Here is a 144,179-nt window from a genome sequence, read left to right on the forward strand (position 1 = left end):
ACTTAAACCCTTATGATTGACTTTTGATTTACTTATCTATTTATAAATAATTGGATATATAATTAGGGAAATATTATTAATTTTAATATTATTAATTATTAAAAGGGGATATCATTAAATACTTGTTAAGTCAAAAAAAAGCAAGACACCTAGTATTTGGGCCTAAAGCCCATAGGATGACCTGTTGAAAGACAAAAAATTAAAGGAAAAGGCTTAAAGCCTTAGGAGGAACGAGAGACAAGGGCTGGAAAACGATTGCAAAGAATTCTACATAACAAAAAAATAGATTTTTCAAGGAGCAAGAAACAGAGGCTACAATGCTTCTCGACTACTTCAGACCTTCTTTAGGTCACGATTGAGGTAATTCTTTTTATGGGATTGTAAGCTATAACATCATTATACACTAGAATCTAACAACCTAACGGGGTGAATTCATAGGAAAGTTTTACAAAACCTCAAGGACACCCATCAAGTACGAGTTAGGTTTTTGGTGTTACAAGATAAATTCTTTACTTTTATTGGATTGATATAACAGGTTAGGGTTGTTAGAGATAGTAAAGATTTGTTAGAACAAGACCTCACCCCAAAACTTAGAAATTTAGAAGTTGAACCTAAAGTTCTTAGAGTTGAGAAAAGATTAATACTTTGGAAAAGTTGGATACTTATTGTGACTTATTGTTGTAGTATTTGATCGTTGAGTTGATTACAAGAATTGGAACTTACATTATTGCTTGAAAGGAGAAATTGAGGTGAGTGGATATAACCTTTTACTAAAGTGGTTCTACTCACAAAAATACGCCCACAAAGTGTTTGATAAAATATTTTAAAGAGTCAACATGTGCTTAATTGAAACGTGTGAATACATATTGACTAAGTATATTCTAGTTAAAGCTTATATATTTTTCTGGAGAAGTATAATCGTCTATTTTTTATATTTTTATGCTTTATTACGTGATCTTACATGTTAAAGTTTCAAGAGTTAGATAAAACTTTTAAAGATACTTTGAGTAATTGTATTTCATGCTTATACTATGTATACACTCAAGAATATTATTATGAATATTGAAAGATCACTTTCAAACAAGATTTAGATTTGAAAAGTCACAAGAAGATGTTTTAGAAAGAAAAGATTTTTTGGAGTATCCTCTATTCTGAGAAAGGGTCATCGTCCAGGCCGAGGGTCCTAACCAAGGCGTTGACTTCTTGAAACTACATGTGCCAAAGTAGGGAGCATACGAGCCGAGTGTCTCGTTGGCGAAAATTTGCCTAGCTAGGCTAAGTTATGATACATGAGTGCTGAGAACCACGAAGCGAGCGGCACCTCGTGGTTTGGGCCTATTCGATCAGGTTGGGATGGAACCCGTGCCGATCACACGGTGACTAAGACAAAAATAAGTCGGGATAGTTGGAACTCCCGAAGTATGAAGTGAAGTATTTTTTTTAAGAAAGAAAAAGAAAAGAATTTCTTTTAGAATATTCATAAACTGTTGTTATGTAATTATTTTAGAATTGTTCTTAAACGCTTTATGTTTTCCATGCATGTAGAATATTTATTTGTAATGTATATTTTATTAAGGTTTTGTCCCCTGTCGTTGAGACTCATTGAGGATGGTACCGGCGTTCTCTTTTGGGAACCTGCGTTGGTCTGCGGTACAACGTAGGAACCGGTTTTGCAAGAGAGCAGGCTACAGGTTAGGACTTCCCTCACTTCCAGTGCTATTGGTGAGCTTCGCTTTTGTTCGTGGAGTATTCCTTTGCGTCTTCATTATTTAGATATTTCTTTGTTTACTTGGAGAACTAGCCAGAAAATCTCATGTCCTGAGCAGTGCATCAGTTTATCAGTAGAGGCTTCATAGACACAGTCGGTGGGTTAAGATTCAAGTATTTTTGATAAAAACTTTGTAGTATTTCAGTAGTTACTACGAATAAAGTTTTGGAGTTGGTTTATTTTAGATAATAAAATTACTTAAAAGTATTTGATTAAAGTATTGCCTTGTTGCATATAAAGTTTGAAGTTATAATAGTTTTGATAAGCGTAGATAGTTCGCTCGGTCAAATTTATCGATCGGGTATCGGTCACGGCTTGTTCAGAAAATGGGTTGTGACAACTGTAGACGGAAATTTCTTTTTTATTTTGGTCAAAATTTTGTTGACTTATTTTCTGATTACATTGGTCGGCAGCTTTAGTCGATTTTTAATTAAAATTTTGATCACGAAATTTGTGCATTGTCCGACTACTGTAGTCGAAAAATTAAAAATATTTTTTTAAAAGTTACGACTACTGTATCGAAAGATTGGTCAAAATTTTTTATTGACTTTGTTCAGACTATAGTGGTCGAAAAAATTAATTCGCGGTATTTTGCGCCAAATTTTAAGACTACTACGGTCGAAATGGCAGTCGCCTACAAATTAAAAAAATATAAAAAAATTAATTATAATTTTCTGACTACTGTAGTCGAAAAATTATGACTACTATTCTGTAGTCGGAAAATAGCATTTTGAAAAAGTATCCAAACCATGTACTTATCACAACATACATATAAGCAATGTGATTGGTAATCCATATTAGACATGTATAGCAACATACATATAAATCATAATGTTATCTAGCATTTACAATATGCATATAATGTTGTACATGCATATACATGCACATATAATCAAGGTATATTACATTATGCTCAAAAGTGTATCCATATACAACCCCTTAATATAACTTGGTTCTTGTGTATATGCTCATTACTTCACATATACAGTCACCCCATATACATAACTTATATGTAACATGATCTGGTTTGAAAAAATATCTTTAACACCCGAAATTTTTTTAAAGTATTTAAAGGCCATTAATTATAAAGTTTAATTGTTTGATACAATTTAGTTATTTAAGATATCACGTATAGCTTCCAATCATCATACCATAAGTTTTAATACTTAATTCATACTCATATTCTCATAATATATCCATACATGTAAGTCTAAGGGTGTAGGATTACCTTTTGGAAGAAATCTTGCAAAACCCTCTTTTGAGTTCTTGAAGAAATTTCTTGAAAATCTATGTATTTTATGGAGGATTGAGTTAGTTTTAGGATGAAATTGATAGAATGAAATACCAAATTAGTAGGGATTACTCACCTTGAATATGGGGGGAGTTGGGGGGCCTGGAGAGAGTGGAAAGGAGCTCCAAGAATCGGCTAAGAGGAGTGGGAGAAGTGAGCTACCGAAATGCTCTTTATAAAGGCTTCAAGCCTAGCTTGTCCATCCTCGTGCATCGCGCGGACATGGACGAACTCTTGTTAAAGTTTGCGTGTTGGGGATATACTTCGTTGTTTTGTTGAAATGAATGGGGGTCTTTTCTCGTTCAAACCCGTGCGGCGCACGAGTTCAGACGAGCCCTCAAGATGCATCCTTCCTATATTTCTTGTTTTTCAACTTACCCTCCTTCGATACATTGCTATGATGTAAATCCCCAATTCACTTCCAGACTTTCATATAAGTATGAAATCATGATTACATGATGTTACCCTCATCCATAGCCATCTGGGGTACACAAGCGAAAAGTGGAGATCTCGAGGCGCGATTTAAGGCTTTAAACCCTTAGCAAGACTTTCTTTGTTCCACCTGCCTCATTTTAGTAATTTGATCATAGCTTCTTGTAGAAATATCCAAATGACAAATGGTTTAATGCGTTTGAAACCAGACTCGAAGGTCTACACTCTAGAGGAAATATTCATTGAAACTATCTTTATATTATGAGAGTTATACCCATTCAAAGTCAAGTGTTGTGCAAAGTTTGACATCTATTCCACTTAATATTTCCAACTCGTTCCAAACAACTTCTTTCCACTTACAAACCTCCTTAATATGTTCCAAAACACTTTTCATATGTATTTTCAATTCAAAATAATATGGTTCTATCCCATAGGTCTCCTTTAGAACTCAAAAATATTATTTCCAATTATTGTTAGTGCACTATAAAGTCTTAAATTATTAGAAATGTTTTACAGGGCCTTACAAACATAGAGTGAAAGAAAGAAAGAAAAATTTCTGAAACTAATTATGAATTAAACATGACATAACATTTGTGTATTTATAAGACTTTTGAAACTTATGATATTAAATATGTCATAACATTTATACAGTGACCTAGGACCAACATCAGAAGTGGGGCTATCAGTAATTCAAACGGGAAAGCACAAGGTGTTCAGATATTCAAGATGGTATATACTGAATGTGTCCACTGCATCTAGATAGAGAGAAATCAAAGAATATTTGAGCAGAAAACTAGAAACTGGCAGTATGTAGTGAGGGAAATAGCCTACGGTTGTAATGTTAGAGAATTAGAAGGGCCTTACAAAAGCTTCTGTTTTAGGTGAGAGGTAGCTTAGTATGCTGATTTCCTCTTTGGTGTAGCTATTTGTGTTTACTGGATAGTTGGTTGTGTCTTAGTTTAGCACTTTAGCTATGATTTGTAATGTTTCATTGGTGATTAATGAAAAAGGTTAATTATCAAAAAAAATATTTGTGCGGCTATAAAAATTTCTTATTAAAAATAAGATATAATAGTTTTTTAGCTGGAAAGCTGGCATATAAGATATCTGTCATTCATGGAATTTGGCAATGCTCCAAGTTTCCTTTCAATTAGCTTTTGTTTTGGTCCACCAGGGCATCTCATTCTTAAATGAAGAGAAAAATTCTGCTAAAACATGTGAAAAATATTTATGAAGGAAAATATTATATTAAGTAGTCCATATAGTTAAGAGATGAATGTATAAAGTTAAACACAATTGAACTTTTATCTAAATTCTATATCCTATTAATTTTTCAGGTAAAGTTAAAGGGAGGATCAGTGTCTCATGCTGAGGTCTTTGCGGAGACACGTAAGAAAAAGAAAAAGGACGGTTCAAGAGAAGGATGAGTTGAGACACGTGCATCAGAAACATATGTAAGATCATATTCTTGGATGTTTAGACTTTATATTTAGATTTTATGGTAGGTTTGGATGTTGTGGTATATATGTTTAGACTTTATTATATTAATGTCGATGTGTATTAGCTATTTAGACTTGATATTGAATATTTAGACTTTAATTAATATTTTGGTTTGATATTATGGGATTTAAATATTTGTTTGTTGAAGGTGAATGGTTGTTTAGCTAGAATTGGTTGTTTAGTTGGAATCGTTAGGTTGAATTGGTTGTTTAGTTGGAATGGTCATTTGGCAGGTGGTGTGCTAATAAAATGGCAATAATTTGCCAAAATTCAACCCAATTTTTCGACTATTGTAGTTAGAAAATGTGCCCAGAAATAATAAATTTCCGACTAACTTTCCAGAAAATTCAATATTCTGATTACTGTAGTCGAAAAATAAAATAAAAATAATTAAAAAATAATTATTATTTATATTTTATTACGACTACAGTAGTCAGAAATATTTTTTAAAATAAATAATTATTTTATTATTTTTCGATTACTTCAGTCAGAAAAAAAAATAGCTCCCTTTTTGAATTTTTGGCGGAAATTTTTTTTCGACTACTGTAGTCGGAATTTTTTTTTCCGACGAACCTTTTTCTGACTATTGTAAATCAGTCGGAAAGTAGTCGAAATAGGTACTTTTTCGACTACTTTTTGACTATTTTGGTAGTCGAAAAATAGCGAATTTCTCAGTGATGAGTATGGGACGCACGTCTCGGGCTATCAGTGACGAGCATGCAGATTCACGACTTAGGTTATTAGTGATGAGCATGTGGATTCATATCTCAGGTTTTCAATTACGAGCATGTAGATCCATCTAGTGGCGGATGTAGTGTAGTATCACCCGACTCAACTGAACCCATAACTTTTGATGCGGAGTAAAAATTAATGTGTAAAAATTCATTAAAAGTACAAAATAGTAGATATGAACCCATAACTTTAAAAATATAATGAGTTTAATGCTAAAAATTTTAAAAGTTGAACCCATAAGATTTAAATTCTGGATCCATCTCGGGTACATGTTAAATGGATCCTCCCTCACGAGTTACTAACCATATTGGAACCAAGGGAACGTGTATGCGCACGATATTGGTCATGCCGGTTGGTTTTTCTGATAGTTGTATCATTATATGCTCTGTTCCTATGCATAGTGTTGTATGTTATACATGTACATCAAATTAGTATAATGAATGTTGATATTCGAGTTATTATGCATATTGTTATATGCTTTACCTATGTATCAGATGTATGCCAAGAAGGTTGTTGTCCATATTGTGATAAACTTTACCTGTGCATTGAGAGTATGCAATACATGTTATCTTGGTTATTTTTGTACATATGATTATTGATTACATTATATGTACATGCTTTCAAAGGAAATGTTATTTTTGCACTGGCTAGAAGTCTCGTCACGACCCTTTTGGAAAGTAGATGATACTTACCGAGTACAGAGGCGTATTCAATTTTTAAAAATATGGGTTCACGTGAACCCATACTTTTCTCCCTGAACCATGTATAACAATGTTATATTTTTTCATAATTACTTAAATATATGTGTGTGAATCCATGCTCAAAACTCTTATGGTGCAATTATTATTGGGTGCACCTCTGCAAGTAAAATTGGCGGTTCAAATCTCACTCTGAACGGTTTTGTTTTCTGCACGGAGTATATATGTGTGTGTGTGTGAAAATTACTAAAATTTCAAAAAAAATATAATTTTGAACCTATAATTTCAAAAATGTAGTGAGTTCATGATAAAAGACTAAAGTTAAATCCGTCAAATGTAAATTCTAAATCCATTTTTTCACGACAATGCACCCCTCATCTTGAAATCCTAGGTTCGCCTCTGAGTCTTAGTACACCTTTAACCATCCCTCTTCTTTTCTTATATGATATTGCAGACGCAGATCCGACTACCAGTGGACTATGTAGCTGATTGTGATCCGAATTTTCAAAAAAGAATTTGGTGGTGGTTGAAATTCCTATTTTATATTCTTTTTTTATTTTTTATTACCGGTTGTAACCTATTTGATTCTCAGACACTCTTTAGTGATGGGCTAAAATCTAAAAAATCGGACCAAATCAAATTAATTCAATATTTCTATTTTGATTCTTCGGTACTTTGGTATTTATTCGGTAACAATCTACAAGTTCAATATATGGTACAGTTCTTGGTTTTAAGGTATCAGTATTTCAGTACTTTCGTTAACTAAAATACCGAACTCTTTTACTAAATGCTATATAGTATAGAAAAACTTTACGACACCACAAACGTATACATTGTATTTACCATTCATGGATATACTTTTAAAAAGTTACCATTCTTAGTTATGTTTGAATTTTATAGAAAATCCACCTGAAAGTACTCAAACAAGAGATCAATTATTTTGAACTGAAAAAAGAGAGCAAGAAACTCTCGTAGCTCAGTTGGTTAGATCATCCGCTTAGTAAGCGGATGTTTTGAGTTCGACTCTCAATGAAAGTATTTATAGTTTTCTGTATTTGGTTGTAAGCGGAGGTTTTGAGTTCGACTCTCAATGAGAGTATTTATAGTTTTCTGTATTTGGTTGTACAGTCGATACATGTTGTATCATTTGTATACATTCATATATTTTGTCTTGGTTGTATTTGTTGCGCGAACGAATATAGTTACGAATGGTAATTAACTTGCTGCCTTGTTACCATTAACTTAGTATGTCGGCTGTAGTATTTTTTATTTATATTTAAGTTAAGGTATTTTGAATTATTTTTAGCCGGATCTTCGCACCCGTATCCGCACTAGGATCCATATCCTCGAATCTTAGAATTACATCTCGAAGGATCCAACCTCTAGATCCGCACCGGTGTCGCAACTTAACTAATAAGTATGCTTTTAGGGACTAAATTTTTGACTCATCGCTAAAAGTTAGCTATTAAGCCATTTTGTTCTAGCGAGAGGGTGGTGGTGGCAGTGTGAATGGGTGAGGAAGAAGTGGTTCAGTTGCAGGAAAATTATTTTTGGGTAGAATGCAAGAAAAATGGCTAAAGCGGACAATAATTGGGAGTTGGGCTATTTTGTGCCAATTAGTCATCCGTATGGCCATTTAGCAAAAAGGCATCTCTCCTTTCCTCTTTCTTCATAAATGTTCTTGTAGATTCCCTGTTTTCGAATATTCGATGGTTACCTTTCACTAGTTCAGAGTGTTGCTTGTGTGCATGAACCTCATTCATATCAATAAGTTGTTTTTGAACTTACTTGCTAAAAGGAAATGACAAAAGAATTTGAAACTTTGAAAGCTAATCAAGTATGGTATATAGTTGAACTGCCCATTGAAAAGGAAACAATTAGGTGCAAATGGGTCTACAAAATCAAGCGCGCAGCTTCACGATATAGAAGGCAAGGCTTGTGACACTCAACAGGATGGATTTGTTTATAATGAGACTTTATCGCACGCATGTTAAAACGAGTAAAAATAGCACGGACTAGCCAATTTTCGGACTGGTAATTTAAAAATAACCACCGTTTGCAAACTCATTGAAAAATAGCCACTATTTTACTGTAACATGGACCAGTCCAGCATAATATACTGGAGACTGATGCACCAGTGTATGAACTTTCAGCATATTATGCTGGAACTCCAACACGCGAAAAGTTGAAGTTCCAGCATAATATACTGGAGATTGGAGCACTTGTGCATGAACTTCCAGCATATTATGCTAGACCGGTATATTATACTCAAGTATAATATGCTGGAGATACTGAAACTCCGGTATATTATGCTGAAATATTTTTCGGTTTTTGAACAGTGTTTTCGTTCAAATTTATCTTTACATGAAAAGCGGCTAAATTTCGATTACTTTTGAAACTGTGGCTATTTTTTAATTACTACTTGTAAATCTGCCTATTTTTTAATTTCTCCCTTAAAACGACCACCATCAAGTGTATTATGGCTACAATCAAAGATAAAATGGACATTATTTTACGTAGATGTAAATAATGTATTGCGGCCAAACACATATGCAAGTATACGCGGTTGTCAAGTAATAAAGTGACTTTTTAGTCAGATGTCGAACCCACGAGGACTTGTTATCAACTATTAACTAAACTAGACTATTGTAATTACCTAAACAAGAATTAAACCTAGAAGTATTTGATTCTAAACTAATTAAAATAAAAGAAAAACAAATAGTGAACTCCGAACAAAGAAATAGCGGATTTTTATGTTATCAATGTGATGAAAACGGTCTAGGGCTATAGGCTACCTAACATTCCTATTGTATTTTTCAATTGGATTAACTAATTAATTTATCTAGTTTATTGGTTGATGGGGTTAATACTGCTCATAAGAATCTGTCGATCTCTTACTCGCCTATTCAAGCTAACCTAACGGCTAACACATATATGTCTATAGAGTTAGAATCAACAAGAATGCATTCGTAATTCCCGTATAATAACCAAGCAAGGCAATTAGCATATGTTTATCCTAACCGCAAATCAATCCTTCGATGCTCAGGTTCAAGAACTTGCTCTACTCAATCCTATATGCAACCTAGAATTTCCACTTTGGAGTTCAACTCTAGATTCATAGATAGTATTTAATTGGTGATCAAGCAATCCCTTGATCAAAAGTTCCTCACAAAAACGCCCTACCCTCCAAAATAGGTTTAGACTTCTTTTTATACGAGTTGGAGGTGTGTAGGGCCAAAAAACCTTGTCCCGGGCAAAACAGAGAAGAACCTGTCACCCAGCGCCCAGGGTAGCGCGGGGCGCTAGCCCTGACCCTGGAAAAATTTTGCATCTGTAAACTGTGCCGCTGGTAGCGTGGGGCGCTACCCAGACGCTACACTGGCCCATTTTTTCGTTTTGTTCTTTTTTTGCTTCAAATCGTGCACTTTCGTGGACTTCCTCACCCAATCAAGGGTTATAGATGCAGTAAATTGGAAGCTGATCAACTTCCTCACTCAAACAACGCCTAACATCTAATTTGCTTTGTGACATTTGAGCCACTTCTCTTCAAACTCCTGGACTCCTTCATTTGGAATACTTATCATGCCCGTAGGTACCTAAGTTTCCTCCTAGTCAAAGAGTTGATGCATATTTAGGACCCGTTTGACCATAAATTTTGCCAAAATAAACTTGAATTTTATTTGGCAAACACATATTTGGCCATAGATTTTGCCTACATTTTGGCCAAATCCCAAGTCTCAAATCCCAAATCCCAAAACCAGCGGCCAAAATATCACTATTATATTTTTTTTAAATTGTCCCAAACTTTTGTATTTTATAAAAGAGCCCATCATTTATTATTTTGTAACGATATTGTTTCGTCTTCTCGGTCATCTGGTAGTGTATCATGTAGTTCATTATAAAAATGATAATTTTGTATCAAATTTATTTATGTTTAGGACTATGGTTTGCGATAATATAATGAACAAAATCTACATCCTATGTGGTACAAGGGATTCCCAGCATCTCGTAGATTATTGATAATGGTATTGTTGGGTATTTGTGATAGTTTTTAAAACTTGTGGGTATAAGTCATGTTTCATGTTTTTCCAAACCAAATTTCACCCAAAATATATGTCCAAACACATTTTCATCTTCAAACCAAACTTCACCCAAATCAGATTTTTCAGAATAAATTTGGGAATCTATAGTCAAACGCTAGCTTAGTCATAGATAAGCTTTACTAATAGGTTAATTTATATTTTCCCTTGATGGTGTTCAGGGTACAATCTTTTTAAGCAAGTCGGGACGAGTTCATTCATCCTCCAACTTGAGGAGGAGATGTTGGAGTTCCAACTGAACCATCTGGACACTTGGTTAGTCCAAGTCCAAGAAGTCCAAGAAGGCTAACTTTAGTTGCTATTCCAGTTCAGTGTTTAGCTTGTAGCAGTGGGACGAGCGAGTAAGCATGCAAAAAAGAGAGGGGACTGGTTTGTGTGGGAGCAATATAGCAACAACCATGACAGCAACTTGTGCAGAACTCACTTGAAAACCTCTAAAATTTCAACTATCGTATCAAGTACTAAATACTCGTACAATATTCGTACAGCAGTGACTCAATGCCAATGTCGATTTAAACAATACAGATCATCTTTCATATTGATATCGTTGCTCATTTAAAAGCATCTAGACCTACCACAAACCTAGGCATTTAACGACGTCTACAATTCCGAAAAGCTAGAACAAAGCACCTCTTTGTAGCGGTAATGCACAACATGAGAAGATAGAGCCAATAAATTCCATTCGGAAGCTTCTGCAAAATCCTATTAACTTAAGTCTCAATTAGAGCGGTTGTAGAAGCCTATGCTGCAACTGGCTCAGCAATTGGACTAGAAGCGTTAGTTTTAACCTGCCATAAAATGTATACATATTATTGTAAAAGCTTAAAAATCAATTTCCAATCATACCTGACATAAGAGAGACACGAGAGTTTGTAGACTACCCACTATATTTGAGCATGCTCTTGAGAGAAATAGATGATTTAATATACCAGTGAAGAATAAGAGAATCTCACTCCACAACCTAAGGGAGATTTCCTCCCTACCTGCAACTTGTACATGCGGCTCTGGATTCTTGTAAGCACACCCCGCCATTAGCTTAAGATCTCCATGCTCAGGACAAAAAAACCTTAATATATTACTAAATCTGGAGATCAAAGAATAAGCCAAGCTTCCAGGCAATTTTACTATAACCATAGAGGCACCCCCCCCCCCCCCCCCCAAGATCACTTTTAACAATCACAGCAGGACTAGAATGTCCTAGTTTAATACCAATTCTTGTGAGGCAAATGCACTATGACCCCTCTAACATCCTAAAGAGGTACTATCTCGTTCAAGACATTCTACCAGCATTACACAGGACACAAAAAGATTACCTTTGCTGATTTAAAGAGTTCATCAATCACTTCAGACAAAGTTGGATGTGCATGAACAGCGTACTTAATGTCCTGTAAAATGCAATAACAAATGTAAAACACATGAGAAGAAGCTGACAGAATAAATGACTTCTCACATGAGAGATTGGATACAACACTCATTGAAGCTTGCAAGGATCTACTAAAGTTCATAATCCAAAGAAAACATGTATACTCCATCTCACATTGCCACAAACCAAAAAAAGACTGCAGGTAACCATTTTACTTGAGCCTTTCCAAACAAATGGTTAGTACTGTGAGGAAAACGCAATTTGCAGGGAAATGGCTACCTGTATGCGTGATCCCAGAGCTATGGCATTGGATGCTTCATGTATTAGATCAGCAGCATGCATTCCAAAGATGTGGACTCCGAGGATCTCACCGTTGTCAGGCCTATAAATCAACTGCATTTAACAAGAATTTCAGTGATCACATAAGACACTACTCTGCAGGGGAGGAAACATCTTAAAACGATAGGAAAATGGAAACAACAAAAGAAGTAGCTGGTAACATAAAGAATAATAAATAATGTAACATCAGCAATCCTTGAAAAATGATAATGTGCTACCTTTGCAAGTCCTTCCCCTTCATTTTCAGCAAGAGCTTTTGTGTTAGCCTTGAAACTAGTCTTGGCAATACTAATTTCAAAGCCCTCCTTCTCAGCTTTTTCTCTCGCTTGAGGCTGCATAATTGCAAGTATACAATAAAAACTCTATGTTTAAGTGCTATCACAAAGAAAACTAAAAATCGTTCACTCAGGAAATATTTTTCCGCTGTCACAAGCGTGCATGCTTCTCTAAGGGTACAGAAGCATTGTGTGACCAAAAGAGGCAAGCATGAGAACAAAAACATCCAGCAGCAGAGCAATGTAGAAAGTCCCAGAAATGGATGGCATGATCTGTCTCCCACCTATAATGTAACTACATTATCAAATATGTGTGGAAGTTTCCATGCAACCATGTTCCACGTGTAGACATTGTTAGGGAATTAAATTTCCTTATAATTACTAAAGATCATTAAAGAAGAAAAGACCATACCCATAAGAAAAAAGGGCAACATTAAACAAAGACAAATATTTAAAGAGATGATAATACCTCCCACCTATAATGTAACTACATTATCAAATATGTGTGGAAGTTTCCATGCAACCATGTTCCACGTGTAGATATTGTTAGGGAATTAAATTTCCTTATAATTACTAAAGATCATTAAAGAAGAAAAGACCATACCCATAAGAAAAAAGGGCAACATTAAACAAAGACAAATATTTAAAGAGATGATAATACCTCCGTCAATCCGACCATACTGATTTCAGGATGGGTAAAGCATGCTGCTGGAATACTTAAATGATTCAGGATATGGTCCTTTCCAGTAACTTGCTCAACAACTATGAAAGAAGGCAAGGCCATAAGTTAAACAACTATCAAAAAATTGTTCAATTATCGTGTCACGATTGATCATTTCATTTTACCAGAGATTCCTTGTGCACTTGCAGCATGTGCAAGCATCATTTTTCCATTTGCATCACCAATGCAGTACAAGTGAGGAACCTATCAAACACAAGGTTAAAAGCGAAAAGATAACTGTCGAGAAATGCAAAAAGGAATAAAATAATGCCTACCAGCTCCCCATTTGCATCAATGACTTGCATGCGTTCATCAACAGGAACAAATCCACGTTGTGTTTGAACATTTATCTGTTGACAAGTGATAACCAATACTATAAATTGTCATAAAATCATTTAAGTTAGTTTTCCCAGGGGCTTCAGTTAACACTAATGCAACTAACATTTTCCAGGCCAAGTCCTTGTGTAAACGGAGCCCTTCCAGTTGCAATAAGAGCAGCATCTACCTGCAGTAGAATAATGTAATTCAGGTTTCATGTGAGACACTAGTGACAGCAAGCAAAAGTCATTGTTAGGGGATAAGAGATGCGGGCAACACAGTCCTTTTGATTGAAAATATTAAAACTGTGTATAGTACTTTATTAGCTCCGACTGCAGCAAAAGCCTCCCTCTTTAGAGTTTATTAGGAGTACAACTTATCAATAACACCTAATCTCCAAATTTTGCTGCTTAACCTTTCAGATGTTTGATCCCGTTTTCACCTTCTACCACTTACATAAGCTCCAGCGTCTACCATTAAGCTCTGATATTCATTATACTTGTACAACTTATCAATAACACCTAATCTCCCTCTTTAGAGTTTATTAGGAGTACAACTTATTAATAACACCTAATCTCCAAATTTTGCTGCTTAACCTTTCAGATGTTTGATCCCGTTTTCACCTTCTACCACTTACATAAGCTCCAGCGTCTACCATTAAGCTCTGATATTCATTATACTTGTACACACAATAGTGTTCTTTAATAGTAAGAAAGTGCTAATAAATATCAACATTTTAAGCGTAGTCGTGTAACAAAGTCTCTATGTTACAGGCAATACAACAACAACAACAACCCAGTATAATCCCACTAGTGGGGTTTGGGGAGGGTAGTTTGTACGCAGGCCTTACCCCTACCCTGGGGTAGAGAGGTTGTTTCCGATAGACCCTCGGCTCCCTCCCTCCAAGAACTCCCCACCTTGCTCTTGGGGTGACTCGAACTCACAATCTGTTGGTTGGAAGTGGAGGGTGCTCACCACTAGAGCAACCCACTCTTGTCTCTATGTTACAGGCAATACTGCTGATAAATCTTAGATGACAGTTCCTTATAGGACTTTTAAGTTGCAGGAACCAAGGACTTTTAAGTGAAAAGAGAAAAAAGAAGTTACTTGCTGAAATTTACAAGATTAGTTCCTTATATAGAACTTTTAAGTTGCATTTTGCCAAGTGACCCACATTGGTTGATGGAATGGTTGTTATCTCCTTATATGATTTTGGGAAATCCTCACCTCATGAGTTAACTTTAATGGTTAAGTTAGGCCGAAATGATATCAGCGTTAGGCTCATTTGAAATCTTAATTTACCTCATGTTGGGACACTATGTAATGTTGTTCATGCTCCAAATGTCCAGTCTTGGGCGTGCAGGAGGGTGTTAAGTGTTACAAAGAAAAACTTTTGCATGCTGCGAGACGGAAGCCACACAAGTCTGAATCAAGTGAAAAGAGAAGAAAAGAGAAAAAAGTTCTTATTTAAAATGATGGTGAACACACAAAAGGGCTCCTTATATAGGAGTTTTTCTTTCTGAGAAGAACTCCTTATAAAAGAGTCTTAAATGAAAATTTCCTAATTCTTGGGTTTCCTAGATATTATGACATATATTATGATTCCTAATTGATATGATTCTCTTGACTTTTCCCGAACAAAAAAGTAGTTAACCATTTTAAGAATTATGATCTTAATCATGTTGTAGCACTAAAAAATGTACAACCTCAGTCGACAAGTATATATTAGATTTAATGTTAAAGAACTCGTCAAACCAAATAGCTACAACTTACTTCCAAAGTATCCTTTGGTTCCTTCGTCTTTGCATCAATAAGCTCAATTAGCACTGGCTTTCCATCCCTTGCTGGAGTTATCTGAATAAGGTGGGACAAATTAAGATAACTTGCTCTCAGAATGGCATTCAAACTAAACTAAGTTGTGGCATATATTACCTTGCTCGCAAATACACCTGTATGATAGTCAATCTTCCGAGGATTGATAAGAACCCGCTGCGCCAGTTTCCCAATCTCAGGATCAAAGCCAGGCATGAGCTGATCTAGAGCTTCAACAAAGGTAACCTGTAAATTCATCCCATGGTCAGCATGGGGAGACAACCTATCCATTTTTCCATTATCTAAAGAAAATCGGAAAATGAATTGATTGAAGTTGTATTGCATATGCTAAATATAATTATAAAAAATAAGAATCGTTAGATGCATAATGTAGAGAAGGTTCATACCTCACTTCCAAGTGCCGTGTACACATCGCTAAATTCCAGTCCAATGTAACCACTTCCAACAATAGCAATCCAGTTGGGTACAAATTCTAATTTAAGTGCATGGTCACTAGTTATTACAGTCTTACCTGCAAAGCAAGCATTGGCATCAGTCAATGATACAACTGAATGTAAATGCTCTAAATGGTCTAGGGCAAGCATAATAATTCTCAGTGATGTTCTGGACTAGAAGGAAGGGAGGAAATAATAAAAGGAAACAATGAATTGTGTATGCCAATTTCAGTTCTCTTTCGTGATGCTAATGCTGGTTCCTTTATCTTCGAAACTGCTGTATCTGTTTAACTTAATGAATGACGGGTCAAAATCTCTATCTCCTATGAACTTAAATGAACTCATGTAGTTACAGAACGACGAAAATCTCCAACGGCTGAAGCGAAATGTTCTGCACATTGTCAGATCATTTAACTTAATGGGGCAGGTAAATACACTTCCTGATGCTTAGGCACTACCACAAAATGCGTAAACACTCTTATCACAAAAGAGTCTTAGAGTTTTGCACCAATTTGTTTCATCAGAAGTACCGTCCAATGCATGTGCATAAGAAACAGTAACAGAGAGTCAAACCCAATCTCGTTAACAAGGTTGTTCCTCTACAAGCAGTATCTTTGCTATTTAACATGAGCATTGCATAACAAATGGCCAATAGCTTCAACTTTCATTACTTCTTTTCATTTGAAAGCATCAGCTTTGAATTTAAATATTGTTCATCCCATTAAGCAGTGCCTTGAAATTCAAACACTCAACCCGTGATTTAATAGCATTAAAAGGTACAGCATGCAGCCAGTGAACAGAACCAGCTAAACAGCGTTGCATTGAGACTGGCTAATGCAGTTGGTGGGTGCTTTATCAATAGACAATAATGGTTATGAAAGCACTTACCATCAACCTCAATGCCTTTGGGCACAGAAGGGACAGAGCCAGTAGCAATTATGATGTCTTTTGCTGTTATTACAGTATCCCCATATTTGACTTTTTGTGGACCCTGAATATTTAAGCACAACCTTCAGTTGACTACAGACGAATAGGATAGCTGTAGTACAGTACAATAATTTATAAATATCCAGACCTACCAAAACTGTCCCAAAACCAGTCAATATATCCACGCCAAGGGCTTTCATAGAATTGGTCAAGTTACCACGTATCTTGGAGGCCAAATTATTTGCATGATCAGCAACAGCCTGTCTATCATACCCAGCAGCAGCAACCTTTAATGGAAGGAAGCCATGTGTACAGTTGGATACATTAAGTCAAAATTAAGACGGAGAAGACTAAAAGAACATGCATACACAAGATGAACTTAAAAAGTGTACTATAAGCTTTCACAAGAGAACTTCCTCTCTAGATGACAATTAGGGTTAACAACAATTCATAGTGTTAAGTTCCTTAAATCACAATATCTAAGGAAGAGAGAAACACAAGTGGCTTGTCTTTAGCTAAATTATATGTGTTAATCCTTCAAGCCTGATTTTGAATGGTTTTGTGTGCGTATTCAGTGAGCATTTAGTGGGCGTTTGGACATAAGAATTGTAAAATTCCAAAATGGGGGAAAATTGTTTTTCTAAGTGAAAATGGTATTTGAAAATGCTTTATCAAAAAAAAAAAAAATTCAAGTGAAAATGGTATTTAAAATTTAGAGTTGTGTTTGGACATGAATATAATTTTGGGTTGTTTTTGAAGTTTTGTGAGTGATTTGAGTGAAAATTTTGAAAAACATCTTTTTGGAGTTTTTAAAATTTTCAAAAATTTCCAAAATGCATCTTCAAGTGAAAATTGAAAATTTTATGAACAAAAGCTGATTTCAAAAAAAAGTAAATTTTTTTTGGAAAAAAGAAAAAAATTTCTTATGTCCAAACGGGCTCTTAGTACGAATCTATTTTTGTTATGAAGGAGGATTCAGTCACAAAAGAAAAAAGGACAACATGGGGTGCAATAAACCATTATCAGGCTTTCTCTCTTAAACTACTATGAAGGGTAAAAGTTAAAAATTAGAGTTTCAAATTTGAATATGCTTGTAAACTATTCCATTTCACATTATTTCATGGGGTGTAAGCGTTCTAATTGGACAACATAATACCCAATGGATCAGATCATTTTACCAGTATACAAATTACATAAAAAGATCAAGTAGAATGTGAATATCCTATGGGATTGTAGAGATGCAAGAATAAGAAGTACCTGTAAACCAAAAGACTTCATATGTTGTTCATTCTGAAGCTCCCGCATGCGACCACTCACAGCTAGGAGGGCTTTGGAAGGAACACATCCCCTATTTACACATGTTCCTCCAACAACATCCCCTTCAATGATGGCAGTTTTTAAGCCCTACAAAGATCCATATTAATTAATTATTCCCACATTTACCCTGGCAAAAGAAAGGAACCGCGTTGCTGTTTGAACCCAAATTCCCATTCGTCCCTGTCTTTGCACAAGTAATCACAAAAGAGATTGCATCGAGTTGGAAGTAGAATTATCATTTCGTACAGAAATAGACGCTCAATCAGCAACAAGTATCAGCATGTTTTCTGTTCTTCTTTCAGTTATTTCTTGTACATTTCTATTTTCTATTCCCTGCCCTTAAGTAAAGTGTTTTGACATTGTTTACGAATGACCCAAGACCTACGTCCACGAATATAGCTGAATTAAGCCTCTATTGCGTAATAAAGTCAGTAATAATTTTATGTAACAACTTGTTTTTACACCAAATCAAGTTAAGCAAACTCTAATGAAACTAGAGTCAGCTAGGTACACGTGTAATTTCAACTATAAGGAAAGCCAGACAGCTTCAGGTTTCCATTAATTACATTTGGGATCACCAATTATAAACTCCTTCACCAGTTTGAATTAGCATTCAGCATAAAAGTAGTTCCCCTCTCAGCTATGAGTAACACAATTCAATAATAGAAAAGTAATTTACTTTCTCGACGGCGTGAAGAGCAGCACCATGGCCACCAACACCAGCTCCAATGATAACCAAATCATAGTCAAAGCCCCCCTTCAAAGATGAAGAAGAAGAAGAAGGAGCTCCATTTGCGGAAGAAGCCGATATTCTGTTGTTATTCGAACAACAAAGCCTTGTAAGGCGAATATGAAGGCTCGAATTCAACGACTTAAATGCCTCTTTCCTCAGTCCGCAGAATCGAAGCGATCGCGGCATGAGAAAACTGCCATTGGCAACGGCAGCCGTGCTGCAGTCGGATCTGCAAATTGTGGAAGGCGAAGAGAAGGAGAGGGAAATTGACGACTGCATTTTATTAGATTTTGAGAAGAAATGGAGAAATGGGGAGGAGATAGATATAGCAGAATGAATTTTTGAGCTTCCAAAGATCCGTTGGAAATGGCGGAGTTAACAAAGCGACTATGTACTATCTTGTGTCTAATAAATTGTCTGTGTTTTTCTTTGTATACAGTGTGCTCTCTGCCGCGTGTGTTTTTGACTTTTTTCCTTATTGGAACTAACTACCCAATCATTCCTATTATTTTGGTTTTGCAGTTGGGTTGTTTCTAGTTTCTACTTTTTGTACTGTCTTTCAATTTAAATGCAAAACGAATCTAACTTTCAACTTTTTATTTTATTCATTTTATTATTGATAAAAATTTTTTATATTCATACAAATATCATGACCCCATAAAATTTTTGGCACCTAAGCTTTTAAGATAACATGTTTTAAAAGTCTTCTTTTTTTTCCCTTAAATTTTGTGCCAAGTCAAACTAGTTCATCTAAATTGAAACGGAGGTAGTAACAATTTTAAATTTTTACAGATAAAATTTTGTAATACGTATTAAGGTAATTTAACTATCCAATCATTATTTGGATATTTATAGAAATGAAAAGATGATCCACCAACGGCATATATATCATTTTAACAAACTCCTGCATTGTTTACATTTTCTAAATATTATATTTCTTAACGGGTAATGTTTGATACAAGTGGACCCAGCACCCCACATTCCCCTAGCCACAACTCTCCTCTTTGCATAAAGTACTCTTTGCATAAAGTACTGTGAAACTTTTTTCTTAAATGCACTGTATGTCACTGCAATTAGACTATTTTACAAGAAGTACTGTGAACCTTTTTCCTCATTTGATAAAATGATTAATTTTGTTTTAGTCAAATAGAAGTTTTCATAGAGATAGAAAAATTAATTTTAAATAATAAGGCAACAAAAAGAAGTATTGATAGATATTTACAAGGTTTTCATATTTACCCATACTATTTTACAGCAGTTTAAAAATAAAAATTAAATGGTTTCATTTATCCACACTATTTAAAAGCGATTTCAAATTAAAATTTTTTATATTCAAAAGTAATTTTAAAAATAGATGTAAAAATATCTATTTTATATAGTTAATTGATGTAAAAATATAATACATATTGTTTGAACTCCATTCTTCCATAATAAATTTTTAACTATCAATAAATTATCTTAAATATTACCTGTTATAATTTTTATATTGTTTCATTATGAAAATTAACATATGATAATTCTATAAAATAAAAAAAAATTTCTCTCATCTCCTTAAATTGAGGAAAAAATTAAAATCCGTATAATTTATATAGACCTCTATCAAATGTTTATTATTTTATCAATAGTTAACATCATTTTAAATGAGTTATAATAAAATATAATTTGAACTGCTATATTGAATTCCTACAATTTATATCATGTAAAAATATGTAATAATAAAAAATAATAATTTATATTATGTTAATACTCGTTTTAGTGCCTATTGTTCTCTTATTTTGTAGTAGTTAATTGCCTCGTTATGAATGCAAATCCCCTTGAAAGTTCTCTTTGCTTATTGTACTAAAAATAATTCTTAATTTTGATGTATAAAAGATATGAAGTAAAATCATAGTTTCTTTTCCATCTTTTTTCATATTATAAAGAATGACATTTCTTTCATCAAGTAGCTAATTGTTTTCACTGTCGAAATACTTGCAAGACCAATTTGGATGTATTCCAGATTAGTTTACCGAAGATAGATTGGTATGTTTTTTATTCTTGAAAATTATTAATATAGACGACACTTGCAACTTTTTAATGTATTCTCTTGTTAAATATTCAAATACATTGGAAAAATAATACTATTGATATCAATTTTTCAATTTGATGTTTGTGTTTGACATTAACCGGAGGTTAAAATGAGTATCATAACACGTAATCTTTTTATGTTAATTGAAGCAACTTAAATATGTTATAATTTGTAGCTTAATTTTATGTAAATTATTATTTATTAAAACAATTATTGTGATCCCCAATATCATTCTCTATCAATAATTAAATGGATATAATAATAATAATAATTTATTTATCAAAAAAAAATTAATTGAGCACCGACAAATAACAATTTTAAAATTATACTGTTGGGCTCGTACACGAGGAAAAAAATTATACTGTTGGGCCCGTACACGGGCCTTTCCTCGTCTAGTTTGGATATAAATTCTCAGATGTAGGACAATCCGATACAAGTTTTTTATGACAAATATTTCATCAAAGAAAGAGACTTGATATATCAAAATTTAGCTGACGAGCAAATGAATGAAGCGAAATTTTCAAGAATGAAAAACAAGGCTAAAGGAGGCCATACATACAATAACTCCTCATGTTGCGAAGATAGTGGATCTATAGAGTGTACTGGCTATGAACTAGCAGATGATTCGACACTATTTGCATTAGAGGGCCCCATTTTCTTCATTCTTACCCATATTTTTTCTACTCTACGATTTGGAATGATTAAATGAGGTTTTCTTATATTTGAAAAAATGTTATTTTTAAGGCAGAATAGCTTACGAGATACATGTATTTGTTCCGGTTTGATATCTCGGTCCCTGTATTCCATAAAGTTTCATCCAAACACCTCTACTCGATCAAAACTAGTATTTTAAACGCTTTTGACCATTGACCAAGCTTATGTGGCATTGAATCTGCTGAGTTGGACGAGATGTGTGAAATGCATGCGTATAAAGCGAGTGTAAACAATGAATTTGATTTTTTTTAAAAGATTGAATAAAAGAAAATTTAAAAAAAAAAGAAAAAAAGTTAAGAAATTGTTACTTTATGATTAAAAAGTTCCCCTCCCCTTCATGTTTCTTCTTCCCCCGATGGCCCAATCCAGCAACCCTTCTTCGCTAACCCCTCCCCCCTTCGTATACTCTTTCTCTTCCCCCTTCATACTTGCCTTCATATACTGTTCAGTCCCAAGATTTACCTCTTCAATATCACAAAAACATTGTCTTTCACCTATGATTTTTGCTTTCATTTTGTTTGTAAAAGAAGAAAACTAAATCTAAAGGTAAGTCAATAAACAACACTTAATTTGCTAGCAATATAGGTCATAAAAATGATTAATATTATATGGGTCTTCTTGTTGAAACAATATCTTGAAATCATCATAAGTAGGATTGAGATCTCCACAGAAGAGTGGGAATTACATGATTCCGGTATTTTATTTCGGATGGAATGGTTGCGATTTGTAAGGATTTAGGAAGTGTTAGTTTTATTAACTATTTGATTTTCTTCTTTTTCTTTCTTTGTTTCTGTTTTCATTAATGAGCATTTTGAAGAATGATTGCTGGGTGTATTTGGGGTAATAGAGCTAGAGAATTTTTGGGGTTGTGAAGGTGAATTAATGGAGGGGAGATTGTTTTGGGGTGATGAAGGCGGCGGCATAGAGGTGAGAATAACAGGAGATAGAGAGTAGATGGGAGGAGTGAAGTGAAGTAAAAATAAAATAAAAAATAGAGTAGAAAATTTTGAAATGAAGTGAAAACATAATGATGTGGCATAAAAAATCTGAGGTGAACATGGATGTGTCATCTACATTAGATCGTTGAAGAGCACGCGAGGTCAAAAGGGTTTAAAATACTAGTTTTGATCGAGTAGAGGTATCTGGATGAAACTTTATGAAATATAGGGATCGGGATGTCAAACCGGAATAAGTACATGTATCTCCTAGGCTATTCTGCCTATTTTTAAACCAGATCAACTTTTGATTTTGGTCAATATCCATTTAAAACTTAACTAAAAGTAGCATTGAACGCAATGCACTTTTAAAATAACTCCACAATAGTTTAATTTACGTAAGAATAAGTTGTAATTTAAAGTGACAAATAGAAATAGTATTTAAAAAGAATTTGGAGACAATGGATGCGAATAAAGATAAATAGAAAATGCTTGGCTTTTGCGGCAACTCGTCCCAATTGTCTAACTTTTTATCTGCAATGCGCAACACTCCTCAATACATAATTGTGGAATACTACTCCTCTCATGTATATAGTAGATTGTAACGACTTGGCCGGTCATTTTGAATATTAGAGTCACATTCCCTTATTTGATATTTTTCGTATGTTTATTTGATGACTTATGACTTGTGGGAATGGTTGGTTTGGTTTCAGAAAGGTTTGAGACTGAATTGGAACACCTAGTTCTATTTTGGAAGCTTAAGTTGTGATAGAACATCAAGGGTTAACTTTTGAGTAAATGACCTCGCAATCAGGATTTGATGGTTCCAATATGTTCGTATGGTAATTTTGGACTTGGGCATATATTTGTATTTGGTTTTGGAAGTTCTTAGAAGATTTTCACTCTATTTGGCGAAAGTTGACAATTTAAAGAACTAGATAATTCTTAAGTTTGACCGGTAGTTGACTTTTACGCTACTGAGCTTTGTTTATGGTTTTTAGACCCTAAGTAGGTCCTAATGGTTGAAATGAACTTGTATACAAAGTTTGGTTGTAATCCAAAAAGTTAGAGTGTGATTCAAACACATTAGGTGAAGTTGGGAAGTTTGAAACTTAAGAAATGGATTTGATCTTTCATTCTTGATTTTGTCATCATTTTTTATGTTTTAAGTTGTGGGACAAGCTCGTATGAAGTATATGGACCTATTGGTATAATTAGATGGAGTCCCGGGGAATCGTGTGTGATTCGGAGTGGTCTCAGATCATTTCTATGTGTATTGCAGCTGCTAATTTTTTGGGCAGGGCAGTGTTTCACCATCGCAGAGATGAGTTCCTGTATCAATAGTTGCTTGAATATCGCAGAGAAGGGAGTCTGGCTAGAGTAGTTTATGATCACAGAAAAGGATTTATGGCCATGCTGGTATGCTTTGCGGTCGTGGGTGAAGGGATGCAATCGCAGAGAAGGATCGATGTAGTTGTTATGCTTCGCGGTTGCAGGTAATGGTTCGTGATCGCGGACGGTTGGGAAGTCGGCAAGCATCATGTTCGCGTAGGTATTTTCGTGTTCGCGTAGAGTTAGCATGGGGGTCGGCCAGATGGTCTTCACGGTACCAAGGTTCTAGCCATGATCGTATAGAAGCACATTCCGCGATCGCGAAGGCTCAAACGTGATCGCATAGAGGATCCCTGAGCAGTATATTTAAGTGGTGATTTCGAGATCTTTGCCCATTCTTTCATATTTTGAACCCTGGATTACTTGAGGGGTTGTAACGATCCGACCGGTTATTTTGAGCATTAGCATTACGTTCGGTGGTTTGAGGTCTTGAGTAACTTCATATGATGTACTACAAATTTACGAGCATGATTGGTTTGGTTCCGGAAAGATTTGGGAGTGATTTGGAACACTCAGTTCCTAACTTGGAAGCATAAGTTAGAAGTGTTGACCAAGTTTGACTTTTGTATATTTAACCTCGGATCGGAGTTTTGATGGTTCCTTTAGGTCTGGATGGTGATATTAGACTTGGGTGTATGCTCGAATTTGAACTCCAGTATTCCTAGATGATTTTGAGGCTAATTGTCGAAAGTTGAAAGTTTGAAGGTTTGGAGAATTGATATGTTTGACCCATAGTTGACTTTGTGGTTATTGATGTCCGCCTTAGATTTCAAGCCTTGGAATAGGTTTATAAGGTGATTTATGACTTGTGTTTAAAATTTGGGGTCATTCCAAGTTGTTTAGACGTGTTCGGCGTAAGTATGGAATTTTAAAATTTGAATTGAGGTGCGATTCGTAGTTTTAATGTTATTTTGTGAGATTTGAGGCCTAGAGTAGGTCCGTGTTATATTTTGGAACTTGTTGATATGTTCGGACGGGTCTCGAGAGGCTCGAATTGTGTTTCAGGGTGGTTTCGGACCATTTTGCCCTTGTTGATTGTTAGTTTCTCAGATTTTCTGGTGCTGAGAGTGTTCTTCGCGATCGCGTGAAGAGGATTGCGATCGCGAAGTGCTCTGGGTGGTTGGACGTTCTTGATACCCAATTTTGCCCTCATATTTAATAAAATATTATATATACTTTCAAAATATCATTTTGTATCATTACCCAATTTACAAGAGTCATATAAGTATTTTCTATAATTTTTCATAATCTTTAAAGCTTTAAAATTGATTTTCTTGCATTTAAATTGTTCAAATATTTATTACTTACCCTTTCAAATTATTTTGTGATGACTTAATCATCCAAATTTATTATTTACACCCACATGTATGTTTTATAACATTTCATATAATTACATTTGCATTTTTGAGCTATTTACGTAATTTTATAATAATAGCCTATATTTTATACATAATTATATTTATTACATTATTTATGCTAAAATAGTATTTTTTATATTTTTATAATGTTAAGCTATTATTTTCAATCATTTTACTGCATCAGTAATGTTTTTATTATTTATTAATTACTTTTTATTTTAAATAAATTTCGTATATTTAATTTATAGCCCAATACAGGACTATTTTCGGAGCAAAGCAGGCCCAAGGCACTTGGCCCATTCCGTTTAACCCTTCAGCTGCCCAAACCAAACGACCTCTTCATCTAACCCGGCCGCGACCCGTCTCACGACCCGCCCCGCTTCTCTTTTGATCCTGGCCATTGATAATTTTATGATCAACGGCCTACAACAGCCCTTCCCCTCTCTTTATAACCCTCGCCCCAAACCCTAAAGACTAATCTCACCGCCCAACTGCCTTTGTATTCTCTCATCTCTCCACTCACACTAAACCCTAGCCGCCTCCATTCAAACCCCAGCCCCTAATCCGATATCATATGGAAGTTGAGTCAGTGGGTGTTCGCTCAACTCCGATTCTGTACTATCTTCATGTTCTTGACCTGATACACTCACTATCAGGCTATATAGGTCTGATTCAGTGAGATTCTTTGGCTATTTGTGTTCTTCTTCTTGAACTAGGGTTTACCCAATTTTTCTCCTAAAATAATTCTGAATTGATTTTTGCATGCTTCTCTTTCCTTATTTGTGTTTGATTGATTATATTTCCTTGTTTGTTCGTTCAATTTCTACTACTATATAAACCCCATTCCCTTTTCCCCTTCTAAGTCTTAATGACTATTCCTTAACTACTGTTATTACCACTATTTTCTCACTCTCACTTATTCTATACTATTCTGAGACTTCGATTTTGGCCGGTTGAAAGCCAAGGCCACTAGAATCTGTTCATTAGCCTCCTCCAGTACAAGCACTACTCAAAGCCCCCTTCGAGGCTCTTGTGAACTCTAAAGCACTAGAGACTTGGGCTTTCATTGTTCTTCTACAATCGCTGCTATTCCTGAAATTTTGAGTTTTTCATTCTTTGTTCGCTTTGTTTGCAACTAGTTAGTACTTTATACTCTCACAATTCTACTTCCTCCTGTATGTGTTTACGTTATGTGCACTAGTGCTACTTGAATTTTCTTGAGTTAATTTCGATATTATGCCACTTCGTATATAATTCTGCTTGTTTTAGTACTACTATGTAGTTCCACTAGCTTCAATTCTATTCAAGTCTTGATTTTAACTCATGTATGGCTAGCTAAGTTGATTCATGATGCCTGCCTGACTTGTAATTAAAACTTGATTGATGTCGATTGCACCTTGTCTTGATTTCTGGTATTGAAATCTGTAGGAAACTAGGTTCTTGCTCAAAATTGCCTAAATGTTTCTCTATTGAATCTTTTATGCACAGTTTGTTGTTTCTCTGCAAATCATGTAATGCTTAGCCTAATACGATTTCTTGACATTACTAGCCTTAATGCATGCCCATTATAAGTGCCCAACCTGATTGAGTACCCACCTTCATGTTTAAATATAATTGGTTACCTAAGGTTTGTTGCTTATCATGAATCCATGACTTAGATTCTCCTAGGGAACTAATGCATGTCCAAAATTTATTTGAATGTGTTTTTACTAAGTCTTTCATGTACAACTTGTTGCTTCCCTAAAATCAACCTCTGATTATATGAGTTCCATATGCCAATATTGTCACAATTCCCAGGCAAACTTGTTTCTCTGCTCTGATGCTGTATGCTCACTGATTGCTTAAGACTCCTAGGGTGAAATTCCAATATGTCTAGTCTATTCTCCTCATGTTAACTAGAATAAGTCATGGCCCTCTTTATGTGATGCATGTTTGCCTTATTAATCTGGAAGTTAGCTTATTCTAATTTGCCATGAATGCTTACCTGTTGGATTTAGAACCTTTGTGTTAATTGGTATTTGCCTGAACATTTCACATAGTAAGTTTTGCAAGTTAGTTGTGATCATTAGGCTCTCCTGCCAAAGTTTTCTTGTGAAACTGTTTCACCCTTTGTTTGTGGCTCTTCTAGGTTTCCCTTTCAAGACTTCTATGTCTAAAGTCCTACTAATATTAGTTTGGAATCCTGCCTACTTTGAACTTCTGCTTTTGTTGTCCTATGATGTTCAAACCTGTCATTGGAAACTTGTTTCTGTCTATGCCATATGTGCCTGTAAGGGATTTTGTGTAACTTTATCTATGTATCTTTGTCTAGAAATCCCTGATCTCTGTTAGATATAGTATTAAGGGATAAAATTCCTAAGTCTTAAAGCTTGTTTGGCTGGCCTAGTACCTAACTTGTCACTTGTATTGTTATGGCTGTTTAGTATTCCATGGGTAAGCAAGACATCTGTTTTATGGTTTGGGGCTAGCTGTTGGGCCAGTTTGGTACTCAGAACTGAAGCATATTAATAGCCACCTGTAGTGTGGGCATGTTCATCACCTAAGGTTCCATGCTTAGTTGAAGGCCTAGAAGCAGCCCTGGGTATCCTGCATTTGATGTATTTGGGCTTGTAGTCACCCTATTAAGTCTGTAATTGTTTTATTATCTTATTCGGGCCTGTAATAATCTGTAATAACGAATGATGGGGAAATTAGTGAAAAGGGAGTTGGGTATCCTAATTCTTGCATAAACGGGTAGAAAACTTGTCCATAGGATTTAATTGCCTTGTTTGTTGTTTGCTTGACGTGCTACACATAGAAATCATGCCTATAGGAAATCACACACTTCACTTAACTTGTTTAATACCTGTACACTATCCAAAATCATGTTAGTTTGAGTAATGTTGTACCTGTTTCCATGTCTACCACTATGCGCTATTAGACAACATGTCTATAGGAATCAAACACCCATAGCTACTTGTTTAATTATTAGACAGCATGCCTATAGGATGCAATAATATATACCTTTGCTAATGATCATATAGATACCGTGACTATAGGGTTTAACTAATTAATCAACTACTTTTGTTGCTTTCATTATACTGCCCACCTAGATGACATGCATATAGGAACAAGCATGATAAAATCAAAGTTCAAACACTAACTATTAGAAATCCTGCCTATAGAATATTGTCACTCGCCTAGAAAACATGTTTATAAAATCAACGCTGGTAATTCTGAATTCTAGAACTGTTACTGCCTCGTTGCGCAAACACTTTAGAGATCATGCCTATAGGGTTCGCAATACCTATAATCTGCAAATTCATTAGTCTAAAGCTGCAGTACTACCTATACGATACTAGAAATCAGAATCACATAGAAGCCATGTCTATAGGACTTAACAACTCTAAATACGTCTTAAAATTGAAACTGTCTATTACCTAATAGGAGAACCTGTCCGCGTGCATTTGTTGCTTATGTATGGAGGCTAACTTGAGCCACTTATTTCCTTTATGTGCAGTCCTACATGTTTTGAATGTGCGCCTCATTTTATCAGTTTTGAGCACCCTAAGTAAAGTCTAGAACCACCCAAATAGCAGGTCCAAAGTCTCCTGGATCATAGGCATCAGATGGGTAGCGCACGTATAGGACACGATCTAGAATTGAATTAGAGCGCTTTAAGTAAATAACTTTAATATAGTAATTGGGTAGCAAGAGATGATAATATGTGCCCCCTGAATAATATGAGCAACCCCTACCCTAAGGGAATTGCGAAGTATTATTTATATTGCATGGGGTGATCATTTAGGCTAAAAAACTTAGGACCCCTATTTATTTATATGTTCGGACTTCGTCCCTTGAATTTAGAACAATTAGGTGGTACCTTGTAACTTCTAAAGACTTGTACTGATTATCTGTATAGTTTAATTCTTGTACGAATTTCTTCACACTTGTTAATTTTATAATAGAACCTTTAAATTCCTTGTCTTCCCTCACATATATGATCACATATGACAATTATAATCTGATAATCTCACATAGCGTAAACTTCGGCCGTGACCCATAGTTGTGGACCTCGAAGAGTACCTAACACCTTCTCTTTGAGGTAATTTGAGCCCTTACTCGATCTTTGGTGACGTAGACTAATTAAACAGTATTATTTGCAAATAGGTGACCTAACGCACCTTAAAAATTATTAGGTGGCGACTCTTCTCTTTTAGTACCCACTTAAAAGAGTTATCATATGTTGAAACCCGCTTCCAATAGAAAAAGGGGTGAGACAGACGTTCTTCTTCGCGTTCGTGAAATTGGTGTCGCGTTCATGGTCGTTGCGGCTTTAAGCTTTCGCGTTCGCGTGTAGTATTATGCATTCACGTAGTGTTGAGTTAGGCTGGGAATTTCATGTTGGTTGACCTTCACGTTCGCGAGAAGACACCGCATTCACGTAGGTCTGTGAAGCCATGCATCGGGATTATGTGCCTGGGACCGCATTCGCGTAGGGGTCTTTGAGGCAATTGAAGTTTTGTATTTCGTGATCGCAAAGGGTTTACCTGGAGTAGTGGCATAAGGTTCTATTTTCGGACTTGGAACTCATTTTATCATATTTAGAGATTGGGAGCTCAGATTAAGACAATTTTTGAGGTGATTTTCACCCACTTGAATTGGTTAAGTATTTTTTGCTTGGATTTAACTATTATTCATGATTACATCTTTGATTTTGGCATTTGATTGGTGAATCCAAAAGAGGAAATTGAGGGTTTTTTTGGCAAAACTTTTCTAAAGTGAATAATTAGATTTTGAACATCGATTCGGAGTCGGATTTGGATGAAACTTATATGGTTGGACTCATATTCGAATATGTTGTTAGAATTTGTGAGTTTTGTCGGGTTCCGAAGTGCGAGCTCGGGATGACTTTTTGTGGACTTTGGGTATTTGATTAAAGATTCGACCTTTATCATTTGGGTTTGATTCCTATGGAATTATTTGATATTTTTGAATTGCTTTTGGCTAGATTCGAGCCGTTTGATTGATTGGCACAGGGAGATATTTTTAGAGTATTAATTTTACTTATTTGAGGTAAGTATCTTACCTAAACTTGGTTGAGGCACTAGTTGCCTGAGTTATTAATAGCTACATGCAATAGGTGAAACATATGTGAAGGGTTGAGCCCATGTACGTGCATCGGGGTATTATTCATGCCCGGGGTGGTGCTTAAACTACAATATGCCTTGAATTGATTGATAAGCCTCATGCTATTATGTTTCTTATATTTTACCCCTTTATGAGCTAATTGAATCATTTTAAAGGTTACATAGAGGTTAATCCCTTGATTGAACATAATAACTGTTATTATTGTGATGAAATTGCCTAATTTGGGCTATGGTAGTACACTTTGCACAGGCATAAACCTTAGCAGGTAACTTATATCAGTCCATGAGTATGTAATTTGATATCCAATGTTCATGTACATGTCTTCCTGTATATATGCTTTCTGTGTGATATGGGCTGGACTGATAGAACATTAGTGGTCCATGCAGATGCGTGTTATGATAGCATGTGAGTTGTCCGTGCGGTGATTATTATTAGCACATGAGTCGTCTGTATAGCTGTTATTATTGGAATGTGAGTTATCCGTGTGGTGGTTATTATTAGCACGCAAGTTGTCTGTGCGGTTGTTTTTATTGGCACTTAAGTTGTCCGTGCAGCACGTGAGTTGTCTGTGCAATGTGTGGATAAGGATCCATCGCCCAAGGGTCACCCTCTCATGTTTCTCTCTTGATGGCGTACATGCAGGTTGTGAGAAGGCGATGGGTTTCTGGTTGATGTGGATTTTGGTAAAGTTGATCATTGGTTGGACCTTGCATCTTTTCTCTATTTGCAAACTCCTAGGATGTATACATGATTTTTCTGTATATCTTCTCTATATGCTAGCTCTGGAATGTATACATGCCTTTATGCATATCTTCTCTATATGCTACCTTCTTGATGAGATAAGACACTGTACATATCTTCTCTATATGTTAATCCGTGTGACTTGACTTGTTTAATCACGCATATATTCTCTATATGCACTCGTTGAAGGATTAATTGCTATTTCACGTATATCTTCTCTATATGCAATTGCTGAAGGTTTTTTTTATACTTTATGCATATTTTCCCTACATGCAAGTTTGATGATTTAATGATATTGGACGCATATCTTCCCTATATGATGGATTGTTAATTGATTCCTGACTTAGCACATTATCCTTTGTGCACCGATATGGTTTTATCTGTGTTATATGATTAGATTGTATCATTGTTGTGTACTTGTGAAATTCAGGAATTGAATAGGTTATTAGCGAGTATTATTTATAATTCTTGCCATTATTACCTCGCCGAGGTTAGTTATGATATTTGCTGAGTACATGGGGTCAATTATACTTATACTGCTTCTCTACCTTGCGTGTAGATTTTGGAGCTGAGCTGTTGTGTATGACGGAATCTGGCATTGATGATATACCTGCTTTTCCGAATATAGCTACCATGTGTCCTTGGTAGCTTTAGATTTGTACTCTATTTATGTATATTCCAAACAGATATCGTATTTATTTTTGTACCAGCTTTGTAAATCTAAATCTTAGTGGCTCATGACTTGTACTACCAATCTTTGGGATATTGTATGAAAATTTGGCTATTTCATTTATTGATTACTTATTATTTTCATTAGAATTGTGTAACTGTTGTTTGTCTTACCTAGCGGACTGGGCTAGGTGCCATCACGACTAGGTGAATTTTGGGTCGTGAAAAGTTGGTATCAGAGCCCAAGGTTCATAGGTTCTATGAGTCATGGGCAAGTGTCTAGTAGAGTCTCGCAGATCAGTTTGATGACGTCCATACTTATCTTCGAGAGGCTACAGGACATCTAGTAAACTTACCATCTTTCTTTCCTTATCGTGCGACTTCAATTCAACTTGAAGCTTATATCTTTGATTTCTTTTCATTCACTCATATGTGACGTTGATCACTCGGTATCAGTTGTGCACCAACGGCTTGTGATGTCATGGATAAGGTGCATGATATGTTTTCTATCTTATGGAGGTAGGCCAGTCTGGAGAACTTGAGGCCAGGTTCAGACCGTAACTTGGGCTCGAAAATTTTAGTTTTGTGAGTATGTGCATTTGGACTTATATGTTCGATAGTGTCACTAAGAGTGGGATTTATTGCTCAGTGAGTTGCGAGATAACTATATGATGAGTATTATATGACTGAAGACTATGCTTAGATAGTTTGGATGTGAGGGGAGGAATTTTTCCGTGGCATAAAGGATAATGGATGCTTGATTTCTGTCTTGATATGTTATACAATCTTGAGTTATGAGTGTGTTGAGGGATCCTTCAGTTGTTCATTTGTGTAATGAAGTATATTCTTATGTATAGTTGACGAGTTTAGACTCTGGAAGATTAAGTGATTGCATAGTGGTTGTGACTATGATAGGGTCATAGAGAGATGCTAGTTTGAGGCTAAGTAGGTGGGTTATCTCCTGCGGGATGGTTTGAGGTTGTGTGATCCTTATGATGTTTCAACTAAGAGTTTTCTTTCTAACTAGTGGGATGTGTGTGCTGCAATTTGAGTTTAAATCGTTTGAGGAAGTTCGCACGAATGTCACTAGGATGAATATACACGTAGCAGACAATTTGGAGTATTTTATGGATAGTGTTACATGATATTATGAAGAATTCAGTAGAGTAATAGTGCGAGACCATAGTAGTTATGAAGAAAGAGTATTGTGGGTTATCGGATGTTATGTGTTGTGGTGAGCCAAGTGGGGGAGTCTGCTATCCTCGATCAGATTGCATGGGTCATGCGTTATATTAGTTTTGGTCTGAGGCATACTTGTGGATCAGTTATGACTTGAAGGGGCTAACCTCGAGGATGATGCGGGGAAAGAAATTATCAGATGCATGATGTACCATACTTTATTGGCATATAGAAATCTTAGAATAATTCGGGTTTGTTATTTGTGGTGGATGTAGTGTTCAAAGAGAAGGGATTCACTCAGTTGCTTAAAGGTGGGGTTACTTCTTTAGGTGTTTGTGTGTTAATGGAGCATAAGTCGTTCGGCTCGTATTGGTGGTGCATTGGATAGTAGAGCCAGAGTGGATGACTCTCGAGAAAGTTCTAATGAGTTCAAGATTTTTATATGGTATTTGAGGGTTCCCCGAATTCGTATATGTCTAAGATCTGAGATTTGCATTGGGTGGTGCCGATACTTGTGGTATTTCTATATCATTATTGATTTTAACTTTCAGTACCAGAGAGATTAAAGAAACAACTTCAAATTCACAGAAGGAATCTTCAGAGTAGGCATCTCGATTGTGGTGTTATTGGGTACTTAAGAGGGACTACAGTGGCTTATGGGCCTTAGGACAATGTGGTTTCATCCTAGGATCGCATAGGGTGAGCTTTGGTTAATGATCATAGTGTACTGACAAGGAGAATTGAAAATTTGAAGGGAAGTCGAGAGGAACTCGAAGAAATTGGTCAGTTTGGTAGTGGTTTAGATCAGCATAGTAATAGGAATGATCAGTTCCTTTGGCATGGTGAAACTTTACAAGTGTTTTGCGACAATACTCTTGGGATTGGTGACCTGCGTGACTTGGTTGAGTTAGAGGGATTCAGGTATGATGGCTTGGTTATGTGCGAATGGGTTTCGAAGAGTTCTCGATGGTTTCGACCATGGCTTGAGACAGATGTCTTCTATAAGTGTGAAAGGTTTGTTGCATGTTGCGATGTTCTCTGGAATTGAGTTAAGTGAAGATTTATGGCTGATGGGGTGTCTATCCTACTTGTGATTCAGAGTTGATAATAGGATTCTCGTATTTTATATGATGGCATGATAAGTGCGGTACATCGTGTGGGATTGAGATTTACATGTACAAAATTTTGGTTCAGTTCCAAGGAAATGTCATGAGTTATAGATAGCATGGACAGTTTCAGATGTTTAGAAGAATGCTAGCACTATATGGTATCACCTGAGAAGGGTATGCATTTCAGAAAATGCGTTGTGTTTTGACTTGCGATGCTTGGCTAGTATTACGGTAATTGCATGGTTGTTGATTGTTGATGTTGATATTTTGCTACGTGGCATAGAAGATTCATGGGAGTATTTCCCGTGAGATGATTGTGCTTGAGGGAGGTGTCAGTCACTTGAGTGGTGGAGTTGAGATCAGATGTGGAGATTCCTATACTCTAGAGGTTTAGAGACCGGACCTTCCTAGAGGCAGATTGTTCCTTGGTTGCGGACGATGAAGATATGTTAAGAGTTTGACGACTGGGTGTATGTGTTATGGTTAGGTTACTGTGGACTTTTTGGAAGGTTAATTACCTATTTGTGGATGATCGGAGTTGATTTGGGGACATATTGGTAGGTCTAATAAGAATGTGGGATTTACATCGGATCAGGTTTCTTTACTCAGCACAACTATTATTGGATAGGGGTGTCATCGACTAGAGTTGATCTTATTCATGATTTGATATGTTCCATGAGGCACTCTCTTATTCTATGATGGGCTGTGAGACTGTTGACTATTTACACATATGATGTGGTTCTGTTTAGGCCTTGTGGCGAGATTTGAGCGAGATGGCTCTTTGGGTGTTGAGTTGCTTATTGCACCTTAGTCGTGTTTTCCCTGTCTGTGGTATATTGTACTATCTATTTCTCCATGGTTATGGCCATGCACTTTTGTGTGTTTGCTATTGATACATATATGTTTTTTGATTGTGAGCATTATGGCTCGATGGATATTCCATGTGGGCCGGTATGTTTGGATCAGGTTACGTACCACATCGAAGTTATGTTGGGATGATCTTTTGTGTTTATTTCGTATGTTTTGTTTCTCCTTTGTGAGATGAGTTCATAATATTGCGCTTTGTGGTGGTATCTGTTGAGCTTACAAGATGGTCCTCTCATTTAGTTCTCCTTCCATCATTTACATTCGAGTTGTTGCTTGCTTGGTGCACAAATTGCATTGTATATAGCTCTAGGTGTCATTGGTGTGGCCCTTCAGTCAAGTAGCTCGCACAGGGTAAAATGAGATTTTTGGACCTAGAATTTGTGCCATTAAATTTGGTTAAGTTATGTTTGAAATAATAATACCATTAATCAACTTAGAATTTGGCCATAGTTCTTGTCGAGCGAGAGAGCTCCAAGACTTGTTGATCTGATGGGTGGTTATGAGTTTCTACTTGTTTTCTTCATTTTTAGAAGTGTACGAAGGTTTGAAAAAAGGTTTTATTTAATATAAGGTTTGTTATCGGTACCAGATTTAATAATGAGTAGTTATTGTGGTCGGAAGATATCACTATGAGTACACGAGTTATATGGAATATTGTGTGATTATATCTTGGAATATGATTATGGCTTGATGCGGCTTGTTTGGACTTATACAATGTATAGATATCAGAATCGGGTCTCATGATGAATTTCAGATGTTGGAGATTGGGTTCTAAGGTTTATGGACTAAGGTTGAAGAAAGAATCTTCAGTTAGGTTATGTTGTCGGGCTTATATGGATCAAGGTGACGTGGGATCACCCATGGGTATGTGTATGGTGAGTATATACAATGATTTGATGGCTTGTAATGACTCTGGACACGTTCGAGAACGAACGTATGTTTAAGTGGGAGAGAATGTAACGACCTGACCGGTCATTTTGACAGGTCGTTTTCAACATTAGCATTCCATTATGTAGTTTGAGGTCTTGAGTAGCTTCATATGATGTAGTACAAATTTGTATGCATGGTTGGTTTGGTTCTAGGAATATTTCGGAGTGATTCGGAACACTTAGTTCCTAACTTGGAAGCTTAAGTAGGAAGTGTTGACCAAGTTTGACTTTTTTGTATCTGACCTCGGATCTGAGTTTTGATAGTTTTGTTAGGTCCGAATGGTTATATTGGACTTGGGCATAGTCCGTATTTGAATTTAGGTGTTCATAGATAATTTTGAGGCTAATTACCGAAAGTTGGAACTTTAAGGTTTAGAGAATTGATAAGTTTGAACCATAGTTGACTTTGTGGTTATTTTAATGCCCATTTGGGATTCTGAGCCTTGGAATAGGTTCGTATGATGATTTATGACTTGTGTACAAAATTTGGGGTCATTCCGAGTTGTTTAGACGTGTTCGGCGTAAGTATGAAATTTGAAAATTTGAAATAGTTCATTAAGCTTGAATTGAGGTATGACTCGTGATTTTAATATTATTTTGTGGGATTTTAGGCCTCGAGTAGTTCCGTGTTATATTTTGGGACTTGTTGGTATGTTCGGACAGGGTTCCAGGGGGCTCAGGTGTGTTTCGGGGTGGTTTCAGACCATTTTCCTTTTGTTGTTTGTTACACCCCACACCTAAATAAAGCTTGGTAACTTTGACTTGTAGGCCGGTCAATTCGCTGACGATGCGTATGAGGGAAGAAGGTGGCTACACCTTTTGGTAGACTGGTGCCAGATATCTCACCGGGTGCCGTGATCGGGGTGGGGCAACCCATTTTGCATGTAAAATGACGAAATATCCTAGGCTTGGTATAATATATAAAGCCTCGCTGCCCAGGTTTTATGATTTAAAAGATGTAAGAACCGAAGTCGGTTCACACGGGCCTTCAAGCATCATGTGCTGGTCAACCTCCCAAGGCTGGGGTGTGACATTGTTGATTACTAGTTTCTCTGATTTGTTGGTTCTGAGAGTGTTCTTCACGATTGTGTGAAGAGTATTGCGATCGCGAAGTGTTCTGGGAGCTTTCTTGACATTCTTTTTTGCGTTCGCGACACTAGAGTTGCGTTCGCGGTCGTTGAGGCTTTAAGCCTTCGTGTTTTAGTGTAGGACCGCGCGTTCACGCAGTGTTGAGTTAGGCTGGGAATGTCACGTTGGTTGACCTTTGCGTTCGTGAGAAGACACCACATTCGCATAGGTCTGTGAAGCCATGCATCACGATCGTGTGCCTGGGGCCGCTGTCGCGTGGGTGTCTTTGAGGCAGTTGAAATTTTGTGCTTTGTGATCATGAAGCTGGACCGCGATCATGAAGGTTTACTTGAAGAAGTGGTATAAGGTTTGATTCTTGGACTTGGAACTCATTTTACCATATTTTGAGATTGGGAGCTCGGATTAAGGCGATTTTTAAGGCAATTTTCACCCACTTGGATTGAGTAAGTATTTATGACTCAAATTTGATTATTATTCATGATTTTTTCTTTAATTTTGTCATTTAATTGGTTAATCTAAAAGAGGAAATTGGGGGGGGGGGATTGGCAAATTTTTTTAAAGTGAATAATCGGATTTTGAACATCGATTTGGAGTCGTATTTGGATGAAACTTATATGGTTGGACTCGTATTCAAATGGGTTGTCAGAATTTATGAGTTTTATCGGGTTTTGCGGTGCAAGCCCTCATTGAATTTTTGGTTGACTTTGAGTATTTTATTAAAGGTTCGACCTTTATCGTTTGGGTTTGATTCTTATGGCATTATTTGATGTTTTTGAATTACTTTTGGCTAGATTTGACCCATCCGGAGGTCAATTCGCGTGGGAAGGTATTTTTAGAGTATTTATTAGGCTTGTTTGAGGTAAATATCTTACCTAAACTTAGTTGAGGTACTGGTTGCTTGAATTATTAGTCATACATGCTATGGGTGGCGCACATGTGAGGGGTTGAGCCCATGTGTGTGCACGAGGTATTATCCATGCTCGATGTAAAGCTTAGACTATGATATGCCTTGAATTGATTGCTAAGCCTCATACTATTATGTTTCTTATATTTTTACCCCTTTGTGAGCTAATTGGATCATGTTAGAGGTTACATATATGTTAATCCCTTGATTGAACATGATAACTGCTATTTTTGTGATGAAATTGCCTAATTTGAGTTGTGGTAGTAAACTTTGCATAGGCATACACCTTAGCATGTCACTTATATCAGTCCATGAGTATGTAATTTGATATCCATTGTTCATGTACATGTATTCTTGTAGATATGCTCTCTGCGTGATATGGATTGGACTGATAGCACGTGAGTGGTTTGTGCGAATACGAGTTATGATAGCACGTGAGTAGTCCGTGCAGTGATTATTATTGAAATGTGAGTTGTCTGTATGGTTGTTATTATTGACACGTCAGTTATCCGCGCGATTGTTATTATTGGCATGTAAGTTATCCGTACAGCACGTGAATTATCCATACAATATGTGGATAAGGATTCATCCCCTTGGGGTCACCCTCTCATATTTCTCTCTTGATGGTGTACACACAGGTTGTGAGAAACCGATGGATTTCTAGTTGATGTGGATTTTGATAAAGTTGATCATTGGTTGGACCTTGCATCTCTTCTCTATTCGCAAACTCCTTGGATGTATATATGATTTTGCTACATATCTTCTCTATGTGCTAGCTCCGGAATGTATACATACCTTTATTCATATCTTCCATATATGCTGCCATACTTGATGAGATGAGACATTGTACATATCTTCTCTATATGTGAATCCGTGTGACTTGACTTATTTAATCACGCATATCTTCTCTATATGGACTCATTGAAGGATTAATTGCTATTTCACACATATCTTCTTTATATGCAACTGTGGAAGGATTATTTGATACTTTACATATATCATCCATATATGCAAGTTTGATGATTTAATTATATTGGACGTGTATCTTCCCTATATGCTGGATTGTTAACTGATTCAGGACTTAGCACATTATCTCTTTGTGCACCAATGTGGTTTATCTATGTTATATAATTAGATGGCACCATTGTTGTGTACTTGTGAAATTCAGGAATTGAACAGGTTATTAGCGAGTATCATTAATAATTATTGCCACTATTACCTTGCCAAGGTTAGTTATGATACTTGCTGAATACATGGGCCGGTTGTACTCACACTTTCCTTCAGCACCTTACGTGTAGATTTTGGGGATGAGTTGTTGTGGATGACGGAAGCTGGCAATGATGATATACTTGCTTTTCCGGATATAGCTACCACTTGTCCTTTGTAGTTTGGATTCGTACTCTGTTTATGTATATTCCAAACAGATGTATTTGTTTTCGTACCAGCTTGGTAAATGTAAATCTTAGTGGTTCATGACTTGTACTACTAATCCTTGGGATATTGTATAGAAATTTAGTTTTTTCATTTATTGATTACTTAATATTTTTATTAGAATTGTGTAATTGTTGTGTGGCTTACTTAGCATGTTAGGTAAGGTGCCATCATGACTAGGTGGATTTAGGGTCGTGACAGGGGCAGTTTATCAAGAGGATTTTCACCCAAGGCAAAAGGGAAAGTGATTTTTACTCATTTGTGATTATATTTCAAGAATATACATGGACTTTTAATCTATAAATCAAGAATTTAAAGTGGAAAAATTGAGATTTTTGGTATGAACTTAAGAGAGTAATTTTGGAGGTTTTGAACATGAAATTGGAACCCGATTTGGAATCTAATTATATATTTGGACATAGAGTGTTATGGGTAATCTATATTTATGATCAATTTCGGATTCCGAACCCGGGGATCGAGGTTGATTTTTTTATTTGGGTTAAAGATTGAAGTTTATTTTATATAAAATCAATTCACAAAGCTTGTAATGACTCATTTAAGTAATATTTGACTAGATTTAAGTCATTTGGAGTTGGTTTTAAAAGAAAAGGCAGTTGTTGTTGATTGAAGCTAGTCGGGAAGTGATAAGTCTCTTGTCTATCCTTGTAAGAGGAAATTCTCCCCATAGGTGATCTATTTGCTACTTGTTGCTTGATTTAGGAGCTACATATATGCGAGATGACGAGCATATATGCATAGCTAGATTATGTCCATATTCAGTAGAGTTTGGCTTATATACATAGTGATATTAGTCTTATCACAATATATGAGAGGAAAAAACCAATTCTTATTTACTCGTTATCAATTATTAACAAATTTACAAGTAATGAACATAAAAGAATATTTTGACATATATTATTATTTGTGTCTTTTAGCTAATGATCTCTTATTAGACATCTCAATTTAAAATCTTGACAGAAATATAATTTTATAACAACTCGAGGCAATGTCTTTTAAATATGTTGACATCTTTTAATTAAAAGTTAGTGTATATATATACCAATAGGTCGTTTTGAGTACTAGCCTTATTTTTGTGTTTCGAGACTCTCATAGCTTTATTTGATGTTATATGACTTGCGTGTGTGGCCCGTGTCGTTTAAGCTGTTATGTGAAATTTTCAAGAAAATGTGATTTTTGGCTTTAAAAATAATTAGAGTTGATCACGGTCAACGTTCTTAGTAAACGACCTCAGATCGGTATTTTGACGATCCTGGTAGGTTTGTATGATGTTTGGGACTTGTACGCATGTTTGGTTGGGGTCCAGGAAGACCTGAGGGCGTTTCGACGCATTATGTGGAAAGCTAAAAATGAGTTTTAACTTTGAAAAATCTTGAGTTTTAATGATCGATTCTTGATATTTGATGTTTTGAGCGAGCGAGCGAGTTCGTATGATGTTATTACACTTGTGTGAATGTTCGGATTGGATCCCGAGGGGCTCGGGTGAGTTTCAGACTGATTTTGAACCATTTTTGGCTTTGTAGAGTTAGTTGGTTTTTGTTGGTGTATCACAGTGCTTGGCACGGATTGGAGAGATTTTCAAAGAGATTTTCATCCCAACTTCATTGGTTAGTTCTTTTCAACTAGTTTTGATGTATTTCCATAAATACCCATTGATTTTTATCCTAAAGGTAAAAATTAGGGGTTTTGGGTAGAATTTAAGAATTTGGTAAAATTGAGATTTAGACCTCGAATTGAGGTCGGATTTTGAAACAAATCACGTATCAGGGCTCGGGGGTAAATGGGTTATCGAGATTTGGTTCGAATCTCGAATATTGACCAAGCGAACTCGAGGTTGACTTTTGTTGACTTTTTCAGTTTCATTAAAGATTAAACCTTTTTCACTCGTGGGTTGTTTTTAAAGCTTGTTTCAAAATGGTTTAAACTATATTTTGCTAGATTCGATTAGTTTGGAGGTTTGTTTAAAAGAAAAGTCGTGGTTGATTATTGATTTGACTCCGGAAAGAGATAAGTGCCACAGTTTACTTTGACTTGAGGGAATTAGGACTTGTTTGACCTATTTGCTACATGAATTATGTGTGGGGACAACGTATATAGGTGACGAGTGTATATGCGATGTCATTGGCTAAAGCATGCGGGTGGCATTTGCCTTATTTGTACCATGTTGTTTCATTTACTATGCCTTCCATGCCTTAGATAGATCGTTTATTCTTTGACTATTCACTTTTATGTTTATTGCTTATGTTGAAATTGTTATGATATTGAAAGTTGAGTATGCCTATTCTAACATTATTGTTGAGATTGAAATTTGCTTCCCACCTTGCTTGATGGGTGTTGTCAAGCCTCATTTGCATATTGATATCATTGATTGAGTGAATGTGAGGATAAAAGCAAGAAAGGTGATATCGTGCACATGCTTATTTATCATGAGAGGTTAAAGCACGAAGGGTGATGCCGTATATATGCATTTTTATTATCATCACGTGAGAATGAGAGTAAAAGAACGAAGGGTGATGTCGTGCACTTGCATTTATTTGATATGGTGAAGATGAGTATAAAAGTACGAAGGGTGATGCCGTGCAAATTTATTGATTTCATTGTTTTACTTGATATTCGGAAAGGTGAATTTTGACTTGGTGGTTTCGTTGCCCGTTTTAGAAAGAGGTTTATTTCATGATTCTTTATTTACTGTTTCCGTCTATTGCCCTCTATACCTGCCTCTACTCCATTATTTTATTTGACTCTTTACTTGTTATTCTTTTATTCATATATATAACTGTACATGTTTATTGTAGGTGTCTTGTCTTAGCCTCGTCACTACCTCGTCGAGGTTAGGCTCGACACTTATGGAGTACATTGGATCGGTTGTACTCATACTATACTTCTGCACTTCTTGTGCAGATCTTGACATTGGTACCAACGGAGCCCCGAGAGGTGCTTAGTAGATATTGCATTGGTGATTTGAGGTAGATCTGCATCTCGTCTGCAGGCCTTGAGTCATTATCTTACCTCTATTATATTGTTTTCACTTTATTCGGATAATGTTGCATTTCTTTCAGAACCTTGTATTTAGTTGGATCTAGAAGATCATGTACTTGTGGAACCAAATCTTGGGGTGATTTTACGTTATTGAATTTAGAACTTATTATGTTATCACAAAGTTGTTTCACCTTATGTTATTTGTTCAACTATTGGAATGCTTTTCTCCACATATTATCTATTTTGTTAGTTTGCCTAGAAAGCTGTATTAGGTGTCATCACGACCCCTATTGGTTGGGATTTTGATTCGTGATAAGTTGGTATCAGATATCTAGGTTGCCTAGGTCTTACGAGTCATGAGAAAGCTTAGTAGAGTCTTTAGGATCGGTACAAAGACGTTTATACTTATTTTCTAGAGGCTATAAGTCATTAGAAAATTTTACCTTATTTCTTTTTCTATTATGAGACTTTATTCTATCAATGAATTTAAATCATTCTATTCTTATTCTCTCCCATATGGTGAGAATACGTACTACATCAGTAGCCGATCAGGAGTCAAAGCCCCAGGATACAGCCACTACTAGGGGTAGAGGCCGGGACAGAGGTAGAGCTAGAGGCAGAGGTAGAGCTCAGCCTAGAGCACGCACAACAACACCTATTATAGAGCCTCAAATCGAGCAGGATGAGGATATCCCTGTTCCGGCAGTGCCAGTTGGACCAGCTTAAGTCTCGAAGGGGTTCATTGCTACCAGTACTTCAAGATGCTCTACTCTGCATGGTTGGCCTTATGGAGAGTGTGACCCGGGCCGGTGTGTTCCCTATGGATCCAGTCATCTCTTAGGCTAGGGGGAGCCCAGACTCCCGCTACTCGCACTCCAGAGTAGATGGCTCATGGATATCAGACTCTAGTAGTTCTACCAGTTGGAGCAGTTCATCCTGTTATAGCTACACAGTTCGGGGAGGGACCCGTGATGTCAACCGAGGGGTTGAAGAGGTTGGACAAGTTCACCAAGTTGTTTCCCACTTGCTTTGGTGGTACACCTTCTAAGGACCCTCAGGATTTCTTGGACCGTTGCCATGAAGTATTTCGCAACATAGGTATAGTGGAGTCCAATAAAGTTGACTTCGTATGTATCAGATGCATGGCTCTGCCAAGAGGTAGTGGCAGGAGTATGTTCGGGGCAGACCAGCAGGTTCACCTCCTCTCACTTGGGCTCAGTTCTCACAGCTATTCTTGAAGAAGTTCATCCCCTTCACTTAGAGGGAGGACTTCTGCAGTCAGTTTGAGTGCCTCCACTAGGGTAGCATGACCGTTACTCAGTATGAGACCAGATTCATTGATTTATCCCGCCATGCAGTTATCTTGATCCCTATTGAGAGGGAGAGGGTGCGGAGATTTATAGAAGGACTTACTTACGATATCAGGCTATATATGGCGAAAGAGATTGAGGATGATATTTCTTTCACTCGAGTTGTGGATATTTCTAGGTGGGTCAAGAGGATTCATGGCCAGGGTAGAGAGGTGGAATCTGAGAAGAGGCTTCGTTACTTTGGTGGTTTCATTGGTGCCTCATCTAGAGGCATGGATTCATTTGGTAGAGGACATCTTATCAGGCCAGTTCAGTTAGCGCTTCAAGTATCACATGGGTTTCGAGCAGTCGTGGTTCTTATGGGTCTCATCTTGAGCAGCTAGCATTCAGTGCACCATCAGCTCCCATCAGTGTACCACTGATTCTAAGCTATCACAGTGGTTATTCGGACTGTCAGGGTCAGTTCTAAGGTCAACAGCCATGTCAACCGAGGGCTTGTTATACTTGCGAAGACCAAGGCATGTCGTGAGGGTTTGCCGTAGATCATAGAGCAGCATGCCACAGCAGGGTACTCGTGCCATGGTTTCGGAATAGGTTGCTTCGCCACCTGCCCAGCCAGCTAAGGGTAGGGGTCAAGCAGCTAGAGGTGGATGTAAGCCAGCGAGAGGCTGTCCGAGAGGTGGAGGTCAGATTGGTGGGGCTCAACCCCGTTTTATACATTTCCAGCTAGACCTGAGGCGAAGTCGCCTGATGCGGTCATCATAGGCATTGTTCTGATTTGCCATAGAGATGCATCACTTTATTTGATCTAGGCTCTATATATTCGTATGCGTCATCCTATTTTGCTTTATATTTGGATATGTCTCGTGATTCTTTGAGTACTTCTATTTATGTGTCTACACCCGTTGGGGACTCTATCGTGGTGGACCGGGTCTATAATTTTGGTTTGGTCACTATTGGGAGCTATGAAACTAGGGTTGACCTTCTATTACCTAATACGATGGATTTTAATGTGATTTTGGGCATGGATTGGTTGTTATCTTACTACGCTATCTTGGATTGTCATGTCAAGACTGTGATGTTAGCTATGTCGGGTTGCCTTGATTAGAGTGGAGAGGTACTCCCGGTCACTCCACTAGCAGGGTCATTTCATATGTGAAGGCTTGGCGTATGGTCGAGAAAGGGTGTTTGGCCTATTTGAATTATATTCATGATTCTAGTGCGAAGGTTCCATCCATGGATTTGGTTCTAGTTGTGCGTGAGTTCCCTGAGGCGCTTCCTACATATTTTCCAGGTATGCCACCCGACAAGGATATCGACTTTTGCATTGATTTGGTTCCGGGCACACAGCCCATTTCTATTCCACCATACCGTATGGCCCCAGTTGAGTTGAAGGAATTGAAGGAACAATTGCAGGATTTAACAAGGGATTCATTAGACCTAGTGTCTCTCCTTGGGGTGCACCGGTATTATTTATGAAAAAGAAGGACGGATCGATGAGGATGTACATAGATTATCGATAGTTGAACAAGGTCACTATCAAGAAGAAGTATCCGTTGCCGAGGATTAATGATTTATATGACCAGCTTCAGGGTCCCAAGGTATTTTCCAAGATTGATTTGAACTCGGGCTACCTTCAGGTGAAGATTAGGGCATCGAATGTCCCTTAGACGACTTTTTGGACTCGGTATGGTCACTACGAGTTCTTGGTGATGTCATTTGGCTTGACTACAGCCCAACAACTTTTATGGATTTGATGAACCGGGTGTTCAAGCCTTATTTGGATTCCTTCGTGATCATTTTCATTGATGATATTTTGGTTACTCCCATAGTCGAGAGGAGCATAAGCAACATCTGCGGACCTTACTTCATACTCTAAGGGATTGTAAGTTATATGCCATGTTTTTAAAGTGCGAGTTCTGGTTAGACTCGATGGCCTTTTTGGGCCATGTTGTATCTTTCGAGGGGATCAAGGTAGATCCAAAGAAGATTGAGGCAGTTCAGAACTGGCCTAGACCTACATCAGCTACAGAGCTTCCGAGCTTCTTGGGTTTGGCGGGTTATTATCGCCGGTTCGTGGAGGGGTTCTCACCTATCTCAGCCCCATTGACCATGTTAACCTAGAATGGGTGCTCTTTTCAGATGGTTTGATGAGTCTGATGTGAAATTTCAGAAGCTCAAGACTAATTTGACTACAACCCCAGTGTTAGTGTAGCCTATAGGTTCGGGATCTTCCACTGTGTATTATGATGCATCGCTTATTGGGCTTGACGCGGTATTGATGCAGGATGGTAGGGTAATTGCCTACACATCTCGTCAATTGAAGGTTCACGAGAAGAATTAACTTGTGCATGATTTTAGAGTTGGCAGCCATTGTTCACGCGCTGAAGATTTTGAGGCACTATCTATACGACGTTCTATGTAAGGTCTATAGCGACCATCAGAGTCTCCAACACATGTTCAAATAGAAGGACCTTAATGTGCGGCAGCAGAGATGGTTAGAGTTGTTGAAAGACTATGACATCACTATATTATATCATCCTAGAAAGGCTAGTATAGTGGTTGATGCATTGAGTAGGAAGACAGATAGCATGGGCAGTTTGGCATATTTACCAACAGTGGAGAGGCCATTAGCCATGGATGTTCAGGCCTTGGCCAATCAGTTCGTAAGAATGGATGTTTCAGAGCCTAGCCAGGTTTTTGTTGTGTTGTGGCACAGTCATCGTTGTTGGAGCGTATCAAGGCTCGCCAGTTTGAGGATCCTCACTTGTTGGTGTTGAAGCACATGGTGCAGCGAGGTGGTGCTAAGGAGGTGGTGATTGGACATGATGGTGTTATGCGGCTTCAGGGCCGGATTTTTGTTCCAAATGTTGATGGGTTAAGAGAGCTGACACTCGAAGAGGCTCACTGTTTGCGCTATTCCATTCACCCAGATGTCACAAAGATGTACCGTGACTTGGAACAACACTATTAGTGGTGGAAAATGAAGAAAGATATTGTCAGTCATGTCTCTCGGTGTTTGAATTATCAGTAGGTGAAGTATGAGCATCAGAAACTGAGTGGGTTGACTCAAAGATTGGAGATATCGGAGTGAAATTGGGAGCGCATCACTATGGATTATGTGGTAGGCTTACGATGGACCTTGAGTAAGTATGATGATGTTTGGGTTATTTTGGACCGGTTGAATAAGTCCGCACACTTTATTCCGATGATGACTTTCAATTCTTCAGAGCAGTTGACTCAGATTTACATCCGGGAGATTATCTGCCTGCACGGTGTGCCCACTTCCATCATTTTTGACTGGGGCACGCAGTTCACATCATATTTTGAGAGAGTTGGACAGTGGTGAGTTGGTCATGCGGGTCGAGCTGAGTATCGCATTTCATCCTTAGACGGACGGACAGTCCGAGCGCACTATTCAGATTTTGGAGGACATGTTGTGGGCATGCTATATGGATTTTGGGGGTCAGTGGGATCGGTTTTTACCTCTAGCAGAGTTCGCCTAACATCCAGAAGGCTCCGTACGGGGCCTTATATAGGAGGCGATGTTGTTCACCGATCGGTTGGTTTGAGCCCGTTTAGGCTAGATTATTAGGCACTGATTTGGTCTGTGATGCTTTGGAAAAGGTTACGGTGATTCAGAAGTGGCTTCGTACAGCTCAGTCCAGGCAAAAAAGTTACGTAGACCGGAAGGCTCGAGATGTGTCGTACATGAAAGATGAGAAGGTTCTTCTCCAAGTGTCGCTTATGAAGGGCATGATGCGGTTTGGGAAGAAAGGCAAGTTGAGCCTGAGGTTTATTGGCCCATTTGAGATCTTGAGGAGAGTTGGGAAGGTTGCTTATAGGCTTGAATTACCTCCTAGACTAGCAGGGGTACACCTGTTATTCCACGTTTCTATTCTTCGAAAATACTATGAGAATAAATCACATGTTTTGGACTTCAGCACGGTGCAACTTGATGAGAATTTGACCTATGAGGAAGAGCTAGTGGCTATTCTAGACCAGCAGGTTCGAAAGTTGAGATCCAAGAGTTTTCCTTCTGTGACAGTGCAATGGAGAGGTCAGTCGATTGAGGAGGCTACATGGGAGTTCGAATCAGATATGTAGAGTAGATACCCACACCTTTTTACCAGTCCAGGTACATTTCTATGTCCGTTCGAGGACAAACATTTCTTTTAGAGGTGGAGAATGTGATGACCTGGTAGGTGATTTTGAGTACTAGCCTTTATTTATGTGTTCAAAGACCTCCCATCGCTTCATTTGATGTTATATGACTTGCGTGCATGGTCTGTGTCATTTTTTAAAAAGTTTTTATGTGAAATTTTGAAGAAAATATAATTTTTGGCTTTAAAAATAACTAGAATTGACCACAGTCAACGTTCTTGGTAAACGACCTTAGGTCCGTATTTGACGATCAGGGTAGGTTTGTATGATATTTTTGTACTTGTACGCTTATTTGGTTGGAGTCCTGGGAGACCCGAAGGCGTTTCAGCGCATTATGTGGAAAGTTGAAAAATGAGTTTTAACTTTGAAATTCTTGAGTTTTAATGATCGATTGTTGATATTTGATATTATTTTGATGGTTTGAGCGAGAGAGCGAGTTTGTTTGATGTTATTACACTTGTGTGAATATTCGGATTGGAGCCCCGAGACTCGGGTGAGTTTCGAGTTGATTTCAGACTATTTTTGGCTTTGTAGAGTTAGCTGGTTTTAGCTGCTTCGTGATCGCGGAGCCACTACCGCGATCGCGAAGTGGAAACTTGGGACTAGGACATGTTTCTCTATGTGAACGCGAAGGCTTGGGGGACTGTCCTTTGTGAATGAGATAGACCTCACGTGAACGCGTAGGCTTGGGGATGTCTGAGGATGGCAGATGGGGTCTACATCGTGAATGCGACCTACTTAATGAGAATGTGGAGGCTTGGCTGGGGTGATGCCTTTGCGAACGCGATGAGGACCTCGCAACCGCGAAGGCCAATTAGCCTGTGTACTTCGCTAATGTCACGACCCAAAATTTCCACCTTCGGACCGTGATGGCGCCTAACATTTTACTTGCTAGGCAAGCCAACGTTAGAATAATATTATCCATTTTAAAATAATTTTTAAATTTATTAATAACAAAGAAACAAATACAGAAGTAAAGTGTGAAATGTAGTGAATAATCCATAAAAATAACGGTATCTAAATACTATCCCAGAATTGGTGTCACAAGTGCACGAGCTTCTAGAATAATACAAATAAAGGTCTGAATAAAATAAAGCTGTCTGAAAACAAACACACAGCTAAAGTAAAGTAGACGGGGACTTCAGAACTGCGAACGCCGTGCAGTTATACCTCAAGTCTCCTCTGATAGCTGAAATCCGAGCAAGTCTATGGTGCGCCGCTGGGACCAACTCCAAAATCTGCACAAGAAGTGCAGAGTGTAGTATCAGTACAACTGACCCCATGTACTGGTAAGTGCCGAGCCTAACCTCAACGAAGTAGTGATGAGGCTAAGGCAGGTTACTTACATTAACCTGTACGCAATAATAGTAATAACCACAATAATAGAATTAAATCACGTAACTCATTTCTAATAGTTGAAGCCAACTCAGCAGTCATAACCAATTATTATTTCAATCAATTTCCGTTGCAGTGTGCAACCCGCTCCCACAACATATTCATTTTCAATCCTTCCATATATTTATTTTAATCAAGTATATATAGACTTTTAAATAAGTCTGTTGCGGCGAGCAACCCGATCCCCCAATATGGACTTTTAAACAAGTCTATTGGGGCGTGCAACTCGATCCCCCAATATGGACTTTTAATAAGTCTGTTGCGGCGTGCAACCCGATCCCCCAATATGGACTTTTAATAAGTCTGTCGTGGCGCCTGATCCCCAATATAGACTTTTAATAAGTCTGTTGCGGCGTGGATGAAATGTTGTACTCAACTCAAACCGCGTTGCCCCAATAAATGCAACAATTAATATACAAATTTTAAGACAACAAACATACAATAATTATGATTTAATTATGAAACAAACAATGACAAATAGCAATTTATTATAGAAATCAGGGAGAAAATAGGCAGTTTACTATTTAATATGCTAAATGTCAGCAATTAATGCACATAAATCAAATCAGCATGTAGCAGTTATTGCAGGAATTCAAGAATTAATATTTGACAAAGAATAGGAGAGAAATAATTATCATAATAATTAATTCGTGTATTAAAACAAATTTAGGATTTTCAAATAATTATGCAAATAATTAATTTCACGATGTATAGACACTCGTCACCTCGCCTATACGTCATTCACATGCATTTTACATACAAATAATTTAAGGGTTTTATTCCCTCAAGTCAAGGTTAACCGTGACACTTACCTCGCTTTGCAATTTCAATCAATTACTCGACCACAACTTTTTCTTTTAAATTTGTCTCCAAATGCTTCAAATCTATTCACAAATAATTCGATATACTCAATACGAATCATAGGAATTAATTCCATATGAATTTACTAATTTTTCAGATAAAATCCGAAATTCACTTTAAAAATTGACAGTGGTGCCCACGTCTCGAATCTAGGAAAAACTTACGAAATTCGAACACTCATTCCGAGACGAGTCCAACCATACAAAAATTATCAAATTCCGATGTCAAATGAACCTTCAAATCTTAAATTTTCGTTTTGGAAGATTTTATAAAAATCTGATTTTTCTCCCAAAAGTTCACGGATTCATGATATAAATGAGTATGAAATCATGAAATATAATCAATATAGGATAAGGAACACTTACCCCAATATTTTTCAGTGAAAATTGCCCACGAATCGCCTTACCCGAGCTCAAAAATAAAAAATTGTTGAAAATGGGATGAATCCCATTTTCTAGAACTTAAATTCTGTTTGCCCAAATTTTACCTTATGCGATCGCGTACAATTCTTCATGATCATGAAGCATATTTTTGGCTGCCCAGCTTTTTGCTCTGCACGAACGCGGCTGTGCTCTCGCGAACGCGAAGCACAATTTCTTAGCCTTCCGCGATCGTGGACATCTTTGTGTGATCGCGTAGTATAATTTTTATGCTTCAACTTCTGCCTCATTCCTTCTACGCGAACGCGGATTGGCCCTCGCGTTCGCTGTGCTTTTCCCGCTGTCACTGTGCGATCGTGGACCTCACTATGCGATCGCATAGTACAAATTTCATCCGTGACCATTAAGCCTTCGCGATCGCGGACACAGTCACGCGATCGCATAGAAGGAAACCAAAACTGGAAATACCAGATTTTTCCAAAGTTTCAAAACACCCGTAGCCTATCTGAAACTCACCCTAGCCCTCGGGGCTCCAAACCAAACATGCACAAAGGTCCTAAAATATCATACGAACTTGCTCGCGCGATCAAATCGCCAAAATAATACCTAGAACTACGAATCGGACACCAAATCAAATGAAATTTTCAAAAAAAATTTAAAACTTATATTTTCACGGCCGGACGTCCGAATCACGTCAAATCAACTCCGCTTCTCACCAAATTCGGCAGACAAGTCATAAATATTATAGTGGACCTATACCGGGCTCTGAAACTAAAATACGGACCCGGTGTCAATAAATCCAACATCAGTAAATTCTTAAAATCATTAAGCTTTCAAACTTTTAATTTTTCATCAAAATTCCATATTTCGGGCTAGGGACCTCGGAATTAGATTCCGGGCATACGCCCAAGACCCAAATCACGATACAGACCTACCGAAATTGTCAAAACACTGATCCGAGTCCGTTTGTTCAAAATGTTGACCAAAGTCAACTCAGTTGAGTTTTAAAGCTCTATTTCACATTTTAATCCATTTTTCACACAAAAACTTTCCGAAAAATTATACGGACTGCGCATGCAAGTCGAGGAATGATAAATAGTGCTTTTCGATGTCTTAGAACACAAAATTACTTATTAAATTTAAAGATGATACTTTGGGTCATCACATTCTCTACCTCTAAAACAAACGTTCGTCCTCGAACGGAGTTAGAAAAAGTACCTGAGCTGGAGAAAAGGTGTGGATATTTACTCCGCATGTCCAATTCGGACTCCCAGGTAGATGCCTCTATTAGCTGACCTCTCCATTGCACTCAAACTGAAGGATAACTCTTAGACCTCAACTGCCGGACCTGCCGGGCTAGAATAGCCACCGGCTTCTCCTCGTAAGTCAAATTTTTGTCCAATTGGACTGAGCTGAAATTTAACACATGGGACGGATCACCATGATATTTTCGGAGCATAGACATATGGAACATCGGATAAACTTCCGATAAACTAGGTGGTAATGCAAGCCTGTAGGCTACTTCACCCACCCTTTCAAGAATTTCAAAGGGTCCGATATACCTAAGGCTCAACTTGCCCTTCTTTCCAAACCTCATTAAACCTTTCATAGGTGAAACCCGGAGCAATATTCTTTCTCCAACCATGAATGCAATATAACGGACTTTACGGTCGGCATAACGCTTTTTCCTAGACTGAGTTGTGCGAAGTCGATCCTGAATAATCTTAACTTTATCCAAGGCATCCTGTACCAAATCGGTACCCAACAACCGAGCCTCTCCCGATTCAAACCAGCCAATTGTAGAACGACATCGCCTTCCGTATAATGCCTCATATGGAGCCATCTGAATGCTCGATTGGTAGCTATTATTATAAGCAAACTCCACAAGTTGCAAGAACTGATCCCAAGAACCTTCAAAGTCTAAAACACAAGCGCAAAGCATATCTTCCAATATCTGAATGGTGCGCTCTGACTGTCCATCTGTCTGTGGATGAAATGTTATACTCAACTTAAACCGCGTGCCTAACTCACGTTGTACAGCCCTGCAGAAGTGTGAGGTAAACTGCGTACCTCGATCTGAAATAATAGACCCGGGCACACCGTGAAGGCGAACAATCTCACGAATGTAAATTTCAGCTAACCTTTCTAAAGAATAGGCAACTGCCACTGGAATGAAATGTGCTGACTTGGTCAACCTGTCCCAATGACCCAAACTGCGTCAAATTTTCTCTGAGTACGTAGGAGTCCAACAACAAAATCCATAGTGATACGCTCCCATTTCCACTCAGGAATTTCTAACTTCTGAAACAAACCACCAGGTTTCTGATGCTCGTACTTAACTTGCTGACAATTCAGACACTGAGCTACATATGCAACTATATCCTTTTTCATTCTCCTCCACCAATAATGTTGCCGCAAATCTTGATACATTTTGGCGGTACCTGGATGAATAGAATACCTAGAACTGTGTGCCTCTTCAAGAATTAATTTATGAATCCCGTCAACATTAGGAACACATATACGACCCTGCATTCGCAGAACTCCATCTTTCCATACAGCAACCTGTTTGGCATCACCGTGCCGCACCGTGTCCTTAAGGACAAGTAAATGAGGATCATCATACTGCCGCTCTCTGATGCGCTCATATAAAGAAGACCGAACAATTGTGCAAGCTAGAACCCGACTGGGTTCTGAAACATCTAACCTCACGAACTGATTAGCCAAGATCTGAACATCTGCAGCTAACAGTCTCTCACCAAACGGAATATACGCAAGACTGCCCATACTCACAGCCTTTCTACTCAAAGCATCGGCCACCACATTGGCCTTTCCGGAGTGATACAAAATGGTGATATCATAGTGTTTCAACAATTCCAACTATCTTCTCTGCCTTAAATTAAGATCTTTTTGTTTGAACAGATACTAAAGGCTACGATGATCAGTAAATACCTCACACGAGACACCGTAGAGATAATGCCTCCAAATCTTCAGTGCATGAACAATGGCTTCCAATTCGAAGTCATGAACATGATAATTCTTCTCGTGAACTTTCAACTGCCGCGACGCATATACAATCACCCTGCCATCTTGCATTAATACTGCACCAAGCCCAATGTAAGATGCGTCACAATATACCGTATATGATCCTGAACTTGTGGGTAATACCAACATTGGTGCCGTAGTCAAAGCGGTCTTGAGCTTCTGAAAGCTCAACTCACACTCGTCTGACCATCTGAATGGGACACCTTTCTGGGTCAGTCTGGTCAACGGGCTTGCTATAGATGAAAACCCTTCCACGAACTGATGATAGTAACCTGCTAAACCCATGAAACTCTGAATCTCTATAACTGAAGTAGGTCTAGGCCAATTCTGAACAACCTCAATCTTCTTAGGGTCCACCTTTATGCCTTCTGCCGATACAACATGCCCCAAAAAGGCAACTGAGCTTAACCAAAACTCGCATTTTGAAAATTTAGCATATAACTGATTATTTTTCAAAGTCTGAAGCACACTCTAAAGATGCTGCTCATTCTCCTCTCGACTGCTGGAGTAAATCAAGATATCATCAATAAATATAACCACAAAAGAATCTAAATAGGGCTTGAACACCCGATTCATCAAATCAATAAATGTTGCTGGGGTATTTGTCAACCCAAATGACATCACTAGGAATTCGTAATGCCCATATCGAGTCCGAAAAGCTTTCTTAGGGACATCAGATGCCCTAATCTTCAACTGATGGTAACCAGACATCAAATCGATCTTCGCAAATACCTTGGCACCCTGAAGATGATCAAACAAGTCATCAAATCTTGGCAACAGATATTTGTTTTTGATAGTGGCCTTGTTCAACTGTCGATAATCTATACACATCCGCATAGAGCCATCTTTCTTCTTTACAAATAATACTGGTGTACCCCAGGGCGAGACACTGGGTCTAATGAATCCCTGATCAAGCAAGTCTTGTAACTGCTCCTTCAATTCTTTCAACTCCGGCGGGGCCATACGGTATGGTGGGATAGAAATGGGCTTAGTGCCCGGAGCCAAATCAATACAGAAGTCAATATCTCTGTCGGGTGGCATTCCCGGCAAATCTGCAGGAAATATTTCTGGAAATTCACGAACCACTGGTACTGAGTCCATAGAAGGAACATCTGCGCATCGCGAATATAAGCCAAATAAGCTAGACACCCTTTCTCGACCATACGCCGAGCTTTCATATAAGAAATAACCTTGCTGGCAGAATGGCCAGAAGTTCCTTTCCACTCTAACCGAGGTAACCCCGGCATAGCTAGGGTCACTATCTTGGCATGACAATCCAATATAGCATGATAAGGTGAAAGCCATATCAAGAAGTAGAAGATCCACACTAGTCTCAAGACTATCAATAGCAACCACACATGAACGATAGACATGATCTACTACAACAGAGTCTCCCACCGGTGTAGATACACACATAGAAGCACTCAGAGAATCACAAGGCATAACCAAATATGAAGTAAAATAGGAGGACACATAGGAATAAGTAGATCCTGGATCAAATAGAACTGAAGCATCTCTATGGAAAACTGGAATAATACCTGTGACCACAGCATCAGATGAATCGGCCTCAGGACTAGCTGGAAAAGCATAAAATCGGGGCTGAGCCCCACCACTCTGAACTGCGTCCCTGGGATGACCTCTAGATGGCTGGCCTCCACCTCTAACGGTCTGACCTCCACCTCTAATGGCCTGACCTCCACCTCTATGGCATGACCTCCACCTCTAGCTGCCTAACCCCTACCTCTAGCTGACTGAGTAGGCGGTGAAGCAACCGGTGCCGGTATGATATCACGAGAATCCTGCCGAGATCTGTTACTCGCCAACCTAGGGCAATACCTCCTGATGTGACCAATGTTCACACACTCATAACACCCATCCTGATGCCGTGGCTGCTGAAGCTGAAGCTGACCCGAATGGGCCGGATAACCGTTGTAGTGACTCTGGAGTGGTGGTGCACTGATAGGAGCTGGATGTGTACTAAGTGTTGGCTGCCCAGAGTAAGGCATAATAGGACCGTGACTCCCTGAAGCACCAGGAGATGCATGAAGTGCTGAATGAAACGGTCTGGAAGGATGACCCCTACCAAAATTACCTCTGCCTCCAGGAGAGGCACCACTAAAATCACCGAACTGACAAGACCTCTTATCAGACCTCTACCCTCTCTCTCCTGTGCAAGAACCATCTCGATCCTCCTCGCGACATTAGCAGCTGCCTGAAAAGAAATCTCGCTTCTGGTCTCCTTGGCCATCTGAAGCCTGATAGGGTGAGTGAGTTCCTCAATAAACCTCCTCACTCTCTCTCCCTCAGTAGGTAGTAAAAGGAGAGCATGACGGGCCAAATCCACAAAACGGGACTCATACTGAGTAACAGTCATACTGCCCTGCTGTAGACGCTTAAATTGCTTGCGGTAATCCTCTCTCAGTGTGATAGGAAGGAACTTCTCCAGAAATAGCTAAGAGAACTGCTCCCAGGTAAGTGCAGGCGATCCGACTAGTCTGATCAATGTATAATCTCTCCACCACCTCTTGGCGGAACCCGTCATCTTAAATACAACAAAATCAACCCCATTGATCTCAACTATACCCATGTTCCGCAGCACCTCATGGAAGCGGTCAAGATAATCATGTGGGTTCTCAGAAGGTGTATCACTGAAGTGAACTGGAAAGAGCTTAGTGAACTTATCCAGTCTCAATAAGGCCTCAAAAGACATGGCGGTCCTATCACCGGTCTGTGCCGCAATAACTGGCTGAACTACCCCAACTGGCAGGGCTGCTGGAGCCTAATTCTGGGAGCCATCTACTCTGGAGCGGGAGTAGTGGGAGTTTGTGCTCCTCCCCCAGCCTGTGAGACGGCTGGTGCCACTGGAAATGTACCATTCTGGGCCACGCCCTCCATAAGACTCACCAAATGGACTAGAGCGTCCTGAAGCACTAGAGTGGCTATGAATCCTTTCGGGACCTGAACTGGTCCAACTGGTACATTCTGAACTGGAACCTTCTCCTCAAGATCCACCTGAGGTTCTACAACAGGTACAGCTGCTCGAGCTCTAGACTGAGCTCTACCTCTGCCTCGACCTCTAGCACGACCTCAGCCACGACCTCTACCCCTGGCCATAGTTGCCACCAGGGGCTCTAGTCCATGTCCATCGGTAGATGTATTACGTGTTCCCACCATCTGCGAGAGAATAAGAGTAGAATGGTTCAATCATTGATGATAGAATAAAATCGCACGGCAGAATAAGAAAGAAGTGATATTGTTCCTAAACTTCATAGCCACTGAGAGATAAGTACAGACGTCTCTGTACCGATCCTTCAGACTCTACTAAGTTGCTCGTGACTCGCGAGACCTATGTAACCTGGGGCTCTGATACCAGCTGTCACGACCCGAAATTCCCACCTTCGGACCGTGATGGCGCCTAACATTTCACTTGCTAGGCAAGCCAACGTTAGAATAATATTATCCATTTTAAAATAATTTTTAAATTTATTAACAACAAAGAAATAAATACGGAAGTAAAGTCTGAAATGTAGTGAATAATCCATAAAAATAACGGTGTCTAAATACCATCCCAAAATTGGTATCACAAGTGCACGGGCTTCTAGAATAATACAAATAAAGCTCTGAATAAAATAAAGCTGTCTGAAAACAAACACACAGCTAAAGTAAAGTAGACGGAGACTTCAGAACTGCGAACGCCATGCAGTTATACCTCAAGTCTCCTCTGATAGCTGAAATCCGAGCAAGTATATGGTACGCCACTGGGACCAACTCCAAAATCTGCACAAGAAGTGCAGAGTGTAGTGTCAGTACAACCGACCCCATGTACTGGTAAGTGCTGAGCCTAACCTCGACGAAGTAGTGACGAGGCTAAGGCAGGTCACTTACATTAACCTGTACGCAAAAATAGTAATAACCACAATAATAGAATTAAATCAGGCAACTCATTTCTAATAGTTGAAGCCAACTCAGCAGTCATAACCAATTATTATTTCAATCAATTTCCGTTGTAGCGTGCAACCCACTCCCACAACATATTAATTTTCAATCCTTCCATATATTTATTTTAATCAAGTATATATAGATTTTTAAATAAGTCTGTCGCGGCGAGCAACCCGATCCCCCAATATGGACTTTTAAACAAGTCTATTGCGGCGTGCAACCCAATCCCCCAATATGGACTTTTAATAAGTCTGTTGCGGCGTGCAACCCGATCCCCCAATATGAACTTTTAATAAGTCTATTGCGGCGTGCAACCCGATCCCCCAATATGGACTTTTAATAAGTCTGTTGCGGCGTGCAACCCGATCCCCCAATATGGACTTTTACTAAGTCTGTTGCGGCATGCAACCCGATAAAAATTTGCCCCAATAAATGCAATAATTAATATAAAATTTTTAAGACAACAAGCATACAATAATTATGATTTTATTATGAAACAAACAATGACAAATAGCAATCTATTATGAAAATCAGGCAGAAAATAAGCAATTTACTATTTAATATGCTAAATGTCAAGTAGCAATTAATGCACATAAATCAAATCAGCATATAACAATTATTGCAGGAATTCAAGAATTAATATTTGACAAAGAATAGGAGAGAAATAATTATCATAATAATTAATTCGTGTATTAAAACAAGTTTAGGATTTTCAAATAATTATGCAAACAATTAATTTGACGACGTATAGACACTCGTTACCTCGCCTATACGTCATTCACATTCATTTCACATACAAATAATTTAAGGGTTTTATTCCCTCAAGTCAAGGTTAACCACGACACTTATCTCGCTTTGCAATTTCAAACAATTACTCGACCACGGCTTTTTCTTTTAAATTTATCTCGAAAAGCTTCAAATCTATTCACAAACAATTAGATATACTCAATACGAATCATAAGAATTAATTTCATATGAATTTATTAATTTTTCGGATAAAATTCAAAATTCACTTTAAAAATTGACAGTGGGGCCCACGTCTCGAATCTCGAAAAAACTTACGAAATTCGAATACCCATTCCGAGACGAGTCCAACCATATAAAAATTATCAAATTCCGATGTCAAATGGACCTTCAAATCTTAAATTTTCGTTTTTGGAAGATTTTATAAAAATATGATTTTTCTCCCAAAAATTCATGGATTCATGATATAAATGATTATGGAATCATAAAATATAATCAATATAGGATAAGGAACACTTACCCCAATATTTTTCCGTAAAAATCGCCCAAGAATCGCCTTACCCGAGCTCAAAAATGAAAAATAGTTGAAAATTGGATGAATCCCATTTTCCAGAACTTAAGTTCTGTTTGCCCAAATTTTACCTTATGCGATCGCGTACAATTTTTCGCGATCACGAAGCACATTTTTGGCTGCCTAGCTTTTTGCTCTACGCGAACGCGGCAATGCTCTCGCGAATGCGAAGCACAATTTCTTAGCCTTCCGCGATCGCAGACATCTTTGTGCGATCACGTAGTACAATTTTTATGCTTCAACTTTTCCCTCGTTCCTTCTACGCGAACGCAGCTTGGCCCTCGCGTTCGCGGTGCTTTGCCTGCTGTCAATGTGCGATCGCGGACCTCACTATGCGATCGTATAGTACAAATTTCATCCGTGACCATTAAGCCTTCGCGATCGCGGACACAGTCACGCTATCGCATAGAAGGAAACCAGAACTGGAAATACCAGATTTTTTCAAAGTTTCAAAACACCTGTAGCCTATCCGAAACTCACCCGAGCCCTCGGGGCTCCAAACTAAACATGCACACAAGTCCTAAAACATCATACGAACTTGCTCGCGCGATCAAATTGCCAAAATAATACCTAGAACTACGAATCAGATACCAAATCAAATGAAATTTTTAAGAAAACTTTAAAACTTATATTTTCACAACCGGACGTCCGAATCACGTCAAATCAACTCTGTTTCTCACCAAATTCGGCAGACAAGTCATAAATATTATAGTGAATCTATACCGGGCTCCAAAACTAAAATACGAATCCGGTGTCAATAAATCCAACATCAGTAAATTTTTAAAATCATTAAGCTTTCAAACTTTTAATTTTTCATCAAAATTCTATATCTCGGGCTAGGGACCTTGGAATTTGATTCCGAGCATACGCCCAAGTCCCAAATCACGATACGGACCTACCGGAATTGTCAAAATACTGATCTGGGTCCGTTTGTTCAAAATATTGACCAAAGTCAACTCACCTTGAGGTTTAAAGCTCTATTTCACATTTTAATCCATTTTTCACACAAAAACTTTTCGAAAAATTATACGGACTGCGCATGCAAGTCGAGGAATGATAAATAGTACTTTTTGAGGTCTTAGAATATAATTACTTATTAAATTTAAAGATGACACTTTGGGTCATCACGGCGAATCTGATAGGTGCTCTGCGAACGCGAAGAGCACCTGACGCCCAGTTAAATAAAAACTAAAAACGGGATTTCATTATCTTTCACCATTTTTGAAACCTAGAAGATGGACTGGAGAGATATTTGAAGATATTTTCATCCCAACTTCATTGGTTAGTTCTTTTCAACTAGTTTTGATGTATTTTCATAAACACCCATTAATTTTTATCCTTAAATTTAGTAGTTTAAAGGTGGAAATTAGGGGGTTTGGGTATAATTTAAAAATTTAGTAAAATTGAGATTTAGACCTCGAATTGAGATAGGGTTTCAAAACAAATCACGTATTCAGTCTCGGAGGTAAATGGGTAATCGAGATTTGGTCTTTATATCAGATTTTGACCAAGCGAGCCTGGGGTTGACTTTTGTTGACCTTTTTTAATTTCATTAAAGATTGAACCTTTTTCACTCGTGGGTAGTTTCTAACGCTTGTTTCGAATTGTTTGAACTATATTTGGCTAGATTTGATTGGTTTGGAGGCTTGTTTAAAAGAAAAGTTGTGGTTGATTATTTATTTTGACTCCGACAAGAGGTAAATGTCGTGGTTAACTTTGACTTGAGGAAATTAGGACTTGTTTGACTTATTTGCTACGTGAATTATGTGTGGGAACATCGTATATGCAAGGTGAAGAGTGTATATGCATTGTCACGGGCTAAAGCGTACGGGTGAATTTTGCCTCATTTGTACTATGTTATTTCATTTACTATGCCTTCCATGCCATAGATAGATCTTTTATGCTTTGACTATTCGCTTTCATGTTTATTGCTTATGTTGAAATTGTTGAGATATTGAAAGTTGAGTTTGCTTATTCTAACACTATTGTTGAGGTTGAAATTTTGCTTCCTACCTTGCTTGATACTTTGGGTTGTTGTTGCTTGGTGAGGAAGAGTAAAAAGTACGAAAATTGTTGTCGTACCTTATTTGCATATTAATATTATTGATTGAGTGAATGTGAGGATAAAATCACGAAGGGTGATGCCGTGTACATGCTTATTTATCATGAGAGGTAAAATCATAAAGGGTGATGTCATGCACATAATTTTTTATTATGATCATGTAAGTATGAGAGTAAAAGTATGAGGATAAGAGTAAAAGTACGAAGGATGATGCCGTGCAAATTTATTGATTTCATTGTTTTACTTGATATTTGGAAATGTAAATTTTGACTTGGTAGTTTTTTTGCTCGTTTTGGAAAGAGGTTTACTACATGATTCTTTATTTACTATTTCCGTCTATATATATATATATATATATATATATATATATATATATATATATATATATATATATATATATATATATAACTGTATAGGTTTATTGTAAATGTCTTATCTTAGCCTTGTCATGATTAGACTCGACACTTACGGAGTATATAGGGTCGGTTGTACTCATAATATACTTCTGCACTTCTTGTGCAGATCCTGATATCAGTAACAACGTAGCCCCGAGAGGTGCTCAACAAATATTGCTTTGGTGATTTGAGGTAGAGCTGCATCCCGTCCGCAGGTCTTGAGTCATTATCTTACCTCTATTGTATTATTTCCACTTTATTCGGGCAGTGTTACATTTCTTTCAGAACCTTGTATTTAGTTGGATCTAGAAGCTCATGTACTTGTGACACCAAACCATTGGGTGGTTTTACGTTAGTTATTGGTTTTAGAACTTATTATGTTATCACAAAGTTGCTTCAAGTTATGTTATTTGTTCAGTTGTTGGTTATTTAATGCTTTTCTTTGCATATTATTTATTGTGTTGACTTGCCTAGCTAGCGATGTTACGCGCTGCATATTATATATATATATATATATATATATATATATATATATATGTGTGTGTGTGTGTGTGTGTGTGTGTGTGTGTGTAGAGTTAAATAATTTCCCTAAATTTAATCTTCTTTTTCTCATCTAACATTAACTTTCAGTTGGGAAAAGTCACCTAACCAATTTTTCTTAGAAGAATTAACCTAAATAGATGTTCACTTAATCGCTTAAATTAAAAATAGCCGGTGAATATATATATATATATATATATATATATATATATATATATATATATATATATATAATATATGTATAAATACCGGCTAAAAAAATAGTGAATCTAATCTATTATTCGTGTAAAAGATCTCCTTTTAAGGGAAATCTCGAACCTTTTACGGGAAAATCGATGCTTGGATATAACTTGCAAATAGTTATTTTTGTAATCACAATTCCACTAAAGTTTTATTTAAGTTGAAGAATAATATCTTTTTTGGCCAAGCTTCTCCAAAGGTAAAAGCGTTTTTTCCCCAAAAAGTACTTTTTTTTTTATCAACTTAAGGTGTTTGGCCAAGCTTTTTTTGGGGAAAAAAAATGCTTTTGGGAAGAAGCAGAAACAGTTTCTGTGAAGCAAAGAAAAGTAGATTCTTCCCAAAAGCAGAAACAGAAATAGTTTTGACTTTTTTTCTTATCAATAATACCCTTAACAAAATATAATACATACCAAAATAACCTCACTTATTTTAAACCTAATACTTAGTATATTAATGTATAAGTATTTCTTCTTATTTTTAGGATAACTTTCTAATATATAATGGCTTTCGGGGTGAATGCTCTTAATTTTTGTTGAATGATTTTTAATATATTTAAATCATAATAAAAGAATAAAAGTACTTTTTAATTTTATTTTCATATTTTACTTAAATAAAATGAAAAAAATTAATTATTCTCTTTAATAACAAAATTTTTAGATTATTTATTTACTTATAATATCAACTATTAAGTAAATATATTAATGTCCTTATTCGTAATTTGATACTTAAATGCAATTTTTGAAAAGCTTGCTAAACACAAATTATTACTCAAAAATATTTTTGAGAGTGATTAGCCAAACACAAACTGGTTCTCTCTAAAAGTATTTTTATTCAAAAATAATTCAAAAGTACTTTTGTAAAAAATACTTATTCTTCTGCTGGGCCAAATAGGCTATAAATTTGGACAAACATATTTGCACAATAATATTTGAATGATTGATGATTCGATGTAATTCTTTAAAAACAAGAAAAATGAATTTATACACCAAAATTTGATAGTAATAAATATCAAAACTTTTCAAACTTTACACGAAAAACTAAAACATCTTTCTAATTTGTTGCTTAAATTGGTGTTTCAACGACTTGTGGTTAAAATTATACATACACTATTCCAAATTGAAGTAGAATATTCCTTCAAAATAATATATTTACAATTAAATTTAAATATTTACAAATATCATCTATGTCCAAACGGTTTGATAAAAGCCAGAAAGTAAGAGGAAGAGCAGTTGACCGGAGAAGGAGTTGTAGGGCTCAACAGCGAGGTGACGAAAAACAAAGTAAAAAACAACCACTCAGACCACTTCTTCTCCGATCTCTCTGTTCATCGATCTATCTCAGTCACTTGCTATTTGTTCGTAACATATCAATTTTTTCTAATTTGTTAGTGGTATTATATGTAGTTAGCTGATTCTAGATAAATTGAACAGGAGATTAAGGATGGAATCATCACCGTCGTCATCGTCAGTGATAACTCCAGAAGATGTAATGGGGACTTTGATGAACGACGGCACAATCGATTCCATGAGGTTGAAAATCATTACTCACCTCAAAGCTAATGTATGTATTGCGCGTAAACATGCATCAGCCCCTTATTTCTATGTTGTCATTACATTGATATATATTCTGTGATATTATAGGAAGAACTCAAAAATACCACCATAAAAATGGTTGAACAAAGCAGGGTTCTTAACACCCCTGGTGCTGAAAAGCAGACCAAAAGAGAGCTATTTGATGCACTCCGGCAAGAACTTGAGTAAGTTTGTTATTTTTTCTGTTTTGACTTCTGCATTATCCCAACAAGTTCAATTCGACAATACGAACTGAAATTGAAAGAATCATTTTATTAGGACTTTTGGGAATTTGGACTTGTTAAATCCTCAATATATTTGTTACGACCCGACAACTAGGGAGTAAACCCTAAGCAAGTCTTCTAGGCTATTCATTCAACACCTAAAACAAATAGAGTCTCCCCTATTTCTAGGGCTATCTGGTATATCAGCTAAGGATATGATTTTCCAACATAACAATCAGAAATATCCTTCTAAAAAGCACAACAATCATAATTAGTGTCAACACCAAAATATCAAGTAACGTTACCAATGTTATTCTGCCTCAAAGGGTCAAAACCATTAAACTTTAGAGTACATGGGGCATAACTCTAGAATCAATCTTTACATAATGCTAATAAACAAAATAATCAAAGAGTCTCCACGAAGCAACATGAGCTCACAGAAGGACATCTTCTAAGTGTGCCTATAATTCTCAATTGCCTCGCCTATGTCTTTGTCTAAACAAATGAAAAGAAAAACTAAAAGAGGGGGGTGAGTTCACCGGCTTAATGAGTCGTTACCTAATCATTGGATCAGGGATATGCTATTTCAAAAATACAAGTAAAGCACATAACTATGTACAATAGCTATTACAAGTACATTAGTGATACTCTCATTAGTGTTCACTCGTAAAATAGAACTATGATTCATTATGGTCTTTTAACCAAGTAACAACGCCTCTAATCCCTGAGCAGATAGGGACCCTAGTATGCTACCAACCCGAATGTCCAAACTGGCTGAATACAAATAAGCTCCATCATACGGATGAGCAAGTCAATCTGTTTGTGTTTTCGTTTAGATACGTACTCTTATTTTGTACCACAAGTACAAGCTCATGCCTTCGCCAGATACAGAATCCGATACTTTTCAATACGTATGGGTAAGTGTCAGATCCGTATCTAGCTAAGGCTTGAGCCTGTACTTGTGATATGATGAGAGTATGTATTTGAATTGTATTGCTCACTCGTCTGGTGGAGCTTGTTTGTATCCACAACCTAATAGGGTTGGCAGCGTACCAAGGTCTGCAACCTCTTGGGGTTAGGGAAGTAGTTACTTGGTTAAAAGACACATAACGAGCCATAGTTCTGTGCTACCAGTGAGCGAGCTTTTTTTTTCTTCCTTTGTGCATAACCTAGAAATCCTCGAGGGCTCGTGGTGCATTGTTCAAAACTCGATAGATAATGGGTCATCCCCTCTATTGTTCTCCACTTAAATACCAGGCTTTTATTTGCAGTATGGTTCGACCCCGTGACGTGTGCATAACCCACCACACACTTGCTGCACTCTTTTCACTAGACCAAGACCTGGGGGCGTGAGCAACATTGAGAGTATTATAAATATACATGTAATAGCTATTGTACTTAATTATGTGTATTTTTGAAGTAGCATGTCCCCAGTCGGGCTTTTGATTGGGTAACTACTCACTTAGTTAGTGGACTCACCCCTCTTTTTTACTTTTTCTTTTCTTTTCTCTGCAGCTTTCTTACTGTAATACACAAACCATCAGTTTTCTATTGGGTACCAACAAAAGGGAAATGAAAGTCTAGATATAATGTTTGTTGATAGCCTGTAGGACTCAATTGGTTTCACTAAAAAGAGCTTCTGCCCCCGACCCCTTCTGTTTGGGACTTGTGCATTGCTTATAAGCTACTGAAGTTGTCTAGCATATAGTATCTCTCTCCAGCCTTTATCAACCAAGGAATCAATGGAAAATTGTTGGATGATTCTTAGTAGCTTAACATTTGATTCTGGTTGAGAAAAAAGCTTATGTGATGACTTTAAAGTTTCTGACATATGCATGCTTATTTGTCAAAAGAGAAATGGAGGGAGAAAATTCTTATATTGCATTACATGAACAACATAAAGGAGTTTAGATTACAAAAAAAAAAAAAAAGAGTTTAGACTACGTGAAATGAGGAGTTACCAAATAAGAAAAACTATCTGATATGTGAGTTTGTTAATTGTGATAGAATTAGAAAAATATTATATCTATTAACTTAACACTTACAAAAATCTAGAACATCTTATTATATGACTGCATTAATTCTCTTGACTTTCAGTATGCCTCCTAAAATTCAGGGTAGTGAAACTATGTGAGCTTGTAAATTAAAACTAGAAGTCAGTCGAGCATGCGGAGAAAGTAACTGTTTGATGACCTACTATTGGTGATTGGATAATGATGGAATAGCTGACCGGAAATGTTGTGATTGTTGATTGCATGGCGAGATGGTGCTTGGTGAATATTGAGGTGCCGCTTGACGGCGATGTGACACTGATTGGCAGAGATATGTTGTTGGACCGCCAACATGGTTGATTGGACAAGTATGGATTGTTGACTTGAAAAGTGAATAAACATATACTGGCATACTACTAACTTAAATAGGCTAGCAGTAAAATACTGACATGACATGTTATCTGTTGCAAAATTGATGTGTCAGTACATGACACATCCTATGGAAACAATGGCCATAATTGTGAACGGTGATGCCAGAACGAACATTTGGAAAGGAGTTGTGTCATTTGAATGGCCATCCAAAGACATGAGAGTAGTAAAATTAAGAATGAGAAGCTTTAGTTGGACAAGTCATAAAGCCACCTGCTTGCATGCGGAAACTACTTAAGTCTGTACCTAGATCACAGAGGTTTTGAGGCCATGCAAAAAGAGAAGTGAAAGAGAAAACTCTTATATTTGATCGACTGGTTGACCAAGGTTTTGGAAAATTTGAAATGATTTTATTTGAAATACCTTTGTTTATAACTGGGAAATCCCCTGTGGGTTATTTGGCTGCTCCCTAGTTGGCGCACAGGTTCTGTCGAGAGAGCAGGGGCAACCCGCCCGTTTTGCCCTATTCTCACTTAAACATCAGAATTTGGTCATGAAGAAGGTTCGAACTCGGGAAGTGTTCACAAAACATCTCGCTCTGTTACTTCCTTACTGTTGAACCAAAGCCTTGACAGCTAAAAAAATACCATTTTTGAAGATTCAAGGTGTTTGTCCTTGGAAAAGATAAGTGATTATGAGTAATAGTCGAAACAATTTTTCTACTCCAAGAAGGAAAAACATGTAGCTTCTCCTTCAAAGCAGAAAAGTATTTTATTTGGAATAAAAAACCCTTATTAGAAATTTATATTGTTCAAACTATCACTCCTTAAGTTGACTCATCTGTGATAAATTAAAACAACCTCAACTAAAGTCTCTCCTAATGAATATATAAAATTGTTATTTCTTTAAATAACAATAATGGTAAAGTGAATCTTTTCATGTTCTTTTGTTTGTAAAAATTTTGACATTCAAAAAACCTTTTTGAAAGATTGGCCTAACACAAATTGTTGGTAAAAGCACTTCTCAGATGATTTGGCAAAATACAAACTGCTATTCTCCTGAAGTATTTCTTTGAATACTATTTGAAAAGAATTCACTTAAGAATAAGTTCTTTATCAAAAAGTTATTTAACAATAAGTAAATTTTGAAAGTTTGACCAAACTGGTCCTAAATTAAGAGAGGAGTTCAGATTAGTTGATAATAGGAAAGCTTAGACTACATTAATCAAGGAGAGTTATTAAATGAAACGAATTATCTAAATAGGAGATTCCTAATTGTGCAAGAAAGTAAGAATATTCTGTACGATTAATCTTAACAAATAGAAAGATCTCAAAACATTCTGACATTGAATTGCATTGATTGTCGACTTTCAACACAGCCCTGAAATATAGTTTGTAAACCTAAATTTGAAAGTCAAGTCAAGCATGCTGAAAGAAGTACTTACCATTAGATGGCTTAACCAGTTAAACTGATGATTTCTTGACTTTCACTACGTTTGCTCACATAAAAACTTGGGGTTTTGACTGGCTTGCATAATCTTCTTAGAAGATTGAATTGAATTATATTAGGGGAAAAATATATCTTATTATACTTATAATATGTGGTCCATATAGTAAGTAATGTGTCTGATCAAGTTTCTCCCCTTGTGTATGGTCGGTTAGTTCCGGGTGTGTCCGATTAGGTTTAGGATGAAACCTGGAAATCAATGAGTATTTGTTTTACTTATACTATTTTGGTTGAGACAATCCTCAAGTACGGGGTATTGAGATTGAGGATTCATAAATCTGAGCCCAACTAGCTTGGGATTGGTGCATACTTTTTGTTGTACACTATTTTGGTTGAGGGTCAGAAATATCTACATTAGTACATGTCATTGTGGGTTTATTGTGCATTAATCTATAGGAAGATTAAAAAATGATCAAAATATAAATCTAGAGGAAGAGCAAAAAGGCACTTCAAGGAAGTCCCTTGACCTTGTGTTACATCTCAGTTAAGTGTTTGATTGGTTGTATTTGTGCTGTAGTATTGAAGTTTTTAAATAGATGGATTTGGGATCTTGATATTAGACGTCTGCTGTGGGCTGTTGGAGATTCTGGTGCTTTATAATTAGAGCTTGAAAATTCTATGATCTTAATCAACGTTGTCCATTGTTGCCAGAATATTTGGTACTGGTAGGAAACTGAATCTTGTCCAATATCCAAGTTTGTCAGATCTATTCTGCTCCTATAGTTTTTACCAGGACTTGTAGATGCTCATGCACCCTGCTTAGGATGTGATGCTGAAAATTCCTACGTGCTTGCTTCTGCTTTGCTTAATATATTCTAAAATTATGCCCACAGCATCTTACCTACGTCATCTCATTTGAGAATCTACCAATTTTCAGCTGCAGAAAATCAGTGTGTCAATGCCTTTTTTCCTATTTTAAATGCTTCAGACCTTGCTGAAAACAGATGGTCACTGTTCTCAGTTGAGTCAATGTTAAGATTAGGAGGCAAAGAATAAGTGCTTGTCTCATGAAATCGTCTTTCTTTTTGGTTGCCTTTATTTGGTTTTTTATCTCTGCTTGCCCTATTTTTCCTGTAGGACTTCAGTGCTTGAGAAAGCTTCTAAATCAGTTTGGGAGCTTATTTTGGATAACAATGGGATAGGGAAGGAAATAAGTGAAACTGTTGAACAAGTATTCTGTCGGTTGAGTGGAAGAGAACCACCATTATTTGTGTCGGATTTTGGACCTCAACCAGAGAAAGAGAAAGAGAAAGAGAAAGAGAAAAAGAGTGGGCAAGACGGGCAGAAAGAGGAAAGCCGGGAAACTGGAAAAGATAATTCTGAATCTGCAGCAAAGAAGAGAAAAATGAATACAGAAGAGGGGATTGATGAAGCCGCTAGCAAATCTAGTGACAAATCAACCTCATCAGATGATTCTAGTAAAATGCTGCCACCAAGTGCAAAAAGTCAACACACTTCCTGAATCGGCTCCATTGTCTTATCCATCTTTTACACCAGTACTGCTTCTTCTACATATTTAACTTGTAACATGGTCTGTTAATACTAAAATTAGAACTTTTCACTAGGTGTTAGGTTCTTTGAAATCTATGTAGCTGTCTGTATCAGTTCAAAAAGGATGTCAGTTTCTTTCATTTAGAACTGCAAAATCTGTTGTTCCCGGGCTTCCACTAACTGGACGCTCTTCTTTTGCGTTGGAGATGTGGGAACCAAGTTTTTCTTTTAGCTCTTATCCACTCTGTTGATACAAATTAAATTTGCTTTTAGCCACACTGAAATAATTTTAAATTCAGCCATCTAAAAATCTCAAAGGGCGAAATTATTGTCATGACCAAACCCATGTCATGTATTGTCTTCTTTGGCCCAACATATCTCACAGATTTGTCCCTTGGGCTACGCTATCATCGAGCCCAAAAACGCGGAACTTTGGTTGTGCCTTATAAAGCTCTTCCTTTTTTCTCCCATTCGGATATGAGATTTGCACCCTTTCTTCGTAAGCTTGCCAACCTAGAAACCTGCCAATCTGCAGCCTACTGCTGATCAGAAACACGATATAGCATGCTGTCCCTTAGAGGACGCCTTTGAGTTAATGCTGCTATTTACTTCACTTTGGTACTTTGCGTGTATCTAGGGTATGCATTTAGCTGGTAAAAATGATGCTATCCTTCTAAACATTTAGGCCCTTCTGAACAGTTGAGCTTTCTGTGTACAGTTTTGCTGCAAACATCTACGAGTCCAAACCTAGTAGATGAGTGATAAACAAGTCATTCCTAGAGTTGCTCTTTATAATGTCAGTGATGTCTTTCAATACCAAGTTTATTTTAAAGAAGAAACACTTCTAGCATTTTACTTTTGTTTATTTTTATTTTATTTTATACTTTTTTAGTATTTTGGTTCAGCTGAAGTTTGCTGAAGAGAATGAAAGTTTTGAGTTCGTCGGTACCAAATATCGGCATCGACAGGAGTTGATTATTTTTCAGGTTAATGCATAAGAGGGAGAACCATATAATAGTGGAGATATCAATAAGAATGCCAAGAGTCTCTCGTAAGAAGAATTTAACAGGCGTAACTTGTTGAATTACGTCACGCCTTAGAAGTTGCATTTTTTTTTCTTCTAATTGTTTACTTCAACTTAAAAACCCAAAAAAAAAAGAATCATGGATCAAAAGGGCCTGATGTGGTAGCTTCTTTTTTTTTTTCTTTTTCTTTTCCTTTATTTCATTTTTAAAATGTTTGAATGAAACAAAATATCTTCGATGTTTTTCAATGACCATTACATACCGATCCTCGGCTTCTAAATTATCGCCCTGCCATTGCTGTGGGAAATTTTGCAGGATCAGTGAACATAGTTTGGACATCATGACGAGTACAACAAGTGTTTATTTTTTGATGGAGCAACCAAAATGTCCACCTTTCTTTTGTAGGGAATTTGATTCTCGACACTGCACTCAGCAAGCTAGTATTTTGAAGACGAAAACTGCCCGTGACTAAGAAAGAGTCCACACACACCACAATGTATCTTCGTTGTTCTGTCTCTTCCTTCCTTTTTCCCTTCTTTCATCTTTCTTTGCCTGTAAGAAAATAAAGATGCCAAGAAGTCATCAATCCATATCCAAGAAACAGTGACGGCCGAGGGTCTACTATATAGAAGCTAAAGCAAATTTAAGAGACTTCCCTTTCGTCAAATCTTACCTTCATTCTTGGCAAAAGGGAAAATCCATGTCCTTGAGATTTATGAATTATATGATACAATGGTGAAAAAATCAAGGCTGCTTGTTCGACATTGATGTGCACATGGAAATATGAAATAAGGAGCAAAAAAAACTACATCTCCGGGCATAAGGTCCAGAATGAATGAGATGGCAAACTCAGCCTACAGGTGGACAGTTTGTCACCAAAACAACTTGAATAATCTGTACTCTGCCTATCAAAATGCCAAATCAAATATTTGCTTGTAGTCATCCACAAAGTGTACATCAAGGCCTTCCTTGACATTAGGAGCAAGCTCGTCAAAATCTCTGCGATTGGCTGAAGGGAATATTATAGTTTTCACATCACTTCTTCGCGCTGCTATGGCTTTCTCCTTGACCTATTATTGAACCAAAAGGTAAAGCTTTTGTAAAATCAAGAAAGGAACCCAACACTGGTTGGGTCAAAAAGAAAAGACCACTCTTATTATGCTTACATGCGCATGCATGTAACACATACAGACACAGGAAATAATTAAAGCATAAAGAACATTAAAGACAAAATCAACGAAAAATAAAAAGAAAACATGATAGATGATCAGACACAAAAGCTGCATGAAATTATAAGGAGAGGTGTAAGAATTGTTAACATACCCCGCCGATAGGAAGAATTTTGCCAGTTAGCGTGACTTCCCCTGTCATTGCCAGGTCCTTTTTAACAGGCTTTTTCATGGCAAGAGACAACAAGGACGTTATCATAGTACAACCAGCACTAGGGCCATCCTTAGGGGTAGCACCTGCAGGAACATGAAGATGAAGCTTACTATTTGCAAAGAATTGGTTATCAGGCTCCTTTTCCTGCAAAATGGTCCTGGCAACCGTATGGGCAATTTGGGCACTTTCTTTCATAACGTCGCCTAGTTGTCCTGTTACATTGAGAGCCCCTTTCCCTTCTCCTTGCTCCACCAGAGATGTTTCTATATAGAGTGTTGAGCCACCCATTGAAGTCCAAGCAAGACCCATCACAACTCCAACTGGTGTCTGATCGTATATGCGCTCCGCATGGAAAACAGGTTTGCCAACATAATCAGCTAGGTTTGGCGAGTCAACAACCACTTTATTTACTGTTTTACTCGCTTCACTTTCTGTTGCTTTCTCAGTTTCTTGAGTATCCTGTTAAGATCACAACCACTCAGAACCAAAATTCAGTTGCAAGGACACAATAGCATTAAATTAAACGCAGATAAATATGTAAACATAAAATCATGCAATGTCAAGGAAAATATAAGGACGTTATTCATTAGCAGCTTAACATCAAACATATCAAAATGTGTGTGCGCGCGCTAGATTATAACAAGTGAGTTAACATTTGGCACAACTTCTTAAAACAAATTTGACTATCAAGTCTAATTAGCCAGACTAAAGAAACCCCTCCATCCCAAAGAATTTGATTTTAACTGATTACAGTGTATGATAACAACAACAACCCAATATAATCCCACTAGTGGGGTCTGGGGAGGGTAGTGTGTACGCAGACCTTACCCCTACCCTGAGGTAGAGAGGTTGTTTCCGATAGACCCTCGGCTCCCTCCCTCCAAGAACTCACCACCTTGCTCTTGGGGTGACTCGAACTCACAACCTCTTGGTTGAAAGTGGAGGGTGCTCACCACTAGAGCAACCCACTCTTGTCTTACAGTCTGATATAAATGCAAATTATGCATAGATACCTTTTTAAGATACAGGGGGGACTTAGCGTAGAAAATGAATACCAAGCGCTTCCCTTGCTTGTTCTTAGTTAACATTTCAAAAGAAAGTGCTTCCCCTGCTTGTTTGGTGTTATATTGCCAGATAAATGATTTCTTACATTCATTTGTTAACCATATTTAATCCAACATGTGACAGTAAGACAAGTTGTAAAAAGACACTTCTGTGCCTACAAAACTACCTATTACACTGCATCTTGTATTTTTATTTTGAGCATAGATAAAACTTAGAAGCATTAAAATACATTGTAGCATACATAGTTACAACTGGCAAGAATCACCTGAAGTACTAAACATTATATTTTTGCTTTTTAATGTTTTTCATTTACCTGTAAACAAGCATCTTCATTAGCAGATTTCTGTGTTTGATTCACTGGTGCTCCCTCTGCTTCAGCTTCAGCATTATTTTCAGAGGCCTTGTCATCATTGCTACCGTTTGCGGACTCAGCTCCAGCTTGAATTTCTTCCTTAGACTTGATTTCGTCTGATAGATGGATAGATTCTGCTTCTACCTCACCTACCTCTGCATTCTGAGGCTCAATCTCTCCATCTTCCCTGACAAGCTTTAGAGCTATCTGAAAAGCAAGAACAGGATGTGCAAAGTATCAGAGCATGAAAACGATTCAAAGTGTTCGTATTGGATTTCATGAAATAACCATCAGTTTTCATCAAAAGTTGACTAGGTACGAGACTCGAGACAATTTCATCATAGATGTATTATACAAAAGAGGACAGGTCACAGAACCTTGCGATAAATCTTTTCAATCTGCTTCTGCAGATTGCGTACACCGGCTTCTCTGCAGTAATTTTCTATTAAAGCAAGAAGAGCTGAATTGGTCACTTCAACCTGAAATAAAGAATTCATGAAGCCAATAAAATTAGCTTATTGCAAGTAACGCTTCAGTGTAACTTGTGAAATATTTAGAAAAACAACATCAAGGCATCAATTGAAAGTCTTCCTATAACCACATATACTAACTGCCAGGATGGTTATACGTGTTGAAATATTTAAACCAAACATCAACCATTCAAGGCTTTGAATTGCAATCAATTGCTAACATAAATCATGCACACTTAATTTTCCGGCTTGATATCACATCTCTGCATCTGAGAAACGGCCCTCAGCATGTTAAAAGCCTGAGAGACAGAGAGATGACATATACATGGGCTCAAACGTTGCATCTCTTCAACTTGATTACATATCAACTCGAGTAATTTTACAGGAGCATTAGGGAGTTAACATTTCCCGAGAAATGGTACCCAAAGCTCTACCCTCGTCCTGTCATACATTTGCCATTAGATAAGCATAACGCCACTACTATGTCATGAAAAAGTACCAACAGCCTACAAGATACTTCAAAAATTAGAACTGCTCCTATCCGCTATGGAGGGCCAAAACAAACCAAAGTAGCCATCAGCCCTCCCACATATCAACTTATTAACTTCTGACACCCATATTTAGGGTGTTTTTTCCCGGAAAAGTGGAAAACGTTAATTATTAGAGTATATATGCACAGTAAATGACACCACATGACACCACAGAGTTAGATGAGGTCAAATGTCATTTTGATGCCCTTAATCAGTAAGTCTTCAGCTCCCTTTTCTTCACCAGAGATCCATATGGCATGTAACTCAACTGAAGATCACATTAGAGAGCTAAATATAAGGTTCTCCGAATTCCACGGATCTCATCTTTAAGGCTGTGGGAGAACATGTTTACTGCAGACATCTTATAACTTAAGCTCACTCAATAGACATTGTCAAGTGTTTTTTGGAGTCATCACCACAATCTTGGCATCGTATGATGATTCCTTGTACAGTAATAAAAAATTCACTACTGTGTAACAAACTAGTCTAGTTTCTCTTTTACACGATGGTCAAATTGAAGTCAACAGCAAAAACACCAAAACACTTGGCATATTTTAAACATCCATCCTGCTTTAGTTCACGCCCCGCTCAAATCTGTTAGACAATACCATCCAGCAACCCCACCCACCAGGCACATGTATCCCTACCACTAAGAAACTCATTATACCTCCATTTACTAATAGAGATTGGCGACTACCACGACAGAACCACCTTCAATTGCGTTTATACTCCCAGCAAAGTGTGGCACAGTGGTTGTGTTAATGATGCACGAGCACATTGGCTAGCATAGGCAGTCACAGTTTGGCTCGGTCAAGCAAACATTCCTCAAAGAGAAAGCAGCACTTGAGAGGATATATACAGCAATGTGGACTCGTTCAGTTGTTTATGTGAACCACTTAAATACTTCTTGAAAAGGATAGTGATGGAAGAGTTTGTATTAAACTTTATAATCCATTAGCTTTGGAGGCAAGTATATTCTAAATGTAGAGGCTTAAGATGAAAATGATATCAATACATCAAACAGTATATTTTCTAGGAAATATTAAAGCATATGGCAAAAAACCTATAATGAGATTTACTGCGATTTTTTCCTTTAGCCATGTTCTATATGGAAGGGTGTAAAGAGCTTGATCCCCTGAATGTTCCAATCATATGTTTTATTCCATAAACTTCTAGCTGAATAAAGCTTTTCACATTTTACTTTAAGAAGTTACATTCTTGCATCATGTTTCGAACATTTTCCCGACAGACCAATGTCTGCTTCTGAATGTCAAAAATTGGGAGCGGAAAAAATACAAAACTATTCACCCGATAATGAATATGCACAGGAGATAATGAAAGAGATGCAACTAGAGATGTTTCTATAAGACATACCTGCTCAGGCTTGATCCCACATGTTTCACGAGTAGCTTTCTCCAAATAATCCCTGGCTATGTGCATTTTCTCATCCGTAATGTAACCAGCAATTGAAATTACTTCCATTCTATCCAAAAGAGGATTAGGTATCATTTCTACAACATTGGCTGTGCAGACAAACAAAACCTGCAGCCGCAAAAAGGAAAATGATCGACCTCAAATTATGCACTCAAAAAATTGATAAATGTGCAGATGTCATTCTCGTATAAACTACAGTGGAATAGGTAACTGTATTAAGCAAAGAGGATAGAAAACACTGAAGGTGCCAAAGCTCGATTTTTTCAAATTTTAGAAGTACATTAAAACCTAGAGGTTGGATTTTATAATTTCTTCAGGTTCATATATAACTCAACATCCATAACAGGGCTTTGATATAGCCTCCCTCCCCATAACCAAGTCAGACCCAAAATACTACCAAAATAATCGAAAGATGCTATCTTCTTTTGACAAAGCCCTTTGGAAATATAACACAAATATTTACCATTATGAAAAGACATAGGAACACACAGTAAATTATCACATTAAAGGACAAAATAAATGAAATTGTATGCGAATATACCCATCAACCTTCTCTCTGTAGCCATGTTGATTTGCTGAAGTTTGATATAATAAAATGAAATAGTATCGATAACTGTCATATTTGAATTATGGGCCAAATTCTTTAATCAATAGGTAAACTAACACTCAACACTCAAAGTCTATCGCTCCAATTATCGGTAACTCCAAGAGGTATAAAACCATATCCCTCATCAGTAAAGCCATCAAAGATAATATGAACAGACAGTAGGAAAACTCAATGCATCAACCTTTTTCCTATTGAATGATCACCAAAACCAATGCCAATGAAACCTAGTTTTTTTTCAAGTATCAAGAGAACAACATTCTACTTACACTAATCATATTACAGTCATAATGACAGAGACAAAGGTAACACAGACGTGAAATAAAATACTTCCAGATAACCTTCCATTATGGACAATAAAAGAAACAGGCTCAGTCACGAAACCTTTTCCAAACTTAACTAAGGTAAGAGACGAAAGAGAACATCAATCAGTAAAGAAAAAGGGGGGGAAATCAAAAGGTGAAAAAGCAAAATGATAGTAGATATTTGCAAGATTTTTAATATCACATTAGTCCCCATTCATCAAATGATGTTAGAGGGCATTTCATAAGGGCCAATCAACAGCCACAATAATTTGATAAGTGCTCCAGAAAACAACTACCTTTGATAAGTCAATAGGAACATCAAGATAATGATCCAAGAAATTTGCATTCTGTTCTGGATCAAGAAGCTCCAACATAGCACTTGCTGGATCACCAGCATGTCCTCTTCCCAACTGCCATAGAAGAAAAAATACAAGGCTATTATTAAACTGATCGATAAACACTTTCTTCAAACATTTAGATTGCAGAGGAAATCCAAGCAAAAACATAATATGTTCAGGCTCAAGATTCTTCCAGTGGTCATATACAGAAAAACGAGATTAAATGGTGAAAAAGAAGTTAGACTTCCTCTCATAGTCAAAGCCATACAATTGAAGCATGAACTCACAAACCATAAAATACCTTGTCAATTTCGTCTATCAAAACAAGAGGATTAGCGGTTCCCACACTTTTTAAACATTGCACCATCTTCCCCGGCATGGCACCGATATAAGTTCGTCGATGTCCCTTGAAGTGTATCCCAAAGTTAGTCATGAAAGTTCAAGATTCTGTGCGCCACAAAACAACTCTGTTTTAGCTGGCCAGATATTCCCATTACCTTTATTTCAGCAACATCAGACAGCCCTCCAACAGAAAATCGGTAAAATTTGCGGTTCAATGCACGTGCAATTGAACGACCTATACTGGTTTTGCCCACCCCAGGAGGGCCAGAGAGGCATATGATTTTCCCTGTTCAAACAAAAATAAGCAATGAGTCTGTTTCTAGTTCCTGACTCAGATTCAAAATTAAACTGAGATAAATCAGGTGAAGCCGCACATATGAAAGACAGTGCCAGTGTATAATTGGGATTAATATTATCATTTGAACCTAATATTGTCCTAGCTATGATGCAATTCACATTTTTCTAGAGTTAACCTTTGTCTTTGGATTATATTGTTAACTTTCATTCAACCTGTTTTTTTCTCAACACTTCATAGTTTCCAAAGATTATCCTCAACAAACAACTACATCTCAAGTTCAATGTCCCAAAGATATACAAGTACAACTGGTGGTGAAAGTAAGTTATCAATCGAATACCACACAGCGAGTGCCCAATCATGGACAGCACAAAATCAGAATGTAAGAAGAACACCAACAAACTATGGCCCAAGGTGCAGCAGTTTAATTCACATTAGTTGCTTTTCAAGGGAAGAAATTAAGCTCAAGATATATTTCTTTACTCCACAGATAATCACAAGAAAACATTGGAGGAACTCTAGACTGACACAAAAAGTATTACCTAAGTTTGACCAATAAATATTTCTCAAATTCCCTAAAATGTTCACTTCTTTCCGTTTACTCGTTTCAATTTGATGTCAATAAAGTATTTGGGAACCATAAATCTCATGTTCTATGGATATATTTTCCATTGGTCCATTACAATGTTATGACAATGGACAGTAAGGAGATGGCTGGATCATTTTCCGTTCTTTTAATATGATTATGGCTGAACCTTATAAAATAGGATTTTTTTTAATAAAAATGAGGGTTATTATTTTTAAAAAAAGGCATTTACCAACCTTGCGAAGTTCCTCTGAGTTTTCCCACAGCTATAAATTCCAAGATCCTTTCCTTAACATCGGTTAACCCATAGTGGTCTTCATCAAGAATTTGTTCTGCCCGTAGTACATCAAAGTTTTCATCACTGCATTTGGATCATAAAAAGAAAACTTCAGGAACCAATGCAATACACCCATGGCAGAGAACAAAACTATAAAGCCAACACCACCACCATCAGCAGCAAACAACACGAACTACGGCAAATCAAGCCCCCATCTTAAGGAGCTCATCATAAGTACAATCCTAGTTTTGCTGCTCTCATGAGATCCTGGTCTAAACTCATACATTGGGATGTCAAGTAAGCATCCTCAAAGCCAGAAGCATGACATGTAAGAACCCAAAATAAGGAACTGGAGGAGAAAGAAAAGTTAAAGACAAATGGATATTACTCGATAGATATTTAGGCAAGTCACATCACTAGGCAGTAAGGTTAACTTGGAAGCAGCAAATTTCAGAGAATAACATTTTTATTTCTCGCTGGACTGTTTAGCCAGCTTCTCAAACAGATTCCTCTAGTACAGCTAGCCAAGGATAAGGATAACATCAGTTGGGTTGAACCCAAGACAATGTAAGGCAGAATAGATAGACAACAAACCTGTAATTACCCCATGGCAAGGCAGTCAACCAATCAAGATAATTACGTGTTACGTTAAATTCACTGGAACTAGCTTCCAACAGTTGCAGTTTTGTCAGTTCTTCTTCAATAACTTGCATAACATGTACTGGTATTTTTTCTTTATTAGGCTCCAATCTTTCCCTGAACTTTGCTGCAGTAATAAACAAATATAGTGTCACACCATTAGATGTAATAAAAAAGGGAACAAAAAACTGCAGGTTTTCGTTAGTATTGACCAGAAAAATCGAAGCCCTTAAAGCAAACCTAATAATTAGGCAGTTTCTTCTCAATTTCAACACCAAAACCAGGTCTACCAAAACAATGTTACAACACGCAGCTTAACTCTATTTTTGTGAAAATTATAGAGAAAAAACAATGAGAACCGCGTTTTAGGGTTTGCAGTAATGTCTATTATCACCAAAACCTGGAAGAAGCACCTTCATAAGCATTACACTCCTCAACAGGAGCAAAGGGGAGAAGAAAGAGTACATGACAGAAAAAGCAAGTAGGCTTCTAATAAGGAAGTGCATTGAAAAGGGAAACAGGACAGAGTTCAAGAGAAAAAGAAACATTGGAGGAGGAAGATAAATCTGAATCATGAGCAGTCCATAACTTGAATAAACAACAATGCAGTGCTAACAATGTGGCCTTCCAGTAAATCCATGTTGATTTAGTGCCACATTACCAAATATGGTAGACAGTAACCTTTCGGAAATTGAAGTTGAAGGATTCCAGTATTGTCTTATTAAGTGCTTTAGTGAAAACACAAAGAGCCCCCTATAGGTACAATGTATTCTTATCTGTCAAAAGTTTGGTATGTCTCAAATAGCTTTAGAAAGCATGTCAATAAAGTTGGTTGGACCGTGTACAAAGAAAATTCAACCTTCAATTTCCTATCTGTAAAGCCAATTATCGCCTGAATGCTATTCATGCTTCTAGTGAAGATTTTCAATGGTAAACAGGAGATCAATCAGCCACCATAAAACTGTTACAACAGAAAGGGCAAAACGTATTGCAAATTGGCCTTTTCTATGCTACTGCTACATGGAATTTTTCCAGGGCCAACATAAGATGTTTCATTGGCCAGATGGGAAAACACGTCTGGCCGTAATAAATCCAAAAAGAACATTATTCATTTCAGTAGTAATTAAGAGACAACGAACCAGAAAGAGCTGTCTTGTCATCAGTCTCCAAACCTAGTTCCTGCATTAAGCCAATCAAAATCACGTCATAAGGAAGCACTTTTTTTTCAAATCAACTCTTTGTTTAAACTGTGAATCAAACATAAGAATCAGAAGCTTAACATATATATTATCTAGGAATAAACATATGTAAGTACTAAGTTTAAGGATGATAACACAAAAAAAGCTGCACATAATCCACATGCCTTCTTTATGGCCTTTAATTGTTCATTCAACAAATAACGGCGTTGCTCTCCACTTATTTTTTCTTCAATTGCTCTTGCTATTGATTCCTGCAGACAACAGAAAAGACGTAAAATGCTAAATGCATGCATAGCACCTATTTAAAGTTCAGGTATGCGTCTTGATGTGCATTTACCTGAATCTTACTAATCTCCATTTCTTTCTTCACTAGCTCCAGGGTAAGCTGTAGCCGCTTATGCACCTGATGCAGGTATTATGGTGTTAGCTATGAAACAAGCGGGAAACATTCATTTTATCTCATGCACACACTATATTCTGATCCCTGAGCAGACAAAAGGCTCAGTTCGATGAAAATCATGAAATAACCATTGTAATGCAAGTTTATGATTCTTACGAGGAAATACAAAATATTGCTAGCTGTTCTAAACTGAATATTTCCCTTTCTAATTTTCCCAAAATAAGTAGCTCCACTTGAACAAACTGACAATTTCTTTTTATGAAGTGGTGAACAAACTGATAACTTTTTTAGATTCCTAATTTTTCGAGCAAAGAGTACCAATGAGAAGCGATTTTACCCATCAGCAAGAAATGAAGCTTTACCGCTAATACGCTTTGATCCTCCTTTTTTTTAACTTTCAACCATTTTCCTTTTCAGAGCAGGGAAGCACTGACCAAACATATATATTTTTTTTTGTTACAATAGGAAGCAAATGGCAAGGAAAAATTCTTAGATCTACCTCCTAGTAATAAAACCTCGCTCTCTTCCAGAGTGGTTAGAACTCACAATACTGGTAAACCTCTCTCTTTGAGGTTTGGATTGAAAAAGGCACACATACAGAAAATATTATGTACTCCCTCCGTTTAAATTTAGATGAGGTAGTTTGACTTGGCAGGAAGTTTAAGAGGAAAAAAGACTTCTGAAACTTGTGGACTTAAAAGCTTAAGGGGTAAAAGCTTTGTGGGGGCATAACATTTGTGTGGTTATAAAAACTTCTCACTAAGGGTAAATGGGTAAAATGAAAAGTTTAAAGTTGAATTATTTTCAATTGTAGAAATGTGTCATTCTTTTTGGAACGGATTAATAAGGAAAGTGTGTCATCTAAATTGAAACATAGGGAATATCTAACTTCTTGAACCACGAACTTACATCTAGCTCTTCAAGCACTTGCTGGCATTGTAGCTTGTTGGCTCCAGATATTGCTGCTCCAAAATCTGCTAACCTTGCATAATTGAAATCACCAATATGCTGCAACTTCAAGAAGTTAGAATGTTGAATGATGACAGACAGTTATGCGCATGCAATCTTACTAATTACTTATTATTTGCAAATTCATACCAAAAAGAGGAACAAACTAACCTTGAAGCGTCTCAATGATCTAGTCTTCATTACGTACAATAGAACAATGAGGCGTCGTTACAATGCTCGCAATGTAATTGATCCAATTAGTTTGGACAACATCGATGATGCTAATGAATGGCTAATTGGAGTCCCGGAAGATCATGCAAATGAAGAAGTATTTGAGGAAACTTCTGATTTCACTTGGGGTGATGTTGCGGAGGCGCGTGGAATTGGGGAGAGAATTTATGGTTTGAGGGGGAGTACCTCAATTTCAAGCTCACAGAGGAAGGGAAAAGAAGCAGTTACTTCATTTCTAGTTGATGTAGAAGAAGAAGTTGAAGAAGATGACGAGCAATATAATAATGATAGTGGAATACAAGAATTTGACAATCTTGAAGAAGAATATGATGCTCATTTTGTGCTTTAATTGATGCTACTCTTTAGTTTTTACATTGAAGTATTGAACATTTGCTTACAGTTACATGTGTTGTCTATGCATTATTTATTTTAATATCTTTTTAAAATTCCGCTTCACTTCAAAAAAGCGAGCGCTTCGCTTCTCGCTTCTCGCTTTAAGCGAAAAGGGGCTTATCGCTTTTCCTCGCTTCAGGCTCTTCACAACACTGTCATAGTCTGAAGATTCCCAATCCCACTGCTTTGTATTCAACAACTTCAGTTAGCTTGAAAGAATGGAGTCTAGTCTACCCTGTACTTCAAAAGAGTTCCACAGCTTTTCACCATTTCATTGAATCTCTCAACACCCAACCACCAGCTTTCAAACTTGAAGTAAGATTTTAAACTTCCCCATCTCCGCATTGAAAAGAAACGGGAGTACAATCAGAAAATACACTGGGGAGTACTGCTTGCCTTTTGTTCTTTAATTCCTCAGCCCATTTAGCCGGGAAAAAAATCTATCCAATCTTGAAGAGTTTTCCTGATTATTACCCTTTGTCCAAGTAAAAGGAGCCCCATTACGATTAGAATCTACAAGCTTCTAATGATCTATAAAATTAGAGAAGTCCATCATAGCCCTAGTGATTTTATTGTTGTTCTTTCTTTTTGCTATGAATCTATTAGTGTTAAAATCTCTATACACCACCCAAGGCCCTGCACAAATGCCTTAGATGCTACTATCTCCCACCAGCGTTCTTGTTTCTCCAACTTGCAGTGTGATTCATACACCCCTGTGAGGTGCCAGGAGAAATTCTGTGATAATGAGGAAATTTTGCGAGTGATAGTATACATCCCTTGTTGATAGTTTCTCTTGTCCAAACATTCTTTTCCCACATCACCAATATTTTCCCTTTCCTGTCGTTGGACTCCAAACAACACTTGAGATGGGTCTGACCACATTTGTTTAACTAGTATTTCCACACCCCCTTCTAAGTTCGTCTTTGAAAGCAATAAATGTTTGCCTTCAATTTATGGATTAACTTTTTATCACCTTTATCTTTTCCCTGTCATTCAACCCCCTAATATTCCAAGTGAGAATATTCAGCTTCATGGGTACCTAGTGTTTGTGATCCCCCTTCCCATCATTGATCCGAGCTCCCCATAATTCACATTAAAAAACAGTTTTTGGAGCTCCTTTATACCTATCACTTTTGGAATTGTGAATCTGGACATGGTAGCTTCATTTCTCTTATGCCTTCTCCTGTCAAGCTTCGTGAACAGAGCTAGACCCTCAATCTCACATTCACAAAAATTCAATCCATATTGTTTGCTCATCTTTGTAACATTATTATGCAGCCATAAGAAAGCTTGAGTAGCCTCTTCGATAAGCCATGGTTTAGTTCTTTCAAATTCAAAAAACTATCTGATTTTGGTCAGCCTCTTTCGATTGTACGAAGAAAGAGTTTTCTTAATCTTGAATGACAATTTTTGTGTAATCAGCTGAGACCCTAAAGGTTCATGGCTAAAAGACCAAGCCCCTTATTGAAAATAAAGGTTGACTCATCTGAGCCTATATCTATTATTTTTTATGACCCAAAAGTTATGTTAAGCTTCCAAACATCATGACATAAGTGGCCCAATTCTGGAGCCCTTTCCTTTACTACTGACCCATTCTACCTTAAGACCTTTCCACGTGCCACTCCCACATCTGTCCACACTTTTTTAGAATTTGAAATATTGTTCCCAACCCCCACATGACCGATCTTTTCTACGGTAGCAGGCCTATCTCAAACTTCATCATAGTACCTAGCAGGTCCATCTTCTTCTCCATTTCGTCGATTGGAGATAATTGTTACCAACGCTACACTCCAAACATGTAATTTATAAAGAAAACCCTTCTTCTCCACTTCTAGGGTTTTCGAAATCTTCTCCATCTGCCTCCTCTCCTTGATCGAAGCCCATCTAGGATGATTTCTTAGAGTTGTCTTTTTTTCAATTTCCAGCCAACCCCCACAAATATCGCCACGCTTTGAAGACTTGATAACCCCTCTGAAATTGGTCGAAAGGAGTAATGTCTCTTACTCCAATTACTAGTGTACCAATAACTTGGAGGGACACAAATGCTTCCCTTAGAAGTATTCAGTAAGTCCCTATCCCTTTATCCCTCCACTCCCACTTCTTCAGCAAAACATGCCACAATATTATCTTTTGATTTTGACACTATTCATAACAATCAGTAGCATCTTTTTAGAAATTCAGCAGAGAGAGGATTAGGTATTGTATAAACTTCCTAGCTCCAAATACATCTTATACAGTTGTTCAGTTGTATAAACTTCCTAGCGTCTCTTTAGAAATATGTATAACAATATGTATACAGTTGGTTCAGAGAACATTTATGACCTTCCATTTCCTAGCAGTCTTGACATCTTTAATTAGTCTCCTCTTTCAGCAGGGCATCAACTATAAGGCAGAGAATCTAGTCATGGATTTGATTACCACCAACACGAACATAATTTTCCATTAAAAAGAATGGCATGAAATGCCTAACTTAGGGCATGATCTTAGTTTAACACAATCCACCGTCATTGTGGAGCTTCACACAATAGTGTGGGCTAGAATATCAAAAGGCAATGCATTTTGAGAGAGTAAATTTTTTTTTTTTGGAGTTATCACCAAATCAAACAATTAGGACTTAACATTTAGAAAGAAATGACTAACACCTGGATATAAGTTTGAACGTGATCCTTCCAGAGAGAACTTGTCTTCAAAACATCCCTTAGGGTTGATAGAACTTCAAAAGATGTCGCCTTTATAACATCGTCATCCTTGTTGTACGGCTGTTCCTGCAACATAATTAAGAAAGCAAATTTTAGAAACAATTTCAAAACTGAACATCAAGCTTTATGAGTTTATCATTGCTGGGTAGAAAGAATGCACAAGAAACTGAGGCATGCCTTGAGATGATCAACTTTCACTGTAAGGGGTTCCTCACTGACCTGCAAATGAATGTCACTGTTTCAGTCCTCAAGGTGTTACTCTTGTACATTTCACAAAATGGGTTATTGAGACGGAAAAAGAACAACATGGTGAATAAAGTAAGGAAATCTGATAGTGAACATTCAAGTGTGACAAATCTACTGCATAGTCATCAAATTGTTACACTAGTATATTGAAGAAATTGTTTATTGAAACAAAAGAAATAACTACATAAGGAAATCTGACTGCAAACATCCAACAACAAACAAACCCAGTGTAATCGTGCAGGTGGGGTCCAAGAAAGGTAGTGTGTACGCAGACCTTACCCTACCATGTGAAGGTAGAGAGGTAAACATCCAACAGTAAGTATAGTATAATAGGAGAATTATTACTGAGGAGCTCAGGGGATGAGAGATTTAAGTCCAATAGAAGAGGATAAGAGGTCCTCAATCACAAAATAAAACGAAAAAATAAGAAGACATAAGACCCTCCAGTGGCTAAGTAAGCCCATTAATGGCTGACCATGCATGAGTACTCCAGCTTTACAGCTAAAGCCAAGAATACGACTCTATACCAAATTACAGCCCAAATATATAGGATTCTATTCAAACTTTTATGTGTTTTAATATATGTTTAAGCCTCCGGGGCTTTGGTCTAGTGGTAAGAGTACAGCCCGTGATATGTAGGTTGGGTGCACATCACAGTTCGTGCCGTGGCGCAAACAAAAGCCTAGTATTTAGGTGGACAATGGTAGAATGGTGAGCCCATTATCCACTGAGTTTCAAACCGTGAGCCACTTACCCTCAGATTTCTAGGTTATCAAAAGTCTAGGATTTCAGTCAAACCAAATGCATCAGCAATCAAACAGATGCAAAACTAGCACATCATAGAAGAAACTCAATTGCTTTTCTCTTCTACAACCCCGAAGTGCAATAAGAAAGACATTCCTATGACTTTGCAGGAAACCAGTTGTCCAAAAATTATTACAAAATCAGTGCTACTTTCTCTTGCAAACAAGCAATCAAGAATAACTAAAAGAGGGTTTCATTCTATTGATAACACGTCATAACCAACTGGGGAAAACAGCTCATTTAGCCTCAAATTGCAATAGACCTCTATCGCTTGACAATGCAGCTGCTCAGTTATATGAAGCCAAAGGGGAAGGACTCGGTGTTGGGACACAAAAGGTAGGAAAGAGAGAAAAATATACAAGTGCAATGAACCCAAGATGTCAATTGGGCAGTCTCAAAATCAGGAGATGATGGATATGTAGATGAAAAATAGAACTAAATAGGACAAAAAGAAAACATATGGAGCTGCTTATAACCAAAAAATAAAGCAGACAACTACTTACCACCTCTGCCATACGTATCCGCCTGTGACCAATAAGAATAACCTGGTCGTCTTTAATACTTGTTATCTGGCTCATCATAAGTTGCATCAACCTTGATCAGAAACTTCTTCAATAAAGTTAAAGCAACAGAATAACACAAGGAACAACAAGATGTACCTGAGCAAGTGTACCAACTTCATGAAGACGGTTCAACATGTCTTTTCCTTTAAGCTCATAGATGTTTTTTTCTGTATCTGAGGCAGACACAACATTAGGATCAGTCCCTTGCTCATCTTTCATAAGGAAAGCGCCAGCATAAGGTGCTTGCCTTTTTCGACTTTCCAGCAAGGCTGCTAATACCTTGGGATCCTGCAGTGAAATTTATGGATTATGTGGAGCCTCAGATCAATTTGTTGCATGCCATTACAGCAGAATTTATATTTTTCTGGAAACTACCAAATGAGGCTAAAGAATATTACAATTGAGCAACAGACGCTCTCCTAATTGAAGGTTTTAGCTTTTCAAGCTTACAACTTCAGCCAAGAACTTTCCATCAATTAAAGTAGCATTGTTAAAGCTGAATGCTGGTTTTATAGACTTAAGAGGAAATAGGCTCCAAAACACTAGCTGAAACAGTATCAACTCTCAGAAAGTTGACAGTAATTTTACTCTTAATGTTTAAAGCTTATATCTATTCTATTTCAAAAATCACGAAGACTAACTAAGACATAGTTTAACCCATTCTAGACAAGGTACCATACCTTCACATAGATATGCATATAAAACCCTGGAAATAACGGTCTGTGTGGAAGTGGCAGTGCTAGAACCTGCACCAAGAAAACAACATGCATCATTATAAATTATATAGAATTAAAAAAGTACAGCCCACACAGACTTTATGTTATTTTTAGCATGATAAATGACATAAAGCCCTTAATTGCAAGTCTTACAGGTAAATCTTATCCAAAGATAAAACTATAACCAACCAAGAAGGCAAGAAATGGGTCGCACCCATAAATCTTACAAACAGATGAATTATGAGCAAATAAGAAGCCTCCAAGAAACAGTGTTTTCTTTGCATTCGTTCAGTATCTCTCTTTTTTTAGGGAAGGCTGATAAATACCATTTTTACACTGATCCTGCAACAACTAGCAAAAACTGAAATACACATATGAATCAAACTTCTTTTCAAAGAAAAATGAGATACTAGGGCAATCCTATTACTTAAACCGCGCATGTATTTTCCAATGCTTTACTTCTTAAATAACCTAGAAGCTGTTGATTAAATTGAAACTAAAGCATGAAGTAACCCTCTCTAGGCCTCCAAATATAGGATGAAGTGTTAAAAGTTAACATCCATCAAGGTGCCTTCTGTACGGCCAGAAGTAAGAGGCATAACTGGTTGAATGCTGACTTTGAGAAGAGCATATGGGAAGGAGAGTATTCTAATTACAATGTTAATTTGACAAGCAAACAAAAAAAAAATCTTTTGCTGAACAATGTGAATCACCAGCTTCTTGCAGGTGAGAAATCATTCAAAATCATTAGGAACTTTCTGAAGCTTCAGTCTTGACATAGAGTTGATCAATTTGCCTCTGCAAGGTAGGAGTTACATATGGTCCAGAGAGAAACAAGGCAGGAAGTACTCAAGGATCGACGGGTTTCTAATATCAGGAGATTTCAAAGAAACAATCTCAACCAATACGGATGGTTCAACTGACAATGTGCCCAAGACACAATCACAATCTTCTTGCTAATGGGATTCTTTGTAAAAAAAATACTCCATTTTAATCTGAAAATTGTGAGACAATAGAAGAAGCAGATGAAAAGATAAGTTGATGAATACTTATTACATAATACATGACACTTAATTTTCAGGTGTGAAAAGCACAATAATCTTTGATGTTGGACTAACTTAACACTAACATTCTACTAACTAACATTACCATTGTATTATGTGTCCTTGAACTCAAGGTAAGAAGAAGTGAAGAACACCTTGAGTTTGCTTTTTCTGGAAAACACGGAATAGTGAACAATAGTCGTAATAGTAAAGCGTCACCTAGAAAGTGAACAGTTCAAAACGAGATCAGTCACCAGAACTCAATGTGCATGAAGCGGAAAAAAACCACTGTAGCACACAGACACCCCATCCCACCCCTTCACCACCACCATGAACCATGAATCCTAGGATTCCACCACCACCATCCGAGAGCCAACCCTGTCGCGACACTACCCCAGAAAGAATCGCCGGGATCTGACACCCCACGCGCCGGCACGTGACGCCTTTTCAGGCCAGATCCCAACTTTTTTCCTTCAGACAGCCTCTTCGCGAGGCTATTCCGACCTCACCCATCCATCAACCTCCAACTTCCGACCACTTTTGCTATTTTCCGGCGACGGAGGTGTCTTTTTCCGGCCAGATTTCACTCCCTCTCACTTTCCCTTCTTCAGTCAGTCTCCTTGCGAGGCTCTTGGTTTAGCTATGACGGACTCTACAGAGAGAAGCTCCTACTTCTCCCTAGAATCTAGAAAATTAGAAAGCATGTCTTTTAGCAAAGCTGCATCTTGGCCAGCCCTCGAACTTGGGGGAAGATGCCAGCGAAAGCTTGACGTAGGGCAGGAGCCACACTTCTCGCTGTCCGAGGAGCACACTCTCAGGCGTAAAGGTTTCTTGAACTCTTGTTTGATTGGGTCTTTCTCCAAATGGGTTGGTTCTCCAGAAGCTGTTAGGAACTGGACAGCAGAGGCATGGAACGTCAAGGACGGGCTGAAAATATCGAAACTGGGTGACACGCAATATCTCTTTCGATTTGTCGACGAGTCTCAAGCTTCAGAAATTCTTGTCATAGGAAACAGGTGGTTTGATGGGAATTTCTTAAAGTTAGACAGATGGGTGGAGCACGATGGGTGTCTCGACCCTCGTTTCACTGGCGAAACATTGGTGGTCAACATGGTGGGTCTCCCGGTGCATCTCTGGCGTCTTGACCTATTCAAGAAGGTTGGGGAAATCTGTGGGGGTTTCATTGATGTCACTTGCAGCTTGCACGATCTCTCGCGAGTAAGGGTTGTGGTGAGGAAAGGGGGCAGAATCCCTGTCTCCACTGTGGCGGAAGATGGCTACTTGAGCTACAGGGTTTGGTTGAGCCCTGAATTTCGCCCCGTCTTTATGCCTGTGATTTTGGCGGAAGAAAAGGAAAGGTCAAATAGAAGGGAGGGAAGGGGAAATCAGTTTTTGAAGGGAGGGGAGGGCTCACCGGATCAGTGGACTAAGCTGGATTCAGACGGTAGATCGAGAAGTGACGGGAGGTTTGAACTTGGGAGAAGAAGACAAAATTTTAACAGGAGGAAAAGACGTGAATGGGATAGTGATGCGTCCTCTTTTAACTATCATAGGGTCGGGCAAGATTTCAGCAAGCATAGGTCTGGGCCTCTACACATGGGCCCAGCAACTTTTCCCAATTCTATTAGAATCGATCCAAAGGGGTCCAAATTATATCAAGCGACGTCCGATAAGGCGCCTAAACATATGGAAGCAAGTCACTCCTCCTCCTTCTGCCAATGATGCCTCAAACAGTGCTATACCAAACACTAGAGACTTGTGCTCCTCTTCAGCCACTGTTCCAGGGGCAGCACCGGCAAAAGCTAGCGGTGTTATTCCATGGCCCCCCGCCTCTGATGGACCCAGCTCCATCGCCCCCTCATCTCCCACTGTGCTTAGATGTGCTGAGGTTACAATACAATCTCCTCCAAGAGAGGCATTAATTCCTGAGGTTGGTGCCTCTCAACGAAACGACGTGATCCACCCGACACCCAGAGTTCCTACTACTAGCAATGCTATGGTCTTGCATTCCTCCGGTAGGGGCAAGGAAAAGGTAATTACAGAAGACGCATGTCCAATTTCGTCACGGATTGGAGAAGTGGACATGTCCTTATGGATGGAGGATAAACTATTAAACTTTGGGAAGTTCTTAGGTGTTTCTTTTGAAGGGAAGGAAGAAAGGGTGCTGGAACTGTTGAGGGAGATTGAGCAACAACCTTGTTACGAAGGCGCGGGGAGGGAGTTGGGTAAAGGTGTTAATCAAAATAAAATAGGGGATGTAGTGGTGTATCAGAGAAGGGGTCGAGTGTGTGACATGGAGAAAGGGATCTCGTCTAGGGGGTGGGGAAAAGGGGGCTATTGTTGCTTATGGAAGTTAAGATCCTTTCATGGAATGTCAGGGGGATGAATGACCCAAACAAAAGGGCCATCATCAAAGTGGGAGTTAGGGAGTGGGGTGCCAACCTAGTTTGTTTTCAAGAGACCAAAATGAAAGTTTTGTCGGATGCGATCGTGAGAAGTGTCTGGGGGGTTGTTGGGTGAAATATGACTGGGTCCCTGCAGCAGGAAGTGCCAGGGGTATTCTACTTATGTGGGATGATAGAAGTTTGGAGGTAAAGGAGATTAGGAAGGGAGCTTTCTCTTTGGCAGCTCTCGTCAAAGATAGAGTGAGTGGGGTGGAGTGGGGATTTGGGGGAGTGTATGGGCCGGTAGGGGAAGAGTCCAAAGTGTCTTTCTGGGAGGAACTTGCTAATATTATGGGGGAATGGGACATTCCATGGGTTCTAGGGGGAGACTTTAACACAATTAGATTCCCGGAGGAGAGATTAGGGTGCAATTTGATTTCGACGGCCATGGAGGAGTTTTCTGACTTCATCAATGATCACTTTCTCATTGATCTTCCTCTGTCAGGGGAAAGGTTTACTTGGGCCAGGGCGGAGGATTCAAACTCAAGGTCCAGACTCGATAGATTTCTGATATCGTCCTCCTGGGATGAGCTGGTACCGAATGTGTTGCAAATCCCTTTACCTAGGCTGACTTCGGATCACTTGCCTATCTTGCTAGATGGATGCAGAGGGAGGGGGGTCCGTGCTCCCTTCCGGTTCGAGAACATGTGGTTGAAAGTGCCAGGATTTTGTGACAAAGTGAAAGAATGGTGGACCAACTACGGGGTATCAGGGTCACCCTCATTCCGTATGTTGAAGAAACTCAAATTGCTCAAGGGAGATATTATTAGGTGGAACAAGGAGGTCTTCGGGAGGGTGGAGGTCAAAATGAGGGAGCTTATGCATGAATTGGGGGAATTAGAGAGCGGGGAAGGGGCGAGGGAGCTAGATGAATCTGAGAAAGTGAGATTGAGGGAGGTTAAGAGTGAAATAGTCGAGCTAGCAATAGCTCAGGAGACTAGTTGGCGACAAAAATCAAGGGCGCTCTGGTTAAAGGAGGGGGATTCGAATACTAAGTTTTTCCACAGGGTTGCGATTGCAAATCGAAGGAGAAACTTCATAGAGTCCTTAGTTGTAGATGGGGTGAGGATCGAGGGAGAGGAGGAGGTAAAAGGGACGATAGTGGGGTTTTATGAGAACTTATATAAAGAGGAAGTTAGTTGGAGGCCTACTTTGGGGGGAATAGAGTTCAACCACATAGGGGAGGGAGACAATGAGTGGCTAGAAAGAGCTTTCGAGGAGGAGGAGGTGCACGATGCTGTGTCGAGCTGTGCTGGTGATAAGGCCCCTGGGCCTGATGGTTTCTCCTTGGCCTTCTTCCAGCTCTGTTGGGACACTGTTAAGGGGGAGTTGATAGAAGCCATCGAATACTTCCACGTGAATGGTGCTTTCGAGAGAAGCATCAATACTTCTTTTATTACCATTGTGCCTAAGAAAGAAGGTGCATCTTGTATCAGAGACTATAGGCCTATCAGTCTAGTGGGGAGCATTTACAAGATTATTTCTAAAGTGCTCTCCAACAGACTAAAGAAGGTTCTTGACGTGTCTGTTTCGTCCTCCCAGAATGCGTTTGTGGAAGGTAGGCAGATCCTGGATGCTGCTCTGGTGGCAAATGAACTTGTAGACTCCAGAAGGAAAAATAGAGAATCCGGATTACTGTGCAAGTTGGACCTTGAGAAGGCTTTCGATCATGTCAATTGGGAGTTCCTGGACTTCATTATGAAACGGATGGGGTTTGGGGAAAGATGGAGGGGATGGATCAAGTTTTGCATTTCATCAGTCAGATTCTCTGTCCTGGTTAATGGTAGCTCGTGTGGTTTCTTTGGCAGCTCCAGGGGGCTTAGGAAAGGTGACCCCTTATCCCCATGCTATTCATTTTAGTGATGGATGCTCTGAGTAAAATGATGGATCGTGCAGCGAGTGGAGGCTTCTTGAGAGGTTTCTCAGCTCCGATCGAGGTGCTCAGTGCCCGAAGGGTCTCTCATTTGCTTTTTGCGGATGACACCCTAGTTTTCTGTGATGCCGATATGGATCAGTTGACCTGCCTGAAGCAGGTACTGCAGTGGTTTCAGATAGTATCAGGACTCAAAATCAACCTCGGTAAGTGTGAGATTTTCCCGGTGGATGAGGTTGCTAACATTGATGCTTTGTCTCATGTTCTCGGATGCAAGATGGGCTCTCTCCCCACTACCTACCTGGGTCTACCATTGGGTGCTTTGCAAAAGGATACTACTGTTTGGAATCCAGTCATTGAAAGGGTTGAAAAACGATTAGCAGGCTGGCAGAAACGGTATTTGTCAAAAGACGGTAAGGAAGTGCTTATTAAAAGCACTTTGTCAAGTATCCCTACCTATTACTTATCCCTGTTGCAAGCACCTGTGAGCATCACAGAAAAACTGGAGCGGCTTCAAAGGGATTTTCTCTGGGATGCGGCAGATGGAACTAGAAAGTTTCATCTAGTGAATTGGCAGACAGTCACTTCCCCAAAGAAGTGGGGTGGACTTGGAGTAAAAGATCTCAGGGTATTCAACAGAGCTTTGCTGGGGAAGTGGCTGTGGAGATTCGGGGTAGAAGAGCATGCTCTATGGAGGGAGGTCATAGCAGAAAAGTACGATTCCACGGGAGGGGGTTGGAGGACCAAGGCAATCACAGCACTGTTCGGGTGTGGCATGTGGAGGAACATCATGAAGAACTGGGAAGCTTTCTATGGCAACATCACTTACAAGGTGGGAGATGGAAGGAGAATCAGCTTTTGGAATCACAGGTGGTGTGGAGAGGCTACTCTGAGGGTCTCTTTCCCCACGTCTTCAGAGTTTCAAACCAGAAGGAATTGATGGTCCAACAAATTCGCAAGGAGCATGAAGGGGATAGTATGGGACCTCTCTTTTAGAAGGAACATGCAAGATTGGGAGATTGCGGAGCTCCAAAATTTGTTGGCACTGCTATACGGGCAAGATATGCCCCATCCATCTTATGATTCTTGGAGATAGGGGTTGCGTGATGATGGCTTGTTCACCGTAAAGTCCTTCTACCAGAGTATGTTGGTGAGACAGGAAGCTACTTTCCCATACTCATCGATCTGGATTCCTAAGGCGCCTACGAAGGTGTGCTTCTTTGCATGGCTAGCAGCGAGGGAAGTGATCTTGACATCTGAAAATCTGTGAAAGAGAGGAATTACACATGTTAGTTGGTGCTACATGTGTAAAAGCTCAGGGGAAGAAGTTGATCATCTTATGATGCGTTGCCTTGTGTCCTGGGGTTTATGGAGGGCAATCCTGAATCTTTTTGGTGTTCAATGGGTGATGCCAAACACTGTAAAGGAAATGCTATATAGCTGGGCCAATTTCCGTAGAAGAAGCAAGCAAAAGGCGTGGAAGTTCGTCCCGTTAGCTTTCATGTGGTTAGTCTGGGGAGAGAGAAATAAGAGAGTTTTTGAGGGGATTGAGTCTCCGTTTTCACATCTTAAGAATAGTCTTTTATCTTTGATCGCTTTTTGGTGCACACATGTAGCCCCTACTTGCGTAGAAGATTGGGCGTCATTTGTAGAGAATCATGTTCTGATGTAAATTCTCTACTTTTTGTATACTTCTTGTATGCGGGATTTTTTTTTTTCTCCCTTTTGATTAATACAATTTACCTTATCAAAAAAAAAGGGAACCGATTCTCAATGACCAGAGAGAACGCGATACCACGAATATCAAGACCATCATTGGTGTGGCGTAAGGTGGCAGCTAATGTGGCTCAAATTGGCGGCTAAACAGTGACTGGAGTAGCAATGGAATAACGTCCAAAATAGTATCTGGAACAATAATCATAATACTGGCCTGAAAGATGGTAGAAAACTCATTGGAAGAATGGCCAAAATAGTAATTTTACACTGTAAATGGGACATGGTTGGAATGGTGGCAGAAACTCACTGGAAGAATGGTCAAAAAGGAGGAATTTTATAGCTAAAAAGATGACTGAGAAAGAGGCATGATACTGTCAAACGGTCTACGGAAATAGGGATGAGGTTAACGATCACCAAAAGCGGAAAGAATAGTGAAAAAGTTGACCAATCGGGTAGCATAGGCTGCCCCTTATTAAGATCACCAAGGGTATGTGATACAATCTGAGAAAATCTAACAATCAAATAGAAAAGACACATCTATGTGTAGGTGAGAAATACATAAATTTTATGATATCTTTCCAATGAGACTAATTTAACACTACTAAGATAACACACATTAACATTTGAACAAGAACAAGTGCATTGCCGAAAATCCAAGCTGTGTGATTGGGAAAAAACTTGAAATTACTTAGAGCTGATCATAGATGATGAAAATGGAGAGGTATATGCTTGAGTGGAGATGGAGATGAAAGAATCGTTGGAAAAATCGAAACCTTTAGAAATCATTAGGTGAAGCAAAAGAGATGATTGCAAATGAATTACCCCTAATGGAAGACTTGATTAAGGAGTTGGCGGATTGTGCCTTAGTGGAGGAGGTATCAACAACAACAACATACCCAGTCTTATCCCACCCCGTGGAGTCTGGGGAGGGTAGTGTGTACGCAGACCTTACCCCTACCTTGTGAGGAAAGAGAGGTTGTTTCCAATAGACCCTCGGCTCAGGAAAGCATAAGCACCACATTAATGAAAATATAGACAAGAAGGGATAGTACCAAAAAGCCATATAAAAGTAGAATAAATAGTTGAGGAGATATCAAGGAAGCAAAAATCAATAACATTGTGGTTGAAGGAGGGGTACTGAAATACCACATTTTTTCATTGAAAGGGTAATGCTAATTGAAGCTACATTGCTACAATAGCATTAAAAGAGTTGCTCACTGATGTGAGGCTCTCTGATGATCCTAAGAAGATTCAGGACAAGAAATCTTTAAAAAGACGACTAGATTATAAAAATTTGTCAATTCTCATTTCATTAAAATACTAATGCTAATTGAAGCTACAATAACATTACAAGTGTTGGTCATCGATGTGAGGTGTCTGAGGATCCTAAGAAGATTGATATCGAGATTCTTTAATACTACGGCCTGATTTTAAAAAAGTCTACAATACTATTCTTTCATCTCAAACGGAATGGCTGGGTTCAAAATATGAGGATCGAAGCATCTAATAATAAAACCATTCTTTTAGAGACAAAGAGGGTATCAAAAGCCTCTCTTTGGAAAAATAAAATGTTGACCTTCACAGCATTATATCAAGTCAAGGTCGGGAAGGTCTTTTAGTAAAGAATGATTGAGTGTACGAATCTACGAGAAATATAATCTTGGTGATCCACCTTTTTTATATCCTAGAAAGTTAACTTCTTAAACAACCATCCCTTTCGATTGCCGAAATCTTAACAGAGTGTTGCAACCAAAGTTAAAAATAATTTCTATATCAAATTGATCCCAATTCTGCATCATGTTTGCATCCATATGTACAAATTTGAATAATAATGAATAAAATCATATCAAAACTACCCAAAGAAGACATAAAACCAGCACTAACAACAGAAGGAACTCACTTAATATCTTCTTTTTTGGTGCACAAGCAGACATGGCCACACCGTTATAACAAAAAGTTAACATCTTTTCTTAAGGAGTCATTTAGCAGTTATCAAATATTAGCATAAAATGTACTTATATAATGATGGAGCAGGAAAATACATAATTATGCACCAAATTATGTTAGTTAATAATGATGAAGTGATAAATTGAACTGAGAATGTACATTAGTTAACAAAAGTCATACAATTTATTTTAAAGACACGTCTAAATCTATCGGTGCGGGTGCAAAGAATTATTTTGAACTAACCGTAAGGCAATCTTCAGGCTTAAAAACAGTGGGAACCATAGCAGCCGAAGCCTTAGAATCAGCATCTCCACCTTCCTCGGCCGGCTTGGCTTCGGATGCAGCAGCCTCGGAATTCGATTCGGACCCATCAGTAGAATCCGAACAAAAGAATCGTCGAGACAAATAAGGGACCCTGCGATTCGAACTTCTTAGCGAACCTAAAACCCGAAGCAAGGGCGTATTCGAGTCAGTGCCACGGCGAACTTGAGGGGTAAATGCCGTTGTGACGGCGTGGAAACGATTCTGCAGACATGAGGATGTAAGAGCCTTCAACATTATTGCAAAAATTGATGGGAAAACGAGGGTTGGCTGACTATTTGGTGTACTAGTTTCGGCTAGTTAAAGTAGGGGGGCTCAGAACCGCCATTGATGAGCTTACGGGAGGAAGCCGTTTTCTGTGACTTTCATAGTTAAAACCCTCCCTAAACCCTCTAAGTTAATCAAATTACCGATATCGCCCTTCAGTTTTAAGTATATTATTTACTTTCTTTCTCGGGGAGTAATAAAATTTTGAAAAATCAAAATAAGAAAATCAATTTGGAACCAAACTTAAAATGATCTTCTTCTTTTTTTGTCCAGAAGAAATATATATGGAAACATATTATCAGCTTGATACTCTTTTCTGTTTAATAATACCTTTCTTTATCAAAAAAAATATATGATGCACCGCCTTTGTGCGGGGCGACACGAAAATATTTGGATCCGTACAAGAATTACGATAATTTCAAAAAGAAACATTTCTAAAGTATGTAATTTCTATGCCTCCGTTAGATTTAAAAAAATAACATAAATAAATTCAAAAAATGTGTTTAACCTATAAGATAAAAATAAATAAAAATTATAAGTTCGTAAAAATGATAAATATGTTTTAGGGTTTTAGATTTACTTAATTGTCATTTAAGTATTTTTCTAGTCTTTAGTACTTTTAAATCAACTAAATTCTGGTTATTAAATTTTTTCTTCTTTGAACTTAGTATACTTTAAAATAAACTAAAACTTTACTTTGTATAAATTTTCTTATTTAAAGCCAATCAATATTAAAGTTGAATTGAACTATGCGACTCTTTTATTGTTCAAGAACTCAAATTTGGACTACTTTTTTTTAGTTAGATTTGTTCTATTTCAAATTAAAATAGGAGCATTTAAGTTGTAGCTCAAAGTAAAAGTACTTATTATATTTGGTAAAACTAAAAGGAATATTGAATAATTAATATAAATAAAAGAATAATAATTTTTATTTTATCTTAAAAATTTAAGTGATATTAAAGACACTTTATTTTAACGGTTTGTCTAAATATTTTCTTGTGTGTGTTGTACTATTTTTTTTGTTGCTAATAAGGATATTTATTAAAAGTAAAGAAAGACAAGTAGTAGAGTTTTTACACTGGGGGACTGTTCTGGCTATACAAGTTTTGGAATAGTCATTATTGAAAGCAAGTAAAGTATAAAGAGGGGGTTCTTCATAGTGTAGAGGATGACAGCGTTGATGGCTTGCGCAAGGAGCTAAGGTCATGCCATGCGTAGCAAGTAGATCCGCTACAGTATTGGCTTCACGGTAAATATCATGGAGTTCTAGATGTCCTAGCATTATTAGTAAAGCTCAGTGTCCCTGTATGCAAGACTGTTTGCATTACCTGAGAATCTGTTTATATATGTAGTGGATATATGTGTGTTGTACTTAAAACATAGGAAGAACCAAAAAAAATATATTTTTAGAAAGACGGAATATACGCAACGCAACACTAAAACTAATTTGTATAACTAATAAATAAATTTTCTTAAAAATCACATAAATATTACTATGCATTAGTTACTTGCAATAGATGAATTCTAGAAGAATTATGTTAATACTAGCATAAAATGGGTGAATTTATGAAATTCATGATAAAATCGTGATTAGAATTCATTCTTTAAACCAATTTCCACGGATGCAGTGTTTTAATTTTCTTGTGTCTATAATCAGTTCTCATTTAAGTTTGAACTTTTTAAAGGTAATCTGTGTTAGACTCAAAAAGAAATCTCAAATTCTTTATAGTTTCTAAAAAAAATTCTTGTGAGAAAAAAATTTACAAAATTCAAAATAGGTATACTTTTAAATCTAAACCCCATTGAATTCTATTATCTTCAATGTTTGCCTAGGTTTAAATCCCTTGAATTTTAATATCTTGTAACATTTGAAATTTATGATTTTTTTTAATTCTTGTTTACTTCTTCTGAATGTAAGAAGAAAAAGTTCATAAAGAATCTAATGGCACATTTTATTCAATTCAAACAAAGACTATGAGAAATAAAAATATTCTGGTGCTTATACTTCAGCAAATGAGAAAATATTATAAATGAAAGAAGTCACGCTAAATGAAATTGATTTTCACCATCTCTAACAACATAATGCCTTCTCCAAGTACAATTCATGTACCTTCACGATTTTACCTTTTTCTTGGGATTTTTAGACATACATAATAGGAATATATAAAGGATGAAACAAATTAGTTCGAAAGGTCCTACCCTACTTTTTTTCGTTTTCTTGTGTATATGTGGTGTTTACTTACCACCAAATCAGATTTAGTCTAGTGATGTGATGAAACTTGAATAGTTCCGCGAAGATAGAAAAAGTAAGAACCAAAAGATTTATTTTTCAAATCTCTCTATTTGTTTTACTATGTCAAAGTAGTTTTTCAGTAATGAAGAATAGTAATTCAAAGTCAGCCCTATGATTCGAGATACTGTAATGACCCGACCGATTATTTTATGTATTTGAGTCACGTTTTTCCATTGATCATTCTTATATTCTTGGTTGCTATTTTATGAATTTCGGAGACAGTTGGTTTGGTTTCGAGAAGATTTTAGAGTGAATTGGAACACGTAGTTCTATAGTTGGAAGCTTAAGTTGTAAGAGTTGCCCAAGGTTTAACTTGTATGAAGTAGACCTCGGATTCATATTTTGATGGTTCCTATAGATTCGTATGGTGATTTTGGACTTAGAGGTATGTCCAAATTTGTATTTGTAGGTTCCTAGAATGTTTTGGCGCTATTTGCCGAAAGTTGGCAATTTGAAGGTTTGAAAAGTTTATAAGTTTGACCGTGAGTTGAGTTTGAGGCTATTAGGTTTAGATTATTATTCCAGGACTTGGAATAGGTCATTTTTGTCATTCGAAACATGTGTGCAAAGTTTGGTTTCATTCCAAGTTGGTTTGGTAGGAATCAGACGCTTGGTTGTGAATATTTGAAGTTCTTGAACTTGAAGGCTTGCATAATATGTTTTGGTGTTCAATTCTTGGTTACGAATGTTATTTTGATGTTTCGAGCTAATGAATGAGTTCATATGAGGTTTGTATACTTGTGTGGATAATTGGTGTGGAGCCCGATGGGCTTGGGTAAGTTTTGAATGGGTTTCGAATTGGTTTTGAAAGACTTCAAAATTTCTGGTGTTGCAGGCATTGCAATTGCCATAGCCTGCTCGTATTTGCAGAAAGCTGATCACATTTGTGATTGGTTGGCTGAGAAGGCCAGCTTCACATTTGCGAAGCTGGTGTCACAATTGCGACATCCGCATTTGCGAAAGGGGCATCGCACTTGCGACACTTGGTCGCATTTGCGAGGTATGGTGATGAGGGAACCAGTTCGCATTTACGAACTATGCTTCATATTTGCAAACTTGTGGTTGCAAATGCAACATTTGCAGTTGGTTTTAATGAGCCAATTTCGGGATTTAGGTTCATTCTTCCATATTTTGAACCCTAGACTTGGAGATGGGCGATATTTGAAGAGGATTTTCACACAAGGCAAGAGGGTAAGTGATTTACACTTGATTTTGATATTATATCTTGTTTCTCCATGAATATTACACCTAGATTATATGATTTGAAAGAGAAATTTGGGGAATTTTGACTATGTTTTGGAAAATAAAAATTGGGATTTGGGAGTCGATTTGAACTCAATTTTGAAATCTAATCATATATTTAGACTCGTGATTTTATGGATAATTGGGATCTACCCCTTGACTCGGAAATTGATCGTGTAGGCTCGGGGTTTACTTTTGTTGACATTTTAGAAATTGAGTAAAGATTGATGTTTGGAATTGATTCTTATAGCGTTGTTTGATGTTATTGAGTTATTTTTTGCTAGATTCGAGTCGGTTGAAGGTGTGTTATAAGGGAAATGCTATTTTAGAAGTTTTATTTGGGCTTGTTGAGGTAAGTATCTTGTCTAATCTTGTGTGAGAAAATAACCCTTGAAATTTGGTCTTATTTGCCTAATTGTATTATGTGTAAAGCGTCGTGTACGCAAGGTGACAAAGGTGTATACGGGTGCTATGTGTGGTTATGATCGGATTAGACTTTAGGCTTCTATTATGCCTTATTGTGATTATATGCCTGATATGAAATATGCTTAATCATTCTATGACTATACGAACTTGGTTGCTACAATCGATTTGGGTGTGATCATGCTTTATATATTGAACACTTATCTGTATTTTTTTATTGTCATGTCCTTATGCACTTTGTTGATTGATATTGATCATATGTCTTTTGATGATAATTTTACATATTTGCATTGTTATGCTCATGGCACATGTGGACATGTTGGCGAATTGATTGGGTGTTGACACGAGGTTTTTGCCGTGTCATTGTGATGATATTATGGCATGAGGTCTTTATCGTGCAATTGTGATGATATTGTAGCACGAGGTCTTTGACGTGCGGTTGTGATGATATTGTTGCACGAGGCATTTGCCGTGCGATTATGATTATCGTGATGCTCGAGGTTTTTGCTGTGCAGCGTGTGGATAAGGATCCATCCCCTAGTGTCTCCCTCTCATATTCTCTCTTGATGGCGTACATGTGGATTGTGGTACCATAATAGTTGTGATTGATTTTGATGTGTGAAGTATAAGGATGACATTTCAGTACTATTGATGATTTGTGGAGTATAAGGATAGCATTTCACTGATTTTGATGTGCGGAGCATAAGGGTGGCATTTCACCATTATTTCACCGTTGATGATCATGTGAGGGTATAAAGGTGGCAATCTTGATCATGCACATGCATTCTTTATGCTTTGTCATGCATAAACCAATATTCTCTCTTGATGGCGTGGTTTTGGAGGATTTAGTGGTGCTTACTCTGGGGGCAAGGGTCGTCGTGGTAAAGGCTATATCAATCATCCAACTCAGTCGGCACTTCTTGTTTCACATAGTGCTCCAGCTAGCTAGGGATTTCAGAGCACTCGTTCCGGACAATCATCTTTCAGTGCACCTCCCGCACGAGGTTCTTACAACGGTTATTCTAGTAGTTCGGGGCAGACTCAGTTGTAGTAGCCGTGTCAGCAGAATGGTTGTTATGAGTATGGTGATACGAAACATATGTGAGAGATTGTCCCAGGCTTCAGATGAGTGGACCTTAGGAGGGCACCCGAGCTATGATTCCCGCTCCAGATGCTACACCACCTGCACATCCAGCTAGAGGTGGGGGGACATGTGTGTAGAGGTCATCCTAAAGGGGGAGGCCAGGCCCGTTATTATGATTTTCCTAGTAGGACTGAGGCAATCACATTAGGTACAGTCATTATAGGTATTGTTCCAGTCTGTTATAGAGAGGCTTTAATATTATTCTATCCGGGTTCTACTTATTCATATGTGTCATCATACATTGCATCGTATTTAAATATGTCTCGTGATTCTTTGGATTCTCCTATTTATGCTACGCGTGTTGGGGACTCTATTATGGTGGATCGTATTTACTGTTATTGTGTGGTTGCTATTGGGGGCTATGAAACTATGGTTGATCTTTTTGTATCTTAATATGGTGGATTTTGACGTGATTTTAGGGATGGATTGGTTATCTCTGTACCATACTATTCTTGATTATCACGCTAAGACCGTAATGTTGACTATGTCGTGGTTGACAAGTTTGGAATGGAGAGGTTCGCTTGGTCATATTCCTTGTAGAGTGGTTTCTTTTCTGAAGGTTCAACGGATGGTTGATATGGGATGTTTGGTATACTTAGCCATTGTTAGAGATGCAGATCTGATACACCTATGATTGATTCAGTTCTCGTAGTGAGAAAGTTCCCAGATGTGTTCCCTGCAGACTTATCAGGCATGCCACCTGATAGGAATATTAATTTTGGTATAAACTTGGCACCGGGAACCCAACCCATATCTACTCCACAATATCGCATGGCTCCAACAGAGTTGATGGAATTAAAGGAACAATTGTAGGACTTATTGGATAATGGTTTCACCAGGCCGAGTGTGTCACCTTAGGGTGCCCCAGTTCTATTTGTGAAGAAGAAATATGGTTCCATGAGGATGTGCATTGACTACAAGCAATTAAATAATGTTACCATCAAGAATAAGCATCCACTACCTCGAATTTATGACTTGTTTGATAAGCTTCATGATGTTAGGTGTTCTCGCAGATTGACATGAGATTGGGGTATCAATAGTTGAACATCATGGCTTCAGACATTCCTAAAATGGCCTTTAGGACCCCGTTATGGGCATTATGAGTTCTTGGTTATGTCTTTTGGTTTGACTAATGCCCCCAACAACTTTCATGCATTTGATAAACAATATATTTCAGCCTTACTTGGATTATCTTGTCATTGTGTTCATTGATGACATCTTGGTTTATTCCTATAGTACGGAGGAGCACCAACAACATTTGATGATTGTGCTTCAGATTTTGAGGGAGGAAGTTATATGCCAAGTTCTCTGAGTATGAGCTTTGGTTGGATTCAGTGGCATTATTGGGCCACGTGGTGTCCAGTAAGGGGATCAAGGTTCACCAGAAGAAGATTGTGGAGGCTTAGAGTTGGCCCAGACCTCCTACATCCATGAAGATCTAGAGTTTTCTAGGTTTGGCTGGTTGCTATCGTTTCTTCGTGAATGGTTTCTCGTCTATTGCAGCTCTATTGACCAGGTTGTCTCAGAATGGTTCTCCGTTCAAATGGTCTGACGAGTGTGAGGAGAGATTTTAGAAGCTCAAGAATGTTTGGACTATTGTTGCACCCTATTTTGCACAAGTCAAAACAAGCTACAACTTATAGTACTCTACAAGGTTAATTGAATTTTAGAGTCGGCACCTAGTATTTAAGGTATACAAGGACACCTATACTACACTATGTAATGTACTTTTGACTATGGTCTGTGAAACTGTTGAGATTCTAGGTAAGGGTTCAAGTGATTTCGAAGGGAAGGTGTTAGGCATCCCTCAAGATCCACAAAATATGGTTCCGGTGGACTCAATCAAATAAAAGAGGGATTAAATAAATATTCATTATTATCACAAAAAATTCAAATAGGAGAATGATAACATGTACCCAAATAAATAATTAAATACATAATGAATTATGTGCAAATGAAATATGCCATTGACTTTGTGTTTTGAAAAAGAAATGATTAAGGTATATTGAATCGTATAAAATATATGAAATGTACAAAGAGTCATGTTTTGAAAGAATAGAGTGAGTGTGAAAATTAGTTTAGACAAAGAATGATTAAATATGTAACAAAATATGTGTAACGACCCGGCCGATCGTTTTGAGTATTGTAGCCTCGTTCCCCCATTTATTGCTTATTTTATGTTCATTTGTAGTCATGTGACTTGATGGGGTAGTTGGTTTGGTTCCGGGGATGTTGTAGAATGAATTGGGACACTTAGTCCCAAGGTTGGAAGCCTAAGTTGAAAGAGTTGGCCAGATGTGTACTTATGTGTAAACGACTCCGGAATAGATTTTTGATGGTTCTGATAGATCCGTATGGTGATTTTCGACTTAGGAGTGTATCCGCATATCGATTTGGAGGTCCGTAGGTGGTTTTGTCTTGAATTGGCGAAAGTTGAAAAGTTGAAGGTTTGGAGAGTTGAGAAGTTTGACCGAGAGTTGACTTTGTTGATATTGGGCTCGAATTTTGATTCTCGGAGTTGGAATAGGTCTGTTGTGTCATTTATGACTTGTGTGAAAAATTTGAGGTCAATCAGAGTGATTTGATAGGTTTCGGCATCGACTAAGTTGTTGGATGTGATTTGAGGCTTCGACTAAATTCGTATCGTGTTTTAGGATGTGTTGGTATGTTTAGACGGGGTCTCGGGGGCCTCAGATGTGATTCAGATTGAAATCGGATTGAATTTTGGACTTATGAATTTTCTTCTATGATCAGATCTGGTACACTCGCACCTCCAAGAAAGGGGCCGCAGGTGCGGAGCCGTAGAAGCGGCCAAGGGGTCGCAGAAGCGGCTCTGAGTGAAGTTGGGGCGTTATGCAGGTGCGAGGAAGATTCCGCACTTGCGAGCTCGTAGATGCAGGAGGATGGTCACATAAGCGGGTTATGCGAGGGGTAAGAGCTTTCCGCAGAAGCAGAGTCTTAGGCGCAGGTGCGCCTCCGCAAGAGCAGAGTCTTGTCCGCAGATACGAAAGTAGGGGGCCTTAAGGGAAACCACAGAAGCAGAATTTGGGCCGCACCTGCAGGATCGCAGAAGAGGTTAAGTGAACCGCAAGTGCGAGATGCCTGGACAGAAGATATAATCGAGGGTTGGAGTCTTTTCTTCATTTTTGGACTTTTCAAGCTCGACTAGTGGCAATTTTTGAGAGGGGTTTCACTAGATTTCAAGAGGTAAGCTACTTGATCATTTTTATTCATTAAAATATTGAATATCCATTGATTTCTACACCTAGATTATGTATTTTTAAGGTGAAATTTGGGGGATATTGGACTAGGGATTGGAGAGTGAGATTTGAGGTCGGAATTAGATGATTTTGGTATGGTTGGACTCATTATTGAATGGGTGTTCGAATTTTGTGAATTTTGTCAAATTCTGAGGTGTGGGCTCGGAGTTGACCTTTTGGGTTGACTTTTTGAATTTGGTTAAAGAACCTAGCTTTATCGTATGGGATCGATTCCTATAGTTTGTATTGATTATATTGAGTTGTTTGTGACTAGATTCGAGTCGTTCGGAGGTTGATTCACGAGGCAAGGGTTTGTTGGAGCTTTGAGTTGTGCACTTTGAGGTAAGTAACACTTCTAAACTTGGTACTGAGGGTATGAACCCCTGGATTACGTGTTATATGGTTGGTGTTGGGGTGGCGCACATGCTAGGTGACGGGCGTATGGGCGTGCAATGTGGTAATTATGACTCGGTTGATTCTGTGGTACTGTGTAGTTACCTAATCTTGTTTCTATCCATGTAACTTCTACGTGTTATAGCAATTGAGTTGTGACTCATGTTAGAAATCATGTTTAGGCTATGTTGGGACCCACCGGGGTCATTACTGTTGTTGAGTTATTTGCTTAAGTTATCATTTTGTACTCAGTCATATTCATTCATTTACATATCATATCTCAGTCTCTGTTATCATTCACTGTTGCATCATGTTATCATTGTTTGGGCTGAGTGGCATGAGATATGTGAGCCTGTGAGACTGGAGAGATTGATGACTGAGTTGGGGCCTGAGAGCCGTGTTGTGAATGATTTAGTGGATCGGGCTACACACCGTAGAAGACCATATTGGCTTTATATCTATTATTATTATTATTATTATTATTATTATTATTATTATTATTATTATTATTATTATTATTATTATTATTATTATTATTATTATATCTATTATTATAATTGAAACCTTATCTACATGGAATTATATTATTATTATTATTATTATTATTATTATTATTATTATTATTATTATTATTATTATTATTATTATTATTATTATTATTATTATTATTATTATTATTATTATTATGGATCGGGTTGCACGCCGCAGCAGGCCTTATTGGCTTATTTATTACTATGGGATTGAGTTTCACGCCGCAGCATGCCATATTAGCTTTATATTAGCACTTGGGCAGGATTTGCCCATTCAGAGTTTGACATACCAGTAGTGAGCGCAGGTACCATACAATGCTGAGTGATTGTGTGTGACGAGTGGGAGTTGAGGCAGTTAGATTGAGTATTCTGAGAATGTGAGTACCTGAGATTATCACTGTGATGCATTGCATTGACATGCATACTTGACATGTAGGCATAGAGACATAACATTTCTCATGCTAGCTGTACTTGGCATATTTTATCAGTGTTGAGCTTAAGTTGTTGAACTTGAAAGCATACCTAAATTTATGTACTGTGTACAAGCTGAATATGGAAGTTCTGTGTTATTACTGTTATTATCTTGTTATATCTGTGTTGCCATTATTCTGATTCAGACTGTATATTTTTGAGCTCGTCACTGCTTTTAGCACAAGGTTAGTCCTGTTACTTGTTGAGTACATTGGGTCGGTTGTACTCATACTACACACTGCACTTTGTGTGCAGATCCAGGTGCATCTGGACACGACAGTTGCTAGATTTGGTGCAGTATATGCTTGGAGACTATTGAGGTAGCTGCTATGATGCCCGCATACCTCATCTTTCCTTCCTTTCAGTTTATTCAGTATTGTTCTATTTTCCAGATAGTTGTATTAGAGATTTAGATTGTGTTGACATTTAGTAGCTCATGTACTCGGTGACACCAGGATTTTGGGATTTGTTGTCTTTGAGTTTCAGTTGTTTTTATCAGTTATTTATGAGATTTTTCCATTGTTGAACATGTTAAAAATCATCTTTTTAATTCAAATGCATAGTTATTATGTGATTGTCGTCTTGCCTAGTAATGTGATAGGCACCATCACGACATGTTAGGATTTGAGTCGTGACAAGTTGGTATTAGAGAGCTTGGTTACTTAGGTCTCACGAGTCATGAGCAGGTTCAGTAGAGTCTTCTGGATCGGTACGGAGACGTCTGTACTTATCTTCGGGAGGCTACCGAACCATTAGGAAACTTCACTTTCTTGTACTCTTGTCGTGCAGATTTGTTGATTTTTGAAACTAAACTTCTATTATTCTATTCTCTCACAGATGGTGAGGACACGTGCGACTGGATCGGGCAGACGACCACCAATACCACCAGCTAGGGCCATGGTAGAGGCCGAGGTGCAACTCATACTGCAGCTAGGGCAGCACCTGTGGAGATACCAGTTGCTCTAGCTCAGGAGCAGATACCAGATGTTGTTGAGCCATGACAAGCGCAAAACACACATTTAAATTCTGCTCGCTAATCAAATATAGTATAGTATAATATTGTATCCACATGGATTGAATTTAAACAGTATTCTCATAGTTTCTAGCTTGGTTGCTATCCAAGATGATCAATATTGAGATTTATAAGATGTATAACTAAAATTAACTAAAAATCTAAAGCTATTGACTAATGACCATCGAAACAAGGAATAAACAAAGAAGATTATCAATAAGAGAAGATAGTGTTTTGATAGGATAGGTGCAAGATAATTGTTCGGGATCTAACTCTAGATAATTCACTTCTAATGTTCAAGTGAGTCTCTCGACTTCACTCAATTATTAGTTCAAATATTCAGCAAAAACTCCTCTATCGATTAAGTCTTAACCTTACAAAATGAACAAAATTAAGCACGTGAAGATATGCCAGAATGCGTAGTGGATTGGTCTTTAGGAAAGCCTCTTTCGATTATTCTCCTAACTAGGTTTAATCAACGATTCAAATAACCTCTTTTGATTACGTAGAAAAATCTATGAACTCAACCAACAATATAATGCAAAGATATCACAAGTTATGACTCTCTCGATTACGTGAACTAGTGAATATAGATGCAACAATTAAATCATCCAAAACGATTCAATACATAAAACTAGAGTTATAATCCACAAACAATCATCAATACACCAAATCCATCAAACCCTAAATGGAACTACTCCATAGATATGGAGAAATTCATCACAAATAAAATTAAAGTATAGGAAAACATAAATTCAATCCAAACTCGGTTCTTGAGTAAGGAAAGAATGATGAAATCCTTGTGCTTATATTCTTCCAACTCCTCCTTAGCCTCCTTAGGTCCAAAGTATGTCAAAAGTCCAAAAAATAATATTTTTCCATGTATTTATACCAAGTAGGGTCGGGCCCAAATGAAATCACCCTTTCCTAGCTGAAATAGGATTTTCACTCTGTAAAAATTGCACAGGCGCGCCGCATGGGGCGATGCGCCATGCGGGACATTAGTGGAGAAATCCAGAGAGCTAACAATTTGCAGGCAGTAGGACTTTCCACAGCCGCGGTGCTTACTTTTCTCAGAGTACGACTTTAACTTGATTTTTGACATCCAAACTTGGTCCTCGACCCCCGAACACGATCCCAGCTTAATCCCTTGGGCTTTTACTCCCACTTTAAAGCTCCAAATACCTCTAATTAGCTCCAAAATATCTACATAACTCAAAATCACTCCTGCAAGGTATAAAACACACAATAAGTGCAAAACACTACTAATTAAAGCTCCACACAAATAAAGTACAGTGAATTAAAGTGCAATAAGTGACTAAAACATGATATTATAGCCTACCATCGACACCCCACACTTAAACCATTGCTCGTCCTCGAACAATCAAACTACACTTCATATAGACACGAGCTTTTTCAACAACTCTGATAACTCATCACAACAAGAATATTTAAAACTGATTAAGCATAATACCGTAATATCATCGTCTCAAGATTTGACTCGAAAGCACCACACATTTTTCACAACCCGTGCACTTACTCTAACACAGTGGTTAATGACATTACCTTTTCTTTGCGGATCAAGTTCCCTCACACAACAATACCGAGTAGTTCCGCACACAATAAAATTTAAGAACAATTAGGAACTCAAGATAAAAAGAATTCCCTCACTCTCAGAAACAACATTTATGTGCCACAAAAGATGTACCATAGGCTTTCCCGTAGTGTCAAGGATCAAGTAGGGCTTTAATTGGTTGTAATGTAGGCTGTGGGATGGGTATGATACATTTGGATATAAGAGTGACTACACCTCCCTAAGCACTTTAATACATACACTTAACCGTTCGAAACCCCACACTTATGTCAAACCATAACCCCACCTTCACATCAATATACATTAACTCCCTACTTCTTTAAGTACAATTACTTTAAGAGTTACCACTATCAAGGAGTATTTTGCACTTTTTCTTTTTCAATTCAAGTGGCTCTTACTTTTTCAAAATAATGTACCTTTCTTTTTATTTCAATAGTTCCACTAAAAAGCCAAACCAACCACCCCACACTTCAACTTTTACAAAGTTCATAACAAATTCAAGTGCTCCATGGAGGTAAAAGGTTCAAATAGATGGTCAATTCAAACAAATGGGTAAGGTTTGTAATGTGGTTGCCAAAGAAACATGATTACGGGCTCAAAAGGGTTAACTACTATACATAACAATTAGGTGGATAATAGCATATATCTGGCTCAACAAGAAAATGCCTATATCACTTCCACGTCTGAATAAAACTACTATTTCGCTTTGCACACACACTGGGCAAGTTCTAGACATCAAATGCAATGCACGAAATACACAAAACCTCACACACATATAGAACATAACTCACTCAGGATTAGACTATCAAGACACCCAAGTCAAAGTAGTTAAGCAAAGTTAAGATCATACAATTTAAGGTACTTATTCAAGAGCCAAACACTGAGCCTAAGCGTCACAACTAAAGCATTTATTATTCTCAAGGCATAATAAAGTTAAGAGATATTGCCTTCAATTCAAATCACAACACAAGGTTTTCTACTACTAAAAAAATAAAAACTACTACTAACTACACCTGGTTCAAACAAAACCCTTGAAAAAGAGCCACAACACAAAGAAAAACTAAGGGGGAATTATTACACTACTTACAAACAAAAAACTTTTTGTTTTTTTTTTCTTTCAACTTTAATCCCTCAAGAAACTTGTTGATGATATCAATCATCAAGAAAAATCAAAAATTTTAAAATTTTCTCATTTTTTTTTTATCTCCAACTGCTACAACTAACAAAAAAAACTAATATACATACATACATATATCCCCCATCCCACACTTTAAGTTGTGGCATATCCCTATGGCACACAATTAAAAAGCATAAGGTAAAGGAAATTTCTCTGGATATCTAGTCGTGGTCTGAGTCGAAGTCGGGCTCCATTTCTCGCACCCGAACTAATGCACACATCCATGCAGACAACTTCTTCTCAGCCTTCTTGGGGTACACTCCACACTTATTTTTCTCAGTCACCGCAACTTTCTCTTTCGTGCCCTTCACTTTCTACTAAACACTTGCAACTGGTTTTTATTTTTGTGCCCCTTTGCTACATTCATCTCAAAAGTCACAGTCTCCTCACCCACTCTAAGCATGAATTTTCTCTCGTGTATATCCAATATTGCTCTACCCGTTGCTAAGAATGGCCTTCCTAGGATGAGGGGGACCTCCTTGTTCTCCTCCATATTCACCACTATAAAATCCATAGGAAATATGAACTTATCCACCTGAACTAACACATTTTCCACTATCCCATCAGGTGTTATAGTCGTTTGGTCCTCCAGCTACAAAGATATTAGCACCGACCTTATCTCTCCAATCTCCTTCTCTAGTTTCCTGTAAATAGATGGTGGTATTAAATTAATTGAGGCACCGGAATCACATAAAGACTTATCAAAATTAATAGTACCTAAAGAGCAAGGTATAGTAAAACTCCCTGGATCTCCACACTTTTGTGGGAGTTTATTTTGCAATATCGCACTGCAATGCTCAGTGAGCTTGACAACTAAGGTCTCCTCTACTTTCCTCTTCTTCGTAAGTATCTCTTTCAAGAATTTAGCATAATAAGGCATTTGTGAGAGCACTTCTGTGAATGGTAAGTTTACATGAACCTGTTTCAGCACATCCAGAAATCTCAAACTGCTTTTCCAGCTTTTCTCTACATAGCTTTTAAGGGAAAAGGTAGCACATGCATATGCTTGCTCTCCTCATGTTCCTCCCTTCTCGATTTTTCTTATTTCTTTTTTTTCTCAGATTTCATTGGGCCTTTCTTCTTCTTGTCATCATCACTTTTTAGCTGCTCCCCACATTCTTTTTCAACTATCACCATTTTTTTGGATCGGGGTGGGATCTTTCAACACTTGCCCACTTCTCAAGGTTACAGAATTCACTGTTTCTTTGGGATTTCTTTTAGTATTAGCAGAGAGAGTGCCTGGAATGCTCTTAGATAACATTGTTGCAATTTGTTCCACTTGCTTCTCTAAATTTCGAATTACTGCCCCTTGTACTTCAAATCTTTCATTAGTTTTCACAATGAAGGCCTTCATGAGATCTTCTAGACTAGGCTGATTAGGTTGTTGAGGCTGAAACTGCTACCTTGGCTGATTACCTTGGCTGATTCATAAAATCAAGAGCTCATTGTCCCTGGAATTTGGGGTTATTTTGTTGCCATGCATTAGCGGTACCCCTAGGTGAACTTCATGAAAGACTAGGATGTTTCTGACCCATTGCATTAAAATTATAATTTCCCACATCATTCACTTTCTTAGTTAAGGATTGACACTCATGAGTAGGGTGTCCTCTTCCACATATATCACAAGCAGCGTGAGGCTTATTTTGTATCAAGGCTAAGGTCAGCTTTCGTATTTCTTTAGCCATAACATTAAGCTGTACATGCACAGACGTATTAGCATCAACTTGGTGAACACTAGTTGATCTTCTTCTTTCAGCACTTTCAGAGGGACACTGATTGGCATCTTCAAATAACTCATCAAGAATTGTAACTATCTCCTATGGAGTCTTCTTCATCTAAGGGCCTCCAACTGCATTGCTCAATGTTCTATGCGAGGCCGGTGTCAATCCATCCCAAAAGTCCTTGAGCTGCATCCAGAGTTCAGTTCCACTATGTTGACACTTTCCAACAATCTCCTTAAACCTCTTCCATGCTTCAAAAATAGTTTCAGTCTCTTTCTGGAAAAAGTTATTGATTTCTCTTCTAAACTTGCCCTTCTTAGCTAAGGAGAAATTTTTATCAAGGAATTTTCTGGTCATCTCCTCCCATGTTCTAATCGATCCCGTGGTCAAGCTTCGAAGCCACTGCTTTGCATCATATTTAGGTGAAAAAGGGAATGCCCTTAAGTACACTGCATCTTGTGACACCCCATTGTATTGAAACGTGTTCATAATCTCCTCGAAGTCTATTAGATGTGTGTTTGGATATTTGTTCATCTTTCCTCTAAAGACACAACCGTTCTGAATGGTTTGAAGTAACCCTTGCTTCAACTCAAAATTGTTAGCTGCAATTGGAGGTGGCCTAACACTTGATAAGCCTTGATTGTAGACCGATCTAGCATAATCGCCCAGTGATCTCCCATGCATGGGAACTATATTTCCAAATTGGTTTGTAGCCACAGGTTGATTTTGAGCAATTCTACGACCACTCTCTTCTTCATAGATAATCTGTGCATCTCTAATAGCTACTTCCTCAACATCCCGTGCAGCTTTTTCTCATTGTTGGGCTGCCTCCCTTGCAGCCAAATCTACATTATCATCACCGTTTCCAGCCATAAGTTCTTTGGTTGAGGATTGCCCAACCTTTCCTGATGTCTCGGTGAGATCTCTTTCCTTCCTCAGCTGTCGCAGTTGTTTTTCTATCTCAGGCTCGTATGGTAACACTTCTTTCGCAGAAGCTCGAGTCATGTACCCATCTAAACCTGTAACCTCCGCACAGTCAACAAACACCAATCGTAAAAAGGGAAAATAGAAATAGAAAGAAAAAGAATTCCTGAATTAGCACTACAAACTATTCCAAACACTATTGATTGCCAATCCCCAGCAATGACGCTAGAATTTGATGAACGCAAAATACACACTTAAATTCTGCTCGCTAATCAAAAATAGTATAGTATAGTATAATATCGTATCCGCAAGGATTGGATTTAAACAATATTCTCGTAGTTTCTAGCTTGGTTGCTATCCAAGATGATCAACATTTGAGATTTATAAGATGTCTAACTAAAATTAACTAAGAATCTAAAGTTATTGACTAATGACAATCGAAACAAGGAATAAGCAAAGAAGGTTATCAATGGGAGAAGATATGGTTTTGATAGGATAGGTACAAGATAATTGTTCGGAATCTAACTCTAGATAATTCACTTCTAATGTTGAAGTGAGTCTCTCGAATTCACTCAATTATTAGTTCAAATATTCAGCAAAAACTCCTTTCTCGATTAAGTCTTAACCTCACAAGATGAACCAAATTAAGCACGTGAAGATACGCCAGAATGCATAGTGGATTGGTCTTTAAGAAATACGCTTTCGATTATTCTCCTAACTAGGTTTAATCAATGATTCAACTAGCCTCTTTCGATTACTTATAAGAATCTATGAACTCAACCAACAATATAATGCAAAGATATCACAAGTTATGTCTCTCTCGATTACATGAACTTGTGAATATAGATGCAATAATTAAATCATCCAAAATAATTCAATACATAAAACTAGAGTTATAATCGGCAAACAATCATCAATACACCAAATCCATCAAACCCTAAATGGAGCTACTCCATAGATTTGGAGAAATTTATCACAAATAAAATTAAAGTATAGGCAAACATAAATTCAATCCAAACTCGGGTCTTAAGTGAGGAAGGAATGATGAAATCCTTGTGCTTGTGTTCTTCCAACTCCTCCTTAGCCTCCTTAGGTCCAAAGTATGTCAAAAGTCCAGAAAATAATATTTTTTCATGTGTTTATACCAAGTAGGGTTGGGCCTAGATGAAATCACCATTTCCTCGCCGAAATAGGATTTTCACTCTATAAATATTGCACAGGAGTGCTGCATGGGGCGACGCACCATGCGGAGAATTAGTGGGGAAATCCAGAGATCTAACAATTTGCAGGTAGCAGGACATTGCACAGTCGCGACACCCCACGCGCCGCTCAATGCGCCGCTCCAAGGTACTTTTCTCAGAGTACGACTTCAACTTGATTTTTGACGTCCAAACTTGGTCCTCGACCCTTGAACACGATCCCGGCTTAATCCCTTGGGCTTTTACTCAGATTTCAAAGCTCCAAATACCTCAAATTAGCTCCACAACATCTATATAACTCAAAATCACTCCTACAAGGCATAAAACATACAATAAATGCAAAACACTACCAATTAAAGCTCAACACAAATAAAGTGCAGTGAATTAGAGTGCAATAAGTGACTAAAACACGAGATTACAGCCTACCATCAAGCCGATGGGACTAACTCAGGCACCAGCTTTGCCCATTGTGATTCCAGGCCTTCAGGAGTCTTTGGCCCATATATTGACTGTATGCACTAGCCTTGCTCAAGCGGTTTCAGTTCTGGCCACACCAACCATTTCTCAGGCCGGGGGAGGTGCTCAGACTCCCGCTGCCCGTACTCCAGAGTAGATAGTTCAGGGACTTCAGACACCGGGGGTACTACTATCCCAGCTGGTTGTAGCTTCTCAGGCCCAGGTTGGTCCACATGTGAGTGACGAGGAGCAGAAGAGGATAGAGCGGTTTGGGAGACTCAGTCCTCCAGAGTTTAGTAGGGCGTAGTTAGAGGATGCTCATGATTTCTTAGACAGGTGCCAGCAGATCCTTCGCACGACGGGTATTCTGAAGACTAGTGGAGTTTTATTTTCTACTTTTTTACTATCGGGGGAAGTATTCAAATAGTGGGAGGCCTATGAGTTGAGCAGGCTAGCCGGCGCTGCACCACTTATGTGGCATGAGTTCTCAGTTCTCTTCTTAGAGAAGTTTGTTCTATAGACCCGCAGTGAGGAGTTGTGTAGGCAGTTTGAGCAGCTACGCCAAGAAGGTATGTCAGTGACACAGTATGAGATGAGATTTTCAGAGTTGGCTTGTCATGCGATATAGTTAGTCCCCACTAAGAGGGAGAGGATTAGGAGGTTCATTGGTGGCCTCAACTATGGACTATGCTTCGTCATGACTGGGGAGATTGCATCAGGTGCTAGGTTCAACGAGGTGGTTGACATTGCTAGACGCCTAGAGCGGGTTCGTAGTTAGGAGCGTGAGGAGAGGGAGGCCAAGAGGTCTCGTGGTTCGGGTAGTTTCAGTAGTGCCTCATCTGGAGGACAACCCCATCACAATAAGGGTCATCCTTATAGACCCCCTCAGATGGCTCATCCTATTCATCGTAGTGCATCAGCTAGCCATGGTTCATATAGTGATCATCCTGGTTAGTCATCTCTCAGTGGCCTCCCAGCTTAGAGTTCATCCCGTGCTCCATCAGTTCAGGGTTCATCCGTACCAGGTCCTTCTAGTAGTTATTCTGGTTCTCAGGGTATGATTCAGTCCCAGTCGCCATTAACGAATCAGAGTTGCTTTGAGTGTGGAGAGTTTGGACATGTGAGGAGGTATTGTCCCCGTCTTTTGGGAGGTCCAGTTTAGAATAGGGGTAGGTTATGAATTTAGCATCAGTTACTTCACCACCCACTCAGCCAGCTCGGGATGGGGCGGAGGAAGCTAGAGGTTGCCCAAGAGGTGGAGGCCGATTAGGTAGCGATCAAGCTCGATGCTATGCTTTTTCCCGCTAGGCCAGAGGCCATTGCTTCAGACGCAGTGATCACAAGTATTGTTTCAGTGTGCCATAGGGATGAATCCATATTATTTGACACTGGTTCCCCTTTTTCATATGTATCATCATGTTTTGCTCGTTATTTGGATATGCCTCATGATTCCTTAATTACACCTGTTCATGTGTCTATACCGATGGGTGATTATATTGTTAGGGACCGTGTATATCGGTAGTGTGGTGACTATTGGGGGATTAGAGATGAGAGTTGATCTTTTATTGCTTAGTATGCTTGATTTTAACGTGATTCTATTTATGGATTAGTTGTCCCCATGTCATGCTATTCTGGATAGTCACGCTAAGACCATGACGCTGGCGATGCCGGGATTGCCTAGGATTGAGTGGAGAGGTTCTCTAGATTATGTTTCTAGTAGGGTGATTTTATATTTGAAGGCCCAACGGAGGGTTGGGAAGGGGTGTTTGGCATATTTGACTTTTGTGAGGGATGTTTGTTCTGATACTCCTACCATTGATTCTGTTCCGGTAGTGCGAGACTTTTCGAACGTGTTTTTTGTAGACCTATCAGGCATGGCACCTGACGAGGACATTGATTTTGGTATTGACTTGGTGCCGGGCACTCAACCTATTTTTATTCATCCGTATCGTATGGCACCAATAGAGTTGAAGAAATTGAAAGAGCAGCTTCAGGAGCTTCTTGATAAGGGGTTCATTAGACCTAGTATGTCACCTTGGGGTGCACCGGTTCTGTTTGTGAAGAAGAAGGATGGTACTATGCAGATGTGCATTGATTATAGATAGTTGAACAAAGTTACAATTAAGAACAAGTATCTTTTGCCGCGCATTGATGACTTATTTGGCCAGCTTCATGGAGCTAGAGTGTTCTCTAAGATTGATTTGAGGTCTGGGTATCACCAGTTGAAGATTCAGGACTGATACTCTGAAGACGACATTCAGGACCCGCTATGGTTACTACGAGTTCCTTGTGATGTCTTTTTGCTGACCAATGTCCCAACAACATTCATGCATCTGATGAATAGTGTATTCTAGCCTTATCGTGATACGTTTTTCATATTATTCATTGATGATATCCTGGTGTACTCACGTAGCAGGAGGAGCATGCACATCATCTGAGGATTGTACTACAGACATTGAGGGAAGAGAAACTTTATACTAAATACTGCAAGTGTGAGTTCTGGCTCGATTCGGTGGCATTCTTGGGGCACGTGGTGTCCAGTGAGGGTATCAAAGTAGATCTAAAGAAGATTGAGGAAATTCAGAGTTGGCCCATACCGTCTTCAGCTACTGAGATTCAGAGTTTTCTTGGCTTGGCCGGATATTATCGCCGCTTCATGGAGGGTTTCTCGTCCATTACTTCACTTTTGACTAGATTGACCCAGAAGGGTGCCCCATTCAGGTGGTCTGATGATGCGAGGAGAGCTTTCAGAAGCTCAAGACTACCTTGACCACAACTCCAGTTCTAGTTTTTCCTTCAGCATCGAGTTCATATATAATGTATTGTGATACTTCTTGGATTGGTATTGTGTGTGTCTTGATGTAGGAGGGTAGAGTGATTTCTTATGCCTTACACCAGTTGATGCTCCATGAGAAGAACTACCCCGCTCATAATTTAGAGTTGGCAGCCATTGTCCATGCATTGAAGATTTGGAGGCATTATCTCAATTGCGTGTCTTGTGAGGTATTTACAGGTCATCGGAGTCTACATCATTTGTTCAAACAAAATGATCTAAATTTGAGGCATCAGAGATGGCTGGAGCTGTTAAAAGACTATGATATTACCATTTTGTATTATTCGAGGAAGGCCAACGTGGTGGTCGATGCCTTGAGTAGAAAGGTGGTGAGTATGGGTAGCCTTGCATATATTCCTATTGGTGAGAGACCGCTTGCATCAAATGTTCAGGCATTGGCCAATCAGTTCGTTAGGTTAGATATTTCGGAGCCTAGTTGGGTTTTAGTTTGCATGGTTTCTCGGTCTTCTTTATATGAGTGCATCAGAGAACGTTAGTATGACGACCCCCATCTTCTTGTCCTTAAGGACACGGTTTAACATGGTGATGCCAAGTAAGTTTCTATTGGAGATGATGGGGTGTTGCAAATGTAGGGTCGAGTTTGTGTGCCCAATGTGGATGGATTATGTGAGTTGATTCTTGAGGAGACCCATAGTTTGCAATATTCCATTCATCCGGGTGTCGCAAAGATGTATCAAGACTTGGGGCAGCACAATTGGTGGAGGAGAATGAAGAAAGATATAGTGGAGCTTGCAGCTCGATGCTTGAACTATCAGTAGGTGAAGTACGAGCATCAGAAGAAATTTGATGCTATTTGGGTGATTGTGGACCAGTTGACTATGTCCATGCACTTCATTCCAGTTGGGACTAGGGCCGAAATCTATATCCACGAGATTGTTCACCTTCACGGTGTGCTGGTGTCCATTATTTCTGATCAAGGCACGCAATTCACATTGCATTTTTGGAGAGTAGTGCAGCGAGAGTTAGGCACGTGAGTTGAGTTGAGTACAACATTCCACCCTCAGAAGGATTGACAATTCGAACACACTATTCAGATATTGGAGGATATGCTACGCGCTTCTGCTATGGATTTCGGGGGTTCTTGGGATATATTTCTACCACTTGTAGAGTTTTCCTACAACAACAACTACTAATCGAGTATTTAGATGATTCCTTATGATGCCTTATATGAGAGGCGGTATCGGTCTCCGGTTGGTTGGTTTGAGCCGGGTGAGGCTAGGCTGTTGGGTACCGACTTGGTTCAGGATGCCTTGGAAAAGGTCAAGTTGATTCAGGACCTGCTTCGCATGACATAGTCTAGATAGAAGAGTTACGCCGATCAGAAGGTTTGTGACATTGCCTATATGGTAGGAGAGATGGTATTGCTCAGAGTTTCACCCATGTAGGGTGTTATGAGGTTCGGGAAGAAGCGCAAGTTGAGACCTCGGTGTATTGGCCCTTTTGAGGTGCTTGAGAGGATTGGAGGGGTGGCTTACAAGCTTGCATTGCCACCTAGTCTATCGAGTGTTCATCCAGTATTTCATGTTTCCATACTCCAAAAGTATTATGGTGATCCGTCTCATGTTTTAGATTTTAACACGGTTCAGTTAGACGGAGATTTGACTTATGATGTGGAGTCGATGGCCATTTTTGATCGGCAGGTTCGAAATTTGAGATAAAAAAATATAGCTTCAATGAAAGTACAATGGAGAGGTCAGCCAGTCGAGGAGGCTACTTGGGAGACCGAGCGGGAGATGCGGAGCAGCTATCCCGTTCAAGGACGAATATTTGTTTAAGAGGAGGAGAATGTAACGATCCAACTAGTTGTTTCGAGTATTGTAGCCCCCATTCCCCCCATTTATTGCTTATTCTATGTTCATTTGTGGTCATGTGACTTGTCGAGGTAATTGGTTTGGTTTCAGGGATGTTGTGGAATGAATTGGGACTCTTAGTCCCAAGGTTGGAAGCCTAAGTTGAAAGAGTTGACCGGATATTGACTTATGTGTAAATGACATCAGAATAGAGTTTTAATTATTCCGATAGCTCTGTATGGTGATTTGCGACTTAAGAGTGTGTTCGAATATCCATTTGGAGGCCCTAAGGTGGTTTTGGCTTGAATTGGCGAAAGTTGGAAAGTTGAAGGTTTGGAGAGTTGAGAAGTCTGACCGAGAGTTGACTTTGTTGATACCAGGCTCAGATTTTTATTTCGGGAGTTGGAATAGATCTGTTGTGTCATTTATGACTTGTGTGCAAAATTTGTGGTCAGTCGGAGTGATTTGATAGATTTCAGCATCGATTGTACGAGTTAGAAGTCCATTAGTTTCAATAGGTTTGAATTGTGGTGCGATTCATGTTTTTGATATTGTTGGATGTGATTTGAGGCGTTGACTAAATTTGTGTCGTGTTTTAGGATGTGCTAGTATGTTTGGATGGGGTTATGGAGGCCTCGGGTGTGGTTCAGATTGAAATCAGATTGAATTTTGGACCTATGGATTTTCTGCTATGATCAGATTTGGTGCAACCGCACCTGCGAGAAAGGGGCCGCAGGTGCGGAGCCGCAGATGCGACCAAAGGGTCACAGAAGCGGCTCTGAGTGAAGTTGGGGAGTTGCAGAGGTACGAGGAAGATTCTGCACCTGCGAGCTCGTAGATGCGGGAGGATGGTTCTAAGGCGTGGGCTTGGGGTTGACTTTTTGAATTTGGTTAAAGAACCTAGCTTTATCATATGGGATCAATTACTGTAGTTTGTATTGATTATATTGAATTATTTGTGACTAGATTCGAGTCGTTCGGAAGCCGATTCGCAAAGCAAGGGTTTGTTAGAGCATTGAGTTGTGCACTTTAAGGTAAGTAACACTTCTAAACTTGGTACTGAGAGTATGAACCCCTAGATTACGTGTTATATGGTTGGTTTTGAGATGACACACATGCTAGGTAACGGGCGTATGGGCATGCACCGTGGTAATTATGACTTGGTTGCTTATTGGCTTATTTATTACTATGGGATCGGATTGCACGCCGCAACATGCCATATTGGCTTTATATTAGCACTTGGGCAGGATTCGCCCCTTCGGAGTCTGACATACCAGCAATGAGCATAGGTACCGTACAGTGCTGAGTGATTGTGTGTGATGAGTGGGAGTTGAGGCAGTCAGATTGAGTATTCTGAGCGTGTGTGTACCTGAGATAATCACTGTGATGCATTGCATTGACATGCATATTTGACATGTAGGCATAGAGATGTAACATTCCTCATGCTAGCTGTACTTGGCATATTTTATTAGTGTTGAGCTTAAGTTGTTGAACTTGAAAGCATGCCTAAATTTATGTACTTTGTAAAAGCTGAATATGGAAGTTCTCTGTGTTATTACTGTCATTATCATGTTATATTTGTGTTGCCATTATTCTGATTCGGACTATATCTTTTTGAGCTCGTCACTGCTTTCAGCCCAAAGTTAGTCCTGTTACTTATTGAGTACATTAGGTCGGTTATGTTCATACTACACACTACACATCGTGTGCAGATCCAGGTACATCTGGACACGACGGTTGCTAGATTTGGTGCAGTATCTGCTCGAAAACTATTGAGGTAGCTGATATGACGCCCGCAGACCTCGACTCTCCTTGCTTTCAGTTTATTCGGTGCTGTTCTATTTTCTAGACAGTTGTATTAGAGATTTAGACTTTGTTGACACTTAGTAGCTCATGTACTCGGTGACACCAGGATTTTGGGATTTGTTGTCGTTGAGCTTCAGTTATTTTTATCAGTCATTTATGAGATTTTCCACTATTGAACTTGTTAAAAATCTTGTATTTAATTCAAATACATGGTTATTATGTGATTGTCAACTTACCTAGTAATGTGATATGCGCCATCACGACAGGTTGGGATTTGAGTCTTGACAATATGCAACAAGAATAGAGTATAAAAGCATTAAAATAAAATATTGAAGAATCATATTGTAGTGTGAGTTGAATAATATAAAAGAATTGTGCTTAAGGAATGCATATTAGATCAAAGTATTTAAACAAAGATTTAAATTTTATAAGAATAAGCTTAAAAGAATCAACTTATTATTTGAAGATAAAACTTTGAACGAGTGATTAAAGTATGAGAGAACATGTTTTAAGGAGTAGGGTGAAAGAAGAAGAATAATTATTTGCATATGAGTAATTTGGCCAAAGAAACAAAGTGTGAAAATATTAACATGAATGAATATAATGGATTAGATTACAAAGACGCATGTATAACAAGATATTCTAATGTTTGGAAGAATTAATCCAAAACAACTAGCCTATGATGGAACTATAATATTAATTAGTAAGAGACTATTCACAAATTAATTAGTATAGATGCAATAACGTAAGAATGTGATCAAGTATGTGACGAAAAGATCCTAATGTTTTCATGAATTATGTTAAAGCCGATTTTATGTATTTTTGCAAGTGACAAGCTATTTTGAGTTATTTACTTCATTAAAAATATTTAAACAACTAAGTTAATGATTGACCTAGCATGATATTTTAAGTGTATTTAATATAGCATATACAAGTGGGTCTAAACTAAGCACATAAGTAAAAATAAATACATCTACTAGTACTTTACTATACTTGTGTCTTGAATACAATCAAGAACGGAAAGCACGCATCGGAGAGTTTGACGGGGATATCGAGTCAACCCAAACATCGTCCTTCGGGAGCGGCTTCATGTGAATGTACCTCGCAAAAGAGATGTAAAATTGTTAGTGAAATAATATATATAAAAAAATAAACTGATAAAGTGACATGCTTTTGAAATGGTTTTTGTTTAAAAATATTTTTGAAAATGATTTGAAGATGTTTTTGTTTTTGAAAGATTGTTTTAAAAATATTTTTGGAAAAGGTTTATTGGAAAATCGTTTAAAAATATTATAGGAAGCTTAGATATATATTTTTGATATCCATCAAGACATGAGAATGGGAACCGCTTTGGTTGCCACTACAGTGGCCGGCCATGTCGCCCTCCAAAGGTTATTGGTTCGCCGCATCCTCATCTTTTATTTTTCGATGTTTATCATCATCGCCTCGTTATTATAGGACCAAGTCCGGAGGGTCATTCGGCGGGTACTGGCCTCATTAACACAGTGTTATTATTTCATCGGCCTAACGTATATGTATTTGTTCAAAATTAGTGACATCCAACAAACATAATCTTAAAAATTAACATGTCCGGCAATGAGTGAGGTTAGCAAAAATCAGTATCACAATTTGTCAACAACAAACTGAATCACCATAATTTCGACTGAGCAGTTTCAACAAACGATGGAGGTGCAACAGGGTTAACGGCAGGCAACAGAAACAAATAAGAAATCAAATCGATGCGAAAAACATACATGCTGGACAGAATACTCAACTGATTGTCAACAACCAAGGCATCAAAAGAAATTATTAACCAACAAGAGTAGCCGAAAAAGTGATCCGAAATTAGGTAATCACCAGAAAACCCATGCCGCCGGAAATCGAGATCAGTTAGAGCAAAATTAAAAATAAGAAATAGCAGTAAAAATATAGCAAAAGATAGAAATCTCAGTCCAATACATTTTCGGTCAGCTTCCGGCTAAACTCGCCGGAGACATATTTCGTTATAGTTTTTCCTTCTTTCTTGTAGATCTATACAAAATTAGTGAGAAGAACAACAAGGTCGAACGACAGTCGCCGGCCAGCCAGTGTTGAAATCCGGCGGTAGCAGATTAGTAAAAGGATAAGAGGACAATGGCTTTTGCTGTTCACCCGCTAGCCAGCCGGAGTTTTGGAAGAAGAAGGATGCTTGCCGAATTCTAGCAATGTCGCTCACGATGATGGCTAAGGAGGGGGATGGCCTTCATTCTCTCAAGGATAAGAGAGACGAGATGTATATTAGGGGGGTACGGTTGGTCTTGTATGCCGACGAGCACTGACAGGAGTCAAAAGGGGAAGGCTGTTGTGGTCTAAACTTGAGAGAGAATGAGAGGCTCTCCAAATATGGGAGGCGACTGAAGATAACCAAAATGAGGGGTGAAGTTAGGTTTAGGTTTTTTTGGTTATATATAATCTTATGTGTATGGGTGTAGTGTGTAGATATTTTGTGAATGTGTTTAAAATATATGGTCTACATTTAATTAAAAATAAAAAACAATGTAAAAGAATAAAGGTGTGGTCAAAAAATAAAAGAAGGCCATGTTGCATCGAGTCACATCAAATCACATCAGGTCACATCATGATGCCTTGTCACATCAAGTGTGTCATCACATCAGATATTGACAGGATATTAGATTTGACTGGACTCGATTCATATTTTAAAATTTATTCTACCGGCTTCCAAGTAATTACTAGAATGCATTATAAATTGAAAATAATTATTTAATTGAAAAATCTTGTAGTATTTATTTAAAATATAACTACTACAATGTGTTGTAGTAATTATTATTTTATTTTTTGAAAAGACAATAGATTGATAGAATATCCTAATATATAAAATGTAGGACAATTATCAATAATTTTTTTTTTTTTAGAAAATACACAAAAGTATAGTATTTAATTGATTGCAATAAAATGATAAAAATTTCTATATTTGTAAAAATTGGAGTAATTATCAATAAATTGCATTAAAGCCAAATAATGTGCCAAAATCATATTTTTTAATATTTGTTTTTCTAGGAAGCCTGCAGAATTTTGAAATACGGAGGATCAAAATTGAGTGTCAACAGCTGCCCCTCTTTAATCGGAGATGATGTAAGAGTCTTTGGACAAAGATATTGACGTCATACTCAATTTTGTCCCGACATGATAGGGCGATGGATGAAGAAGTTTAGAAGATAGTAATTGAACTCTAGTATTTGAGTTGCCTACATATCTCGGGTTGCATGAGAATCAGGTCGCGCGTAGTTCTAGAATGAAACTGAGTACTACTTATGAATCATAGTCTCATGGGGCGGAAGACGAATGGTCGAGGACGAATATATTCGCGTGATCTCGACATTGCTTCCAAGATTTCCCCAGTGTCGGACTGTCGTAACACTAGGACATGAATGTTGGATAGTGGAGGGATTGATTGAAAGGATTTTGATGTGGATGCGGCTGGACTCTGTGTTGAGTTTTCCTACATATCTCGAATGTAACGGGAATCAGATCGGTTGTAGTTCGAGAAGCGATGAATGATTTGATTTTGATTTTTGATTTGAAAATTTCCCCAGCATCAGGCTGTGATGACGCCAGATGTTGTTATGACTATTGGGGTTCAGATTACCTTCACACCCTATGTCAATGGGATGCAAGAACGATACGTGGGACATGCCGCCGATTGTTGTTGGAGAGCTCGATGTCCGTCCCCAAATCTGCCCCAGTTTATTGACGAAAGATAATTCCACGTTGTGTCGCGTCTTTGATCAGGAGAGTTGACAAGGTGTGGACTATGCTAGAGATTATATGATTTTTTGAACTAAATACTGTCTCAGGTTGGAACTCTAGTTCGAACGAGATCCGGGCTAGATACCGGTCCGAAGGGATCCGAGCACTTTGAGTTTTGGAGGAAATTCGGGTATGTACCGGTCCGAAGTGATTGGAGTACTTTATTTGAAGGGAATTCGAGTTGCGTACCAATCCGAAGAGATATCGGAGCACTTTAGATTGTTGAAGGAAATCTGGGCTGCATACCGATCCGAAATGATCGTAGCACACGAATGCAAAAGAAAATCTGGGCTAGGTACCAATCCGAAGTGATCAGAGCATTTTTATTTGAAGGAAGTCCGGACTGTGTACCGGTCCGAAATGATATCGGAGCACTTGAACGTAAAAGAAAATCCGGAATGTGTACCGGTCCGAAGTGATATCAGAGCATTTAAGTCTTAGATACCCGTATTGAAATATGGGTGCCTGTAAAATTAAACTTGAAATAAAATGCCCATCGCCTGGAAAATCTGGCTTTGAAATGAAATAGCCATTGTTCAGGAGGGCGCCTGGAAAAGCAAAAAGCTATTTTATATATATATATATATATATATATATATATATATATATATATATATATATATATATATATTATTTTTTATTTTTATTTTTATTTTTCTGTTAAGAAATTTGATGAAGAGGATTCTGCTATTAATGACTCAAGCAGGCGATGGATGCAAAATGATAGAACTTTTAAATGATGTGGCAAGGTCTGACTTAGACTGCATATGTATTCCAATGGAATCAGGCCAGTACGTAGTTCGATTGCAAAAGATGACTGAATCCGATGTGGATTGCCTACGTATTCCTGCCAAAGGAAATCAAGTCACAACACGGTTCCGAATATATAGAAATAATTTTTCGTTTTCTATTGCAATAGTGAGACTGGATCCTACGTGGGTTGCCTACATACCCCCCCGCGGGAAGTTAGGTCCGGTGTAGTTATGTTACAACAAAACCTAACTCTACCGTCAACAAAACTTGACTATTTTGTTTTTGTATTTTGTGTTGTTCTGTAGCTTTTTGTAGAGAATATTGTAAGGAAAGACTGCGAATCGATCGATCATTTTTTGACTTCAGTTGGTACCAAAAATTAGTTTTGTGCATAAGAAATTTCGCTTAATACTTTTCAGCAAACCGAGATAAGCTTATGGGTAATTCCTATAGCTTCGAGTGGTACCTCATGTATACCTAAGTATCGACAAGATTTATTCATCTTGCTTTAATCAAAGGTTTTGAATTCTACCTATCTCATGTTTCAAGTACTCTCACCACAAATAAAGTCCTAATTTTCACATATATTTGAAATATTATTTTGATTATAAGACATTTTGCGAAGTACACTCACACTTAGAAAGATATTCAATGCATGCGATTGAGATACCATATGCTTGGACTTTATGTGAGTATCCACTAATGTGAGAACACTCGGAATAGGATCATGTAGGGTTTTGTTATTGGCTTGTAATGTAGGCTTGGGGACGGGTAGGATATTTATCTAGGATAAGAATGACTAATTCCTCCTTCAGCATCGCACTGTATCCGCGTCTTCGGCATTCAAACTAGGCTTTAACGCTCGATCTTGTTCGACTCGATGTCCCTTTATTTTGTTTGACTTCTTTTGAACTTTTTAGGAGGTTCTTCTTCCTTTCCATAGATTGTTTTTTTCCTTTTTGAAGTTTCTCCTGCTTTGCAGAAGTTTTTCTTTCTTTTTGTTGGAGTTTCTTCCTTTTGAATATTTGGAGTTTTCTTCCTTTTGTTGGATTTTTCTTGATTCTGCAGAAGTTTCTCCTTTTGTTGAGATCCTCCTTTTGAATTTACGGAGTTTCCTTTTCTTTTTCTGAAGTCATGTCTTTGATTGTCTTGGACTTCGTATCTTTCACCTTTTATGCTTGTCGCCTCCACTTTGGTCTTCATTCGAAGTTACACATTTTCAATGCACGCAAGGAGGTTGGGTCAAGATAGGGGTATTGCTCTTAAGCACAAAGAAGGGTATAGGCTAAGACGTGGTTGTCCAAGAAAAGGCTTAAGGTTCAAAAGGGTAATTCTAGGGATTAATGTCATTTGGTGGGCTTGAAAGGCTCAAACGGGCCAAAGAAGGCCAACGATCCTTTCCTAAACCAAGCATTACCTAGGATTTTGCCTCAAGAGATATATGGGCCAAGTTCTAGATATACAATGCAATGCAATAAATTTTAATCTAGGCTCACCATACAATGCACAAGAAACGATGAAGTCGGCTTTGTTCTTACTCTAACTATAAGCACGAGATTTTTCAAGTATTATTAAGGCATAATTGAGAGGTACCACAAGAGTCTATGATTTACCTTAAACTGATCCTCTCCGTCATACCAATTAACTCTTGTTATTTCTCATGCACACTCGTAACTTTGTAGGTACCAACCAAGTCAAATTTCGATGACGATTGTTTTGATTTTTGATAAATATATATATTTTTTATTTTGATAAATAATATTTATTTTGAATTATATATATATATATATATATATATATATATATATATATTTGTGACTTAATCATTTTTTGGCTTTTTAAAAAATAAGACCGAACCCGAAGGTTGCCTACATATCTCGTTGAAATGAGAATCAGGTCAAGCGTAGTTGAGGAAGATAAAAAGAAAATATATTTAGATTTTCATTTCATTTTATTTTTTTTGGGAATTTTGAATTTGACTTAGTCAATTTTTTTGTTGTTGCTGTTGTGGTTTTTGATAAAGAGAATTGAATGTAAAACTGAATTTGTGATTACCGTTCTGAAGGGATATCAGAGCATTAAAGGTTAGACAGACTTTGTAGTTACCACTCCAAAGCGATATGGGAGCATTGAATGTTCGACGGGCTTTGTAGTTACTGTTCCGATGCAATATCATAGCATTGGCAGGAATGTAAAATTCAAATCTCTACGCGATGGGAGGATTCGACAGTCTGTAATACCGTTCCAATGCGATATCGTAGCATGGACAGGAAAGTAAAATTCGAATCTCCATGCGATGGGAGGATTCAACGGGTTGTAGTACCGTTCAGATGCGATATCGAAACATATATAGGAGTAAAAAAATTCGAATTTCCACGCAATGGGAGGATTCGACGTTCTGTAGTACCGTTCCGATGCCATATCGGAGCATGGACATGAATGTAAAATCTCCGCACGATGGGAGAGACAAGAATTGAAAATCTCCGCTCGATGGGAGTGGCTGAAATGTAAATCTCCGCACAATGGGAGTAGCAAAAATGTAAATCTCCACACGATGGGAGTATTTTTTTATTTTCTAAAAATGAGATCGAACCAGGGAAGAGGCCTTGATTAATTTATTTTTTGAAAAATGTGACCAAACCAGCAGGCTGCCTACGTATCTCGCTGAAATAATAATCACGCCAGGCGTAGTTCGGGAAGATTAGAGACAAAGAAAGATATTTTGGATTTTTAAATTTCCTCAAGGAGGATAATATTTTGAATTTTAATTTTGATGTCTCATGGAGAGACTCCTGGAGAAGCTAAAGAGGAAGATATATATGTGTTTATCATTTTTTTAAAACTCTTTGAAATTGATCTTTCCGCAAAGATCTTCGGCCAACTGTGACCCAAGTGGCCAGACTTGACCGACTCGTCCAATTAAGGACGAGAAAAATCGAACCCTTTACAGGTTGCCTACGTATCTTGATACCTGGTCAAGAATCATGTACGCGTAGTTCAGGAATATTAGAGAGTATGAGATGTATAGATTTTAACACTTCTTTTACTCTCCTATTTTCAAAGGATTGAAACTAACTACATTAATTGTATCAAAGATATGTGTAAAATGCAAAGGGTTTAGACAAACTCAGAGTGACGCCTCGTTGTATCCGTGGTTGGACGTGGTATCCTCTGAAGTTGAAGAGTGACTCCCTCCAGAAGAGGTGCCCCAGTTGCTCCTTCGAATAATTGCTTCGATTCCCTTGACTATTTGCAAGACAATTGTTGTGATTATCTTCAAATCAACTGCAGGGATGTTTTGCTGCGATCTTCTAGTTGTCCACAGGAACCCTTTGGTGATCATCCTCGACTATTAGCCGTGGTAGTAATCTGATCAAGATATAGAAATATTGTGAAAGTAGTGTCATTATAAAATAATGAAATTAAAAAGTGATTGTACAACCAACAATCCCATGATTATTTGATTGATGCTCCATAATGTCCACTGTCAGATGCTATTTCCCTTGTAGTACCAGGATGATGCACCTTTCGTCTGTCCACAGGAACCATTTGATGACCGTCCCCGGTTGACAACCGGGAATAATATACTGAGCTAAATATAGAAAAGTGGTGAGAGCAGCGACGTCCTGAAAAATAACGGAGTTTCATTGTAAAACCACTACTCCCCTGATTATCTGACTAATGCTTTGCAAAGTCCAACATCAGACGATATCTCCCATGAAGTGCCAGGATGATGTACCTTTCGGCTGTCCACATGAACCCTTTCATGATCGTCCCCGGTTGACAATCGGGAACAATGTTCCGATCTAAATATAGAAAAATGGTGAGAGCAGCGAAGTCATAAAAAATGATGGAGTTTAATGTAAAACGACTACTCCCCTGACTATCTGACTGATGATCCAATAAGTCCGAGACTAGATGTTATCTCCCGTGAAGTGCTCGGGATGATGTACCTGTAAACTCACAGGAGAAAATATTAGAGACCCGCTCAAGTGAAGTTATAAAATTTAGAGGGTGCATAGTTAGTCCATGTAGCCAGTGATGTATCCGATTGTGATCATTAACGAGATATTGGCATTCCATGATGGTTCCGGAGATGATGTCCTTCCCGCGTCCAAAGAAAAATCCTTAGTTCAAATAAAGGAGATTGATTTGTGTTGACTCAAGGCTTTGCTTGTTCTTCTTTATTTGTTTGAGTCCTGTGAGCATGACACTCCTCAAAAGCTGACTAACAACCTTCCCCTGCAACAAAAGTGGGTTGTCTTGTATCGAGTCTCTGAGTTTGGAAAATGGGAGTGAACATCATGACTCCATAGCAAGATGTTTGAAGAAAGGACTTGCATCCCGTATGTTGGGATGTAAGTCGAATGAGGGTCTGAGTAAGGTTGGCATGGTATTTTGAGATTTGAATTTTTGGGTGAAGTTTGGTTGACGCTCGAGGAGATTTCTGGGTTGAGAGCATCATCGCACTGTTCCAAAAGAACTGCCCCAATTTTCACTACTGAGTAAATTATTTCAAAACAGTGGGGAGACCGAACCCTTACGTAGGGTTGCCTACATATCTTGCCTAGGCAAGAATCAGGTCAAAACTTAGTTCGAGCCAACTACTAAAACTATGAGATCTGTATGGTTATCAAGAATGAGCGGTCGTTCCTTGAGAAAAGTGTGATTATGAATAAAAGTTCCTGGATAGGTGGGTGGAGATTGGTAACTCCTAGATAAGAGATAGACGGTAGCATAGCGCATGGATTTCTCTCAAATGATGAAAGTTAGTGAAAGTGTGAGGCATGGTTAAGAAGAATACGTCAAATCAGTGGAAGATGTACCAAGCTAGATTGATGTATCTTTGAAAATGATGGTAGAGTCCAAATGCTGGTAGGATTATAGTGGATGGTCATACAGGCTAGAACGGATATGTGTATTGAAATGTCCAAGGTTCAACACAAGTCAACTAGAGTTTAGTCAGACAAAGAGAACTTAATGGTAGATAACAAGTAGAAGGTACATATAACAGATAAAAAATACATAAGAATAGTAGACAAGGAATATAACACGTAAAGAATAGGTAACATACAAAACATATGTGATAAGTAAAGGATATGCAAGAATCAATCCAACTAAAGCAAGCTGCAAGATTGTGTATACAGTGACCTAGGAATTCTAAGAGTATATTTACCTAGATTCAAACATGAGTTAAGGACAACTACGAGATAGTACATAGTTAACCTCGTATGCCAATCTCTGAAATTAGAGAGTTTTGAAAGAAGGTTCAGAGGGATGAAAAGACAACCTTGGCATGAATTGTGTGTGATTGTGCATGACTAAGAGTCGATAGAAAAATGATAATAATTCAATAAGGCAGAACCATAAGCATGTGTCAAAGAATATACAACATGGGCATCAGTGAAAGCTTATACATCATGAGCATATGTAAAAAAGAATACACAACATAAGAATATACAAAGAACGTACAACATAGGCATAACAAAGAATATGCAGCCTGAAGCATGCAATAGAGAATACATGACTTGAAGCACACAATAGAGAATATGCGGCTTGAAGCACACGACAAAGAATATACAATTCGAGGCAAATGAAAAGAATATACTGCTTGAAGCGCTTGACAAAGAATAGACACATTGAAGCATGCGGCGAAGAATATACGACTTGCAGTACAGAATATACGATCCAAAGTAAAGAATATACAACTTGAAGCAAAGAATATACAACTTCAAGCAGAGAATATACGACTTGAAGCATGTGACAGAATGAATAGAAGTTGGAGTAATGGAGAACCTATAATCCCTCAAGTAATTGATCAATCCGCTGTGGTTAGAACCTAAAATATCCCCAGCAGAGTCGCCATGTTGTTGCACCCTATTTTGCACAAGTCAAAACAAACTACAACTTATAGTACTCTACAAGGTTAGTTGAAGTATAGAGTCACCACCTAGTATTTAATGAATACTAGGACACCTATACTACATTATGTAATGTACATTTGACTATGGTCTGCAAAACCGTTGAGATTCTAGGTAAGGGTTCAAGTTATCTCGAAGAAAAGGTATTAGGCATCCCTCAAGATTCACAAAATGTGATTCTGGTGGACTCAATCAAATAAAAGAGGAATTAAATAAATATTCATTATTATCACAAAGAATTCAAATAGGAGAATTATTAACATGTACCCAAATAAATAATTAAATACATAATGAATTATGAACAAATGATGTATGCCATTGACTTTGTGTTTTGAAAACGAAGTGATTAAGGTATATTGAATCGTATAGATATATAAAATTTACAAAGAGTCATATTTTGAAAGAATAGACTAAGTGTAAAAATTAATTTAGACAAAGAATGATTAAATAATATAAAAAAATTATGCTTAAAGAATGCATATTAGATCAATGTATTTAAACAAAGATTTGAATTTCACAAGAATAAGCTTAAAAGAATCGACTTATGGTTTGTAGATAAAACTTTGAACGAGTGACTAAAGTATGAGAGAACATGTATTAAGGAGTAGGGTGAATGGAGAAGAATGACTATTTGTATATGAGTAATTTTACTAAAAGAAACAAAGTGTGGAAATATTAATATGAATGAATATAATGAATTAGATTACAAAGACGTATGTATAACAAGATATTCTAATGTTTGGAAGAATTAATCCAAAACAATTAGCCTATGATGGAATTATAATATTAATTAGTAAGCGACTATTCACAAATTAATTAGTACAGATGGAATAATGTAAGAATGTGATCAAGTATGATGACGAAAAGATCCTAATGTTTTCATGAATTATGTTAAAGTCGATTTTATGTATTTTTGCAAGTGATAAGCTATTTTGGGTTATTTACTTCATTAAAAATATTTAAACAACTAAGTTAATGATTGATCTAGCATGATATTCTAAGTGTAGTTAATCTAGCATATATAAGTGAGTCTAAACTAAGCACATAAGTAAAAGTAAACACGATATCGACTAGTGCTTTACTATACTTGTATCTTGAATACAATTAAGAACGGAAAGCACGAAGTAGGGAGTTTGACGGGGATATTGAGTCAACACAAGTATCATCCTTCGGGAGCGGTTTCATGTGAATGTACCTCGCAAAAGAGATGTAAAATTGTTAGTGAAGTAATATGTAAAAAAAAATAAATTGATAAAGTGACATGTTTTTGAAATGGTTTTTGTTTAAAAATGTTTTTGAAAATAATTTGAAGATATTTTTGTTTCTGAAAGATTGTTTTAACAATATTTTTGGAAAATATTTTTTGGAACATAGTTTTAAAATATTATAGGAGGCTCAGATATGTATTTTTGATATCCGTCTAGACATGAGAACGGGAACCACCTTGGTTGCGACTACGGTGGCCGACCGTGTCACCCTCCAAAGGTTATTGGTTCGCTGCGTCCTCATCTTTTATTTCTCGATGTTTATGATCACCATCTCGTTATTATAAGCCTCAGTCTAGAGGGTCATTCGGCTGGTCCCGACCTCAACAACACGATGTTATTATTTCATCGGCCTAACATGTATGTATCTGTTCAAAATCAGTGATATCCAACAAACATAATCCTAAAAATTAACACATCCGACGGTGAGTGAGGTTAGCAAAAACCAGTATCAAAATTTGTCGACAAACAACAGAATCACCAGAATTTTGACTGAGCAGTTTCAACAAATGATGGAGGCGCAACAGGGTTAACGACACACAACAGAAACAAACAAGAAATCAAATTGCTGTGGAAAACATACATCCTAGACAGAATACTCAACTGATTGTCAACAACCAAGGTGTCAAAGGAAATTATCAACCAACAAGAGTAACCGGAACAATGATTCTGAAATTAGGTAATCGCCGGAAAACCCCAGGTCACCAGAAAACGAGATCAGTTAGAGAAAAATTGAAAATAAGAAATAACAGTAAAAATATAGCAAAAGATAGAAATCTCAGTCCAACACTTTTCCGGCCAGATTCTGGCTAAACTCGCCGGTGATAGATGTAACGACCCGATCGGCCGTTTTATATAATTGCACCCCGTTACCCTTTTATTTCTTCACATATATGTGTTTATGCTTTTATAACTTGATGGGTTGATTAATTTTGTTCCGGGGAGCTTTCGGGTTGATTTATACCCTTGATTAAACTTGACTTAGATGTTTAAATTTGAAAATATTGACCAAACTTTGACTTTTGTGAAAATGACCCAAAATTATATTTTTATGACTCCGGTAGCTTCGTATCGTGATTTCGGACTTGGACGTATGCCCAGAATTTATTTTGGAAATCTGTAGGTTGATTTGTGTCGATTTGCCGAAATTAGGCAATTTAAAGTTGAAATGTTTGACCCTAGGTTGACTTTTAGCTATCGAACTCGAAATCGAATTTTGGGACTTGGAATAGGTCTGTTATGGCATTTAGAACTTGTCTACAAAATTTGGTGTCATTTGGAGTTGATTTGATAGGATTCAGACGCTTAGTTGTAATTCTGGAAGTTCTTGAGAATTTCTTTGAATTTCATGCATTTTAGAGTTCAATTCGTAGTTTTAGATGTTAGTTTTGTGTTTTGATTGTGCGAGCAAGTTCGTATGATATTTTTAGACTTGCGTGGATGTTTGGTTCGGAGCCCCGAGGGCTCGGATGAGTTTCGGACATGATCCGGAGAGGTTTGGATTAAAATTGTAGAAAACGGATGTCTGGTGCTCTAGTGTCGCAAATGCGAACACCAGTCTCGCATTTGCGAAGGCGATAGATGACTTTTGTTGACTTTTTGGAAAAAGAGTAAAGATCTTAACTTTATCTATTGCAATTGAATTTTCTAGCATTGTTTGATGATATTGAGTCGATTTTGGTTAGATTCGAGCTGTGTGGAGGCTGATTTTAAGGGAAAAGCTATTTCCGAGTGTTGAATTGGCCTAGTTGAGGTAAGTGTCTTTCCTAACTTCATGTGGGGAAACTAACCCTTAAGATTGGTATTGTTTGATTCAATTGTGCTAAGTAAAATCCTTATACGCAAGGTGACGAGTGGGTACATGGATTGAACGTGATATTTGACCGGTTTAGGTTACTTATACTATTTTCATGCTTTAATCCAAATGCCCTATTATGTTCTAAATTCCTATAATCAATTTATCCCTAATTGTGTTAGACTATTCTTAAATGCCTTAGTTGACTTGTCTAGTATTTGTTCTACGTCCTACTTGTTAAATTGTTTTCATGCTTTAGTTGCACTTGTTGCCCCCTTTATTGTTACACGCTATCTCTTCATTGTTTATTATCATTATTTGAAGCTATTGTTCGTGCTATCTCTTTCCTTGTTGATTTTTGTTACTTGAAGTAATTGTTCATATTATCCCTTTACTTGTTGATTTCCATTTTTTGAGATTTATTGTTAAATATTATCTCTTTTATTATGAGTTAGTCTACATCATTGTTATACATTATTTCTCTCATTGTTGAGTTATTTGGTGTTGAAGTTGTGAAAGTCATTAATACGTTGAGGCGATGTTGGTTATTGTTGAAACATCTATCTTAATGAGCATTTTTCATCCAATGTTGTTGTTGATATTCTTGTATATGTTGTGGTGGAGCCGTGGGCTATTATTGTAGAAACATCGATATTGTTGTTGTTGGCAAGTTGTGATATATGGGCACTGGTGATGCGAATTGTTATTGTGATATAATATTGACGCGCATGCAGCGGTATAAGGCTTGGGGTTAATTTGCATGTGACGGTATAAGGTGGGACCTATGTGTGTGTTGCTTGTAGGGGAACTACATGAAGCCACGCGGCATCATAAGGTGGGCTAAAGTGCGTGTATTTTCAAAACCTATTTTCAAATTTAAGGCTCACGTGGCGGTATAAGGAAAGATTGTGATTGAATTTGAGAAAAGTGAATCCGAGGCGGTATCTCGGTTGTGATTCTTGATTATACGAGGTGGTACCTTGATTTTGATTCATTATACACGAGGCGGTACCTCGTTGTGATTCTTGTTGTTATTTTATGTTGCAAAGTGTTTTGGTGGGAATATATCTTGTTGTTTCATTCTTAATTGTCCTAGCAGTTATGGTCCGTACATGATCATTCTAGCTCTTTAGTTGCTTCTTTATGCTATTTCCGTTGTTAGTTTCTGGTACTAGTTCATGTTATTATCTTGGTTTCGTTTTAGTGTTTTCTTCACTTTCTATTATATATCCGTATTGCAAATTTCATACTGTCTATTTTATATCCTAGCAGGTGTCTTGACCTAGCCTCGTCACTACTCTACTAAGGTTAGGATCGATACTTATTGCGTACCGTTGTGGTGTACTTATACTACGCTTCTACACATCTTTTTGTGTAGATCCAGGTACGTCTGCTTGTGCCGGTCGTTAGAGGATTGTTGTAGCCGCTGCTTGGGAGACTTCAAGGTATACCTGTTCTACGTCCACAAGCCTCAGAGTCACCTTCCCCATTTTACTTCTTGTTACATTTTCTTTCGGGCAGTGATGTAGTAGTACTCTAGTTGTATTATGTAGAGCTTATGACTCAGTTCCACCAGTTTTGGGGTATGTATTGTGAGATTTTTGTTTTTCGAAAGGCTTTATCTATTATTCAGTTATTTTCAGTAACTTGTTAGTTTATATCTGTTCAGGTTTTATCATTTGTTAGGCTTACCTAGTCGTAGAGTCTAGGTGACATCACGATATCCTTCAGAGGGAAATTCGGGTCGTGACAAGTTGGTATTAGAGCTCTAGGTTCATAGGTGTTACAAGTCATAAGCAGGTTTAGTAGAGTCTTGCGGATCAGTACGGAGACGTCTGTACTTATCTTCGAGAGGCTACGAAACTGTTAGGAAAACTTTACTTCTTTGATTATGTATCATGCGAATTGGTTGATTTCAAAAACTAAATCTTTGACTTTCTATTCTCTCACAAATGGTGAGGAGACGCACCACTTGATCAGATGATCAGACACCCACGCCCCCTGATAGAGCCGCGAGAGGCCGGGGCCAGGGCAGAGGCCGAGGATGAACACGTGGTGTAGCCAGTGCACCTTCTCGAGTTGCGATAAAAGAGCCACCAGTAGCTCCAGTCGGGGGACAAACACCCGAGGCGCCTATTGCCACCCCGACACTTCATGAGACCCTCGCACAGTTCCTAAGCATGTTTGGTACCTTAGCATAGGCGGGGTTGATCCCACTTGCACCAACCACCTCTTAGGCTGGGGGAGGAGCATAGACACTCGCGGCCCGTACCCCATAGTCGAGGGTACAGGTTGATCAGGTCCCAGAGGTTAAACTGGTATAGCCGTTGCTCCGGTTCAACCCGTGGTTCGAGCAATAACATCTGAGGAGGAGCAACTTAGGTTCGTGAGGTTCAAGAAGTACCACCCTCCTACTTTCATTGGTTTGGCTTCAGAAGATGCAAATGGTTTTCTTGATGAGTGTCACCGTATTTTCTGCACTATGGGCATTGTGGAGATGGCTGGGGTTTCTTTTACTATGTTCCAGCTAAAGGGAGCAATATATCATTAGTGGCAGGCATACAAGGTGGGTAGCCCAACCTAGGCAGCTTCACTTACATGGGATTAGTTTTTAGAGTTTTTCTTGAGAGAGTTTGATCCTCAGATCATTCGGGATGCTTGGCGCACGGAGTTTGAGCGGTTGCGCTAGAGTACTATATTAGTATCAGAGTATGCTATTTGATTCAATGATTTGTCCAAGCATGCACCAGCCTTAGTTGCTACAGTCAGAGAGTGAGGCTGTCGATTCATCGAGGGGCTCAACCAGAGTATTAGATTTAGCATGGATAGGGAGTTGGAGTCAGACACTCCGTATCAGCAGGTGGTCGAGATTACACAGAGGTTGGAGGGTATGCGTGACCGTGATAGAGATTGCACGGAGGTTGGAGGGTATGCGAGACCGTGATAGAGATAATAGGGAGGCCAAGAGGTCTCGTGATACGAGAGGATGTAGTGGTGGTCACGCTGCAGCTACAACCCGTCATGGTAGAGGCTATGTGAGACATCCAGTTCATTCAGCACTTCCTGCTTCTAGTGGTGCTCTGGGTGTTCCGAGGTCTCAGGTGGAACACTTTGCTCAATCACTTTCTAGTGCCCCTCCTGCACAGGGTGCCTTCAATGGTCAGTCCAACCGACCAGTCCCGAGCCAGTCCCAACTACCACGCTTACTGAGAGCTTGTTTTGAGTGTGGTGATACCTGCCACATGGTCAGAGACTACCCCAGACTCAGGAGGGGTGCACCTTCCCAGACTATTCAGGCTCCACAGATTCAGTCAGGTTTGCAAACTTCTTGTGCCATGATTGCTTCCCCAGTTGTTGTTCCACCTGCATAGCTAGTTAGGGGTGGGGGATGGGTGGGTAGAGGTCGACCTCGAAGGAGAGGCCAGGCCAGATTCTATGCTCTTCCGAGTAGGACAAAGGCAATTGCTTTAGACTTAGTCATTATAGGTATGATTCCGGTTTGCCATAGAGATGCATCAGTTTTATTTGATCCGGGATCCACTTATTCATATGTGTCATATTACTTTGCCCCGTATTTGGATATGTCTCGTGATTCCCTGAGTTCTCCTGTTTATGTGTCCACTCCTGTGGGAAATTCTATTATTGTCGACCGTGTGTATCAGTCATGTTTAGTTTTTATTGGTGGTTTTGAGACTAGAGTTGATTTGTTGTTACTTAGTATGGTAGACTTTGATTTTATCTTGGCCTTGGACTGGTTGTCTCCCTATCATGCTATTCTTGATTATCACTCCAAGACTGTGACGCTGGATATCTAAGGTTTACCACGGTTAGAGTGGAGGGGTGCATTAGATTATGTCCTTAGTAGGGTTATCTCATTTCTAAAGGCTCTGCGGATGGTTGAGAAGGGGTGTAATGCTTATCTAGCCTTTGTGTGGGATGTCAGTGCTGATACTCCTACCATTGAGTCAGTTCTGGTAGTAAGATACTTTCCAGATGTATTTCCAGCAGATCTTCCGGGCATACCGCCAGAAAGGGATATCGATTTTGGTATTAACTTATTGCCAAGTATTCAGCCCGTTTCTATTCCACCATATCGTATGGCCCCAGCGAAGCTGAAGGAGTTAAAAGAGCAGTTGCAAGATTTGCTTGGTAAGGGATTCATTTGGCCTATTGTGTCGCTGTGGGGTGCTCCGGTCTTGTTTGTGAAGAAGAAGGATGGTTCTATGTGCACGTGTATTGATTATCGTCAGTTGAACAAGGTTACAGTGAAGAACAAGTATCCATCGCCATGCATTGATGACTTATTTGATCAGCTACAGGGTGACAGAGTGTTCTCCAAGATTGATTTGCAGTCAGGTTATCATCAGCTGAAGATTTGGTATCCGGATATTCCAAAGACTACCTTTAGGACTCGGTATGGTCACTACGAGTTCCTTGTGATGTCATTGGGGGTGGCCAACGCCCTAACAATATTTATGCACATGATGAATAGTTTATTCCAGCCTTATCTTGATTTATTCGTCATTATGTTTATTGACGACATCTTGGTATACTCCCACAGTCAGGAAGATCATGAGCAGCATTTGAGGATCGTGCTCCAGACCTTGAGAGAGAAGAAGTTATATGAAAAGTTCTGAAAGTGTAAATTCTGGCTTGATTCAATGGCATTTTTGGGTCATGTGGTGTCGAGTGAGGGGATCAAGGTAGATCCGAAGAAGATTGAGGCGGTGCAGAGTTGGCCCAGACCGTCCTCAACTAATGAGATCCAAAGTTTCCTTAGTTTGGCCGCGTATTATCGTCGTTTCGTGGAGGGCTTCTCATCTATTGCTGCACCTATGACCAGATTGACCTAGAAGGGTGCTCCTTTCAGATGGATCGGGGAGTGTGAGGCGAGCTTTCAAAAGCTCATGACCGCTTTGACTACAACCCCAGTGTTGGTGTTGTCTACAAGCTCGGGGGTCTTATACTGCATATTATGGTGTGTCACGTGTTAGCTTGGGCGCGGTGTTGATGCAGGACGATAGGGTGATTGCCTACGCATCTCGATAGCTGAAGACTCATGAGAAGAATTATCCAGTTCATGATTTGTAGTTGGCAGCCATTGTTCATGCATTGAAGATCTGGCGGCATTATTTATACGGTGTTCCTTGTGAGGTCTTTACCAACCACCAGAGTCTACAACATCTGTTCAAACAGAAAGATCTTAACACTTGGAAGTGGAGGTGGTTAGACTTATGGACTATGATATCACCATTCTATATCATCCCGGGAAGGGCAATGTGGTGGCCGATGCCTTGAGTCGAAAGGCGGAGAATTTGGGTAGTTTAGCATATCTACCGGCAGTAGAGATGCCATTAGAATTGGATGTTCATACCTTAGCCAACCAGTTTGTTAGATTGGGTGTTTCAGAGCCCAATCGAGTTATTGCCTGCGTTGTTTCTTCGACTTCTCTATATGACCGTATGAGAGAACGTCAGTATAACGACCCTCATTTGCTTGTCCTCAAGGGCACAGTTCAGCACAACGATGCCAAGGAGGTTACTATTGGGGATGACAGTGTGTTACGAATGTAGGGCCAATTATGTGTGCCTAATGTGGATGGTTTGCGTGAGTTGATTATCCAGGAGGCCCACAGTTCGCGGTACTCTATTCATCTGGGTTCCGCTAAGATGTATCAGGACTTGAGGCAGCACTATTGGTGGAAGAGGATGAAGAAAGACATAGTGGAGTATGTAGGTCGGTGCCTAAATTGTCAGCATGTGAAGTATGAGCATCAGCGACTGGGTGGTTTGCTTCATCGACTTGAGATTCCTGAGTGAAAATGGGAGCGTGTCACCATGGACTTCGTTGTTGGGCTCCCACGAACTCAGAGGAAGTTTGAAGCAGTATGGGTGATTGTGAACAAGTTGATCAAGTTGGCTCATTTTATTCCGGTAGTGACTACCTATTCTTCAGAGCAACTGGCTTAGGTTTATATCCGCGAGATTGTCCGACTTCATGGCGTACTAGTATCTATCATCTTTGACCGGGGTACGCAGTTCACCTCGTATTTTTGGAAGGCTGTACAGCTTGAGCTAGGAGAACATGTTGAGTTGAGTACATCATTTCACCCTCAGACGGACGGACAGTCTGAGCGCACTATTTAGATATTGGAGGACAGCTCCAAGCCCGTGTTATGGATTTCGGGGGTGTTTGGGATCAGTTCTTGCCACTTGCGGAGTTTTCCTGCAGCAACAGCTACCATTCGAGTAACCAGATGGCTCCGTATGAGGCTCTATATGGGAGATGGTGTCGTTTTCCAGTTGGGTGGTTTGAGACGGAAGAGGCTAAGTTGTTAGGTACGGATTTGGTTCGAGATGCTTTGGAGAAGGTCAAGATGATCTAGGATCGGCTTCGTACAGCACAATCGAGGCAGAAGAGTTATGCGGATTGGAAGGTTCACGATGTTTCATTCATGGTTGGAGAGCGGGTCTTGCTCCGGGTTTCACCCATGAAGGGTGTGATGAGGTTCGAGAGAAAGGACAAGTTAAGCCCTAGGTATATCAGACCTTTTGAGATCCTTGAGAGGATTGGCGAGGTGGCCTACAAGCTTGCCTTGCCACCTAACTTATCTACGGTTCATCCGGTGTTCCATGTCTCTATGCTCCAGAAGTAGTATGGTGATTTGTCTCATGTTCTAGACTTCAGCAGAGTCCAGTTGGATGAGGATTTGACTTATATTGAGAAGCCTATGGCTATCTTGGACCGACAAGTCCGAAAGTTGAGATCAAAGGATATTGCTTCAGTGAAGGTTCAATGGAGGGTTCATTCGGTCAAGGAGGCGACCAAGGAGACCGAGTACGACATGCTGAGTCATTATCCTCATCTATTCACCACTTTAGGTATGTCCTTATGCACGTTCGAGGATGAACGTTTGTTTTAAGAGAGGGAGAATGTAACGACCCGATTGGTCGTTTTCTGTAATTGCGCCCCGTTACCCTTTTATTGCTTCACACATGTGTGTTTATGCTTTTACAACTTGGGGGGTTGATTAGTTTTGTTCCGGGGAACTTTCGGGTTGATTTGGACCCTTGATTCTTGACTTAGAAGTTTAAATTTGAAAATGTTGACCAAACTTTGACTTTTGTGAAAACGACCCCAAAACTGTGATTTTATGGCTCTGATAGCTTCATATTGTGATTTCAGACTTGGGCTATGCCCGTAATTGATTTTGGAAGTCTGTAAGTTGATTTGTGTTGATTTGCCAAAATTTGGCAATTTAAAGTTGAAAAGTTTGACCGTAGGTTGACTTTTAGCTATCAAACTAGAAATTGGATTTTGGGACTTGGAATAGGACTGTTATGGCATTTAGAATTTGTCTGCAAAATTTGGTATCGTTTGGAGTTGATTTGATATGATTCAGACGCTTAGTTGTAATTCTAGAAGTTCTTGAAAATTTCTTTGAATTTCATGCATTTTAGAGTTCAATTCGTAGTTTTAGATGTTATTTTTATGTTTCGATCCCGTGAGTGAGTTCGTATAATATTTTTAGACTTGTGTGGATGTTTGGTTTGGAGCCCCGAGGGCTCAAATGAGTTTCAGACATGATCCAAAGAGGTTTGGATTAAAATTGCAAAAAACTGATATCTGGTGCTTTGGTGTCACAAATGCAAACACCAGGCTCGTATTTGCGAAGGCGACAGGTGATGGGCAATTGTCGCAAATGCGAGCCCTGGTCTGCAATTGCGAGGGTTCGCAAATGCGAACTCTGTGTCGCAAATGCGACATCTTCAGCTGGTTAAAGGGTTGGGAGACGGGATTTTTGAACTCATTATCACATTTTTAAACCCTAGACTCGGTAGGAGGCGATTTGGAGAGAGGACTTTAACCTACAAACCTTGGGTAAGTGATTCTAATATATTTCTAATCATATTCCATCAACATATCTTAGATTTTAACATCAAAATCATGTGAATCAAAGTAGGAATTTGTGAGACTTTGTCAAGTTTTTGAAAAATAAGAAATTGAGTTTTGAGAGTCGATTTGGACTCGTATTTTGAAACTAATCACATATATGAACTTGTGGGGTCATGGGTAGACGAAATCTACCATTGTACCCGAGTTTTGACCAGGTGAGCCTCGGGTTAACTTTTGTTGACTTTTTGGAAAAAGAGTAAAGATCTTAACTTTATCTATTGCAACTGAATTCCCTAGCATTGTTTGATGATATTGAGTCGATTTTGTTTAGATTCGAGCTGTGTGGAGGCTGATTTTAAGGGAAAAGCTATTTTCGAGTGTTGAATTGGCCTAGTTGAGGTAAGTGTCTTGCCTAATTTCATGTGGGGGAACTACCCCTTAGGATTGGTATTGTTTGTTTCAATCGTGCAAAGTAAAATCCGTGTACGCAAGGTGACAAGTGGGTACACAAGCTGTATGTGGTATTTGTCTGGTTTTGGTTACTTAGACTATTTTCATGCTTTAATTGAAATGCCCTATTATGTTCTAAATTCTTATAATCAATTTATCCCTAATTGTGTTAGACTATTCTTAAATGCCTTAATTGACTTGTCTAGTATTTATTTTATATCCTACTTGTTAAATTGTTCCCATACTTTAGTCGAACTTGTTCCCCCTTTATTGTTACATGCTATCTCTTCATAGTTAATTATCATTATTTGAAGCTATTGTTCGTGCTATCTCTTTCCTTATTGATTTTCGTTACTTGAAGTAATTATTCATATTATTCCTTTACTTGTTGATTTCCATTATTTGAGACTCATTATTAAATATTATCTCTATTATTGTGAGTTAGTCTTATTTAATATCGTGGTTATACATTATTTCTCTCATTGTTGAGTTATTTGGTGTTGAAGTTGTGAAAGTCATTAATACATTGAGGCGATATTGGTTATTGTTGAAACATCTATCTTATTGAGAATTTTTCATCCAATGTTGTTGTTGATATTCTTGTATACGTTGTGGTGGAGCCGTTCACCTGCTAGCCATTGGAGTTTTGGAAGAAGAAGGATGTTGGCCGGATTCTAGCCAGTGTCGCCGGCGATGATGGCTAAGGAGGGGGGCTGCCTTCATTCTCTCAAGGATAAGAGAGACGAAATGTATATTAGGGGGGTGCGACTGGTCTTGGATGCCGACGAGCACTGGCAGGAGGCAAAAGGGGAAGGCTGATGTGGTCTCAACTTGAGAGAGAATGAGAGACTCTCCCAAAATGGGAGGCGGCTGAAGATAACAAAAATGAGGGGTGAAGTTAGGTTTAGTTTTTTTTTGGTTATATATAATCTTATGTATATGGGTGTAGTATGTAGATATTTTGTGAATGTGTTTAAAATATGTGGTCTACATTTATTAAAAAATAAAAGACAATGCAAAATAATAAAGATGTGTTCAAAATTAAAAGAAGGTCATGTCGCATCGAGTCACATCATGATGCTTAGTCACATCAAATGTGTCGTCACATCAGATATTGACGGGACATTTAGATTTGACTGGACTCGATCCATATTTTAAAATTAATTCTACCGGCTTTAAAGTAACTACTAGACTGTATTATAAATTAAAAATAGTTATTTAATTGAAAAATCTTGTAGTATTTATTTAAAATATAACTACTAAAGTTGTTATTTATTATTTTATTTTTTGAAAAGATAATAGATTGATAGAATATCCTAATATTTGAAAAATAGGACAATTATCAATAAATTATTTTTTTTTAGAAAATACACAAAAGTTGCAGTATTTAACTAGTTGCTATAAACTAATAAAAATTCCTATATTTGTAAAAATAGGAGTAATTATCAATAAACTGAATT

The 144,179-nt window shown here is 38.1% G+C and overlaps 4 protein-coding genes, 1 long non-coding RNA gene and 1 other non-coding gene across 8 annotated transcripts; 4 read left to right on the forward strand and 2 right to left on the reverse strand.

The window, feature by feature from the left end:
• Positions 1-142: 142 nt before the first annotated feature.
• LOC104098842 (uncharacterized) lies at positions 143-7,153 on the forward strand. 3 transcript variants are annotated; one of them, XR_004507647.2, is made up of 5 exons: positions 149-360; positions 685-749; positions 1,577-1,691; positions 4,829-4,945; positions 6,876-7,153. It is a non-coding gene; the product is annotated as an uncharacterized lncRNA (long non-coding RNA). The 3 variants fall into 3 exon arrangements; XR_686847.4 differs by lacking the exon at positions 6,876-7,153 and having other exon boundaries at positions 143-360; positions 1,577-1,722; positions 4,829-5,109; XR_686846.4 differs by lacking the exon at positions 6,876-7,153 and having other exon boundaries at positions 151-360; positions 4,829-5,109.
• Positions 7,154-10,930: 3,777 nt separating this feature from the next.
• Positions 10,931-19,188, reverse strand: LOC104098841 (dihydrolipoyl dehydrogenase 2, chloroplastic-like). Its single transcript, XM_009605668.4, has 15 exons — positions 18,728-19,188; positions 17,989-18,135; positions 16,884-17,018; positions 16,693-16,795; positions 15,757-15,881; positions 15,470-15,595; positions 15,311-15,391; positions 13,662-13,724; positions 13,495-13,569; positions 13,345-13,423; positions 13,160-13,260; positions 12,442-12,555; positions 12,164-12,277; positions 11,835-11,906; positions 10,931-11,309 (listed from the first exon to the last, which is right to left on the reverse strand). The coding sequence occupies exons 1-15, from the start codon at positions 19,058-19,060 to the stop codon at positions 11,262-11,264; spliced, it is 1,716 nt and encodes a 571-aa protein (XP_009603963.1). The 5' UTR covers positions 19,061-19,188; the 3' UTR covers positions 10,931-11,261.
• A 28,126-nt stretch (positions 19,189-47,314) lies between these two features.
• Positions 47,315-47,710, forward strand: LOC138902927 (uncharacterized). The gene has a single exon (XM_070190830.1). The coding sequence runs from the start codon at positions 47,315-47,317 to the stop codon at positions 47,708-47,710; it is 396 nt and encodes a 131-aa protein (XP_070046931.1).
• A 15,400-nt stretch (positions 47,711-63,110) lies between these two features.
• Positions 63,111-69,319, forward strand: LOC104120155 (uncharacterized). Its single transcript, XM_009631878.3, has 4 exons — positions 63,111-63,216; positions 63,367-63,496; positions 63,577-63,692; positions 68,675-69,319. The coding sequence occupies exons 2-4, from the start codon at positions 63,377-63,379 to the stop codon at positions 69,057-69,059; spliced, it is 621 nt and encodes a 206-aa protein (XP_009630173.1). The 5' UTR covers positions 63,111-63,216; positions 63,367-63,376; the 3' UTR covers positions 69,060-69,319.
• Positions 69,320-70,252: 933 nt separating this feature from the next.
• LOC104120154 (lon protease homolog 1, mitochondrial-like) lies at positions 70,253-96,647 on the reverse strand. The gene is made up of 21 exons (XM_070192243.1): positions 96,199-96,647; positions 86,897-86,962; positions 86,313-86,504; positions 86,157-86,222; positions 84,781-84,822; positions 84,547-84,669; positions 81,242-81,340; positions 80,270-80,335; positions 80,097-80,183; positions 79,873-79,912; positions 78,689-78,860; positions 78,054-78,178; positions 77,092-77,222; positions 76,896-77,000; positions 76,553-76,666; positions 75,288-75,455; positions 73,291-73,392; positions 72,875-73,120; positions 71,437-71,955; positions 70,787-71,183; positions 70,253-70,665 (listed from the first exon to the last, which is right to left on the reverse strand). The coding sequence occupies exons 1-20, from the start codon at positions 96,511-96,513 to the stop codon at positions 71,022-71,024; spliced, it is 2,940 nt and encodes a 979-aa protein (XP_070048344.1). The 5' UTR covers positions 96,514-96,647; the 3' UTR covers positions 70,253-70,665; positions 70,787-71,021.
• A 15,358-nt stretch (positions 96,648-112,005) lies between these two features.
• Positions 112,006-112,112, forward strand: LOC117280350 (small nucleolar RNA R71). Its single transcript, XR_004510877.1, has one exon. It is a non-coding gene; the product is annotated as a small nucleolar RNA R71 (small nucleolar RNA).
• Positions 112,113-144,179: the final 32,067 nt, after the last annotated feature.

Source organism: Nicotiana tomentosiformis, chromosome 12, assembly GCF_000390325.3.
Source record: "Nicotiana tomentosiformis chromosome 12, ASM39032v3, whole genome shotgun sequence".
NCBI classification, from domain to species: Eukaryota; Viridiplantae; Streptophyta; class Magnoliopsida; order Solanales; family Solanaceae; genus Nicotiana; species Nicotiana tomentosiformis.

What these genes read in the sequence shown, in the direction of transcription:
- LOC104120155 (XM_009631878.3), top strand. Translation starts at nt 63,377, where the DNA reads ATGGAATCATCACCGTCGTCATCGTCAGTGATAACTCCAGAAGATGTA. An exon ending in TTACTCACCTCAAAGCTAAT is followed by an intron (nt 63,497 to 63,576) that starts GTATGTATTGCG and finishes GTGATATTATAG; the next exon opens with GAAGAACTCAAAAATACCAC. An exon ending in GCACTCCGGCAAGAACTTGA is followed by an intron (nt 63,693 to 68,674) that starts GTAAGTTTGTTA and finishes TTTTTCCTGTAG; the next exon opens with GACTTCAGTGCTTGAGAAAG.
- LOC104120154 (XM_070192243.1), bottom strand. Translation starts at nt 96,513, where the DNA reads ATGTTGAAGGCTCTTACATCCTCATGTCTGCAGAATCGTTTCCACGCC. An exon ending in TGAAAGTTGATCATCTCAAG is followed by an intron (nt 84,670 to 84,780) that starts GCATGCCTCAGT and finishes ATTATGTTGCAG; the next exon opens with GAACAGCCGTACAACAAGGA. An exon ending in AAGTGCTTGAAGAGCTAGAT is followed by an intron (nt 80,336 to 81,241) that starts GTAAGTTCGTGG and finishes TACCTGCATCAG; the next exon opens with GTGCATAAGCGGCTACAGCT.
- LOC138902927 (XM_070190830.1), top strand. Translation starts at nt 47,315, where the DNA reads ATGAAAGATGAGAAGGTTCTTCTCCAAGTGTCGCTTATGAAGGGCATG.
- LOC104098841 (XM_009605668.4), bottom strand. Translation starts at nt 19,060, where the DNA reads ATGCAGTCGTCAATTTCCCTCTCCTTCTCTTCGCCTTCCACAATTTGC. An exon ending in AAGGACTTGGCCTGGAAAAT is followed by an intron (nt 13,570 to 13,661) that starts GTTAGTTGCATT and finishes ACTTGTCAACAG; the next exon opens with ATAAATGTTCAAACACAACG. An exon ending in AACTCTTTAAATCAGCAAAG is followed by an intron (nt 11,310 to 11,834) that starts GTAATCTTTTTG and finishes ATTTTATGGCAG; the next exon opens with GTTAAAACTAACGCTTCTAG.